The sequence below is a fragment of the Dicentrarchus labrax genome, unplaced genomic scaffold (assembly GCF_905237075.1).
Source record: "Dicentrarchus labrax unplaced genomic scaffold, dlabrax2021, whole genome shotgun sequence".
Classification (NCBI taxonomy): Eukaryota; Metazoa; Chordata; class Actinopteri; family Moronidae; genus Dicentrarchus; species Dicentrarchus labrax.
In genome coordinates this window covers 9,010,697-9,151,669 of record NW_026136708.1, presented here as the reverse complement: position 1 = coordinate 9,151,669, position 140,973 = coordinate 9,010,697, and the positions used below count along the sequence as shown (strand labels likewise).

The 140,973-nt window shown below is 41.4% G+C and overlaps 11 protein-coding genes across 23 annotated transcripts; 5 read left to right on the top strand and 6 right to left on the bottom strand.

Moving 5' to 3' along the window:
• Positions 1-2,757: 2,757 nt before the first annotated feature.
• stx7l (syntaxin 7-like) lies at positions 2,758-9,716 on the bottom strand. The gene is made up of 10 exons (XM_051409325.1): positions 9,598-9,716; positions 8,074-8,167; positions 7,394-7,463; positions 7,005-7,095; positions 6,742-6,879; positions 5,846-5,892; positions 5,656-5,746; positions 5,447-5,519; positions 4,577-4,659; positions 2,758-4,116 (listed from the first exon to the last, which is right to left on the bottom strand). Exons 2-10 carry the CDS (start codon positions 8,156-8,158, stop codon positions 4,021-4,023), a joined length of 774 nt encoding a protein of 257 aa, XP_051265285.1. The 5' UTR covers positions 8,159-8,167; positions 9,598-9,716; the 3' UTR covers positions 2,758-4,020.
• A 2,689-nt stretch (positions 9,717-12,405) lies between these two features.
• Positions 12,406-15,475, top strand: LOC127368597 (protein LEG1 homolog). The gene is made up of 8 exons (XM_051409568.1): positions 12,406-12,758; positions 13,284-13,370; positions 13,473-13,546; positions 13,895-13,999; positions 14,107-14,225; positions 14,742-14,883; positions 14,981-15,077; positions 15,176-15,475. Exons 1-8 carry the CDS (start codon positions 12,461-12,463, stop codon positions 15,325-15,327), a joined length of 1,074 nt encoding a protein of 357 aa, XP_051265528.1. The 5' UTR covers positions 12,406-12,460; the 3' UTR covers positions 15,328-15,475.
• A 1,358-nt stretch (positions 15,476-16,833) lies between these two features.
• On the bottom strand, positions 16,834-39,497 carry dpf3 (double PHD fingers 3). Of its 5 annotated transcripts, none has more exons than XM_051409565.1 (12): positions 39,380-39,497; positions 30,685-30,845; positions 29,169-29,276; positions 26,963-27,096; positions 26,663-26,758; positions 26,337-26,406; positions 25,779-25,820; positions 23,932-24,069; positions 23,696-23,824; positions 19,804-19,916; positions 18,981-19,062; positions 16,834-18,829 (listed from the first exon to the last, which is right to left on the bottom strand). In XM_051409565.1, the coding sequence occupies exons 1-12, from the start codon at positions 39,409-39,411 to the stop codon at positions 18,762-18,764; spliced, it is 1,173 nt and encodes a 390-aa protein (XP_051265525.1). In that variant the 5' UTR covers positions 39,412-39,497; the 3' UTR covers positions 16,834-18,761. The 5 variants fall into 5 exon arrangements, 3 of the variants coding, with proteins under 3 accessions (XP_051265525.1, XP_051265526.1, XP_051265527.1); XR_007885854.1 differs by lacking the exon at positions 16,834-18,829 and adding an exon at positions 21,361-22,049 and having other exon boundaries at positions 19,039-19,062; XM_051409566.1 differs by lacking the exon at positions 25,779-25,820.
• A 467-nt stretch (positions 39,498-39,964) lies between these two features.
• On the top strand, positions 39,965-45,281 carry wdr21 (WD repeat domain 21). Its single transcript, XM_051409564.1, has 13 exons — positions 39,965-40,464; positions 40,563-40,705; positions 40,918-41,075; positions 41,455-41,537; positions 42,018-42,120; positions 42,254-42,397; positions 42,571-42,620; positions 42,723-42,802; positions 42,964-43,056; positions 43,329-43,426; positions 43,571-43,747; positions 44,182-44,296; positions 44,477-45,281. The coding sequence occupies exons 1-13, from the start codon at positions 40,334-40,336 to the stop codon at positions 44,707-44,709; spliced, it is 1,608 nt and encodes a 535-aa protein (XP_051265524.1). The 5' UTR covers positions 39,965-40,333; the 3' UTR covers positions 44,710-45,281.
• On the bottom strand, positions 45,220-52,273 carry zfyve1 (zinc finger, FYVE domain containing 1). Its single transcript, XM_051409563.1, has 12 exons — positions 51,082-52,273; positions 50,751-50,994; positions 50,382-50,642; positions 50,067-50,281; positions 49,836-49,942; positions 49,279-49,387; positions 49,092-49,189; positions 48,762-48,879; positions 48,137-48,307; positions 47,814-47,994; positions 47,606-47,719; positions 45,220-46,955 (listed from the first exon to the last, which is right to left on the bottom strand). Exons 1-12 carry the CDS (start codon positions 51,568-51,570, stop codon positions 46,723-46,725), a joined length of 2,340 nt encoding a protein of 779 aa, XP_051265523.1. The 5' UTR covers positions 51,571-52,273; the 3' UTR covers positions 45,220-46,722.
• Positions 52,274-52,738: 465 nt separating this feature from the next.
• pigh (phosphatidylinositol glycan anchor biosynthesis, class H) lies at positions 52,739-55,308 on the top strand. The gene is made up of 4 exons (XM_051409572.1): positions 52,739-53,257; positions 54,181-54,390; positions 54,518-54,601; positions 54,707-55,308. The coding sequence occupies exons 1-4, from the start codon at positions 53,078-53,080 to the stop codon at positions 54,776-54,778; spliced, it is 546 nt and encodes a 181-aa protein (XP_051265532.1). The 5' UTR covers positions 52,739-53,077; the 3' UTR covers positions 54,779-55,308.
• Positions 55,309-70,073: 14,765 nt separating this feature from the next.
• On the bottom strand, positions 70,074-73,216 carry rhov (ras homolog family member V). Its single transcript, XM_051409570.1, has 3 exons — positions 72,865-73,216; positions 72,447-72,505; positions 70,074-72,081 (listed from the first exon to the last, which is right to left on the bottom strand). Exons 1-3 carry the CDS (start codon positions 73,067-73,069, stop codon positions 71,635-71,637), a joined length of 711 nt encoding a protein of 236 aa, XP_051265530.1. The 5' UTR covers positions 73,070-73,216; the 3' UTR covers positions 70,074-71,634.
• A 577-nt stretch (positions 73,217-73,793) lies between these two features.
• Positions 73,794-79,241, top strand: vps18 (VPS18 core subunit of CORVET and HOPS complexes). Its single transcript, XM_051409562.1, has 9 exons — positions 73,794-74,202; positions 74,340-74,481; positions 74,721-74,812; positions 75,188-75,438; positions 75,534-75,887; positions 76,020-77,282; positions 77,433-77,642; positions 77,857-78,093; positions 78,287-79,241. The coding sequence occupies exons 1-9, from the start codon at positions 74,100-74,102 to the stop codon at positions 78,581-78,583; spliced, it is 2,949 nt and encodes a 982-aa protein (XP_051265522.1). The 5' UTR covers positions 73,794-74,099; the 3' UTR covers positions 78,584-79,241.
• A 627-nt stretch (positions 79,242-79,868) lies between these two features.
• On the top strand, positions 79,869-117,335 carry ino80 (INO80 complex ATPase subunit). Of its 9 annotated transcripts, XR_007885853.1 has the most exons (38): positions 79,870-80,037; positions 81,456-81,520; positions 81,943-82,134; positions 82,303-82,460; positions 82,613-82,680; positions 82,935-83,081; positions 83,212-83,332; positions 83,476-83,681; positions 83,817-83,870; positions 84,050-84,253; positions 84,445-84,649; positions 85,168-85,235; positions 85,320-85,535; positions 85,954-86,034; positions 86,452-86,547; positions 87,332-87,391; positions 87,526-87,668; positions 88,415-88,499; positions 88,756-88,873; positions 89,046-89,131; positions 90,195-90,362; positions 90,672-90,805; positions 91,169-91,236; positions 91,440-91,533; positions 91,728-91,944; positions 94,347-94,487; positions 95,106-95,331; positions 103,170-103,297; positions 107,799-107,893; positions 108,506-108,578; positions 109,124-109,282; positions 109,453-109,555; positions 109,662-109,750; positions 110,841-110,996; positions 112,536-112,707; positions 114,555-114,770; positions 115,290-115,422; positions 115,656-115,794. XR_007885853.1 is itself a non-coding variant. In XM_051409560.1 (37 exons), exons 3-37 carry the CDS (start codon positions 81,983-81,985, stop codon positions 115,868-115,870), a joined length of 4,677 nt encoding a protein of 1,558 aa, XP_051265520.1. In that variant the 5' UTR covers positions 79,869-80,037; positions 81,456-81,520; positions 81,943-81,982; the 3' UTR covers positions 115,871-117,335. The 9 variants fall into 9 exon arrangements, 8 of the variants coding, with proteins under 8 accessions (XP_051265520.1, XP_051265519.1, XP_051265517.1 ...); XM_051409560.1 differs by lacking the exon at positions 115,290-115,422 and having other exon boundaries at positions 79,869-80,037; positions 109,662-109,708; positions 110,844-110,996; positions 115,656-117,335; XM_051409559.1 differs by lacking the exon at positions 115,290-115,422 and having other exon boundaries at positions 79,869-80,037; positions 109,662-109,708; positions 115,656-117,335.
• A 1,933-nt stretch (positions 117,336-119,268) lies between these two features.
• Positions 119,269-121,100, bottom strand: chac1 (ChaC, cation transport regulator homolog 1 (E. coli)). The gene is made up of 3 exons (XM_051409571.1): positions 120,456-121,100; positions 120,263-120,298; positions 119,269-120,137 (listed from the first exon to the last, which is right to left on the bottom strand). The coding sequence occupies exons 1-3, from the start codon at positions 120,624-120,626 to the stop codon at positions 119,754-119,756; spliced, it is 591 nt and encodes a 196-aa protein (XP_051265531.1). The 5' UTR covers positions 120,627-121,100; the 3' UTR covers positions 119,269-119,753.
• Positions 121,101-125,171: 4,071 nt separating this feature from the next.
• On the bottom strand, positions 125,172-135,065 carry dll4 (delta-like 4 (Drosophila)). Its single transcript, XM_051409367.1, has 11 exons — positions 134,581-135,065; positions 134,152-134,412; positions 133,713-133,770; positions 132,785-133,048; positions 130,565-130,625; positions 129,236-129,366; positions 128,844-129,013; positions 128,514-128,733; positions 127,315-128,053; positions 126,854-126,962; positions 125,172-126,348 (listed from the first exon to the last, which is right to left on the bottom strand). Exons 1-11 carry the CDS (start codon positions 134,632-134,634, stop codon positions 126,343-126,345), a joined length of 2,073 nt encoding a protein of 690 aa, XP_051265327.1. The 5' UTR covers positions 134,635-135,065; the 3' UTR covers positions 125,172-126,342.
• Positions 135,066-140,973: the final 5,908 nt, after the last annotated feature.

Below are 140,973 nucleotides of genomic sequence, written 5' to 3'. Positions count from 1 at the left end.
ATAGTGTGATATATTATTCTAATAACACGTTTACCCCTTGCATTTGTGTACACTTATAAACAGTGGTTGAATTACAGTATACTGTGGGGCTATTGTATAACTGTACCTTCAATAATGCCAATACAGGGTGATAACATTACATAGTGGTATGTTGTGGACATGCAGTATACACTATGGGGGTTGTGGTAAGCTGCCCAGCACTGCCCCCTGCTGGCAGAAATTACTTTCTTTGAAGATATACTTTAAAAATTTAAACATGACCATTCAGCAAATGCACAACTCAGGAAGTATAAGATGTGATTAAAATTAGAAGTTAAGTTATATTACTGTGTACAACTGTCTATATGTAAAAGCAAATATGTATATATAGTGAATGTATATTTAATCAACCTACAAAAACTTTATATGTCAAAAATATTTCTTTAATGGTTTCTTTAACTAAAGCCACTATGTAGTTTTATAGTATGCCTATTATAAACCTCTGATAATGTGGTTGCTAGTCTTCCTCAGGTCTAAAAATAAACACAAATGGCATGTAATGAAACAAAAACACAAATTAGTTCAAAACTGCCTTTTTCAGCTTCTTAATGGAAAGGAAAACTACAAGCAACTTGTTATTTCCTCCAAACCTTTTTCTAATGACGTACCCAAAAGACCTGACAGCGAGCTCACTGTTTGCCCAGATGAGTTATTTCATCAACTCCGACTTCTGTCATTATATTATATTTTCTACATCAGCAGGAAAGAAAAACAGCGTCTGTGCCCCAGAAACAATATGTTATTATATAGGACAGATTTTAACAGGTTTCTTCCACCAACAAGTTCAGCCTTGATACCTGTCTGTTATAATGACGTGGATTGCTGTTTTGCATTTTTCTGAAATCACACAGTAAAAGAAATGTAATAGGAAATGACATGTCAATTGAAAAAAAACAAAACCCTGAATAAGCTCCCATATCCACCTCTAACCAAACCAAACTTCCTTTGCAGTACTTTTTACCCGGTCAAACTCTCCTCTTCCCCCTCAGCTGAGACATTTTGGTTTGGAAGGAAAATCCTGCTCAGCTCTTTGCAGCAACCTGCTACTTTCTGTGTGTGTAACCAGCCCAGAATACTCCCTGTCCTACTGACGCCCAGTTCAACCCATTTTCTGCCCAAGTGATGTATTTACAACACAGTGTCCAAATCCTCCTCATCTCTCTCTCTCTCCGCCAAGGAAACTTTTGCCTTCTGCGTCACAGCAGTCTGTTACTTCCACATCCCAATCCAACTCCAACACCGGCTGTTCTGACATATACAAGCTAACTCCTGTCTGCTCCTTGATCTCATCATCATGGCTGCCTAAGACTTACTTTCTTCAGTCCAAACTGGAAATGAGGAGATGACATAATGTGTTTATAACTCACTATAATCGAACAGTTTTAACAAAAGGTGAAGGCCTACTGCAGGGATCTTTCATTGGTCCTCTTTTATTTATATGCTTTTAAGGTTGTTCTTGTATGCACAAAATGCTGAGTTCATTCTCTTCTCAAGAAACAGGAACAAGATCTTGCATCATGGGCAGATACAATTAATGATTGTTTGAGTTCAGCAAGTTTTCACCACCAATATAAATTTACTGTTCTCTACTGGTGGATACAGAGTTATACTGAAGGAGCTGAGTTAAATGTCTGGGTCAGAAAGGTAGTCATCTATGCAGCTGCTGCGTTTACAATTCCACTAACTCTGGGCATTCAAAGGTCACAAAATAAATAAGATCTTATATAAGAAAGAGGCCATCGAACCCAGATCTGTAACTTTAACCTTCAGTGTCACCACAGATTGTTATTCAAAAATACTACACGGTTTGTTACAACTATGCTAATAAAGTGTCCATCCTGCATTGAACAAGTATGAACCCGCCTGAATCATCTAAAATGCAGTGATTGGCCAACCAGCTATTCATCAACTGTCTCCTATAGACAAGCTAGCACTTTTGGAATAGTACTGTGATGTCGAAAAAATAGGGTAATGACATTGAATGATTTTTTGGAGTCACTTAGCTTGCAGTTAAATAAATAAGGACTGAATGATATGCAAAGCGACCTGTCCACTGACTCTCATCAAGCAACCTGCAGGTGTTTTTCTCATTTATTAAACCTTGAATGTAAAACTAACTATTGAATAACAATCTGTGCAGTTTTTGTAACAATTATGCTATATAGTACTAGAGGAACACTGTATAATAGGTTTAACTCGAAGGAGCAGTATGTGGGATTATTTAAATAAAAGATCTAATATTCTGTATTTGTACTGGATAATAATGTAGCCATGTATAATAATTAAAGGACCAGTGTGCAGTGAGGTTGCAGATTGCAACCAACTGAATACTACTTGCTTTTCACACGTGTAGGGGAAACTAAGGTGGCAACAAAACACAAAAAGGCCAGTGTCCGTTCTGAGCTACTGTAGAAACATGGCAGTTTAACATGCCAAATTTTCTCTATAGATAAAACGTCTCATTCTAAGGTAAAAGAAACACAGTTCTTATGTTCAGGTGATTATACACTAATGAAAAGATACCTATGAATATTATATTTAATTTCTGCGCAGAGAATTCTCCTACACATTATGCAGTGGACTTTTAAGGAAACTCTTTAGATTTGAGTTGCCTTTATGTTAGAAAAGAGTAATACACTTTAATTGGTAAATTATAATTGAATTTAAAAGAAACACATAATTTTTTTCTTCAATACAAATCACTCTTCACATTTGAGGTCCAGTACATTCAGGTAATTTATTCAGCACATGGTAGGCAGCTAAATCTCAGTATTAAAAATATACATGTGATCATCATTTTACATTTGGGTGAAATAGTTGTAGCAAATAATTATTAGTGTTTGCTTTAACTTACTATACTTTGGGTTACTTCAAGTTTGGTTTCTTCATGTTAGGATTATAGCGACATGTACTGTTGTCAGTCACAGAAACATAATGATAATTATCAGAACTTTTCTATGAGTAAAGCCCCCACATACAAACTGTCTAACCAATCACATAATTGAAGACATCAGTGTGGTGTGCAGGGCCTTTGCATGAAGCATCCGTGAGTACTGTAGGTCAAAACAAACCATAAAACACATATACACAACTATAACATGACCTTCACAATCTACACATTGCACTTACATTCTTTGTGTGTGGACTCTCCTTGCAGCAATCTGCACAAAAATCTAAATCTAAAAATCTAACTGTAATGACTGATAGTCAAGTTTAATATAGTTAGGATGTGTATGTACAGTATTTTCTTTATTCATTAATAGAATACGACATGGATTTGAATCGAAATGAACTATTAATTTAAATTATTCATAAACTTCAAATGTAGGAGATAAAAAGAGGGTATAAACTGAATGTAGTTTGGCTGCGTTGTACTATGGACCAGAGCTGGCTTTTGATACTACCAAATTTAAATAGTGCAATTGATTTATGGTTTCATTGTGGATAATCTTCTAGCATGTGGGTTTTTCATATCTAACCTGATAAAGAAAAGCATCTGCAGCAAATTGACATCTTGAAGAGACTGACCTGAAGGTTAATCGCCTCTTACCCGCCTAGCAGCAACTTGCCGCTTCATTGCACCAAGAAGCATTGTCTGTACTGTAATTGAATTCAACAATAAGAGCCAGTGGAGCCGACATGGCCGCTACTGAACACAGCAATCCTCCACCTTTGTTTACACCTCCCTCTTCAAAGTAAATCATACCTAAATCAGACACTAATAATTCAATTGAAGCTGATTATAACAATAAAGCTACCAGCAAGTTTTGTTTTCACAGTGAAGGAGTGTGCGGTCCTGTCAACAAGGACTTCAATATTTTAAAATCATAATCAACTCAAAGAAAGACAGAAAGTCTTGATGACTCCCCTCATAAGAGGGAGGGGGGGGTGAGATAAGGAGGAGAGAGGAGGGACGGTGTTTCATCCTTTTTCCGGGTAAATGACTAAACAGGAGAGGTAGAGGACAGGAAGAAGAAGCCCTCATGATTTGACAGCGCCCCAGATGATGAGTCCAATAACGGTAGCAGCTACAGCCAACACTATCATCAGGATGCATATCTTCTTCCGGGAGCTCCGCTGGGGAGAGAAAAAAAGAAACAAAATGTTTTTTACGTGTAATAAACAAGTGTAAGATATAATCTGAATTTAGAGAGAGACAGGTTGATGGTCTGAAGTGACTCACAGCCACTGCATGAATCACCTTGTGACTCAGCTTTTTCTTTTATTTTCAGCTTTACGCCTCTTTCTCTAAGTTGCAGTCACCAAAACAAACTGACTAAGAACTCGGTTACACAAGGGAGTCCTTGTGCAGGAGGTGGAGGAGTCATACACTGCTACCCCAGAGACACCTAGAGCAGCCAGTCTTGCTTACTGTAGATTTCTTAATTGGTCCACCAGTTACAAGAAAACTTCTCTAACGTTTACGCAATACATTTGAATGCCTTTCCTCTCCTTGTGCCTTTCCTCAATCCCTCTTTATGTGTGCCTGCCCTCCCTCTCTTCTGTTCATCACCCTCCATGTCCTATTGAATTTTACCTGGTATTCTGCAGCACGTGCCAGCTGCTGCGTGCCGCTCTGGACACTCACATCTGCATTCTCGACATTGGCTTCTATACTGTCTGCAGGACACACAGAAAACACACACGCATTGTTCATGCAGGAAGGTGGGACGAACGGGGGGGGGAGCACATGTCTCAAATCAAATCTACAAACATATTTTCAGTCAATAGAGAAGTAGATTGGTTAGCACAGAAAATCACTTGGAGTTCAGACTTTTTCCTTATCCTTGAATACGAAGCACAGCACTGGTAGCTTAGCTTAGCTTAGCATAAAGAGTGGAAACAAGAGAAAACAGGGAAAAAAACCTCCTAATCTAAAGGTTGCAAAGTCTACCAGCATCTACTAATGTCACATGTCAGACCTTGTTTGTTTTCAGACGCAGCCAAGCTAGCTGTTTCCCTGTGTTTCCAGCCTGAGTGCTAACCTAAGCTAACCAGATGCTAACTGTAGCTTCACGTTTACCGTGCAGACATGAGAGTGGTATTGATCTTCTCGTCGAACTCTCAGCAACAGAGAGTAATACGCAAATTTCTCAAAACACATTTGAGTAAAGCTGCCATTTCCTGCTCAAATATTTGATTAAAAACAACTATGATGATATGATGTGGGTCATCTCTATAAAGAAAAACCTGTGGTGTAAGCTTGAACGTTATATTTGACTTTTTAATGTGTTCAGGATAAGATAAGAAAATGTTTTTTTTCCATGAATAAAGGTGGCGTATGTTAGAAGACTGTTGACCCAGCACATGCTCCTGTTGTCATTAAGTAGATGTTTCAGTTGTAAGTTTGTTTGACTATTATTGGAGGAACAGACAAGTGATCTAGGGACAGGTGACAGACGCTCACCTATCATGTCTCCCTGCTCATGGACCATCATCCCCAGGTCCTTGAAGATGTCATTGATATCTGTGATGTCAGACTGAATCAAGCAACATAAAGAGAGATGGTTCATGTGAAAGGTGTCACAAGTGTGAGTGGGGAATACAGAAAACACAGAGCTGATGAGATGCTGTACATATCAGTGGCCATGCTGGTATGGACATTCTTAACTGTACCTCCAACTGCCTGATGGACGACTCTCTCTCCTGGATCAGCCTCAAGTCTTCTTCAGTGATAGCCTCAGCCTGAGCCTGAGCCTGGGAATCACTGCAAGAACAAATGTAGATTAATAATGATAATAATAACAATAATAATAATAATAATAATAACAGAAATGATCATACCGATCGTAAATAATGGACCTACCTATGGAATGGAGACACATTTCCAAAGCTGTCATCAGGCTGTCCTCCCTGTAAAAGGAAATTAGGAAGTTTGCATTAACATACTTGTGTGCTTGTTACTGCAAATATAATGCAGAGGACATTCTTTATTATGGGTGATTATGGGTAAAGCAATGTTAGTATGTACTGGGTGCTGGCCACTGGGTGCTATAAAGCCTACAGTGCCCATGGCCTCATTAATTATTTATTAAACATAATTTGATAAGTAAGCAGCACAGCTCATTGTCAGAAACGTAAGTGTGCTGACATAGAGCAAATACGTTCCTTACCAACCATTTAAAGCAGTAAGGAACTGTTCCTGCTTATCAGCATAAGCACAGCAGATACAGATACTTTTCTGTGCAGTGAGATAAGCGTTGAGGGAACAGAGTTGCCAAGCAAGCACGCTCTCCCGAGGGAACCGGTGTCTGAAACAGTCACAATTAAAGGCACTGTCTGTGGCACAGTTCTCATGTAAACGCTCAGTTGAAATAAATATGAATACACAGCTTCAGTAGAGCAACCAACAACAGAAATAGGACAGGATGCCTCATTTCACAGCTGTTGAGATGTATGTATGATCTGACAAAAGACACTGAGGGCTCTGTGTTAAGATAAAGTATCAATCTTAGCCGGATGCCTCTGTATCTTTTGCCTTGTTGAATGCTGCTTTCAACTGTTCTTACCTAAATATGCTTTCCTTATGTAAACCCTCAATATTGTTATTGGGCTATGTGGCAGAGGGGCCAGAAAAAAGACACTTTTGACAAACAAAGCTGCTATATGGATAATTGGTCACTCACTAATGTATTATTTAATCCCTGTCTATATCAAAGGTGTACATCATGAACTTGTGACCTTGCACAGCGGGTCACTCACCGACACCCTGGAGCTGGCTCTGACTCTGGCCACAAACTCTCTCTCTTTGTCGGCTGCCTGCCGCTGGATCTTTTGGAAGCTGTTCAGGGCGGCGGAGAAGTCATTCAACAGACGCTCTTTCTGTATCTTTCTCTGCCGCTGAAACACACACAGAATAACAATGTTAACAGAGAGGCCGCAAAAAAGTTTGGGAAACAAGTGTGGTACCAAACTGGTATTAACAAGCTGGGAAATTGTGACTTTGAACAGTTGAATTAAGTTACCTGGTCGGCGCCAACAGGAAGCGCACTGAATGTCTTTATCAGTCTGTCAGTCTCTTTCGCTAGCTGGTTGCCTTGCTGCTGTTTTTGTTGTCTGGTGACCAAAGACAAATATTTTTTTTACATATTCCATGAAAGCAGAGAAAAACTGGCCAGACAATATGAAAACAAACAGCTGAGAGGAGAAGTGATAGAGATTCAGATGTTGAGTTTCCAATATCTGCATTAGGTTGCATTAGCTTTAAAATGCAATATCAGTATCAATGATCTCTGGACAACTTTCAGACAGGCATGATTAAAAGGTTTAGGCTTTTCTCCAACCTCTTCTGTACTACGATGTTTACCATAATAGATCAATTATGCAAATGTGACCCCGAGCCCCCATAACTCACAGCGTCTGTCGTAGCTGGCTGCTGTCCTGCTCCGTTCCCAGCAGAGAAACTGCCCTCTGCAGCTCAGAGGCTGGTGAGGAAGAAAGACATTGTTTATCTATACTGAAGTATCTTCATGTGGCTGGACTTACGGCTGCAAAAAAACTAGTTGCCACACGTTGGAAACCTCCACATTCACTCTCTTTTCGAGCTTGGGTTTTAACATATTTGGATATTGTCTATTTGGAGTTGTCGACAGCTAGAGTCCACGGAGCAAAAGAGTCAGCAATAGAGGCTTGGCATTCACTCTTAACTATCCTCCGTGGGTTTCAGATGTAATATGTGACTGAGATATGGAGTTCTGGATCCAGGGGGTGGGTGGGTTATATTTGGGGTTTTATTTATTTATTTTTATTTTTATTATTTTATTTTATTTTAGTTGTTTAATCATATGTGTCTGTATATATGCATATGTATAGGTATGTATGTGAGTACATATTTTATGCTCTATTTTTGTAACGTGCATATACCTACATGTATTTTTCCTTTAAAATAAAATAAAAATTTGATCCCAAAAAAAAAGTCTTCATGTGTCTGATGATGTCTTCTTCTCTGAGTGAGTGAGTGGTGGTGTGTGTGTGTGTGTGTGTGTGTGTGTGTGTGTGTGTGTGTGTGTGTGTGTGTGTGTGTGTGTCTATTACTCAGCAGTGTCAGCTTCTGGATGTTGGAGCTGATGTTGTGGACCAAAGCACTGGGATCCTCTGGAGTCCCAGCATGGTAGGCCATGGTGGAGAGCTTGGAGGAAACAACAACACAGTCTGTCACTTCATTCAGACAGAGAATGTTTTACTGCAGTTATTTCAGTGTGTTCTGTTTGTTCCTTCGGGCATCTCGGCTGAAAACCATTTGGTTGGGTTTTGGTTTTTTTCCAATGACTGAGTTTCCTTGTGTGGAAGCTTTAATAGAAGCAAGTTTAGGCTATTTTACTGGCCTTGTTGTAAGACTTTTTGCCCTATGAAGACTCATAAACTCATCGCAGTCACAAGTTTAGAGTTTAGTTTCAACACTAAAAGTCCAAAAGTGACATCCAAACATATCACCCAGACACGAGTGCTGAATATCTTATCCACCTTATGACACTCAAGGGATATTTTTACGAATGTAAACTTGACCAAACTGGCCTAAACATTGACAAATCAATTGTACAAACAATGACTGTAGCAGTATGCTATCCACTTGTATGTTCTAGTGTTACGTAAAATGACATTTGGATCATGATAGTAGTCAATGAAGCAGGAGACAGGGACTTAGAGGAGGCCTAGTGTATGCCAGACAAAAAAGGACTGGGAAACACTGGACTAAAATATAGTTGTATAGCTGTAAAATAATTAGATTGTAGCATTAAAAATTCTAAAATGTCCCTTAACTGGAACTAGCACCCAGCTAACTCAAACCATTCAAACAGCCCCATGTAGACCTACATTTAACCGGTGCTTTAGGTAATTGTTGTCAGTTAAAAGCTTAAAATCCTATATATTTATTCCCCCAATGCTCTTATTTACTGTATATATAAAGCCCAGCAGGGTTGGGTGGAGGAATGTTTACTACAGCCAGTCATGCAGACTTCCTGTACTGTTGACTCAACAGGATTGAAACCATGGCCTGTATGCAAATAACCATCTGCTAAGAAACTGTCAAATGGAGTCAGCCCTGTTACTGCTAGGGGCGAGAATAATGTTAATGCTTCTTACACTGAATGACGCCTTGTCCTTTAATAATAATAAACACAACCCTCACAGTCTGTCCGTGTGTGTGTGTGTGTGTGTGTGTGTGTGTGTGTGTGTGTGTGTGTGTGTGTGTGTGTGTGTGTGTGTCCCTCTTCTTCAGCAACTGCCAGCGAGAAAAATGCGGAAATCACATGAGCTTTCCAATGAGTCGAGTTCAGAGCATATGTGATCACTGTTGAATTTAAACTCATTTGTTTAATAAGTGAACTTAATCCCAGTGTTGACTCCGACACGCAGAAGTCGTGAAGTTACAATCAAAGTCGCAGCTCAATTTCAAGACTTTTTCTCTCTCCTTTTCCCGGAGAATACATTTATTTAATTTCTTCGTTCCTAGAGATGAAACCCGGCATCATAAGATAGTGTTTATCGTGGGGATGGATCAGTATTGTCAGACCTTTCTGAATGTTCAGCTCAGTTGTGTAAAAGTTTGGACTTTACCTTTGTTGAGAGTTGCAGCAGCAGCGGTGTACTTCCGGACTCTCTGCCACTCCCCCGTCACATGATGTGTGGAGCAGTGGCGTTAAAAGCATTGGTAGGAGTTACTGTATGGGGCTGTGCTGTATGGAGCAACATAGGAAACTGAACATACATTTTCTGATTACCTTTGTTCTACATGTATTCCTGCTTACAGTACTGAATCTACTCAGCTCAGTTAGTTTCAGTTTTTCATCCAAAGATTCATAAATGCAAAAGTAAGACAGGTCTCTGTAATGGTTTGTTTTTAAATTATTTGTCAGATGTTTTACTAAAATAAAAGTAGAAATACCACACTGTGAAAATACGCCATTACAAGTAAAAGTATGTAAGTATTACTTGATTTAAAATTTACTTAAACTATCAAAAGTAAAAGTACTCATTCTGCAGTAAAGTGGTCCCTGCCAGTATTTTACTATTATATATGATATATCTGTCTGTCTCTATCTATATGGGTATGTATATATATATTATTATTATATATGTAGATTTGTTCTGTTAACATTACTGCTGCATTAATGTGTATGTTTTTCGTTTTACTGGTGTAGATGTTAAAGGTTGAGCAATACAATTCATGTATGTACAATAATGCATTTATAATAAATAAATAAAAAACATTTTTTGTTTTACTTGTGGGACCAAGAAAAATCTTAAGAATTGATTGAATTTAAATAACAAAACATGGATCTAAAAGAGACGGACAGCAATCAAGTACTGTACAATTCTTAAACATTATTAAAAGAAGTGTTGTGCTTTTTAGTCCCTTTAATCTATTTGTCACATTATTAAAATTATTAAATATGATGCATTCATTAAAATACAGTATACTAGTACAGCTTAAAAATGCTGCTTACATTTAAATGCATCACTGCAATGTATATAATACATAAAAATCTAACACTGACGGGATCATCCTGCACTTTTACTTTATACTTTTATAGATAAACTTGTACTTGAACTTATATATAATATTTTATATTGTAGTATTGCTGCTTTAACTTAAGTCAAGGATCTAAATACCCCTTCCACCACAGCTTGGATTTGTACCCTGTTTGTTTTTTCAAGACATTGCTGGGACTCAACGACCTACACTGAACAATTAAAAAATGGTCCTAGAGGGTATTTTATAAACTCATTCCTGTATTACTTTAAGAGTCAGTATATTAAAGATTTGTTCTTATTGATTACTTGATTACGAAAGATGTGAAAACTGCATTTAGACTTTTAGTATACTACAATTTACAGAACATATAATAACAGAATAAATCAATAAAAATATGGAAAAAAGATCATTAATAAAATGTTAGAGACCTTCTTTTTGTGCACAAACACAAATGTGTGTAGTCCAGATGTTGCAGAGATGTGTTGAACATGAGTGGTCCAATAAGTGCACTAAGTGCTGTTTAGATAAGAGATCTATGAGTTTATTGGGCCTCTGCTGTCATGTGTGTCCACAGATGTTTGCACATCGAGGTTCATACGGGTTAACCACACAGCTACTGTAACAAACTCCAGCTCCTGGTTATCCAACCTTGGACATGTATCTGTTCAGTGTTAGTTTGGAGACCAAAAAAGGTGCTGCGTGACTGCAGTTGGGGATTGGTGAAATTAAATTAATGTCACACAGCAATGTCAGAATAAGACCAGTGAAGTAAAAGCAGAAATACTATTGACTAAAAACACTCTATTACAAGTAAAACTCTAAAGTCAAAATGTTACTTATATAAAAGAACATAAGGATTATCAGTAATATTTACTTAATGTATCAGAAAAGTACTCTACTGCAGAATAGCCCCTTTCACATCCTTTATAGAATATTATATTATTCTGTTTTTATCATTAATGAATAAATGTAAGGGCATTTTAATGTTCTTCAATGTTGTACACTAGGCTACTGGGTGGATTAGTAGTATAATACCTTATCATATTATATAAGCATATCATCAACATCGTACTTAAGTACAATGCTCGGTGCACTTCAATCAGTTTGCAAAATAACACCATACAAAGCATAGGAGGCATATCAGCTTGAGTTGTCTTGAGTTTTCAGGTCCAAACGAGGGTCAGGTCCAGTGTTATCTTAGTCTATTGAACTGTTGAGGCCTCAATATCTGCACACCTCTCTCAGAGATTGTTGGCAAAAAGTACACGGTGGTCACTCACATGTGCAGATGTGGATTGACCGCTGCTGACCGACAGGACATAGCTCTTATCTTGTTGTCAGTCTACAAAAAGGCTGTTAAGGTTAAATGTGTGCTGTGGAGGTTCAAGTGTTAATCAGGTTAAACAGTTCAACGTGATAATTATGTTTTACTGATAGATTTAGACATGTATAAGCAGCACCTATTTATTTTTAACAGAAAGGTGATCTTGAGCATTATATTACATTGGTCATTGTAAATAACACTAGAGTCTCTTTTGCTCATCACTTTTAAATTCACATCCAATGTGCTATTGATTGGACATTCAAATTTCAGATGTGAAAAACATAAATATCAGTGGTTGAATCATGGTGAAAGTCTGTTTGTTGAGTTGACTGATTGCTCTTTAATGTTGACTTCATTCAACCTCACACTATGATCGAGTGATCTATTTCTGATAGTATTGAGCTCTATTTACACACATTATCTTATCTGTCTGTGATTGAGGGTCCACTGGACCACCCGTCACATGGACTGCTGTGAGTGTGCGTCTCTGTGAACACATGTGTTTGCTTGTGTGGGTCAGAGGAACATTTCAATGTGAACAGAGAGTATATAAGCCTTGTATCAATGTGACAACCCTCAGTCCCGAGTAGGCTCTCTTCACTCCTTCCCTCTCTGCAGTCATGCTGTGTCCGACAGTCCTCGGCCTCTTGCTGGCAAGTGCAGTGTCTCTAAGCAGCTCTGCTGTCATTCTAGAAAATGGCATGCCCGTCCTGTGGGTACATACGACCGGCCTAGTGACTGACCTGCCGATACAGAATGGCGTCCTGACTCCTGACCCGTGGCACTTCCTTCACCGAATGAGTCTTTACCGGCTGATGATAGCTGCTACAGACCCGTTTATGGGCTCCATGGGGACAAATGCCACAGACAGTCCTCTGTGGGGACTGCCACTGCAGCTTGGATGGATGCTGACTTCAGGTAAAAGGCGTCATAGTTCGTTCCCTTCTCCAAAATGATAGTTGGTTACTGTTGGCCTTCAGGCAGGTGGTACCGATCATTTAAAGCAAGGACAAATAGATAGATGTATGCTGCTAATTATGTTATATGTTTTTATTTTATTTTTAGGGTAACACTAGCACTTAAATTAATTATTTATTATTTTTTAAATGTATGCTAAATTAAGCACTGACCGGAGAGCACTTTAAATTTTGTTGTACCTGTGACAATGACAATAAAGTTCTATTCTATTCTATTCTATTTTGGTGCAAGATAGTAAGTCATTTAAGAGCCTTTACACGCTCTAGTTAAAATTAAAACTCTCAAAACAGTTACTTTATAAAGAATGAATAACCAACATTTACTGTGAGTGCCAGAGTCAACATGAGAAACATGCCCATCCCTTGTTGTTCTAAACTGAGTGAACAGGACATTATTGAGGCCACCAGCTACCAAAATATCTACACACAAACTGATGGTGTTATGTATGATGTGTTGATTCTGTAGGACGTCTCGCTGATCCAACCGGTGCTACAACCTGTGGCCTGGAATCAGGAGATACCATGTGTATTTCAACTCAGAGCTGGTGGGGCTGTAAGTATGACAAACAAACACACACACACACACACACACACACACACACACACACACAAATACAAAGAGAACGCTAAACACTTTCAAAACCACGTCTTTCAGGTGTGAACTACTATGCCTCTGCACTGCCCTTCCTGTCTGCTGCACAGCAGGGCTTCTTGGGAGCAGGAGTTCAGGTAATTCTCATCCTGATCTTAAGCAGTTATGATTATTGACCTGATGAGTTATTGCAATCCATCCAGCAGTTGTTATAGCATTTTACTAAAGAGCACACATTTCAAACTCATGATGGTGCTAGAAGAAAAGTCAGGGAATTACCAAAGTCATAAAGATTCCTCTTATAGGCACTATTAATGTCTGTCCATCCAATGGTTGTTGATATATTACAGACTGGATCAAAGTGGTGGACCAACTGAGTGCTATTGATTCTTTTATGTCCTCACAAAAATGTGAAGCATGCTAATTGTTATGGTTCTTATAACGAGGAGGATGGTTGTAATGATGATTGATATCGATATTATTAGGTCCAGATGCAGGTTCCTGAAGGTGTAACGGACTACTGCACCACATATGCTGACTGTGCAGCTCAGTACCCTGACGCCATGTCTACGTGGGATGCCTTTTTTCAGGTACATGCAGTACACGGACACAAACAAATCCATATACACATTACTGATTTCAATGAAGTTGTGGGCGCTTTGTGGAGGTGCAATATTTTCTATGTGTGTTTTTAAAGGGTCTGAAGTCTGCGGCTGAGTCTGAACTCCCTGAAAATGAGAAGAAAGATGCTCTCCTCGGCCTCTACTGGGCAGCCCAAATGGCTTCAACTCAAGCCTCTGCTACATGCAATGCCAAGTGATCTATCTATCTATCTATCTATCTATCTATCTATCTATCTATCTATCTATCTATCTATCTATCTATCTATCTATCTATCTATCTATCTATCTATCTATCTATCTATCTACCTATCTTGTTTGTAGTTTTATGGAGAGTTAATTAGTAATTTTACTAGTCACTAAAATGCAAAGCATTGCATTGTGGGATTGGGGATTGTTAGCAGAGTGTAGTATACATGCCATGGACACTACGGTTTTTGATCCATTATGGAATTTATGAGGGCACTATATAGTGATACATTTACACACTGAGAATTCAGATAAAATGGCGGACAGTAAGTGCTTTATAGTAAATAGGGAGGGATTTTAAACCCTGTTTCCAATCTTTATGCCAAGCTAAGATAACCGGCTGCGGACTGTGGCTTCATATTTTAGATTATATTTTACAGACAGTTATTAGAGTGGTATCAATATTCTACTCATTTTACTATTCCTTCGACCTTTCTCATCTCTGTCCTCCCCTCTCCTTCAGGCAGGGCCACTACTCTTCTGCAGAGGTGTCATTTGCAAACAGCTGGCAGAACTCTGCAGAGTACGTTTCAGCAGCACATTTCCATTCCAATTTGGAAAATTCTGCAATGTTCATAACCCCTCTGCCGAGTCGAGTTTTACAGGTACGTACACACAACTCCATCAATCCATTCATTAATTTCTAAATCAACCTATCAGTTTTACAACTTTTTGTTCTGTCTGTCATATCTGTATGTGTAGGCGACTGACAGTGCGCCTAATATTGCTGATCTGAGTCAGGAGGAGAACCACACACTGTCTATCTTCTCCTGGATGAGCAGTGTCAATTCTCTACTGGGTAGGAAACACGCAGACATTCACACACAAATATCAAAATGTCGTTTTTTATTGAATTAGTGAGTGTTTAAGGATGATCACGATCATGTCATCTACCAGGTGGGACGTTGGTGCGTCTTTGGAAAAGTGCCATGTGTTCAGTGAGCACAAGGGAGAGAGGCAGAGAGATGTTGGGGCAGCTTCTACTGAATCCCAGCTTCGCCACAAACACTTTCCTGTCCATCATCACTGGAATGACTACGAGCTGCTGAGTGAATAATACAGGCTTTTATACGGGGAGACACATACAATACAAAAAGACATAGATGATATTTCTTTTCAGTAGTGAAAGTAATTTATGTTTGTTCTTGTCACTCTCATGTGAAATGTGTGTCCCAGTAAACCGTCAGCAAACCGTCATTTTACTGTCATTATTTAACTATTTTTTAATATCCTGTTGCCAACCTTGAATCAGTAATATACAGTACAGAAAGAGGGCAAAGTCAAGTCACAGAGGGTTCTCAGACTCTTTCTTTTGAGTTGCACAGTAAGGTTTGTTTGCAGTGAACATCCTAAATCTTTCTGCCGTCAACTAGGTTCTTTTTGATTTTATCTCAGGATAACTGCTGTATGTCACAGTGTGTGGGGCAGTAGGTAATACATTTACCTTAAAGGACCAGTGTTTAAGATTGAGTGGCATCTAATGGTGAAGTTGCAGATTGCAATCATACAGCTCAGTAAAAGGCCCTATCTAGAGCCAGTGTTTGTTTTGTCCCTTGTGGGCTACTGTATGTTTTTACACCAATATATTGTATTGAGAGCTGCTACCTGTTACCCTGTTGTAATGTCAGGGTCTATGTTGCATGATACATAATACTTTTACTGTGGATTACATTTTACAGAGAATACTTACGCATTTTAACTTGAGTACACTGTAAAGATTTTTACACTGCAGCACTGCTTCTTTTACTTCAGTAAAGGATCTAAATACTTCTTATATCACTCAGAGACGGGTTAAAAGGTTTAAAGGAGTCCAGTTGAGACAAGATACTGCTATAGTTCTCATTGAGAAAAGGTCAAATTGATCAGATTTATGTGTCAAGGCTGTTAAGACAATCAGTCAACTAACATTTCCTCATATAGCATCATACTGAGACATTTTAGAGTGAATAATCCAGAGCTCTACTCAAGTCCAAGAGTGCTCCCTAGTGGCAATTTGATGTAAGTACTAACCTATAATGAGGCGTCAAAGGGCAAAGCACAAACCATGTAACATTTCCTGTAATGCGATGACATGGACATTTGACCTATAATAACATTTAATAAAACGTATTTTTTGGAAAGTGGTGAAAAGAATCAATGAGGGGTTTGAAGCCATTACATTAGCTGAGCAGTGTTACACATACTGGTAAATACTGAATAAGACATTTACATGCTTGTAACATCTTGTAAGGTTTATTGTGTATGCCTGTTAGTCAGCATCAATAGAAAGAGATGTTGGCAGACAAACAGAAAGGCAACCATATCTTTGGAGAAAACCAAGGGTAAATGAGAGCTTATCTAACCATTAGATTATAATGGATTCATATCAGACGCAGCCATCTTGGCCAGAGCCTCATACACTCAGTGCCTATTTTCAGTGTGTATATATGCCATTAGGGTTTCCTGGAAATGGATTATTAAAAGAGAACAAAAGTTCTTGAAAGAGTGTTTTTGTGGATATATTTTACAGGCAAAATGTGAAACAAGTGGATTGAAGATGTTTAGGTGAAACAAGATTTATGGAAAAGTCTTTATTTCAACACAAAACATTACATTTACTTTAACAAAATACAACACACATTTTGAATCACTGTATGTGATGGCATCAAATAAGAATGACATCCAAGACATTTTTAAAAGGAAGACACAAAGGGTCATTATACCCACCATGGACAAGCACAATAAAACCCTCTGCATATTAATAACATCATGTACTATATCTATGCTAGCTCATGATTGTCAGTGGAAAAGCAATATCAAATACAAACTCACAATAAAAAAAACACACAAATGCAGATTGTGATATCCTGTCAAGGCTTGCACACTATGTGTACTTCTAAGTTGTTGTTTTTTTTTGTTGTAGTTTTGAGCTTATTCGTGGTGTTTCTTCCTTTTCATGATCAACCTTGTTTTTAGAGAGCAGTAAGCGAATGCTACCAAATTTAGCTCGGAACAAAGACATAAATTACATTGATGGGCCTTGGAAGATTTAAATATTCGACTTTAGGTGAAACCATTTTAACATATAAACCTTACTTACGTGGTAATACAAATACAGAACGTCCAGATTATTCTGGTAATAACTGCATTTAAAAAACTGTAAAAAAAACTTCCAGACAGTAAATACTGCATCCTCCGGACATGCAGCCTATATGGTTCATCACACTGCCTGTTATATAGTCATGAATCAAGGTTTGATAATATACGCATGCACTGCTCTGGTTAATTTTACAGCAGTGGTTCCCAACTTCCATGTTGACTTTTATTATAAGAGCTGAAGCTTGTGTGTAAAGATACTGGCAGTTTGGACAAAGTTTAATTTATATTTTTCAGTTTAACATCAGAACATAATGACAAAATCCAAGAAAATGCAGTTTGTGTTTGTATTATTTCAATATATTTCATTTACTGTTATTACAATTTCCCCAGTACTGTTACAATATGATAAAAATGGAATCAATTTATGTGTTTGTGTAGGGGGAGGAAGGGGGTCAGTTGTTTTTTTGGCATCCAAAGGGGGCCATAAAAGAAGTTTGGGAACCACTGATTTACAGTAACAATGATCTCCTTGACAGTAACATTGGACCATTATCAGCAATAAATAAATAAGTGTTTCATTCTACGTAAAGAAATGTTATCATTTTGTAAAGTGTCAAATTGAGCACCATGGTATCCTAGTAACTGCGAGCATACAAAAAACAGACGTGGATTACAAATGTCACCGCGCTCCAACAGAAATGATAGTCCAGGCTGTTTTATCAGCCTGTTTGCTCTAAGCACTGGATATAAATTTCACCAAGCTTGACAAAACCTGTGAAAGATGGCATAACTAACACTGAGTCTGTCCAGATATAAAATCGGAATGTCACTGTAAGGTCTAAACACAGGAGAGAAGTAGAGCTGGAAGGAGAAATTTAAACAAACATTAGTCAAACCCACTCAGGTTCCCCCACTGTAGAACTTGAGCAGCAAGGGAGGCAAGTGAAACAGCTTCAGCAAAAACTCTGGGACAAACATCTTCCAAATCGAATACGTTCAAATCAGCGGAAAACATCCAGGAACTTTCAGATGTTTGGTTTAAAAACGTGTATTTCACATACACATGCACTACACATGTATTGGCCATTATCTTGCCTTGGCTTCTTGCCGTCTACTGAGTGGTGAGGTAGAGAAATTACTGAATGGCAGGCCTGCTGTTAGCTGACTTATGGTCGAGATTGCATGTTGATGCCGTTTGCATCTGGAGTGTGAGGATCTCTCCGCCTCACAGGAAACTGCCCTGAGCCTGCTAATGCACTGGAGTGTGTGTGAAAGAGTGTATCTGTGTGTTTGATACTATCTGAGAGACTTTTTGCTGATGTGTGGGCATGTTAGCAACAGTTAATGTATAGGTACAAATATATATATTGTGTGTACGTGTGTGGTGAAAAGAATGTCCAGGGAGTTATGCTTCTCCGTAGGCTGAGGCCTTGTCTTTTAACAGGTCCAAACACAAGTGACAGCTCCAGCTCCCTGTGGAGAGAGAAAGAGAGGTTCAAATCTTTGTCCTCCTTGCTCTTTTCCATATATAGCCTTTGCTTGTAGCCTCTCTGAGATATACAGCACATGACATATATAGTATCAACCCGCTGATGTATAATAAAACCTATGAAAGTGGCTGTACCTTCTGGAGGCTGGGTCATTGGGGGCTTCAGGCAGTACATGTGGTATCCTCTGTCACAGTCGTCGCAGAACAGCAGCTGGTCCTGCATTGGCAGCATACAATCAACATCTTAGATATATAATATCTATACAATATGTACAGGGGGCAGAAGAATAAGTATCCCTCTTGCCTGGGAAGGGATATAAATGCAGTAAGTAAGTAAATCAGAGTTACAAATACTGCTGTAAATGTGGCTCACATTATGTTGAATGCCAGTTAACAGCATTTATCAGCTATAAAAGAGGTCTGACAAGTAGCACTGTGAACTTTCAAAGCAATATGGGACAGCTAATGGAGCTTCAAATAGGCCACATCTTTTATTCTTAAACCTCTGGATACAACTGTCAAAAATGCTGAGACTACCCTGCTTGAATACAATACAATAATTTTGCAATTGTATGTAATTGTGCTATACCAATAAACTTATTTGGAGAACCCATACATTTATAATAATTTCATTCAAAGGAGCAACAGTGGTATTTTCACTCTTAGAAAACATATTACTGAGTCACTCACTGATGTGAAAAAGAAAACCACATCTGGGGTGATTTATCAAGTGTAATATCTGCTTGGCATGTAAAGTAACTTAGATTCAATGTAATGTATTGCCTACGACAGGCTGAATGCCGACTGTGGAAAGGTCACAGTATTAAAAGGAAAACAAGTCAAATTCAGCTCGCATCAAAGCCAATTCAAAGGGAAACATAGTAATAACATCCGAACACTGACATTTCTGGAGCCCCAGAGGACCGTACACGACCTCCCTCTCCTGCATTATACATACATCATTCTCCGAGGTACCACAGATGCTGCAAGACTTGCACTCTATGCACTGCCACTGGTATGTCCTCACTGCCTGCATCATGTTGTCAGTGAACTGCAGACATGTGGGGTGACCTGCGGAGGGATGGCGAGGAGAGACGAGAAAAGTGAGAAAGCAAGGAAGGTGTGACCGGGAGTGTTATATGTTTATGTATATGTAATAATTTAGAGACGTGTGGCAGAAGCTCTGAACTGGAGCTGACAGCAGACAAAGAGAGACAAATCTACACACATTTACATAATTTAGATAAAGCTGATTTACATTATCTGCATGTTGATGACAATGAATAAATGATTTAAATTATGTCCACTGTGCTCAGACTTTGTAATTCTGCTGCATTCAGTTTTTCTTAATGCTACGGTATAAAAATGCCCATCTGGTGTAAAAAAGGTTTTAAAATTTTAAATATAAATATTTTTGCTTAAAGGTTGGGCCAGCCATTCTGGAGAGAGAGAGAGAGAGAGAGAGAGAGAGAGAGAGAGAGAGAGAGAGAGAGAGAGAGAGAGAATAGGTTTAGGTTTAAATGGGAAACAAACAATGTGGCTATGGAGCGAGCCACACAACACAACAGGGGACATCCGTAAATGAGACTGAACAATCAATTATCTTCAAGCCACCAACACAATGCGTCCGTATTTGGCGACCTGGGGATCTAACTAAACTAATCTGTCTCCAGAATGACTGACCCCACCTTTAAGTGACTGAATAAAATGTTTTCCCTGGTCGATAAACAAGACATCCATTTAGAAAACATTATTTCTCCCTTTCGAAATAAGATCACTACGTCTGTATGAGAGCCAGCGGTAAGTGTTAACCGTGTCTGTGATTCAGACAGATGTAATTGCACCCCATAGTTTTGACAGCCCATACAGCTGGATGAAATAAAGCACCAAAAGCAATCTAGCCACAAAAGACACGATGATTATATGTCTTGAAAACAAAACACAAGCAGCGATGTGTGTACAGGAAAACCCAGCCAAGCCGTGTTTTATCATCTCCCATAAATCTACAGCTGCGACAAGACAAAAAGAACAATGATATATGTAAAACTGTCGTCTTGTTCCCCCTCTTAATAGCTAACATTTTACAGCTACTGCCAATGTCTTTTATAGCCTACCCACACCTTCAAAGTGCTGTCAGCATCTCATGCGCACAGTTATCTGCATCACCCTGTTATCAATGGTGTATCAATGAGCCATGAATGAGCCATAATCAAGGATGAAGTGATTTATATCTGGACTGGGAAAGCAGCCAGAAACATTGAAAAGATTCCCTATCAGCCTGCGAAATCTAAAGCAGAAAATGTTTAAGCTGCTGCCTGCCTCCCGAATTAAACTGAGGAATTACGGTCAGGGATGGAATTAGCTGTGGCAGTTTAAAAGATGGCCTATCAGCTTAAATGGATGCCACTTAGCAGCAGGCAGGAGAAAAAGCATTTCTACTCAGCGTCTACTGATAAAAGAGAGGATCTAGTCCTTAAAGACAGAGAGGAGCAATGGAGTGCCAATTGGCTCTTACCTCTCGGCTACCTGTCCTCTTTAGCCAATGGAGTGACTCAAGAGTCCATGTTCCTCCCTCCCCCTGCCACATAAGCGGCCACTCATGTAATTAATTCCTTTTTCTCTGGTCCACCGTGTCTGCTATTAACCTTTTTAGTCCAGAATTAAATAGGATGTAGCCCGGGAAGTTTAGTCTAGGATCTTGATTATCTCACGCAAACCAAGTCGAGTGTAAGGAGATTATTGTTTGTTTATAAAAAATGGAAAATGTCTTAACGTGCTGAACAGTAATATCCATATGAACATGGTAGAAAAAATGCCATTGTATCCATCAGAGACAAAAGTTTCATCAGACAAACTTTCCAAGGAAAAGATGGCATCTTCAAAAAGTTCAAAATATATCTGGAGGTGGAAGTACCCTCAGGGCGAGCCACTGTAGTCCACTCTGTGCCTTCAAAGTCTTTCAGGGTTCCCTCATTGAAAATATGTTATCAGAAAATGATTTTTATTGCCTCGAGGTCCAGCTAGTCAAGATGTCCCGTTATCAGCTGTCAGTCACAGCATCATCATCGTCTGAAAACAAAATGCCTTCCAGCTCTGCATCTTCAAAGCCATGAAACGTGGAGGCCTCGCTGTCTGAAGCGTTGCTGAACAATTCTTCTAGAGCACTCAGCTTCCTCCCATCCTTCTTCACTCCTCCTCTTCCAGCTACCATGAAAACATCAGCGTCAGAGCAACACAGACAAGGCCACACACTCTCGCAGCTGTTCTAATAAAGTCTACCGTAGCAAGAAAACATCTCACTTGCTGAAATGAATACTCTTCTATTGCATAAGACGGTTGTGCTGATTCGAGAGAAAGGTTTTGCCCGTGATATCCAGCAGAGGCGGCTTTGGGGCAGTGTGGAAAAAAAGGGGGGGGAAAGAAACAAAAATGCAGCCAAGTGTGCCATAAGGTAATGCATGAAAACTGAGCAACAAAAGAGTGAATGCATGTTGTCTAAAGGCAGAGGTCCTTAAATGTGGACGAGGCTGATATGAAGAAGCATGCAGGATGGAAGTAAGCAGCTGAGCCAATGAATCAATATTATTCTAGAAGGGAAATTGCAAGAATTTCCTGCGGATGGCTCTCACTTCTATGGTCTACAAGGCTCATTGACAACCCATTGAAAAGACACTGCAGAAACATGAAATTCAATTCAACGCACGCAATAAATGTATAATCTACATGATCAGGTAAAGACACAGGTTGGTTTGAACAAAGGTGACTTGGAATAATAATGACATGAGACTGTCACCAACTGTGTTTACTGGTAATTTTGTAGTAATTTCATAGTCTATTCATGTGGCCTTCAAAAGATATTACCCAAATAAATTATATAATAATGAATCTAAATAGATATTTGATGCATAGTAACTGCATGACATTTGTGGTCTTTAGGGAAGTGGCATTTTAGTCCAAGTAACAAATACACACATCGCAAGGAAGCGAGGAACAGACATGAACAAGATTGTGGATAAAAAGGAAGTAAAGAGAAACAAAAATGAGATGTGCAGTAGACACAAATTAAAGTGGGAGACTAGCAAACAACTAATCTCTGGAATCTCAGTTGTTTCCTGAAGGGATAGTTGGATGTTTAAGGAAATAGGGTTAGATGAGAAGATCGATACCGCTCTCATGTCTGTGCGTCAGATATGAAGCTACAGCCAGCTACAGCTACAGTTAGCCTGGCTCTGTCCAAAGGTAACAAACTCTGCCTAGCAGCACCAAAAGATTAGTAATTAATACATTATATCTTGTTTGCTTAATCTGTACAAAAACTCACAGTGACAACAAGAGTCCAGGAAGTCACTGCACCCCGCCAAGACATAGTCCAGCACATGACCTCCTGTAAAACCACAAACTGTCAAGGTTTTGTGCAGACTAAACAAACAAGATATGATGTGTTATTTAGTGAGTTGTTTTTAGGCAGATTTTGTTATCTTTGGACTAAGCCAGGCTAGCTGTTTCCCCCTGTTTCCAGTCTTTGTGCTAAGCTAAGCTAAGCGTCTACTGTCTGCAGCTTCATATTTACGGCACAGACATGAGAATGGTATCGATCTTCTCATCTCTATCTCGGCAGGAAAGCAAATAAGCTCCCAAAATGTCAAACTATTAGCCTTGACAAGAGCTGTTATTAAGAGTGGTTTTCTTTGTGTGCTATTTGAGTCACTCATATTCATATTCTTCCAAACCCACTGATTTGATTGGCGAGAAAACAAAGCCATTACTTGTAGTCTACATTAATCCTGACGTCAATAAAGAACCTGAAGTTTTAATGGAAACCCTCCATGTTGTGGAGACTGGGGACTCACCAGAGCGTCCACAGTCAGAGCAGGACACCAGCTCCTCGGCCTGGCCTGTCTTCCTGTTGGAGTCCTGGTCTCCCAGACAGAAGTCACAGTAGTCGTTGGGGATGATGACGCCATCTGGGCCCTTCTGAGCTGTCGGCAGGAACGGATACATGTAAGGAGAAGGATACGTGAGCTGCCATTCATTTTCTGACTGCTTTCTGTTGTTCTATGTAACTGAATGTTAGCCAGCATCTTACGTTTGTGGTTGTCTGAGCTGCGTGGAGGAGACGGGGTCATCTCTGCTTCCTTCTCCTCCTCACCCTCCTCCTCTGCCAGGTGAGTGTGGGTGTAGTGGTAGCTCAGGCCAGGCCGGTTCTTGTAGCGCTTTCCACAGACTACAGATAAAACATCACATGCTCCATTAGAAACATATCAAACCGTAAAGCCGCTAGTACAGTGGACTAAGAGTCTGCTTAAAATCAACTGTCATCCCTGTCTTATTTGGAATTTATCAGATTTTATGGAAGAAGACAATTTGCAGGAACTTCAACTCGCTGTCAGTATTCATGTTTGCTTGTTTGCACTCTGCTTTACAGTCGTTTTATGTGAACTCATATGTACTGCAGAAAACTGACTGTTCCAGTACATCCACCCCACGCTGCCATACACACAACTGATTTCTCACATTTTTTTACCCTTTTCTTCTTTAATTTGCTTAAACCTATGGAAAGAAATAAGAGACATTGCCACTACTTGTGCTGTTAACAATATATATAGTATAAAGTATAAACAGTCACAGTTAGGTAACACTTTTTATTAAGGTGCTTGTAATAAGTATTAGTTAATAGGTAATAAGGCCCTTATAAGATGGATCAACAATGACAAGTAAGATAAATTCAGTAATTATAATAAGTTTGTAATTCTATTATATAAAGAAACAGGCTTTTATGTTCTTAAGTAGTCTACAAGCTGTTAAAAACAATGTCTTATAAGTAATTATAAATGTATAATCTAACAGTAAACATGTTTATGACATTATTATTAACACTTGTAACCTCTTGTATAGTTTTATTAACATATTAATGAATCTTAAAAGGGCCTTACTACCTATTAACCAACACTTACACAACATTACAAGCACCTTAATATTAAATGTTACAATAGGTTAACTTTTTAACCACAACAACCTTAACACCTAAGTCAAGTACATTATAGGATGTAACCATTAGTTTAGAGGCTATATTATTGCTGCTGAGACAGTGTGACAGAGGCTTTATCTGCTACATATTTAATTCTAAGAAATTCACAATCATGTACAATCAGGTGGATATTTAGTGGATATTAAAATCCACAGACTTATCTATATTATAGTAGCATTACGAGCAAACCAACCTAGGCTGGGGGCTTGACAGGTTCATTGTTATCCTGCCTTTGCTGTACTGTGAAGCCATGGAAGTCACACACGCGTGTATTAATAATATGAAAACTAGAATTTATAGTCTAATATCGTAGTAGCGCTTAGGATCATTAATGAGCACATTAGAGCTGTAGCCATCATAGAAGTTTTTTTTATTATACTGCATCATTCTGCTGCTTTCCTTGCTGCAGCCTTTCCTGTCTAAACTTCACTGTAACCAAATTTGCATATTTTACCACAAAGCTGCAACGCTTCGCCATCATTTCCCTGTGAACTCACTGCCAATCCAATCCCATGGTTAAAAACCGATCCATATAGAGTATTTTAAGAAATTCCACCACGTGTAAAGACTTCTACAATGGCTACATCTGTGGATCACATCACAGCTAATGTGGCCTTATAAGAAACATGCATCCCTCAGTGTGACATTAGCTGCTTCTGAAGCATCATATGGGGCATGCCTTGCAAAGAGCAAGCATTAAGGCACACGGCGTAGCGTTAGTGTCATGCAATGCTGGAATGGGCGCCTGGACTAGCATAAAGCATTTGAAGCGTTGTACTGTATATCTCCAAGGGATTAGCATTCAGTCAGCCATTCCCACACCAGATGCCCATGAGCAAAAAGGCCAATCATAAAGACAGTTCATGGAGCCCCTACAAAGACAAGATGGCGACAGGTTCAGATACCTTCTTCAGCCTTTTTTGAGTTATGCTTTTGTTTGTATCTATCTGGAACAGAGAAGACACAAAAGCAAATAATAAAGGAAAGACAGAACAAGACACAAAATGAGGATGAGATTCATTTGTTCAAGCGTGGCTATCTCTATCCACATCCCCATGGCAATCCATTCCTTGGGGATTCTGCCCAAGTACGTAAGTGGCATGCTAGTCAGGTCTGGATTAACAGCAAACTCTTTCTTCATGCTGCAGAGGACTGCTCTTAGAACAGAAAGAGAGGGGGGCTATCATTGAAAGATGGGAGAAAATGAATGCTGTATTCTTCTCTTTTTTTCTAAATATAAAATATCAGAGTTTGGAGCAGGCATGTAGAGAAAGGTTTCCTGACATCATAAAGACATAAAGGAGGTCTTGTAACAGACAGATGTATGAAGAACAGAGTTTCTCCACTTCTTTGAGCTTTAGGAAACACTGTGGTTCTGAATTTAGGTGAAATAACAAGTAAAGGAAAAACTGATCACATGATGGCACATGATGTAAAAAGAATGAAGTTTTCTGTTCCCTTACTGTCACAGACATAAGGTTTGTCCTGGTCGTCCATGTTAACGGGTTCTGTCCTTCTGCGACTGGATCTGTTCTGAAAGGAAACAACAAACGTCAGACATTTAAACCTCCAATGGATGAATATTTCAACACAAATTTGAGATATTTAAACAGCATACTCTATATAATATCTAATTAATTAATCTAAAACAAGAGTTATTGTGACAATTTGGTGTGAAGCAAAGAGAAAAAAATAAGTGTCACTTCATACTCTTAACAGATTTGAACAGATTTGTATTGTGCTCTCTTTTACACCAGACACACAAATGCGTGCCTGTGTACGTACTCACTTTGCCTCTGTTTCTGTTCTTTCTTTTTGGAGTATCCGTTTCAAAGTCTTCATCATCATGGAAACCATCCCCATTTTCATCCGCCTCCAGAACTCTCTACAGAGCACACAAGCAGAGAGAGAGAGAGGGTTAGACACAATTACAAATATGTGTGAAGAGGTTAGAAAGGAGGGTTAATATTTTCATAATTTCACACCTCTCACTTACAAGACCAACTTTTGCTAGTGTCTGCCAAAACAGAACCATAGACATACCTTAATAATGTAAGATACTGCACATAATGCACACATTATTAAATACCTGTATTTCCAGCAACGTCTCCTCTTCCTTACAGAGGTTGTTTTTTTTCTCCAGCAGGCTGTCCCCCCTCAGGAGGGCCTCCAAGGCTGTGGCCTCCCCTGGGGGAACCTCACGCTTGGGGGCCAGCTCAGCTTCTGAGGTAGAAGAGAATAAGAGAAAGAAGGTGGGTCTATATGTGTGTTACAGTTTATCATCCTCACTGACTTTTTTTGATGACCATATTTAACACAAATGTTAAATTAGACAGCTCAGTTTTGGATGAACAACATGTTAATGTAGCGTAGATGGAAGACCAAAGCCGAGACAAAGCATCCGAATCAATGTGGACATTGTGTAAGTGCTCCCTCTTTATAGGGTGTAAAGGGAGCTTTAGCAACAGTGGCCTGGCAGGCTGCCAGATTCAACATCAATAAAACACTAAGGTGCACCAGGTGCACAGTTAGAGAGGAGGAAATAATGAACCAAATATAAAAAATAAAAAAAAATGGCTCATGGACCTAAATGACATCCCCAGTACCCCACTCTCTTTATCTTTCTTCCTCTCTCTCTTTTCATTTCCGTGGAGATGAACTTTCTCCAGTGTTAACTCTCTGTCCTCGTCTTTGAACTCTAACACCAGGATGAAAGCAGAATGAAAGCAGGGATGTGATAAGAAAGGCAGGGTGTGAGCAAGCCTGCTAAGGCTGTAAGATGTTCTTATTGGATACAGAGCTGCTGTACCTCTGTGTCTCCTCTTTTCCCTCCTGTGTAGATTGTTTTTGACACAGACATTTCTTCCCTCCCCACTCTGTACCTCTCACCACAGCAAAAAGATGCTATTGATTTGCATTATGGAAAATCTAGAATGTTTAGAACATGGACAAAAAGGGGTAAAAACTCAGGATATAACTTTAGGGAAGTGCAATAATACATTATTGGAGTGACCCTTTATTTTAAACTGGCTGGTAACGTCAAAAGTATGTTAAGAGATAGAAACTAAGCTGAACACCAGCTAACATTCATCAGATGAAACAGGGAGTTTACACTGAGGGAAGAAAAATGGCTGCTGAGGCATGGCCACTCACATGTTGAGCTGTGACACGAAGAAAAAGCGGAATATCTACAAAACAAAGAATTCAGTTCTGGTTTCAGACTGTTTCAAAGTAACCTTATGACGGAGCCTCTGTTTATCTTCACACACACAGACAAACCTCTCCGCTCAGGAAGCATTAAATAAACATAAAGCATTTCCAAAAGCCTGAAAGGGGAGCACTCACATTCCTCTGTCGTGTTATGATAGATATCTGGGCCAAACTGCAGAATTGGATCTCTGCTAAACAAAAGTGGAGACTTCTCTCTCTTACCCTCTGCTACAAAAGCTTTCCTGCTCTTGTTAACTACAGCGTATTGCTTGTTTTCTGTCCCTTTATGGGCTTTGGTTGGTTGCTACTCTGGGGTCTGGAGTTTCTTCTCCTTTTGTCCCCCCCAGAAATGTCCTCTGCTTAAAGCTGAACCACTCTTGGTGGAAAACTCTGGAGTATTATATTGCGTCTGGAAGACAATAGTGTGGCAAAGCCGAAACAAAGACTTGCTTTTATTTCTCCCCCTTATCGGGTTCCTGGGGCATTCCTTTGCTAAAAATCCCCTATAACACACGCATATATGCATGCATGGATGCCCCACACACACACACACACACACATAAGAAAAGTGTACACTTCCACCTCATAAGACTCACTTACATTCTAATGCCTCATGGACAAATGATTATAGAGGCCCAGTTAGGGTGCTTCTGTGCTGCAACGGAGAGCAAGAGTCATTTGCGGGGGTGTTTGTGCGCTTATATATTCGTGTGTGTGTGTGTGTGTGTGTGTGTGTGTGTGTGTGTGTGTGTGTGTGTGTGTGTGTGTGTGTGTGAATGTGTGTGCATGTGTGTCTATTGCCAGAGAACAGTGAGAGGAGGCATTGATTCAGGGGAGAGAATGAACCTGGAGACCTGGCGAGAGAGACGGGCTAACCAGAGCCAGATGGTCAGATAACAAACATTAACGCCACTGAGCACGCCTAAAGCTCTGTACAGCTAAACAAGAGCACAGAGGGCACAAACACAACATATATGTGCATTTAAATGGAGCCAGTGGATACACAAGTTACAGTGGTGTAACTGTGGTCACACTGATATGCATGTATGTCAATGTGCTGCATGTACGTGTGTTGTTTGTCTTACCTAGTCGAAGCTCACACAGGCGGAGTTGGGGATCCAGGGGTGGGTGGAGTCGCCTCTTCTTTCTCCAGCAACGAGCAGGGTAGGTATACATCTGTCCTGCTGCTTGGCCTGGACACACACACACACACACACATTCATATATATAGAAGTACACACATGCAGAGACACAGGCACACAGGAAGAATTTTAACAACCACTGGCAAGCTTTCCATTTTAACAAAACTTGCATTGAGACCTCTACACACACACACACATAAATACACTCAGTGGACTGGTCCTGTTTTCCTGACACTTAATATGTCCCAATTTCAGTGCTCAGCGTAATGGTCCACGTATTCAGAAAGATCCTGCTTTTACAGTCAGATCCCAGAAACTGTTTGTCACACAAAACCTGAAATTTAGTTTACTTTATCAGGCATATCAGTGTACAAAAAACACTGAGGATGCTTACATTCAGTTTCAGAATTTTGTTTTGTCACTATTAAATAAATTAAATATTTTGGCCTTTTGTCATATTCTGCCATTAGTTTAGTAGAAGACTGAGATGAAGGGAAAGAAGCATTTTTTTTTTCTGTTAGCACGAGCAGAGAAAAAAAAAATCAACAGAATGAGGGGGGAGGGATGAACCCAGAATAAATGCATATAATGTGAGTTAGGTCTGCCACAAAGTATAGGGTGTGGCCTGAAGGGCTTTGCATACAAGATGGAGAGCAGGCTATTTGTGTCCAGCTTTCAGTAAAGAGCAGATTGTTCCCTTTGGCTGTACAGGCGACCCAGATGTGCATAAAGCACTCAAATGGCTCGTCTCAGGATAAATCAGTAAGTGGTAACTCAGAATATACAGAGGGGGTGACTCTTTCACTGAGAGGGAGATCTATAAATTCATCCACTCTATCCATCCATATTTATGCATTTCTGGTTATTCGCTTTCCTTCTGAGAGTTAGAAGATTGATACCACTCTCTGTGTGTTCAATATAAGGCTATAGGCAGCAGCTAGTTTGCTTAACTTAGCAGAAGGACTGGAAGCAGGGGGAAACAGCTAGCCTGGCTCTGTCCAAAGGTAAATAAAATCTGCCTACCAGCACATCTAAAGCACACTAATTAACACATTAGATTTCACAGGGATTTCATGGAGTCTACATTAGTTGTCCAGCAATGGAGGTATCCAAGGACAGCACTAGAAATAGTCTGTGTCATTACGCCCCCGTAAAACCACAACTAGATGTTTAGTTTGCTTTTTTAAGGATTAGACAAACAGATTTTTAAATTTTGGACATAGCCGGCCTATCTGTTTCCCCGTTTCCACTCTTTATGCTAAGCTAAGCTAAGAAGCTGCTGGCTGTGGCTTTATATTCAGCGTACAGATATAAGAGAGGTATCAATCTTCTCGTCTAACTCTCATCAAGAAAGTGGTAAGTATGTTTCCTAAATGTCAACTTACTCTTTAAATAAATGAAAATGGTACTTATAATTTAAGCCATATCAGTAGCATGAACTTTAGACGGTGTTTCCCACCTGGCTGGCGATGGCACTTTTCCATCCAGATGTAGCAGTTGTTCTGTGCCACACCAGTTTGCGAGTCCAGGAAGGGCATGCGTACGCTGCGTTCAGCACAAAGACGGGCATTGTAGCTGCGACAGTGTTCAATAGCCTCCCTGTAGAACTGGTCACCGAGTCTGAAGACAAACAGACAGACAGTCAGACAACGTGGAAGGTAAACAGGCAGGATAGAAACAAACACAGAGATCAGTTGTGATTTATTTAAAGTAATGCATCAGGCTCATTATCATTTACTTCAACAACAACTGCCCCATTCATTCAACATCTGAAGTAAATTGAAAAAATATCTCTTTGCTGAACTCAAGTTACCCACAAGTAACATTATAGTCCTATTTCTTCCATTGATCCAAGCTATTTGCAGCATGCTGCTTCGATTTCTGCTTTGTGGGCACTGAGTCATTCCTGCTGCTGAAGTCCTATCAGCTAAATGTTAACATTTTTTGGATGGTTAATGACAATAACATGTGCTGGGCGGCTGATGATTTGGTACGGTCTGCAAATCAAGTATGAGCAGGCCTGTTTGGTCCTGGTTAACTTTAGCTTAATATAACACGCCCAGACATCTCTCCATATTTTGGCTCAGTTTGTTGTGTAAAGTCTGGATTTGCTGCATACATCAGATGCAGCATGAAGGCAGCTTAGCTGAAAGGGACACAGGCTGAGCACATTAAGGGAACAAGGCATACAGGAAACAATGAGAAACCGTAAGAATAGAAGACATTTTTTATATTGTCAAACTGACAGATAAGGCCTAGTGCCGGATCGAAGTTCACACAACAGATGAGCTACACACAGATGCACACACGCTATCGACCGACAAGAGGGTATAAATCAGGATGTGAGCCATCGATAATGCTCCAGTCTCAGTCTAGAGGCATGATTTCTGCAGCTAAGATCTTTGAAGACAGACAGAACAAACCAAGATGCACTCACTTTTGCCAAAGATAAAATATGCACCTTGAATGAGGTTATTCTTTATTTAATTACATAGCTGAAATCCAGAGAGGAAGACAGAGGGTAGATAGATGGTGTCTGATCCTTAGCCAGCAGGAGCACACGTGGCTCAGCTTTTATTAAATGAGACAGCCATGAAGGAGAATTTACTGTTAGAATCTCCTCTCCTATGTATGATTTCCAGACACTGTCTTTATTTAAGTCAAAATTATCAGTGACAGGGAGGTGAAAAAGTAAAAGAAATAAATAAAAGAAGGGAAGAATGCCACGAAGACCCCTTGCTCTTGGGTATAGTCTCAAATCAGTAGGTTTTCGTACATGTCTATCTGCCTGCCCATCATCCTGTCTCTCTGACTGGCCAAGCATGGGGGCTCTGTGGATCCTCTACACAGATATGTCAAGAATGCCAATCTGGACAAAGACCAGCCCTCTGGTCATACTGAATCTCACAAAGATGTGCAGTGTTTTGAGGTGGAGGGAACAGAGGGAGGATGGAGGAGGAGGAGGATGTTGGGGGGTGGTGCGAGAGGTTTGAGTGAGAAGCAACAGGGAGTGGATGTATGGATGAAGGAGTTTAGAGGATGAAACAGGTATGATGAGGGTAGGTGATTTGTGGTTGAAGAGAGGAAATGAAAATATTAATAAAAAGAGGGAAAATGGGAATATTGGACATGTGGAGTACAGATGAAAGTTTCCATCTCACAGCTGCGTTATGGCATTTTCTTCCCACTTGTAAAATGTGAATTACACCTAAACTTTGGCTGCCACATGTGGACAGAGCTCAGAGATGAACGGAACATTTGCTGGTTTTGACATTTTGATAGTGGGAGGGGGCTCAGAATTAACATTGTGGAGAGAAAAAATAGAGTAGGTAGTATTTCCGCGCTGTACAATAAACATTATTGCTTTTTCTCAGATGACAGCAGTTCATAAAGATGATTCCTGACAAGAGGAAAGGCAGCAAAATAATGATTCTCTGAGGAAGAATGCTACCTTTACACAGACTGAAAAATTGTTGGTTTTATTCTTCGGCTTTTGTACAGATTAAAAACACGAGATACAAAATTTGAATTAGTAAGATTTAGAGGTGCTGCTCCTCAGCGAATAAGCTGAATCTTAAATTTTTGCTTGAAGGTATAAACATATTTCTTTCACTCAAATACAATTTTTGAAAGGGTTAGCAGAGAAATTAGCACTAGTTTATGCACACATTAATCAGTGACTGTTCTCATAACTTCGAATCTGCAGTTGAATCAGTAAACCGTCCTAAAACCTCCATAGTGGCTCTGTGTGCACCTTCAGTGCCACACTGAGTACAGTACAACGTCTAGACTTAAACACATGTGGAGTTTGCTGTCTGAGGTTTTTGTCAGGAGGCCTACAGAGATGAGGAATGCAGCTGGTGTTTTTCGGTGATACATGTTTTTACAGTATGGCAAACCAGCAGTCACAGTTATCCAGACAGATCCAAGAGACTTCCTGTCACATAACTCACATTCCCAGAAGTGAAGCGTTGCCTCTGCTTTCACTATTTGTTGCCTGAACTGAAGTGTGTGTATGTGTGTGTGCGGACCTACAGGCATTTCTCCTCATCTGTCTTCCCCACTTTTCTTCACTCTCTTCCTCGCTGTGTCATCCCATATTGCCTGTATGTTTCAGTCCTATTTCCAGCAACAAAGCATCTGTATGATGTCCCTGGGCGGCTTCATAAATTCTTACATAAGCAAGTGTGCCTCCTGTGCATTTGTTTGAGAGGTCATGTTTTTGGTTAAGTGAGAGTAAAGAGAAAGAGAGAGAGAGAGCGAGAGAGAGAGAGAGAGAGAGAGAGAGAGAGAGAGAGTGGGTGTGTGTGTGTGTGTGTGTGTGTGTGTGTGTGTGTGTGTGTGTGTGTGTGTGTGTGTGTGTCTGTATGCCTCCAAAACCATCTGTCTATGGGTTGCATGTCCCCGCCCCCTTAAAACAGATTCAACCATCAGAGATTGCACTGTTTGTACCCATTAGTCAACTGTATGGTTGATCCTGATGGTGCTTATGTAAGTCGAGTTTTGCATGTCGGGGAACGCATTCCTCTTGGTCAACAGCTTCCTGGATACTGATGGAATCTGTAGTTGCTGTGTGTGTGTGTGCATGAATGTGTTGTTTGTGCCTGTGTGTACCACTGCGATTGTCTCAATTGCTCCCATACTAGCACAGAGCAGCTTTGTGTGTGTCGGTCAGTCTTATCACAGACAAGCCTAGCACAGAGGCAGGGATGATCAGTGTTTTCCAGGTAAAAGCTCATAGAGACAGAGCTTATGGGCATTATAAATATTCAAACTTGCACTTAATCCCTAACCAAGGGGGAGAGTGGAAGCTCTGTAAATCACTCTTTTGTTTGGATGTCTGCTGTCATTTCTCTCCATCAATCTTACTATTATCTGCCACGTATTTCTGTCAGTTGCTCCCAGCACCCTCTCTTCCTCCTTGCTAAATAGAATAATTAATCACTGAAAGAACTCATCAGCGGCATAATAGATCATATATATTCATACTTCTCTCCACATTCCAGTTCTTTATCCTACACTCTCATCTTCCTGTTTCTGAAATGTTTAATGTGACCCATCTTAGTTTCCTGCAGTGAAATTCATTTTGGAGCTGAAATCATGTGATTGGTCAGTCGATAGTCAATTGAGCATTTTTTTCATGCAAAAGGTGCTAAACATTCACCGATTGCATCTTCTCAACAATTTTAACCTTTTCTCTAACATAAACGATAAATAACTATTTATCTTTGGGCTTTGGACTGCTGATCAAGTTTAAACAACCAATTTTAATACGTCACACTGAACTTTGAGAATTATAATGCACGTTTATAATAGTTACATTTTATAAACCAATTATGAAATGTCACTAATAATTGATAATGAAATCAATTATTCATTTTGAATTGTATTTATAATGGGTGTCATAATTAATTAATAGAAAAACAATATCATGTAGCCTTGAGGCAGAGAGAGTCTTGTCCTCCTCGCCTCAGTTGACCAGAATCACACCTTTGTCAATCATTTTAATGAGCTCTCTGCTTTTAAGCAGCATCTAGGCTGATGGCTAAGGTTATGCTGAGACCACCAGAGACACAGGTTACAGACCCGTAATCCAGTTGTAAAATTAAAATGTGTTTTGTTATTTCAGTGTGAAGATTGGATGGGGGAAGACTATAAGAGGGGCATAAAAAAGAAATACTAACATCAGCCTTCGGTGATCTGCAAAAGGTTTTAATTAGATTGCACTCCAACAACCACAGACTAATTTAGTTTAATTTCTTCACCACAAAATGAAACCCAAAAGTGTCTGGCATTCTTGCCAGCGTGTGTGCGCGGTAGAGCTAAGTGCTGAAACATTCCCTGTAATTATTAGCAGTTAATATGACATTTGAAGGAGAGGCTATCATTTACATCTCCAGTTGAAGCTTTGGTATGGATGCATTAGAAAAGAGAACTTGTTAGATGTTGTTATTGTTTATGGAAATTGCTAACAGTAGTGCTTCTGTGTGCTTCAATCTCTTAATCTCTCTTTGTGCCTCCAACAAGCCAGCTGTTTTGACTCTTGTGGTAATTCAGAACACCAAAGTGTTGCTGCATCTCATACCATTCTGTTTGTATATTTTAGTGTTATTGTTTTCATGTCTTCTCTGATTAATAACTTGACAGACTCTGGTTTTACTGAGCAAACTCTATTAAGTTAAGTGCTTAGTTCAATTTGTTTTGTAGAATTCTGAGATACCTTTCGATGCATATTCATTCATAGTAACATTGCAGTAGTTGTAGTACTAATACTAGTAGTTGTACATTGTATTTAGGGGTAACTACATCATCACTATATTGGCACAATCTTAATGGTAGTTTTTGTATTTTCTGATAGTGTTTTTGCACTGTATACTCAGTTGGAAAGCAGTAAAACACACTGTACATAATACACCTTTGACACACAGTCATTTTGAAATATACTAAACTGAAAAGTCCCGCTGATGAGCTGTATAACAGACTGTACAGGGACAGCATTTCTCAGCATAGAACTGTTTAAATGTTGTTTGCATGACCTCATTCAGCTCACTGAGTCAGAGCTGAACTATAAAGGCATCTAACTCTTTCAAAACAAGCCTGATGTATTACTTCACACAGATGCATCTTTCTTTCTTACAGTACACATAGCGTCACAATGGAAACAGTTTAAAGACAACTAACAGTGTCAGGGAAGGATACGGGTTTAAGACAAATTAGACAAAAGATAGGGAAGGAAGGAGGAAGAGAGGAAGTCTTCTTCTAGCTAGGAATATATAAGAGGTCCCCAAAGGAAGTGCAGGGCAGGGTAACAGCATGTGGGTACTGATTGGCGTCTTTGTGACACTTTGTAGGCTGAGCAGCGGGGTGAAGCAGAGAGAAGGGAGACGAAGAGGAGGAGGAGGAGCCAAGGAGGCAGAATGAGAGGAAGGAGGAGGGGTCCGATATGTCCCGGGGCACACGTGTTCCCTTTCAAACCCTGTCACACTCATTTTCTCTCAAACACGAGGATGTGTGTACGCACGAGCGCACCCACACTTGTCCGTGCGCAAACAGACACACAAAGGGAATGAAAGGGAAAGGTGCAGAGTGCGGGGGGGGGAGAGGTAGAGCAAGCAGCAAAGGAGGACAGGGTGTTGCAAAGGGGAAACCCTGATTCAGATGCTGCTGCTGTTGTTTTGCTCTGGACGAGGGAGGGATGGGGGTGGGTAGAGACACTGAAGGCTGGTGAGGTGAAGGAGTGTACGCTGGAGACCTGGGCTGAATGATAACTCACTTCGACTCAGCATGGGATCACTAGAGGAAATCTGAGAAAATGTGTCCCCAAGGGAATAGATATGATTTTATATGTAAAGAATGACATTCATGTCTCATGTCTCCACTCCCCTCTTAGACATGTCACATAAAAACACATTAGGACAGAAACATGTGGCAGTTCCATGTGTAGAACAGGAAAAAAAAAAGAAAAGAAAAAAAAGGATTGATCACTGCATGCAGCTTTCTATAAAAGAAATGTTCCTGGCCATTTAATTCCCCATGCCTGGAAACCATTCCCGGACATTCCCATTCCCCGGGCTTGGATAGACAAAGGCCAGAGTTCGCCCCTGTGCTGAGGGTGTAGTTTAAATGTATGCAGTAAATGCAGCCAGACAGACAACCCCCCCTCCACCCCACAACCTCCATCACTCACTCACGCTCCCTCTCACGCAAATTGGGGGAAGGGCGACCAGCTACACAACCGCCCACGCATGCAACAAACACACACAATAAAAATACAAACCCACACACGTTGACCCCCCCCAACACACACACACACCCCCACACACACACACACACACACACACACACACACACACACACACCATCTCTCCTTTACATGTCCTTAAATCTCAACCCAAGTCCGTTCCATCCTTTTGCAAACACAGCCTTTCCACCTGAGCTCTTTTGTTCATTATCCAAACCTAATGATAAATGAAAGAAGGTAAAAGGACACGTAGTTTGCACATAAACAAATCTCTGCATATGAATTACGTCTCTCATTTGAATACTTCTCATGTCAGCCCTTCATTAAGTCCCGTCGCACACAGCCTCTCGGGTTTCCATCACAAAGAAGCCTTGGTAGGTTGGAGCGTTTAAATAAATCAAGTAAATATGTATGGCTAAACATGACTGAAGGAGTCTAGAGAGCCAAACGTATTTACTGCTGGCTGTGGACGGTTGTAATTCATCTTTCAGAGCTGAGCACTGGCAGGAGAGCGGGCAAGATTATTACCGAGTCCTTATTGAGTGCATATGATTTACCATCCACATCCTGAGGACAGAAGACAAGCTGGCCCTATTGTTTCAAACAGACAGTGGACTCAAACAAAAGTAGACCAACGTTATTTCCCATGGTAGTAACTCATATGTTACTTGATATTTGCTCTTACACTCCTACGTGATCATTTCATGCATTTTTATACAGCTTCCTCTTGCATTAGGTATGGGGGTTTGTTTTGGTAGGTGGAGTCCTCCTCTGCCTACACATAGACGCATTGTTTTCCATTTTTGCAGATACTGGATAGGATGGGGGGGTGGGGATCCCTCCCTCCATCTCTTCCACTGCCCCATCATCAGCTTGTCTGCCTTTACATGTATCTCTCTCTCTCTCAACAGATGGACCCAGGAGAATACTGGGACACTAATCTGCTGCTCTACATGCACAACTGCAGACACACACACACACACACACACACACACACACACACACACACACACACACACACACACACAAAACAAACATATACCTACATTCTCTACAGCCTAATCTGTTTTAGTAGAATACAGAAGCTTAGAGCATTTTTTTAAGTGCTGGGTGTACAGTGAGATATTTCTGGTTGTCAACAAAGCCCTACAAAGCAAGAGCATCACAAGTACTCTCATCCTCCTTTCCTTTTGTATGACTATTAATACAGAAAATGTTTATAATAAGCACAAAAAATGGGGGATGTACAGCTGGTTACAACCGATGAAGACTTCTTTATACACTTCCAACAAGATTATAGGTGGACATACTGTATTATTTCAAGAAAGCAACTAGATGGTTTATGTCTGGTTTATCCACAGCACCCGATCAAACTGTGTAAAGTTTCTTTTATTCCTGCCAAAACATGCTCTGTTTGAAACACTGATATGACCTCTTGCACAACAGATTTTGTGATAGCTGTCCAACTCTCTGCACATTCCACATGACCAGTGGTAAACATCTGCTGTCAGCCAGCAGGAAGACAGACATGCATTCAGCATTATACACTGAGCTGAAAGTTATGGGGGCACTTCATGAAGAGCTGGGAGAGGGGGGGGTGAAGGAGTCTATCTAGATGGTTTAAAAACGAACACATCCGTGCTCATTACATTCATACTGTGTATAACATTAGGCCATTTTTGCATATTCTCTCAAAGGTAACATATTGATGATGTTCCTACAAATCTGCTGTGAATGCCCCGATAAGAAAGATGAGGCACTGGCACCGTTAAGTGATCAGTTTTAAAATCCAAAACTTCAGGGAAACTGCACGCCCCATAATACATTGCAGGTTTCCTATACATGCATGAAAGGAGGTTAATACTGTATTATAACATATAATAATCTCCTATGCATTGTGGACATGCATTTAACAGTCGCAGCAAAAGCACGAGCCGCGCAATGCGGGAGGGTCGCCCCTCTCAATGTGCGCTTTGTGACATTAATTGCATGAAATTATCTATGCAAATTCACCCGTCCAGCACTGACAAAGAGCCCTGCATGCAAACTTCTGTCCACCGTGTTTAATAAAGCATAACGTGGACAATGGCAACTTTCTGTCTAAGTGAAACCAAGAGCACGAGCGTACGCGCGGACGTTTACGCGCGTGTTGGAGATGTTTTCTCTGCACATTGTGCATGAGCGCAGGCTTTTATATATTAGTATTACACGACAGAGCTAGTAAGCAACGATACCTGCAGACAACACACACACGGAGACTGTCCGAGTAGCCTAAATGGCAAATGTGTTAATTTTGTGATTGTTACTTTAACGCGCGTTTAACCCTGTATGAATCCTGTGCGCATCACCACATGCAATCAAACCATGCAATAATCTATTTTTTTTTATTTTTATTTAAAAGAAATTTACTTACGATTTCAGAGGATTATGAATGACAGTCGCCATTTTCCTGCTGGACTGTACCGTAATATTCCAAATCTCGGTGTAGTTTGGGACCCTTATGAAAAAAACACAACAGCCAATGCGGTCCTGGGCACTGTGCGTCCTACCAATACAACACCAGCATCAAGACATTAGGCGTGGCTTCAGAGAAATCTGTCAAAATCAATGTCCCAGTCCTCAGAGTAGTAGTACATTCGTGAAATTAAATCCATTCGTCTTTATTATAGTAAAAATATCACAGTTTGAAATAAGCATATCAAATATCATGAGCTCTGTTGTTTGGGTTATGTTAGGGGTTTTGATTTTGGCTGTTTGGACAATAATCCAACAGCCTGTTATACAAAGACATCTTTAATTATTTATATTTCAAAATGAATAGAGGATACAATGAAATGCGCACTTTCTTTGTTGGTAATATAGTTTTAAAAACAATCAAATTAAAAACGGTAATATAAATTACTACATTATTATTCTAATGTGTGGCTGATACGTGCCCCAAGAAAACAACCAATTAATGCCTGCCACGTCATTCACTATTGTCAGCGCTTAACCAATGAATGGTCTTCGGAGGCGGGACAACACGGCAGGAACTGACTGTACATTAGTTAGCTCATGAGGAGTAAAAAAAACTGTAACGTTGTATCAGTTTATTAACAAAGTAAAAGGCGGTTTGCCTTCAGCGGAAGGTGTGTTAATCGACCTCTCAAAACCTCCTTTTATGTTTGCTCGTCTTTAGTGTCCAGCAACCAGAATGCAGAAGGTGTGTAGCCAATGTTAGCTCAAGTATGCTAACGATTACTACTTGCTAACTTAGCTAACAAGTAAACATGCTACAGCAATTAGCCTCACACTCTCGGACACACGGCCGCGAATGAAAGACAACGTGGTGTGAGGATTCGTATTGTGGTGCTCAAACAAGCGGGGGATGAAGAAGTGGAACTGGCGAGAAGGGCAGCGACCGTACCGGCGACAAGGTGCTGGTCAACGCCACGGCTGGTACAGAGGCAACCGGCAAAGATCAACACAGGACGAGCGACATATGGACACACATTCGAGGTACTTTGTCTTAGTCAGTACTGCCCAGCACAGACAGTGTTTGTGATGTACCTGACAGTTGTATTTGGATTCATATGGAGTGGGGTTCTGTCACACAGGTCTGGACATAATGATGCAGGGCCATCATTAAGAACATCTCAGAGGGGATATGAAAACCAGTCCTCCTCTTCCACGTCCTCCCCTTCCACGTCCTCCTCGACTTCCTCTTCCTCCTCCTCCAAGGCCAGTAGTGCTGCACCAGGTCAGTACCAGACACCAGCTGTCTCCATAATTAAATGATAAAGATATAGGTATAGATTCTTGAATACTGATATCAGTTTCCCACATGGAGATTAAATCAGAAATCACAAAATCTGGTTGTTCCTGCTGGAAACGAGATCACGAGGGATGTAAGGTGAAAAGCAGGAACAAAAACATGTTTGTGCTTAATTTTACCACCTGTTCTGTTCCCAGAGCTGCCTGGTTTCTATTTTGACCCCGAGAAAAATCGTTACTTCCGCCTGTTGCCGGGACACAACAACTGTAACCCACTGACCAGAGAGCAGCTGCAGGAGAAGGAAAGAGAGAAACAGAGAAACAAGATGCTCGCGGAGGATGAAAAGCCCAGAAAAGTGAGTCTGTTGTGAGGGGAAATAATTTAAAACTTTCTTTTGGTGTTTGTTTGTTGTAATGGCCTTTCAACCCTCAGAGGACAGTGTGTGAGAATTATGTGTAGAGCAACACACCAAAGATGAGGCAAGAAGACCTTTACATGTGGTTTATTTCAGCAGATGAAATATAGTTTTATTTATCGTCTATTATACAATGATTACAGAGACTTGTTTTTGTCAACATCACAGACAATCAGTCTACTGAAATCTATCATAATACCTTATTGCTCTGCCACACAAACTTGGCATTACTAAGCTTGGAATGAGGTCTTTGACATGCACACACACTATGTGGGTGTCATGCTTGTTTAACGATGGGACATTTATATCTTCTTCATAGAAAGCACCAAGAACGGGACTGAACACTTCACTGCTGCTGCAGAAAAGACACCTTGGCCTGTTACCAGAGAACTCCTATTGCAGGTACTGTTATACTGCTGTGTGCACAGGCATACATGGACACAGCCCTTTTCTCCCTCTGTCCTATACACATTACAACACCCACAGCTGTAATACATTACAGAAAACAATCCCAGCGAAACAAAGTCTAAGGATAATCAGTTCTGTATGTGTAGAGCGAGTTTTCTTTGGAGCCTTGCCGGCCACTAATAAGGATGCTAATACATTTTGACATGGGTTTCAAAATATTCAGAAAAAGAAACAAAACATGCTAAAATGTAGCAACATTGTGCTGCCTGTCAGTTTGAATTATATTAATTTTATTCACATACAGTTGCAAGAGTAACCCAAATGATTTACATTCATCCTATTGTCAAACATTTCTATCATTAAATACACATTGTCAGATAGCTGAGAGGAGACCAGTAAATTATTCTGGTCAAGTCAATTGTCTGCAGGTGGTTCTAGTCGGTGTTACCATGGTTACTGTGTGTCCCCCCCCAGGCTGGTTCATGAGGTTAAGGTCAGTGGAATGAGACGCCACAAACTAGAGATCCAGAGCACGGACAACAGCAACCCCAACACCGACAACTTCAGACTCATAGTGGTGAGAACACACAAAACACTCTGATGCCTTACATTGCAGACAGTCGTCATAGAGGCACTGTAGAAACACACGTTGCGACATAATTTAGAGCCCCTCCTTAAACTCAAGCCTCCATCTTCCTCGTCTCTCCCAGGGGGACTCGGCTTGTGAGCGAGTGTTTACTGTCAATGATGTGTCGCACGGAGGCTGCAAGTACGGCATCATGAACTTCAGCAGCAGCAGCAGGGGATCTCTGTCCGTGGAAATGTGTGACAACCTCTACTTCACCAACCGCAAGGTGGGAGTGTTTCACAGGAGCCGGAGCCCGTGACTCATGAACATGTAGACATTTTATGTGCCCACGTTCTACCCCACATTTTACGGATTGTATAGCTTGAAGAATTGTCAGTAAAAAATGTAAATGTTGGAAATGTGTTTGTGACTGCTCTGCTCTGGTAAAATGTGTTTCAGGTAAATTCCATATGCTGGGCCTCAGTCAACTACCCAGACTCCCACGTCTTGTATCCTTCCTGAGGTTTAGAAGTGCTTCTCTAGTCAATCTGCATGTCATAAAACTCATGTACTGCTTGCCGGCATTTTTCTTGACGTGTGCGAACTGTCAGGCTGTGTCTGGTAGGAGTGGCGGACACCCCTGGCTGTGTCAGTTTACTTCCTGCTTCCCTCTTCAGCAACTCCAACCCAGGTAGAATCTCCTCCAGGGTTTTCACACAATTTAAGACAATCACATTAGATAACTAGATTTTATTATTAAGTAAATTAAATTGCAGTTTCTTAACAAGATTTGTTTGTTTACCTTCCCCATTTTAACATTTCTCTTCTCCCCCTGTCTTTCTCTCTCCTCAGACCAGCCCGGGATGCTGTGTAGCTTTAAGATATCCTCAGCCTGGTCTTGTGCTTGGTGTCTCAACCCCCAGTTTGACAAGACGTTCAGCACAGGTCTGTCCAGCCGTCATTATTTGTCTTGCTACTGTCTTGCAAAATATGATGTTCATTATCAATAATAGACTGATAATTATTATCTTTGGCCTCTATGGAGTCGTGTGTTGGCTTAGCTTTCGTTTTGGGGTGTTAAACAGTCTCTTAAATTTTACTTAATTGGTTTGGGCGGCTGTTGGACATTTTTTATGTCCATTTAAATTTGCATTAAAACATTTCCTGTTCACAAATGTATATATCTAAAGTAATTGTCTTCTCACATGTGTTTGCAGGCCTGTCTCGTAGGGTGATAGTGAAAGATGCAGAGACGGGCCGAACGCAGACATACAGCACTGGCAGTGATGTCTTGGCTCAGCAGTTTGCCCTTAGGGTAAGTCATCATCATTTTCATGACTAAAGCATGTTTGAGTTCTCTTATACATGCTGTATTTTGGAGTTCTTTTTAAATGTAACTAAGGACAATGTAAGAAAGAAAAGAGAGGCCAAGAAAGTAAAGTACCTCCCTTCGTCCTAGGTCCCGGTGCTGTTCAATGGATGTCGTTCAGGGGAGATCTTCAGCATTGACCTGCGGCAGCGCGGCCGCCGGGATCAAAGCTGGAAGGCCAGCCGCTTCCATCAAGAGTCAGCCATCACCTCCGTACGCGTCCTGCAGGATGAGAACTACCTGCTTGCTGCTGACATGCTGGGCCAGGTCAGGTTATTGGGCTGAAAATGAGATTTAAACAGTGGGTTACATGTTAGTAGTATGTTAGTCCTGAGATGCAGCTACCACATGTTTGGCCCTTCAGGGCAAGTAGGCTTTTGAAAACCCGGAACAACATTTTGGTTAGAATAATACACAGCATTGTATTTTTGAAGCTATTGTCCAGGTGCAAACTTTGATGACCAACAAAGTGATAAAAAGGAGAGAGAGAAAGATACCACTGGGTTAACCTTGAACTCATAACCCCTGAGTAACTCTTTACAAAGCTGTTATACTTAACAGCCATTAACCCACACAACTGAATATGAGTAATAGTCTTATATTACCCAAATTATACTGGGATTCTTCAGAAGATATAAATATGAACCCATATAGATGCTGTTATTGCTTAAACTTTGTGCGTTTCCTTCATTTCTCTGCAGATTAAGTTGTGGGATGTTCGGGTGACAAAGCCAGTACAGGAGTACAAAGGGCACTATAATGAACATGCCTACCTTCCCATCCACGTCAATGAGCCTGAGGGGCTTTTGTTGGCAGGTAGGAGAGAACCAAACATGCTCTATCAATTTGGTTTTCAGTGTTAAACTGATTCAATTAAAGAGATACCTGGGTTATAGTTACTATGCACTGATATACTTGAGTGTAAGTTGACACAAGCTCTCTGCCAAGGTGCTCTCCAACTCTCATTTCCTTTTCCATCTGCTGTGCCGTCCTTAGTTGGTCAGGATTGCTACACAAGATTATGGAGCCTAAAAGATGGCCACCTACTGAGGACTATTCCATCACCGCACCCGACCGCAAACGACCTGATCCCGAGCGTCGTTTTCTCCTCCAAGTTGGGCGGCTGCAGGGGGCTCCCCGGCCTGCTCATGGCCGTCAAACACGACCTTTACTACTTCCCATACAACACCGACTACCAGGAAGGAGGAAAGCAGCAGGCTGGCTTTTAGAGAAAGACTGAAAATGCTTCATCTCACAAATTTCTGAAAACAAGGACACCGCATTTGTTTTGTCAAATGTATGAATGGGGGTTATAATCATATACAAAATCTATTGGTATTTTATAATTGAAAGGGATTGGCCAGTATGTAGTTCATTTCCACAAAGTTGTACCGAACCTTTGATTGGGAAGATGAGCTCAGAAGAGTTGCATTGAAGTCTCAGGGGAATGTTATTTTTGACTGTTTGTGCCAAAAGGAAATAGAAGTGCTAAATACAGTACACAGTGCACACAATTACTACAGAATAAATAGTGCTTTCTGTAACCTTTACAAAAAGTGCACTTATGGCATGATTGATGACTTTAATTTCTAATGTAATTTAGGATGCCTCTGATCTGAATTCGAAAGGGACTTTATACTGTATACTGTAAATCAACACATTTTCTAATTGTCATTGAATGACAAAATGGTGATCTGTTGCAATGTATTTGCTCCTAAATAACACACACACACAAAGACTACGTTTCTGCAGTTTAATACATACTGTATGAGCATACATGAACATAAAGGTATTGATTTGTTCCTTGTGATATTTGTTGAACGTCTCTCTGAGATAGAGACACTGATGAGATGATTCAGGTTATGATTTTAGCTTTTTTTGTTGACATCAGAGCCAACTCTCCCTGTCAGTTACTGAAAGAAACCTCCCAGGTTAACCATCACTGCAGTTAGATCTCACAATGCCAGTGTTCAGTAGAAAGCCTAACTGCATTATATGTTCTATTTATCAGATAATTGTCAGTTACAGTTTTGTTGCAATAAAAGCAACCCCAAACATTGCTCACTTGGTGCTCCTAGCAAACTAGCTACACAGCCTGAGTTGACAAGAGTAATGGATTACTCTTCTAGTTATCTCCTGTTTTTGAGGGGCCAGCCTCAAAAGGTGGTTTGAAGTCTTTTCTGTACCATATTGCTACTGTGAGCCAGCCACTCTATAAAAGCAGTTTCTGTTGTATTTCATCCCACTGCAGTCAGATTTGTCTCATGAATAGATAGTAGTTTTGACATTTTAAAAACAAAAATGAGGCCATTTAAAATATTCCCTATTAAAGTAAACTTTTTTTCCCATATATGTATATTCTAAAACTTTAACAGTCCATGTGGACAGCATTATTAAGGCTGTTCTATAATCATCTGCCCAAAATGCACAAACAACTAAAAAGGATCATGGGATTATGTAGGTAGTTATTACTAAGTAATTATATAAGTTGGAATGCATCTTGGTGTTACAGTACATCATTGGCTTCTGATTGTTTAAACCCTTTCTGAAGCCAAAGACTGGCTGGAAAGCTAAAGCTTGCAGGGTAGAAGCAGAGGGAAACTACTGTACATCATTCCAAAGAGCATCAGAATTCTTAAGGTTTTCCACCATTTCCCCTAAAGCCAGCCCTGAGTTATATCCAGGGCTGCTGCAGAGACAATCTTACAATAAAAGTGCTTACCTGTATTCAGTTTAAGATGCTCAGTCAGAACTTCTGTTAATAAATGGTCTACACACATAACCCCGGACTACAAAAGGTGCTAACAATACTAGTGTGTAACACTGGAGGCGATTGTCAAAGGGGGTCAGGGTTTCATGTACATCATTACAAATTTTAAAGGATACATGGAAATTGACCTGAACTCAATTGTAAGCAAGCACATACAATACTTTCATAAAACCAGTTGTTTCATCTCTCCTAACTTCATGGTATTCAAGTCGCTCCGACTGGTATTGTTCACAGTGTAAAATGTAGGCATATTAAAGTAAAATAGCATCAAGGGACTGAAGTGACCGATAAAAAAACAACAGTCCAAGACAAGAGTCCAACCTGCCACAGACAGTCTAGTGGCAGCCAAGAAATGCCACAAAAAAGACAACAAAGAACTAAAGTCTTTCAGTCAAAATGTTGTCAATTCCAGTTTTCATGGAGAGACTGGTGTCCGTAACCGTTCCCTCTCCGACTCCTGCTCCTCGTCCTGCTAGAGTTCCCCAGGTTTCTGGTTGCAGCCATTGCAGACCCTCACTGGGTGGTCCCAGCCGCGAGAGGGCACTGCGCGTCGCTCCTGAGAGCAGTCGTCACACACACCCTGGCCGCAGGCGCGACAGTGGTGGATGGAGAGACGCGGGGAGAACTCCCGCTGGCACTCGCTGCAGGAGTGGATGTCCTGATCTGGGACCCAGTATGCCGGGCGAGCTGCGTCCTTCACCAGGCCTGGACGCAGAGGAGAGGAAGCAGCAGTTGGTAACGTGACTACTGTGATTACTGATCACTGACAATTTGTGACATTGTGAAGAATCAGCACTAGCTTTGCATTAGGACTGAAAGATCAGCATCAACATTAAAACATTAAAATCAAGAATTGTGGTGGAGTGGACCATTTATGGCTGAAATGATTAGTTAATTAATTAATCGATTAGTCGACAAAACATTCTGACAAGTGATTATTCATAAGAAACTTCTTAAGCAAAATGGCAAAATTTTCAGGTCCATGACTGTTAACTGAATACATTTGAATTTTTAACTGTTCGGATAGAACAAGACATATATGGATGTCGATTAATTTAGAAAATAATCATTGTATAGTCATTTACTTGACTTAATCGTGATAACTGGTCTGAATGTCCTACATGCAGCCAATCATCATTCTGATGAAGTATAATCATCAAGTGACCTCATAAATGCTCTCCAAATGGACCTATTGAGGGTAATAGTGACACATAGGGACCATACTCTTCTGCCATATTTAACAGTATCATCAACTGTTTTCACTGATAAACAATACTTGAAAAAAGAGGTACTTTAAAGTGAGAAGTGCTGTTTATCTGCATTGTTTTGATAGTGTAGACAGATCTAATGCAGACCGAGAGGTATGTCGATGGCACCAACGACAGCTCCTAACGTGTTCTGAACCGCCTCCCCAACCTTCCTGGCTATCAGGGTGCCACCCTCCTCCTCCAAGGCGGCATCCAGCAACTCTGCAACAGGGAAACACACACACATGAAATCAGGCACTCACACCCCAGAAAAACATTAAAGCTTACGTCACATTAAACGTTAAGAAGGATTTACCAGTTGGGATTCCCCTGTTGTGGAAACAGGCGTCGCAGACTCTGACAGGCGCGAGGCCCCAGCCCCTCTCCGGGACCGGCCGGGTTTTTGAGGAACAGGAATCACAGAAGCCCTCGCCACAGGCACGACAGTGGTGCTTGGTGTCGTTGGGCTGGAACTCTTCCCCACATTTATGGCATTTCTGCAACACACACAATGAGGATGACGTGCAATTCTACTATCAGTTGTCGCAATGTATATACAATTCCTTTCAAAAGGTTTTGGAGGTATGTTTTCTCTTAACAATGTGGACATTTTTATCAATCCAGTTTTTAGTTAAGTACCAGGATAAGGGAGTTGGGTTTCCAGTAGGTAGGAGCAATCTGGTCGGTAAGCCAGGAGGTGACAGCTTTGGCAGGCTTGACGCTGAGTTCGGACACTGATTGAGAAATGTATTTGACTCCATCCAGCAACCTCTGGGCGGCGTTGTTGTTGTCCTTCAAAAAACCATCAGACTGTAAAGAAACCAAGAAGAGAACAACAGAGTAAAGATACAAATAAACTAGCTGACAGACCTTCTCTTGTACATACTGTATATATTGTTATATTATATATAGATATTTTGTTGAATATCTAAATGTACATGTTTATACAAGTGTGAGTCATTATTATCACAATGAATTGCAAATAGGCAGTAGCACAGCTGACATACAGCACGATTTATGTTTGGCATTTACACCTCTATACTCATATACTTAGATCTACATGTTAACATGAAAAAAGTCACAAAAAAAAATACATTTTGTATTAGTTTCCCAGGCACCTTGGCAACCAACTTGCAAGCCTATACTGTAAATGAAGCTCACAGTGGACATGACAACATTAATTCAACTTAAATCCTTTAACATCTTGGCTTGCTACTTTGTTTAATTGGTTTGGGCAGAATCTCATTTAGGCTGTTGGCCTTACCCCAGGCCAGATGTGTTGGATCTCTGTTCTGACAACGGTTTCCACTGGGTCCTGGTTTCCGTACCAGTACTGCCTGCTTCTGTAGATCACTGCACAGTTGGGGCACTCAATCACATACCTGGACAAAGATTTTAAAAAAGAGCTCAGTCCCAGTATCACAGGGATTATATTGCCTCTTGGTCTGTGTTGCTGAGCTGCAATACATTTGTCTTTGTTATATTTCTGCTATTGTGAACGGGCAAATGGTTCCAATTTAACAAGCCAGTTGATCACACTGTGCTTTCCCATTTCCCATCCTCTTTCAAATAGTTTGGTGGCATCTGGACTCACCCAGACCAGGCGTAGATGGCCAAGCCAAACCACGGTGAGTCAGACGAGGCCGTTGTTTTGGGAACCACTATCACCTCCTTTCCTCCTTCATAGCAGGCCTGAGAAGTTCAGCACAGACACTCAGAACCTCGCAGAGCAAGCAAAAGTTCAACACATGCACGAGTGTCATTTTGGACTTTGTACTTACCTTGCAAGTGTAGATGCGGTTGTCATACTGTGCAGAGTAGCGGCAGCGATGCTTGGCTTCGTGGTCAAGTCCTTCCTTTAGGTGATTCATGCTTTTCTTACAGCCTGAGCTGAAAGTGGGAGCACACCAAGTCAGAGACAAAGGCCAGATTCTATTTGTTTGAAGTATTTAAGGGATTGTTTATCGTTGATTCTTTAAGGGTGACTTTTAACAAACATTATCAATCATAATTTTAAAAAATACTGTTGCATTACCTAGTCATTAAACAATTATATTATTTACCATTATAGATCCATGAGAGGAAAATTACAAATGCAATACTTGTCCTTCTATCAAATGCTCAGTCAATTTCATTGTAACTTACTGAGAACAACTAAGCAGCTATGTGTGTGTGACTGTGAGAAGCTCCTTCATTGTGCCTCAGAGCGCTGCTATGACGTCTGAGAATGTAGAGTTATGACACCTTTTCCGTCATGTTTGTTTTGTAGTCTCACCGACTCTAGTTTCTACTTTTTGTTATGAACTGCAAGTGTTGCAGCGAGGAGAGATGCACGTACCCACAGCTGAGGCAGAGACTCGAGCAGGTAAAGTACTCATCTGGAAAAAATGAGTTACTGGCCATGTGCTCATCTGGAATATCCCCACTGAAGCTCTCGCTCAGGGCCTGAAGGAAGGAGCCAGGAGGAGAAGGAGGGACAGGAAGAGTCAATAACGATTCACTGTGAGTAATTCTGGCTAATTCTGTTATCCAAAAATATTTCTTTCTTCATTCAATCAAGCTTCCCTACCTGCAGAGCCTTGTAGATGACGCTGGCAGAGCGTGGCGAGCGGGTGGTGTTGTTATCCAGCTGTTGCTCCAGGCTGCGCAGCAGACCACTGAAGTCTGTGGGAGGGTTGTAGGTCCGAGTTCCACGGTACTGGATGGAGCTGAATGCTTCTGGGAACAGACCCAGCTTCCTGAAACGCTCCTGGAGAAGACGCTCGGCAGATTCAGACGGTTTGTCTAGAGATGGAGAACAAAATGGAGTCAGAGGCAGTCTTGCTCACTAAATTCCTACAAAGCACAGCCCAAAGAATAAAAGAGGTAGACTTATTTCATGTACCTGATCCTAGTAACTTGGTGTGGACGGTCTCATGGAAGATGATCACTGCGGGACCCAGAGTGGACAATGGGACGTCCAGACCACAGCGGGTGGTAGTCGCTTTCAGCTCCCTGGTGAAATGCTTCAGGTAGGCATCTGATGCATCACCAAGAAACTTGAAGAGATCGTCATGGAGACGGTCAGCATGGGTTCGGTAGATGACCACATCAGAGATAGCCAGGACTTTGAGGAGCAGCCGGGTGCGCTGACCCTGATTGGCTCCTGATGAGCGACAACAGATGTTAATTGGGTGTTAATTCAGAAAACAACCCCTCACCCACCACCTCTGTTTATTTCACGATAATAAGCAAATCCATAGTTTTTCCATACCAGCCCCAAGCAGTCCTTCCGTGTCGATGACTACCACCCGGTGCACAGGGTCCATAGCTGCCCACACACCCACGGTGCAGGACTCTTGGGTAGGCGAGGTCTTGAACACTTGTCGTCCGAGGAAAAATGTATGGTTCAGGGTGTGGGACTTGCCCTCCCCGGTGTTTCCGAAGATGGAGACCACCTTGAGGAGCTCATCTGGCCTGCAGCCCAGTCTGCTCACAAAGTCCTCCTCATCCTTCACCTGAGAATCCACACAAGATCAGCCCCATTCTCACGACATCACATCAATGAAGCTTTAAAAGATTAAAACACGCTCTCAAGCGTTTACCTGCATCTCCTCCTTCTCGTCCACCAAAAGGAAGCTGCACACCTTCTCCAGCTCGGCTTTCAGGATCTCCATCTGGGACTCCCCAGCAGTCAAGCTGTTATCCTGGGGAGCTTTGGCAGGGGGGTAAGGTGTCAGAGGGTGCTTCCTCTTGTTGACTCCACTGTGGGTGCGTTTCTGGCAGTCCAAACACAGGTTGATCTTACAACCCTGGCAGCGCACCACTGCTCTGAGCCGTCCACCGTTGACAGAGCAGCTGCTGTCCCCTTTACACGAGTCACAGAAAGGAACGTGGCCTGGTGCAATCCGAACCCTGTCGTGATTCCTCATCCGCTCCTGGCGATGGAGCTCCAGTTCACATCGGGCACACTGCAAGCTGCCGCATTCATCACATTCAAACGCAGCCTCATCTGAACCCCCGCAGGCGTAGCTCTCCTGACAGCCCAGGACTGTGTTCATTCCTTTATCTACAGCTGGACCTTGACCACTCATGTCAAACCTGACAGGTACTGAGAGTGACTTAGTATTTAACTTGGACAAAAGCAATGACACAAAGTTTAAGAAGACCTCTATGACCAGTTGTGATGTAACCTTTTGTGTTCAAATTCTCCAAATAACCAATCACTCATGTGCAATGCTGTCAGAAAGTATTGTGAAATGTTCAACTGAAGAACTTTATTTAAATACTCCTTACTTTTAATGAGGACATTCAGTCTGGAGCAAAGCACGTCCAGGCAGCAATTTAAAAAAAAAACCTTGTCCAGACCAGCAATTACTGAGCAAACTACTTGTTTTGGCACAACAGTTTGTGCTAGCTAACATTAGCTGCCAGTATAATGCTCAGCTAAGTTGCTGTTCAGTAGGCCGTCATAATGTCGAAGAAATGCGACCTGAAACTCTAATAATAAGTGTATCTAGCGTTAACGACACAAAGAGACACACTTCTGAAGAAACAAACAACCTTCGTATCAGTCGACTGACCTAGCAGTGGCTACCAGTCCGACGGACGACGACTCGTTAACTAAAGTGCTGCCTCATCACAGTCTAAAAGTGGACACGTACACTGTCGACCGCCGACCGCCGCATGCAGCTAGCGTTGGTGAAAAAGTTAGCAAGCGGAGCTATTTTGTGTCAGACTCCTGTAGATGTTGTTGCTTTTACACCAGCTGATCGGCTTGTTTTTATCCAGAGGTCAAAAGTCATATACACACAATGCATTGTGGGAAATGGAGGATTTGGGACCCGCCTCAAAAAGACGTCAGTTAAATCCGCGTTCTTATTTTATTTATGAACTATTGTCTTCGGTTTTATATTAACATATACTAACTCATACTTCCGACGTTGTTTGACAGCAGCTACCTGCTTCCTTACACAATGGACAGGTGGTAACGACAAGTCACTAACCGTTTCCCATAATGCTTTGCTCCTTCCAGCTGCTGTAGGGTCAACTTCGATTGCTAACCGGCGTACACCGAAACTTACAGTCAGACGGAGACAGCAGCTGATATTACAACACACCAACTGCGGCTGCTAATATGTTTATTGATTAAGTGTATTTAATATTTAAATGCCGGTCTGATTGTTGTGAAGCACGCGGATCGACAGAGCCCACGCGTTGTCTTTATTTTAGCTACACTCACCCACCAACCGCGACAACCCGGTGTCAGAAACGAGTGCAGCCAATGTGAGAATTTATTTAGCCATCAGTCTACTTGTCCTGGGAATAATCTGTGTTTTCCCCCGTTACGGACGTTTTTATCTAACTTTATATTTAACTGGACAGACTTAGCATCATCTGTATGGATTCATAGTTTCCCCTTTTCCGTCTTTAGAAGCACCGCTGTACGCTGGACGTCTTCTAAGCGGCTGACCTTGCCCGTTCACACATAGCTCAATGCTAACCTGTCTCCAGCGTTAGCTAGCTAAGCTAACTGTTTGTGTTTACGAGAGTTCACTTTATGTTCATTTCCCGTCGACTCTCCTCGACTTTGTTGCGTCCATGATGGAAGACGAAGCATTCACTGACATTAATGGCAAATCCATATCTCTGGACTGTCAGAACCACTCGGGCTTTTGCAGGGAGTTCACTGTCAGCTCCTCCAAAGTGTCCATCGGCAAGGTGATGGTGTACACCTCCGGGGTTTGGCTACTGGCATACACTGTGTTCTTCTTTACAGAGGTAAGAGACAGCTGTGGCAGCTCTGGACCTTACAGCACTCATCCCTGGCTGGATCAGTGTGCTAAATAATGAGTAGATCTAAAACGTGTCTCTACTGTTCAGTCTTTTTACTCTCGGCAGCAGTACAGGGTTAGTCCTGTACCTCTAACTATATACAGTAAAAGTAATGTATCCATTATTCAAAGTGTGCTTTCATATCACATTATCTTAACTTGTCCATATTATACACCCCATTCCAGAGTACTTACTGTATGAGAGCATGAACAGTCGTATTGTTACATTACTGATGTTGAGACATTCAGTCAGATTTTTGGGATTGTTTGCTTTTTGTCAGTATTGTCCAGCTCCAGTAGCTATAAGAGCTAAACAAAATACATTTACTCAAGTACTGTAGTTAAGTACGCATTTTCTGTCCTTTTCTATACTTGAGTGTTTCCATTTCATGCCACTTTATACTTCCACTCCACACCATTGTAATACTGTTACCCCACTATATTTATTTCCCAGTTATAATTTCAAGTTACTTTGAAGATTCAGATCGTTAATGCAAAATATAAATCAACTAATAAATGAACCTTAATCCTTAATGTCATTCTGAAATGGGCCATTGTGCACAATGAGTACTTTTAGTTTTGGTACTTTAAGTATATTTTGATGCTAATAGTATTTTTACTCTTACTTAGGAATATTTTAATACCGTAGTGATGCTACTTTAACTTAAGTAAACGATCTGAATACTTCTTCCACCAGACCAAGATACTTCTAGTGGACAAAATCTTGATCCTATGATCTGTACATTTAAATTGATATTTTCAGATATAGATATATTTCAGAATATTATTTTGTGTTATCGAGTGGGATATGATGTTTCATATGAATGTATTACACTGAACCTGCATATGAACGTCTTACTTCTCTTGCAGAACACAGCCGTTCTGACCTGTGCTATCCTCGTCACCCTGGTTGGCATGATGCTTCACATCCACTTTGTGAAGGTAGACCATGAGTCTCTGCTCGTCATCGGCTCCTTAGGCATTCAGGTGTCCTCCAGCTATGCGTCCGGCCGTGAGACCACCACATTCATTGAGCAGAGCAAGATCAAGGATATTGTCATCAATGAAGCTATTTACATGGTGAATTCATGCCTCTGTCACTTTTTTGTGCAAATTTACACGTTGCATAACATTATTCATACTACACTTACGTCAGTTAATGCTTTTGTTAGAATGAGTTGATTGATGTCTAATGCTTTTATTTCAGCATCAAATCATCTACTACCTTTGTGTGCTGTTGAAGGACCCCTCAGAGCCAGATGTAGTGTCAAGTGTTGTGCCATTGTTTCAGGTGAGGTTGAATGCAAGGTGTCTGCATATCTCATAAAGCAACTGTTATTCAGTGTTATTCACAGTAACCTTATTTCTAATTAACCTCCTTTCCTCTTTTTTTCAGAGTTCAAAGCCAAGGCTGAATTGCTTGGTGAAAGTTTACAAAAGCTGTCAAGAAATTCTTTCAAAGTGCTGACAACACACGAGTTGCACATTAACAATGTTTCTGGTCATGTAGTATGCTGTTAATTTGTCTTTATTTAAGTAATCTTTTCAGTGGATGAAAGCAGGTAGTTTTTGTTTTATTTCGGTACGTCTTGATTTTATTCGATGTACTTTTTCATGATTTTTCTCCTTTTCTCACCCTTATGATACTCACACACGATGTGAATGTAATCTGTTGAATATAAAAGAAGTGCTGCTCCATTTTAAAGACCAGTATTTGTGTCATAATGACTTTATGTTGTACTTTGTTGTTTAGTTACTTGAATAACTTTAAAAATAGCACTGGTCTTAGACTACTTGTTTAAACCCAGAGAGCCAAACATTTTAACTGACACTGTATTAAAAGATAAAAACTACCTTTAACAATTTAGCTTTTTACAGAAAACGTATTTATGTATTTAGATTTGAATTATCTCGTTATGCCAGTTTCTGTATTTTATAAGCATTCACACACTGTATTTTTGATAATGAACATTTTAATAAAACATCATTACAACAAAATCTATATTCTTTCTAAATGATTGGCCAACACTGGCTGACGGTGTATGTTTGGGGGGGGTTAATGTTTTTAAGGAGCTTTTCTTTCCTTCCACAGTAGGGGGCAGCACCACACTTACTCAAGCTTTATATACTGATCTAATCATATACTAATGTTTGGGAATTAGATAAATTAATCAGTTCAGACAGGAGCACTTTAGATGTACAGACAATATATCCTATTCTTTGTCCACAGTGTCAATTACATAAGCAAACTTTACAAAAGACTTGTGTAGTGCTATATGTGCTGTATTTACAGTACATGTTTATAACTAAACATCCACACCTTCTTCCTCAAATATATTTTCACTTCCTCTTAACTACATATACCATCATCTCCTAGAGGCAACTGGTCACATGTACGCCAGTTGTCAACTTACTTGTGACTTGATACACCAGACCTGTTTTCAGAAATGTTATTCAAGGTTACCTCACTCACAACAATGACAGTGTAGGCTCGCCTTCAGAACGAGCTTGTTGCAGTGGAATTACACTACTAGCAGTTTACTAATAAGCCATTAACTTGTGGTTAGAAGGTTTAATAAAGTGTTAAAGAATATAACTACTGACCTACTTTGTTAAATTGTTATTGTAATAATAATTATCCCAATTGTTACCATTTAACTAAGCAACAAAACACATAATTTCTAATACGTTTATTTTTTAACAGTAGAAGCGCTTGAATCGCTTGAAGAAACCCAAAATATCCTGTTACACACATGAGTACAGTGTTGGGGTGTGGTGAACTACGTGTAATTAAACCAGTAGTTTAACTACTGTTCAGTGCTCACACAGTGACAGCGCCATGACGGATAAAACTCCTGAATCTCTGAGGAACAATCACTATAGCCATTCTTATGCAAATACATGAAACTGACTCCACTGACAAACCGTCCAGTGTTGTGTTGTGTTGTGTTACACTAGAACACTTTCCCCATGAATAATGTGATTTAAAAAAAAAAAAAATCTTTTGGTTTATGCACTTGTTTGCAAAAAACTCAATTGAGTGGCATTTTTTAGTGACATGTAATTTTGTGTTATATTTTGAAATTTTGAAATTTGTTATAGTAGTTTGAACTAGTTTTTCTAGTTCAAAGTAGCTTTAGTTAACCAAATTAGATTTCTCCTCCGGGTACCCTTGCTATAGTCCAACTTCCTCCAGCGTGGAGTAATTGATAGCTTCCCAAATACTGCATGAGGAAACATTTGTTTGTTTATACTGCCAAGACATGGAAGGGCACTGTATCTGCCTACCTTACCTGTATTTCAAAGGTGAAATACTTCTTCAGGTTCTTGATGATCATAATGAGAAAAGGGAGCTTGATGCCTAAATGTCTCCTCTGGGTCTGCGGGAAATATATGTGGTACTGCAGGGAGTAGAAGAAATTAAAAAGACAAAGGAGGCGGATGAGGGTGACTTGTGTGTTGGCTATAGAACCAAAAAAACAATAATAAAATACTTTTATGTTTTTTTACTAGTTTTGTTATTAGTATCACTTTCAATTAACCTAGTCATATTACTTTATGTTAATTTTGTGCTCTATAACTGTAAAATGTTAACAGTATTTAGTTGGAGGGTCCAAAATAAGCCCACTGGGTTTTCTGCTTCGTCCTGCACAGTATATTATTTGTTATCTTTGTCATTTTGGGGTATTTTTTTAATTATGCAAAAAATAAAAGAAAGTGGGAAATCGCTATTTATAGGTACATAAGTAATTATACTTTGTGTCCAAATTTTAGAGCTCTAACACAAAACATTCAGTGGGTTATGGGGACCACAAATGTAACAACCATCCCTAGTCTCCCCTACTTCATCTTCCTCACATAGACAGGCTTAGCATACATTCAGCATTCATAGGCCATCGTTATGACGTTTTTTCTTATTTATTTGTATTGTAACGTAGGTAAACACCACTTGCAAAGTTTATTAGACAGAGAGACTGTTATAGTTGCTAAGCAACCAAGATGCATTGCAAACAAGTAACAATATATGCAGAAATTCTGTGAGGTCAATGTGATCGCATTTGGCAATAATAGGTATAAAGGGTCACATTTGTTTACCTTTTGTGTAATAAATAAAACATCTAAAATAAAAAACTAAGTCAGGTATCAGTAGCATCAGATTTTTTAAATTCAATAAAGTTATTGCACATATAAATTCAAAATGAACACAGTTGCTGTTCTAGTGTTAACTCACTAATAATGTCAAAGTACTTTTGAATAACACCCTATCCAAGAAGCAATGTGGTGTAAGTAAGGATCATATGTGCCCTGTGCTTCCTGTAAAGCACTGTGTTATATTAAAGTTGAAATAAATTGCTATATAAATATAGTCAAGTGAGGAGGATATAAACTTAATGGATGTGTTCATTAGTTTTTGCCAGGAGCAAAAGGTTCTCCTGCTTAAAAAGCTTCCTGCTTGCAGCTAATCTATAACAACACTGTTGAAAGTTTAATGGGTCTCTGTTGCCCAGAGTTTAAAGTTCAGAGCCCTTGATTTCACCACCACTCAGCCTGTGTTTCCCCTCCAGGCCTTGTTTTTTCCATCCATTCTAATTCTCGATGACCATCTGCATCTCCCGGTCAGACCTGTGTGTGAACTCCATCCTCCGCAGGCCAACAAAACAAGCAGAAGGGTGTGATTTTCACGGGGCGAAGCATTATGCTGCTGTGAAGAGTGGCCCTCTGACAGGATAATAGTCCCTCCTGGAGGTGCGAAACAGCCAGGAACCAGGCAGAGGAGAAAACCTGGGAGTGACCGGGAGTGACACCTCAGGGCTTCTGAATAGGCCTCATAAACCAGCAGCCCCTCTGAGTGTAAATCATAGGTAGTGTGGAGGTTTGGCAGGTCAAAAACACAGTGAGGCTCTCTTAAGCCAGAGGTGTGGACTGTTAATTACCCCTGTTTACAATAGGGCTGTAATTGCACATTTACTTTTGTGATTTAAACTCTAGTATTTGTGGATGTGGTGGATGTTTTAAAAATTAAAAAATCACCCAGAAATAAATGGAATAAATGCTGAACTCCTGTTTCCTTTCCTTTTACTGCTGATTTTATTTTTATTTTTTGTGTGTTTTGTGTATTTCTTGTGGTTCTCAGTTACCTAAATGGTGGATGCGTGAAATAAGCTTAAGGTATTTTGGGTGTTGGACCCTCATGTTTTCTTGCAAGAGGAGGGATCGGATCCCTACTGAGATTGGGAGTTGCCTTTTTACCACTTGCAGTGCACATGCACCCATACACACACACATTCACACATTCAAATCTACTCACACGTGAAAACATAATCATGACACACTCAGAGGTTTTGTGAGGTCAATTAAAGGAAAAGTTCCTTCTGGGAAATACAATTCTACTCTTTCTTGTTGAGTTAGATGTGAAGATTGCCACTGTTTCATATTAATCTGTCAAACATAGTGTGTTTTCTTACTTCCCTTGTTTCCAATATTTATGCAAAGCTAGCCTAACCAGCTGCTGGCTCCAGGTGCATATTTAATGTACACACGAGAGTGGTATCAGTCTTCTCATCTAACTCTCAGCAAGAAAGCGAATACGATTTTTCCCCAAATATTAAACTATGTGACACATTTACTGTAAATAACTTTCACTCCGAGGTACATGAAAGATTCAACTAAATGAATATAACATAAAATATAAACACACACCAGTTAAGTTTACAGAAATGAATAGCATGCACAGGCTTGTCATCTGGTGCAACAGAAACGTTTCCTATAAAGCCCTGATTCTATGTAGTGTTGTGTCTTTGTATTGTTATTCTTGTATATAAAGAAAGAAGTGTTGTGGTGGTATTGTTTGAAATGTGTCCGTTTATCCACTCTATCTACCGGCCCATACAGGCAGGTGTAACTTGATGTCTGTTTGGATTTGAATCTTAAAAAAATCCCTCCCTGCCTCACTGATAACGTCAGAGGGAGTTTTACCGGTCGCTTCATTTTCTCTTTACTAAGCGCACATGTTGTGGTCTCACAAGGAAGCGTATCTTCCTGTGAGAGATTTACATATTACTCAGCAAACCAGTTTCTCTGTCATGGAAAGTTAAAAAGGATTTTTTTTTCTAAAGTTAGTGGAGAAAATCTATATTTTCTATTATTTCTTTGCATTTTGAGCAGGTAATATTGTGAGGTTCCATATCAGCTTACCCTGACTGTTTGTCATTGGAGCTTGCCTTGGGGACTCTAACTGCAGAGGCTTATTGTTCTTCTTCCAAACGTTCAAAATGTACCTGATCACCTCTCTGTCCAAACAAATGCGTCTCTTTGTATATTATGTGAATGTAGCAAGGACAAGCTAAAGCAGTCCATCACTGAAAGAGAAAGCAAACTATAGGAAAAATGTCTAGAATATTTTAATTTTAAGACAAAACTTAAATGAGAAAAGATCTACAACTATAAAAAAAAAAAGAGCAAAAACTGTCAATAGATTGACAATACAAACTGGTATTTCCAAATAAGCAAATTTACACAAAACTTCTATTCATGTTCAGCGGTGCTCAGCCTCCTCCACGCTAAACTAGATTGTGTTCACATTAACAACAACAGTAGTGCAGATAAGACCGAGCTGCAGGCTCTTGGATATAAGTCTGGGTGGCATTGCAGAACCGGTCTTGGCACTTATCAAACAAACTTTTTTGGTAACATGATCCAACAACTACAAGTAGACTATAGCTGCTATAGATCATCCTGGAAAAAGTCCATGACAGGAGACCAAACATGTGTATATAGTAAGACTCTCTTCCAACTCCTATTCAAATGATACAATTGCTGCTTCGTGTTGTCAAAAAAAGTTGAATCCTGAATGTGACTTTGAATAAATTAGAATATTCATTATAGATGACTATTAGAGACCGAATGAACCATTGTCAGGCTGTTTGCCAAGAATGTTAAGGGAAAAAAATCACATTTATTATATATCAATTGTTCAAGGGCTTGGATATTTATGTAACTAAAGGAAGTGACATTGAATTACTTTGGACGTCTGCAACCTGCCTGATTAATAGTTCTTTTTCCTCAGGTGAAGACTTGCTCTTATTTGCTCTGAGTCCTGTTTACTCTCTGGACAGGAAAGTCCAGTGCTGCCCTCCCTATGTCCTTTTACGTGTGACAATGTTAAACCTCACTGTTGAGAAGCTGCCAAGATGTATTTACTTAAGCCTTTATCACCCAAACCTGCCCACTGCTGCTGCTGCTACTTAGTTAAACCTTTTAATAATAGTTAATAAGACTCCCTGATCCAGTTGAACCGTTTTGGCAAACTGACAGCCAAGAGTTTTGTTTAACCTGCCAGTCGGTTTAAATTCAAATTATTTTTAAAAGTTCAATGAAACAAATGAAACCGACTCTCCTCAGGCCACGCCCTTGCGGAGTGACACCTGGTAAATGTGAGGTAAGTGAGACGAACTTCTTGTCAGACCAGCTGGCAGCAGATAAGAGAGCGGTGAAAGCCTGCTCTACAGGTTGGTCTGGGGAGCTGACAGCAGAGAGCTACCTGCAAACACACATCCGTTTTCTTTGTTTGTCTCCAGAGAAAAGGGCCGAATACAGAGTGCGTTTGTATGATGGGCATGTGGTTAGTGTGTGTGTGTGTGCTTGAAGCCAGGCCTGAACTGCCATATTCAAATCCTCTGGCCATATTGGTGTTTTTAATTGGTCTGGAAATAAGTGATTTGATTGTCTCCATATTGTTTGTGTTTGTGTGTTTCCTCATTACAGTGCTCTATTCCCTGTCCCATATAAGTCATATACCACTGCTGCGTGATGACAGCTCCTCAGTTTCTTCACTTTCTGTGGTGCCGCAGTGTCTGTGACCAGTCACTGAGTCAGACTTAATGAGGTTTTCATAAAACTTAAAGGCAATAAATGTTTTAAAAAGGGCCATTAATAAACAAATGTGACTTTAAAGGGGGGGTCTTCTAATTCATGAAGTGTTTGTATCGTTTATTTTAATTATAAATCATGCTGAAGAAGCAGACCACAAACAAAACCACCAACTTGTATTATTTTGGTGATGTCATCTTATGCTATAATGCTTTTTCTAAAGCCTGGTGGTGATTATCATTCTAAACTTTTGTGTCAATTCTAAATGTGAATCATCCCAAACACTGAAACCCCCCTAGACCTCAACGAATGTAATAACAGGGCTGTTTCCTTCATAAGAGATTGCACAGATATGTGTGTCAGCGATAAATACAGTACGCCTGCTCAGTAATCAGCTGTTGCAGAGATGTGAATTTTTAAGATGGCACGTCACTTGTTCAGAAGTACCCCCATGGTTACCACATGCCGATGGCATGCGATCCACACGCGAAATTACATCACATGTGACAGACAATGGCCCCGGATGAGAGAGCGAGGATTAAAATACAATCACAATGAAGATGAAAGATAGGAGTATTGTACTGTAACTTATGTTCTTTTGAAAATCTGAATTGCTCATGTATTTATACATTATTAGAGTTACAATGAAAAACTGTGCTCCTTCACTGGTGAATGCAGCATGAAAATGACCCACCAGAAGTAGAGCAAACATGTTTATTTAAAGGACAGATCTTTCTAAATGAACACATCTTTATCCTCAATTCCTATAACTCATGAATAAAACAGATTTTTTTTTGGAGATACAGGGATTAACATGAAAATGACTTCATATAATGGGCTTAAAATTGTTATCTTAGATTTACTTGGAACAGTGAAGGCCAGATTTACTGGAAAATTACTTAAGAGATTCATTCTGCAGGCTGTCTCATTATCCAGACTCTTGGGAAGCCATGCAGCAAGTTTCTGCATTACGTCATGAATACATGACACATCCACACAGCCCCAAAAGACTAATGCATCTCTAAGGATATCTGAACAGTTTTAATGGTAAAAAAAAATTAGCATGGTAAAAATGAGGCCAGTTGTAAGACTAACAGGCCAGGACTGTCGGTCTGGTTCAGAAGACTTGACGTGTTGAGGTCTGATTTTTTGACAGGGTTTATCTACAGTTTAAACCTCTTTTTGTTTTCCTGATGTCAACAGCTGTGGTCAACAGGCCTGCTTTACATCACTGCAGTTGTGTTGACATGAAATAAAGTAACACTGTTTACCTAATGTCACAGCAAGTACACCATGTTCTACAGAGCTGTGAATGTATACTGTATCTGAAGCTTGCACTAGTCACATCTTTTCACTTCCCAAAACTGATCTTTTAGCTTTCTTTATTAATGCTAGCACACTAATTTATTTACGATTATTATATCATCTTTATTGGAGACACTTTCTGGTATTTGAGCATATTTGGGGAAAACAGACCTTTGCTACATAAATTCAAATCAAACCATCAAACCATGTATCCTTTGGTTATGCACGTCATACAAAATGTGAAATGTGTGTAATTTTCAACATGTTTTCACAGTAAACTAAAATCCAGACATTACTTTCTTAAAATGTTTCACATAAAGTTGATTTAAAGCCAAAACTGAATCTTAGTTTTAAAAAAGTATAAAATACTGCACTGTTGCTACGTCACCAAGGCACCTTTCTGCATAATGAGTACTTTTACTTTTGTTACTTTAAGTACATTTTGCTGACAATACTTCAGTATCCTTACTTCAGTAAGAATTTGAATGCAGGACTTTTAATTGTAATGTAGCGGCATATCTGCTTTTACTTCAGTAGACATTTTGGGAAACATCCTTATTTGCCTTCTTGCCGACTGTTCGATGAGAACATTGATGAAACTGGTTGGCTTAGCTTAGCACAAAGACTAGAAACAGGCAGAAACAGTCCCCTGGTTTTCTCTAAAAGTAAACAAAATCCATCTCAACAGCTCACTACGCACACCTTGTTTCACCTTCTAATATCACTGTAATGTAAAATGTATAGGGTCGGTCTCAATCATCATCTCTTATGCACAAAGAAATAAAATCAGTTTAATAAACTACAAAAATACGGTGAAAGACTAAGATGCTGTTGTCATAATAATATTAATTCACTGTTCATTGAGAGCTCTGGTGAAGTTCATCACTTTTTCTTTTCCTGATAAAGTTGCATATAGCTGCATTTCTACTACAGGAACTTTTACCACAAGGAAACTAGGAATCTTTGGAAAGAAAACACTGCAGAGACCAGGGTCTAAATTAAGCTCCGGGGACATTATTATTACTCCCAAAAAAGTCCTTGTCTGGTACAAAAATGACGTGTAAAAACAGCCTTTGCTGTTTCATACATCAACTGACTAATTTGCCTAAGCTTTGCTGGTCTTTATACTGCAGTTGAAACCCAGACAACAATGAGCTGAAGGAACATTTTAGTTCCTTGAAAAGTAGTTCCTGGGAGGCTGGGACTAAAAGTTGTAGGGTGGAAACACAACTATAGACACAGTCCTTTGATGGTGACAAAAACTGTCTGAGTAAGCCGATTTACTGTGCTCTGAGTAACCGGACAGCAACCAGTCACTCTCTGCTGAACAAGTCCAGACACACCTTATTACTCTATTGTCATTTACCCATGAGACTACATCATGTGTTGTCAAATAGTCATCAACGTCTGTCTGTCTGTCCAGAGTTTTGGAGGAAATATGTGTATGAGTACTTACATGTGTACTTTTTTCCTACTGTACTGAAGTATCATTTAATTGTGTAGGTGTGTATATTAGTACCTGTATGTGTGCATGTGTACATCCACACACAGGTAGGGGAGGGTACATGGGACGATAAGGGTTGTGTCGACTTGCATCATGCCCTCACTTGCTTCACTGCCACTACGTGTGTTGTGTCGATGTCACAATAACCCCTGCCCCCCCCTCCTTACACCCCTAACGCCACTGTGAGAACACCTCACCCCCTTGATTCCCAGGTGTAGACACACCCAGTGCACAGAATCACAACCAATCAAATCACACTCTTCCCATGCAAATCCAACTCAGTGTTCACTCCTAAACATGGTTAACTGTCACCTTTACAAAACTAGGAATCAAAAACACTGTTATTTGTTTATCATCTCATCTCATCAGAAACTTGGCTAAAGATTAAGATGCAGTTTGATAGACTACATGAAACTAACTCTGTGTTACTGCTTGAGGCGCAACCTTCACTTTTTTTACCTTCTGTACCTTTGACAATACAGATCTACTACACTTATCAACAGAAACATTTGGGACAGTAGAAGCAAGTATTCACCCATATCAGTCAGCACATCTTCAGTGTAACCTGAATGTATTTTAATATAAACCATATACAGTGTTGGGTCAGATTACTTTGAAATGTAATCACTTACTGAATACAAACTACATGGCAATTTTTGTAATTAGTAATGTAATCCATTGGATTACAAAAAATAAATAATCTAATCTGAATACTTTTAGGTAACCTCAAAATCAAACACTAAAAAAATTGCACCTCATACTAAATAAAAAGATACAGACACAAACATTTCCACAAATCTTCTCTTTAAACATCTCAAAACATTTTAATGCAAACAAAATTTATTTAGCATTTTCATAATTTACAGTTGGTCAAATCAAATAACACCCTGCGATTATTTGTGTTCCTTGTTGAAAACCGTTGTTCTTCTTACCATGGTTGTTAGCCACTGGCAATCCCATGATGCCTTGAGTTTGTCGACTATTTCAGGGGCTGTAGAGGGAATGTGCCAGCTTGGATCTCAAATGCATTTCACAATATAACATGAGATTTACCCCATTCCCATATATAAGATTTAGACCTCAGAGAGTTAATAGACCATTGGTTATCATGAAAAAATTCATTATGTTAAAAACGGCCATATTTTAAAGTTGTAATCAAAAAGGTAATCAAGTAATTATTGACAATGTTACGTAACGTATTTCAATTTTTTTATTTTTTTCTCAAAGATATATTTAAAACATTAATATCAGCAATCTGAACAGGCCAAAAATCACTCACAGGATCACTTTACTCTGCAAAAATGTTATGCACGTACCAAGTCAAAACTTACATTTGGACTTCTGTCACAACAGAAAATACAGTTTTTGTCAGTATCTTTTAAATCCACAACCAATGTTTATCTCACACTTGATAATGATACCTAGTTGTGTCACTCCACAACCAAGACATCCAGCACTTCTCACAACAGTTAAAACACTGGCTCTTTTAATTAAAATGAGAAGAAAAGAAAGGTGTTAAAAGCTCACTCCTTCTCTCTATTCTGGAAAGATAATACAGTTGTTTAGCGGTGATCTTCCAGAGAATGGATTGGCAGATGTGTCCTGCAGAGAGGACAGTGCGCCGATTGTTATTGTTGAAGATTGTGACACCTTTAGTGACTAAACTATCACTCAGACCTTCCTCAGGTTACATCTGGAGTTGATGATTTCACAATAAACAACATCAAGTTATACTGTATGTACAAGTAAATTACAGACTCATCCAATCTAATAAAAGTATTTTGAAAAAAGTATTATTTAAATAAAATATGTGTCTATTAGAATATGTACACTAAAGGAACATAATTTAAGTTGACTGTAGTTAATTAGCAACTGTACACAATTATAATGATCGAGTTTGTCATTTTGTAACACAGTTGCATTTCAACTTTAACTTTGCACATAGTTGATCTTTGTATGTTGACTGTTTTTAGTCTGTGTCGTGTACTGCTGTATTCTTTCATTTACCCCTATGCTAATATTTCTACTTGCAGACTGGTGCTGTACAGTGTTTGTTGTTTACTTTTGCCCATACTGGGGCATCTGTCACATGGGGACTTTTTTTTGTTTTTATGTGTATTCTCTCTTTATGCGCCTCCACTGCCAGTCCTTTTGGGAAAATAAAGTCAATCAACAAAGTAGTCTCACAATATGATTGTGAATTCAGTGAAAGCACATGAAAAGAACATTCATTACACACCAACACTTGCTGGGGGTAGCTGGTAGTGTCCTTGATATCTTTGGGTCTTCAGTGCCATGATGAGCCTGGAGACAGCTTGTTTGAAGTGCTAATCACATCGTCGTTCCCAGAGTGTTAAGTGCACTCTTCAGTCGTCTCATCTCAAAAGCTGCATGTACTTTAGATGTGCACGACTTACGACTTTGATCGTGTGTGGTCACTGACGGTCACTCTATCCCTTGATGACTGCAGATTAACATAAAGGGAAAAAACTGACAACATTCAGTGGGAAGAAGTCTATGTGATAATGCCTTAAATGACCCAGGTTTCAGACCCTTAGACATGAGGCTTGAGTGTCCTGTTCATGTAAATTAGCAACCTTTTAATTATATTTTATATTATATATTTGCACATTACCCTCCCCATATGTTACTCAACTGCATGAATGACTGGCCCAGCAGATTCATGGAGGCAAACTAAAGCTGTTGACTGTGGGACAGAAATAATCGTTGTTGCCTCCAGGCATAGTCACAGTAGAACTAGGACAATTTTCACTGGCTTTGCTTGATACCGAAACTGACAGTTTATGTTCTGACAGTTTATGTTTTTTTAAATGAACAGACCTGCACAGTTAATGACTGACAGATTGGCTTTTGTTATGAAAATTAATCCTATTTGTGAATTACATGGGAAATGTGTTGTGCGCAATTTAAATATTTTATAGCCATAACATGTTTGTCAACTAAAATATTTAGTTACTAATCAATAAATGGCAAAATGAACACCACTTTCTTGTTTTGTCATTTTTGTCTTCAACCTTAATTTTGAACACTGCCCCCTAATAATAATGTAACACACAAACCTATCACATGTTCTCACAAACACACCAGCCAGTAAATTAGAAGTGCCAAACAACAACAAAAATCTAGGGTTTTTTTTGTCCGTGTGAAAGAGACACTGTGAGCTGTGCCAAGTCTCCCCAAAAGCATAACTGTTCAAACTGCCAATCTGGGTGACCGAGGAGCAGCAACACTGAACCAATAGGCTTTGTCCTCAGCCAGGCAGACCTGTCTGTGCACCTGCTGATTCCCAGGCCTCCTTGCCAATCTTCGGCTACAGTGAAACCCAGCGAGAGTGAAACTGGCCCTGAGCCAGAGGAAGACCTGGTTGACTACTCCTGACACAATCGCAAAAAGCAGGGCATCCTGGGAGGAGGACCAGCCCAGTGTGGAGATGAGAGAAAATATATGACTAACCATGAGAAGAGAAAGAGAGGAGGAGGAGGAGGAGGAGGAGGAGGAGGAGGAACAGTTCACTGAAGTCCTGGGAACCTAAAACCTGTCCAACATGGCCTTCATGATTGCTCAATGAGTTTTCTACGACTGCACAATATGTAAATGTACGTGTTTGCATCAGGTGTGAGTGTATAACTACATGCATGTAAGACATGACATTTTACATGTTATATATATTTTTTGTATTAAATTGAAGAACCTGGAAAAGCATCTGGGTTTTGTCTTTGAATGAAAGACAGGAAAACAGTTTTGGTGGAAAAGAGTCATAAATCAGACATGACATTTCTCAAAGGGGTCTTGGGCTGCCTTGACCTCGGGCTGCTGCCTTTCAAGATGTTAATAACCATAGTGCTCCTGACCTTCACCTGCCCTCACAGAAAGCTGAACTTCCCTTACCTTTCTGCAAAACAAAGACACGCACGAGATAAACCTAACAGTGATCACGTTTCAAAGTTTCCTCCACTCCTTCTCAGTCGTCTAACCAACCAAGGGCTTAAAGATGCCGGTCTACACTTACAGGATCAATCGGGTTAATTCCAACTTTCGTCTTATTTTCGTAATTTTGTATATAATTTCTCTCGTGAGTCGTGATACACTCACTATAAAGTTCTGATATTTGGGAACATGGCAACATTGCGGCCACAAAGTCTAATGAGGCAAGAAACGCGAGCAGTTGATTAGATAAATCGTAAGCAAGTTTAGCCAGATGATCAAGTCTAATTTTTTAATTTTTTCAAATAGAAAATAATGTTGGTAATAATTCCTCCTTGCACAGGAAAACAGTGTGCATGGACAACCGTGGGAACAAGGAACTTCCCCCTGCCACTGGTTACCGGTTAGGTTATGGTTCGCCATCGTAGAAATAACTGGTTTTGGTTAAGATCACTTGTTGGGGTTAAGGCTAAGGTTAGGTTCAGATTAAGGTGAGGAGAAACCAAATCCAAGGGATAACACACTTCGGCACAACACAGGAAATGATTCCTTAAACCTGCATTTGCTCTTTCTTTGGCCAGTCGTTGGCAGTGCGGCAAGCTGTGAAAACATCATCGACACATGTATTATCACCTTATAAAGTTGATATGGGAAACATGTTAGCAAACAATTGCTTATTTACACATTGAGCAGATAAGAAACAACATCAGCATTCATCAGAAGTTGTGTTTTATGCCAATTATTGATTGCATGTCCAATATTCACTCTTATTTTAGCTCTGTTTTGGTCTTCACCAACTCCTGAGAGAACTATCTGAATAATTTTGTCACTTTTTACTGTTTTTTTAATAAATAGCTGCCTGTTGCCACTGAAAACAATGCTGATAGAAGCATTACGAACCAGAACAGCAAAAAAGAAAGGGAACGTGACTTGAAAAGATTCTAAATAGCTCCCTGGAGCTCAGGGGAACTGTGGAGTGGGTGATAATTCTTTCACTCCACTACAAGCGACCCCTTCCACATTATACATAATAATTTGATCCCAGTGTTAATAAAATATTAATTCAAGCAGCTTTAAATCCCTTTATACTTTTGATACCCCTCTTAAGAACGGCAGTGGATCAAGCTTTCCAAACCATCATGGGTAGCACCAACTGGTCCCTGGGTCAAAGTTCATCATGGGTCCAATTGTGTCAGTGGTGTCAGATGACCAAACACCAGCTCCTCTCCATGACCTCTCCTTATGAGGTCATTTGGCTGAGACGAAGGATGTCCTGCTTTGACCCAACGATAACAGCCGTTCAAACAGAACCCTGACACATGACTGCGTGATGGACGGCACACTGACTAATGGTAAACAGATTGCCGATGTACTGGGGTGACTGTGTGTTTTTTTTATCCTCTCGCTCATCTGTGACTCATCCACCCTGCTCTGAACAAATGCACTGCAGAGCTGTCAGCTCCACAAGTGTTTTATAACCCCTCTCCAGTCTGTCTTTATATGTCTCGCTGTCATGTTGACATCATTTGCTGCACAAAGAATCTTCTGTCCGTATATTTTTCTCAGATTCAGGCTCAAAACAAGCATAATATCCTGTTTTTATGCAGTTTTCATCGTCGCTCCTTTCAGACAAATGTCAGTGATGAAGCGCACACTCCATTGTTGTGATAAACCAGTGCACTGCTGGTGTTAATTCTCAATCAGTGAATTTGACTCAATCACACTCTACTGAATGCCACTCTCCCACGTCTCTCACCCTTTCAGAAAAAGGCACAATCAGACACAGCAATCAGTCACAGCATGGCACTGCCAAACCCCATCGGCAGTCATGTGGATTGCATTAGAATTGGTTGACCCGAGGCACAGCTGGAAGTCAGAGGTTTCTTATCATATCTTTGGACAGAGAGATGGTTCAGGAAAAGTACCTGGAGTGGTGAGTAGGATTATGCAGACTCCCTGCAGAGAACAGTGCTCCTTTGCTTTTTACTGATTTTGGGGACCCTTTAAAAAACACTTCCCAGAATGCAAAGTAGTCACTACTATCAGGCTTGTGTGATATGTGACTGCTTGTGAATTGCATTGTTATTGTCATAACATTGCATTGCAAGCTGTTCTAAAAATACACGTGACACAGAAGATATCATTTGCACTTCATTTATTTGTATCACATCACTCTGACATATATAAAACATACACAGATTAGAGAAGAAGGTGGTAAATTGAGATTTGTGACAGTGATACAAAATGTAACAAAACATATTTTGTGGAGTACATTAATGCATTAAAAATCCATGTTCAAACCTATATTTTAAACATGACAAATTACCTGTTTTAACAAACAGAATAGCATCTACAATTAGCTGACTTCCACAAGAAGCATAGTAAAGCTTAGCCCTGGCTCTGGTCACTTATATACACATGTATATATCTACCAGATGTGGTTTCACTGAAGTGCAAAATATGACTTTTTTTGCACATATATCACAGACAAAAGGCTTTAAAAAAAAGTGTATTACCTTACACTTACATTCAAGCAGAGGCAGTTTAGCGTCCTCTGACACAGTATTCACTGGGCTATTGAGGAGATAAGGAGTGTATTGAGCATATAAACAAAGAGGGGCGAATAAAAAAAGCCAGACTGATGGGGGTGGGAGGATCAGCAGGATAGAAGTTAAGACTCCTGCAGTGCTTGCTTTCACAGATGCAGATTGATGAGAGACGGGGACAAAAAGCCAAAGGTTACCGCTGGTTACAGCTCCCATGCAACCTTTCTCCTCAGACAAGAGGATTTTCAAAAAAGTTCCTGTACCAATCTGACAATTAAGACACCGGAGATACATTTGTCTCTGATTTGTCACAAACAAACTATCCTGCGGTTTTTCTTTCTCACAGATGTTAAATCGGTTAATAAAATCCCAATTAAAAGTGTCAGGGTGATAAGCTTTTCAGTGGAATAACTTGAAGGCCAGAGAATACCAACCCAAACCAGCCAGGGGAGCTTTCACACACAGGTAAGAATGCGGCAGCTCGCACTGCAACCTGAACTTACAGCTGCCGCATATAAATAGACTGGTGTAGGCAGACGGCAAGAAAACAACAGAGAAGCTGCTAACGCCCATCGGCTCAAACGCAGCCCAGATACTTTCTGTTTCTCTCTGACTTACATTAAAGGCTGCAGCTGGTAGCGAAGCACACCATGCAAATTCACAACATTTACATGATGGCCTGGACTTTCTCTCTGCTGCTGTATGTTAAGCAAGTTAACTTGATATGTTCACCTCCCTTAAAGTCCTTTCTATCTCACCAGTGACGTATTCACATGGAAGTCTACACACTTTGGATCGTACTATGTGAGATATCTTTTTTCTATAGACCTTGAACAATCAAACATTTGAATACAATGTAATCAACACTGCAGTTCTGAGTCTGTCTGCTGGGGGTGCCAAACCAGACCCCGGCTGAGAATGACCCAGAATCCTCTCTGCTGTCTCCACAGATGTTAGTTCCCAATGCTCATTGTGCTCATGTCTTGTTTCCCATGCACCATTTGGAATTCCAGAGTAAAATAAGCCAAATACATAACAGGGAAGGATGCTAAACTGCCACAGATCGGAGCTGTGACATCAAGCAAACATTTTAAAGATTTAAATAAATTAAAAGTTTTGTCCACAACCCACAGGGTTAACAGTCTGTTCATGAGGTCAGATGAAGCAGAAGAACTTCTTCCAGCTACACCTGGAGAAAGCTTTCGTACGCCTGTCAGAAAACCTCCTCTTCTTGGTCTTGCGGGCTTTGTTTTTAATGGCGGCAAAGATGGCTGCGTCAAACGCCTCCTTTAAGTTCTTTTGCGTGAGTGACGAACACTCTATGTAGTCTGCAGCCCTGATCTTCTCCGCCATGCTCCGGGCCCGGGAGCTCAGAATTGGCTTGACATTAGATCTATCCAGGTTGATGAGGACATTCACATCCAGTAAGAGGTCCGATTGAGTTCCAACAAGGACGATGGGCGCGGACGGGTTATGAGCCCTGATCTCTGAAACCCACTTCTTGGTGATGTTGTGAAACGAGGTTGGGTTGACCATGCTGAAGCACAGGAGAAAGACATCTATGTGGGCATAGGACAGAGCCCTAAATTCATCAAACTCTTCCTGAACGGAACAAAAATACAGAAAGCACAGGTTAGTGTCAATCATATGAAATACGTACAGACATGATACAGAAAAGAGTGAAAGAGGCTGACTCATTTAAGCGTCAGGATAAGATCATCCATTAACATTAAGGGTGAAAACTTGTTACTGAGTCACATATTGGATGTAGCAATGATGTGGCAGTTTCAGCTTCATAGTTCATCAATCATACATTACAAAATCAGTATATTATATAAAGGATGGGGATTTGATGTATTTTTTTTTTATGCAACAGTTAAATTGAGACAATTAACTCAACATGAGAAAAACAGATCATTTGGGACAACAAATTAAATAATAAAAAACAAACAAACTAATAGTCTTACCTGTCCAGCAGTGTCCAGAAGTTGAACTTTGACCGGAGATCCTTCTACTTGGACCTGGCCTGTTGGAAATCAGTAACATGAATCAGTCAGTATCAATTTAGAAATAGATTTAAAACATTTCACACATGAAATTTACACACACATAGCACACAACATGCATGCATACATTAAAACGGCTACATAGGCTACAAGTTAAACCCTTTCAAATTGTATCAGTGTCAGTAAACACACTAAAATCTCTACAGAGTAGCATATTCAGACATATATAGCAATGAATTGTACGGCATATGAACTTAATTCAATCTATATAACCTCCCTACTAAACCAAACCAAACACAGTCACTCCTTATCATATTAATTAAAAGCCATCTCAGAAAAGTGATGGAAAGAGCAATAATAAAAGTTCATGATCTCTTACCGGAGAAGACGTCAAAGCCAGTCTGTTGGTATTCTGTCGGGTATCCATTGGAGGTGTAGCTGACAATCATGCTGGTTTTCCCGACGGCTCCGTCTCCGACCAGCATACAGCTGATCACACCGGGCTCCAGCTCATCCTCCCGGGTCAGCCCGCAAGCGGAAGGGACTCGGGACTCGTGGTAAAAGTAATCCATGTGAGGTGGCATGTCGAGCAGCGCATTAAACTTTTGAACGCAGACTCTCCTCCTGACGGCTCTGTGGTGGGACTAGATACTGTGTCAGCTGAGCGGTCTGTGTCTCACATAGCGCCACGGCTGCCTGTCCTGTTCTGACTGACGGGAGACATGTGTGGGGAGGGATGTTTGTAGGGCAAGTTGGTCTTCAGACAGGTTGTGATTTGCATAGACACTCCCACCGAGAAGAGAAAGAAACAGAGGATGAATAGATAGATAGATAGATAGATAGAATGCAATTACTGCAAAAGTGCATAAAGTAGAAAAGAGAATAAATATATGAAATAATGTGTACATTCTTTCTGTTTTTAAAATGAAAATTATATAAAGTTTGTGCAGCACTATGTTGAATGCAATGTGCAAAAGTTCACAGTATGATGTAGAAAGTAAATGTAAGACAATGAGATAAAGTCATTGTTTAATAAAGCATAACAACTATTGATTAGGGAAGTAATTGGGGGAATAAAAGGCGTATACATAGCCTTTACAGTAAACAGAATAACATTATAGTGCACTAACACAATACTGAGGGAAAAAAGCATTGTCACACACGTATACAGGAGTTTTTGTTTTGTTTTGTTTTCAAACGTCTCATAATAAACCAATTACTCCTATCTTGGATCATTGGTTTGGATCTACTGCGCCCCCCAGTGCCAAAAACAAGAACTACAACCAATATGATCACATGATTGTATGTGTCACCTGATTCTCCGGGTCCACCCTGTGTTGTGTAGTCGGAAGCTAGGCTAGCTGTTATGATAGCATGAATCATTGAAATACAACATATCCTCATGTTTTCTGCAGCGTGAGTTATTATATTCTACGTATTGCTCCTCAGTTCCGACGCATGCGTAGAGAGGAAGTACGCTTGCGTGCCCTTAACGGGTGGAAGTTGTGATAGCTAGATAGCTGTGTAGCCATGTCGTCTTAGGGCTGTTTCTTCGTCATTCTTTTCTTCTGTAGAGAATTATTTTACAGGTAGTGAAATAAGTTACAGTCAACCATGGCTTCAATTCTCGACGAGTACGAGGACTCGCAAAACACCAGGCAAAGTGCGCAGCAGCACAGCCGCTTGTCAACCGCCAACATCGGGATAACACATTCAGGTAGGTCGCCCTCCTCTCTGGATGCTAATAGCGTTATTATTGCTATTAAGGAATGTTAAAGCACACACTTAAATGCTGAAGTCATTTTGTTAACTCAAGGCTTTCACTGACATTACGTTGTACTTGTATTACGGTAGGCTTTGTTAATGTGAGACTTGAGGAAGAGAGGCCGATATTCAACAAGCAGAGGATCGATTTTACTCCGCCTGAGAAGATAAACCATCTTTCAGTCTGCAACAATCAGCTATGCATGAGTCTGGGAAAGGACACCCTGCTGAGGCAAGTAGTACTATCAGAACCATTTAAAACACCCTGGTAATGGTCACCAGTGTTTGTATGGTTTTGATTGGATTAACTTGAGTTAATGGCTGCTCTTCACGATGATTAGTACTCATCTATTATTAGCTGTGATTGTTTATTGGTGCCTCTAAAAGAGTTGTTAATGCAGCTCTTTTAGAAGCTGATTGCTTTGTATCAGAAGATGCTGATACTAATGTTTCATTTTCTGTTCCATGCAGGATTGACTTGGCCAAGCCAGATCAGCCGAATCAGATTGAATTAGGAAGAAAAGATGAAAGTAAAGTGCACAGACTGTTCCTGGACCCCACTGGTGAGAAAACACACAATGCTTATTCACAGTGTCCTTTAAAACATCGCTCATTGGCAGCTAAAGTACATAGATGGTTTTGATGTGACTTCCTGTCAGTCTGACTGCAAATTTGCTTCAGGCTTTTTAAAATGTATATTGGTTGCATTCATTAATCAGTGGAATGAATATAATGGATTTTCTGTAGTAACTCATGAGGTACAACATAGGACTATTGGCAGCCACAAACTAATGCCTAGCATGGCTGTCTCAACAACTTTTCAAGCCCTCAAATCAATAAATCATCTATAAATCATTTATAAGATTCCTGTAGCAGTGTCATGGTTATGACTTATTAACAGCAGCAGCTATATCCTCCTCCATATTTTCCCACTGCAGGCTCCCATCTGCTGATCAGCCTGAGCACCAGCGAGTGTTTGTACCTCAACAGGAACACGCAGAAGGTGCGCAGTCTGTCCCGCTGGAGAGGCCACCTCATTGAGAGCGTAGGCTGGAACAAGCTGCTTGGCAATGAGACCAACACAGGACCCATCCTGGTTGGCACAAGTCAAGGCATCATCTTTGAGGCTGAGATCTCTGCAACTGAGGGCAGCCTGTTCAACACCAATCCGGATCAATACTTCAGACAGGTCAGACCATGCGTGGTCATCCGTTATGTATTACAAATTTTATTCCTGTTGCATGGTGTGCTAATAAACAATAACGTATTATCTTCCTGACACAGGTCCACTCCCTTGAGGAAGATGGGAGGCCTGCTCCAGTCTGCTGCCTCGAGGTGGAGCGGGGCCTGGAGAACAAGTACTTCATCATCGCCACCACCCGCAAACGCCTGTTCCAGTTTGTGGGTAAGGTGGCCGAGGGGTCAGAGCAGCAAGGCTTCAGCTCCATTTTCAGCCAGAACCAGGACCTGCTGCCCAGTTTCCAGGAGTTCCCAGCGAATATGGGCTACAGCGAGATCACCTTCTACACCTCGAAGCTTCGCACTTCCCCTAAGGCGTTCGCCTGGATGATGGGTAATGGAGTTCTTTACGGTCAGCTGGACTATGTCAGGCCTGATTCCCTGCTGAGTGATGTGCAGGTAAATGTCTGTGTTTGTGTGAATATTTATGTTATGTTATGTTATGTTAACTTCTACCCACATTCACCTTTGCGCTCTTTAACTTTATGTTTTACATATATTTTTCTTATTTCCTTCGTCACAATCAAACAGGTATGGGAGTACACCCCTGACATTGACCTCAGTGACAACAAGCCTATCTCCATTGTGCTGACACAGTTCCACTTTCTTATGCTGCTCCATGACCGAGTTAAGGCCATCTGCACTCTGAATGGACAGGTGGTGTATGAGGATGTGTTCCCAGATAAATTTGGCACCCTTAAGAAGATGATCAAGGACCCATTTGGTGGGTTGGTGTGGATCTACACTGAGCGGGCAGTTTTCCGGTACCACGTCCAGCGTGAGGCAAGGGACGTCTGGCAGATGTACATGAGCATGAATAAATTTGATCTAGCCAAGGAGTACTGCCGCGACCGGCCTGAATGCATGGACATGGTGCTGGCCAAGGAGGCTGAACACTGCTTCCAGAACAAACGATACCTTGAGAGTGCCAAGTGCTATGCCCTGACACAGAATTACTTTGAAGAGATAGCACTCAAGTTTATTGAAGCCAAACAAGAGGAAGCCCTAAAGGAGTTCTTACTGAAGAAACTACATAATCTGAAGCAGAGTGAGAGAACGCAGATCACCTTGCTGGTCACCTGGCTAGCCGAGCTCTACCTGAACCGGCTCGGCCAGCTGGAAAGTGATGGTAACAGCATCATCTTCCAGGAGACCCGCGAGGAGTTTCGCCAGTTCCTCAGCAACTCCAAGCACAAGGAGTGCCTGTTCAACAACCGCAGCACCATCTACGACCTGCTGGCCAGCCACGGCAACGTGGACGACATGGTTTACTTCTCAGTTGTCATGCAGGACTACGAGAGAGTGATATCCCACTACTGCCAGCATGACGACTACAGCGCTGCTCTGGACGTGCTCTCTAAGCACTGTGATCAGAAGCTTTTTTACAAGTTCTCCCCCGTCCTCATGCAGCATATTCCCAAAAAAGTGGTAGACGCGTGGATTCAGATGGGCAAGCGGCTGGACCCAAAAAAGCTCATCCCAGCTCTGATGAACTACAGCCAGATGGGCAGCACCCAGCAGATCAGTGAAACCATCCGCTACATGGAGTTCTGTGTGTACGAGCTGACTGTGACAGAGGAGGCCATCCATAACTACTTGCTGTCGCTCTACGCCAAGTATAAGCCGGACTCTCTGCTGTGGTATCTGGAGCAGGCAGGTATGCACGCCTCAGAGATCCACTATGACTTGAAGTACGCTCTCAGGCTGTGTGCAGAACACGGCTACCTCCAGGCCTGTGTACTGGTTTACAGGATTATGGAACTGTATGAGGAAGCAGTGGATCTTGCTTTACAAGTAAGTGAACGATTGATTTTGGATAGCATTTGATTTATTTGAATAAAATGTTGTCACCAAAAACGATGTATAATTATCCAGATTAATTCTGAATTCCTGCAAATCTTTGACAGAATTTGACAACTAATTTGCAATATTTATAATCCATAGGTAGATGTAGATTTGGCCAAGTCATGTGCAGACTTGCCTGAGGATGATGAAGAGCTGAGAAAAAAGCTTTGGCTGAAGATCGCCCGGCATGTGGTCCAGGAGGAGAAAGACGTGAAGAAAGCCATGAACTGCCTGTCCAGCTGCAATCTGCTCAAGATTGAAGACATTCTGCCATTCTTCCCAGACTTTGTCACCATTGACCATTTTAAGGTCTGTAGTAAAGTATTTATTTTAAACAGTAAATAAATAAATAATACTTAAACGCTACTACTTTGTTTTCCTTCTTATTGACTGTGGAGGTGAACCTGTGGGTAATCTACAATTACTTATTGATAGGATGGATTATATGGAACATAGAAAAACAAAATACAGTATATTGCTTCAAATGAATGTACTTTATCCTCTGTTTATTATGGTTTCTCAGGAGGCCATCTGCAACTCCCTGGAGGAGTACAACCAGCACATCGAGGAGCTGAAGCAAGAAATGGAGGAGGCCACAGAGAGCGCTAAACGCATCAGAGAAGACATCCAGGAAATGAGGAACAAATATGGTGTAGTGGATTCCCAAGAAAAGTGTGCTGCTTGTGACTTCCCATTGCTGAACAGGCCCTTCTATCTGTTCCTGTGTGGACACATGTTCCACTATGACTGCCTGTTCCAGGTAACTGCTTCCATACGGCTTACAATCAACGTGTGCCACCAATGATGTTCTTTTGTGTTTCAATAATTAGTAACTGTCTTATTAAAAATGATCATGTTTGAAACTACCATTAAAAAAGATACATTTCAAAGAAGCCTAAACAACTTGCATCTAGTAATAATTCCCACGTGTCCCCATTTTTTCTACCATCTAGGAAGTGACCCCTCACCTGACGGCATATAAGCAGAGTCGCCTGGAGGAGTTGCAGAAAAAGCTGGCTGCAACCACGCAATCTTCCAAGTCACGCCACCGCCCGGTACCCAAGGACGAAGGAGACACTGCCAGCCTGGGAAAGGGCAATGCAGGCACGAGCCGCGAGCAGATCAAATCTGACATTGATGACATCATTGCGTCTGAATGCGTGTACTGCGGCGAATTGATGATCAAGTCCATCGACAAGCCTTTCATTGATCCACAGAAATTTGAGGAGGAGAAATCCAGCTGGCTATGAACGAGGCCTCCTCTTCTCTCAATGTGAAAAAAACATGACGGCCCGCCATCTGTATGTGAATGAAACAGCACCATCCGTAGGACTGACCCATTCAGTGGATACATACATTCACCTGATTGCCTGTTGGTAGTGCCTACTGCTGAAAACTGTATCAGCTTCCGTTGTTCTCCACACAGTATACTTGTTTTGTTGGCAATATTTGAAATTAATTTAAAGACCTTTGCACTTAATATGGAAGCATTTAGTAAAAGGTGGACAACAATGATACAAGCGGATGTGGTGATGTTAACATATTGCTAGAGCTGTACAGTGCATACAATGTGCCTGAACCTCTGATTATAATGGTAGAAAATGATTCAAAAGCTGGAATCAGATATAACTGCACTATACATCTATTAACTACATTCGGTCATGCACTTGTTTTGTCTATTGGAAAAATTACCTGCACATAAATAATATTTGTGATCTCCTTAACTCAGTTCAACCACTCGACTCTACAGCTCTGTGTTCATGTAACAGTTAATGTGGGGCAGATCATCAAACTGTTATTTCATATATTCACTGTTTTGCAATTCAACTGTTGCACATTAAAGCTTGTCAGTAGTGATGGACTGATTATTCTGGTTGTCTAAAGTGTAATAAATGATTTTAACTATCAGCTGTACTGAGAGAAATTAATACTCTTAATCACATTTTTTTCGGGAGGGTATCTACAGCTCCCTGGAGGAGTACAAAAAAAAAATCTATGAAAAAGACCATACTTATGCAGCATAAAAGAAAAAAGAAAGTATGGTTTGATTGTGAGCTGTGGAGTTTTGGGGAGAGTTGATCCCCACCAGCAGCATGATTGTGTATCACATAAACATGATCACTATAACTGTCAATACATTTACACATAAACACAAGTATATCTACTTATATATACACTTTCCTTGAGTTCACTGTCAACACTTAAACATCAGAGAATCATTTTATAATTGTTGTGGATATCCAACTGCCTCACCATACCGAAAACGGAGTTCCCTCTGATGACGTAAGACGTAGCTCGGTATTCTTCGCGGTGAGCAGACACTATTAATCGACATCGGAAATTCATCGATATTTTTTTATTACTTGTACATTTACGGACCAAAACAGCATACATGGTAGACATGTGTCTTGTCTTCCTAAAAAAAGAAACCGCTTGGATTTCTTGTCACATTAATGTCCACGGAGACATCGATGGGCGAGCTTCCCTTTATCTGCAATTGATTACAACGCCTGCTCCTTGCTGTACCCTCGCCATGGCGTCGTGTCTCTGCTCTCTCAGTAACAGAAAGTGGCCGCCTCTCTGCTGTTGCTGCCGACTCAAAGCTCACAGACTCGGTCGGCGCCTGAAACCGCCATTTTGGAGTCAGAGAACCGAGAGTCGGCAGCAGCGAAGAGAGAGACGAAAAGGGGGACACGGGGCCGAGGTGAGAGACTCCATAGTGGTAGTTATGGCGAAGGAGCAATGGGGGAAGATGGCCGGGAGGGAGAAAGAATTAAAACATGGGGATCATTCGTTCACCAGGCAACCGAGTCCCCGCTCGTGTCCGCAACAAGGGTACGAGAGGCGCGGGCGGAGGGCCTTGCTGTCGCCGCACCGCGACTAGCCTGTTAAAGAATTGCCATTACACCAATATCATATCTTAATACATTGTTTAGGTAGGGAGGTGGTGGCCTTAAAGAGACAGAACCGGTTGGAATACTTCATATTAATGGTGTGTGTGAGAGGACGGCTGTGTCCAAACGCCTTAGTATCTGATATGCTAACGTCTATGTTGACAAGCTACATTAGACAAGACACAGCAAGGAGGCAGTCGCCTTGTACCAAGGGCTAGATTGTTAATACAACAACCAGCTACCAAAGCTAGTTGATATCTTTTAGCGTACTTGAACCAGTAAGCTGTCAGTGTGTGTAAACCAGCACCTTCCTTGACCCTTTACTATCATTGATCGGAGGCAATGCTGCTTGTGCTTACACAGCGAGGGAGCTAACGAGCGTTAGCTGGAAGCTACAACTCAGTGCAAACCCTGGCTAACGCTAGCTTGGGTTTGCTAGCCATCTAATCATAACATAACGGCGCTATGGAAAAGGAAGATAAATAGTATTTAGGATAACGCAGCTGGAAGTTTTTCTTCATTTTAAAACGGAAGCTCTGAGTCCTGCTTAGTTTTAGTACTTGTCATCCTCCCACAAGCGAGGCCGTGAACTTGTCTCAGAAAGTCAAGTGAATATGTAATGAGTAGTAATTACAGAGGAGCACGGATTAAAGTCTACACCATACAATAGTCACTGTCTAAACAATCACAGGCACAATCAACAATGAAATTATCACTTATACAGCATTGTAATACTACATTTATAGTAGAGTTGGTTAAATCTGACTGATTTATATTGATATGATTTAAATGATCCAGTATAACCTTTTAATAAACTGAATTGACTGATAGAAAAATAGTATGTTTTATAATGGTATTGTGTGTTATACAAAGAAGATCCAGCCAGTACATTTCCCTTAATTCAAGTTAAGCCTCAATTTAAGTTGGATTAATTGAGTATTTACATTATAGAATACAATTAAATACACAGTAGTTTTGTAGGAGCTGTCATGTCCTTTGTTTTTATTTATTTATTGATACTTTTGAACAAAATATGGTTTAATGGAAACCTTCCTTATTTCAAAATCACAAGCACTCGTGTAATACTCACTTTGTCAGTGTTGCACAATGAAGAAAACTCCCCATGAACAGAACAACATGTAGGACAGCACTAGGTCCCCATAAAAAATGCAACTTTATTATTGTCACGTTTATATCAGTGTGTGACTGTGTGTCTCTTACTTTGTAGGGGGTTTCACCTTTGTCTGATCATAAATCCTGGAATCAAGAACAATGGCATCCCTTACTGAGAAGGTAGGTCCACTGTTTATATTGTATTTTGCTCAGTGAACCATGTGTTGGAGCCATAATGCGAGAGTAGTCTGATATTTGGACTAAATTACCATTTTATTACAATGACAACATTTTAGATGTAGGCACTAAATTGGGAGGTGTGGACCCAGGCTAGAAGGAGAGTATCTCCCACATGCCAGACTAGCTGGGAAAAAATTGTATTGGAATAGTGAAACTCAGCAACTGCTTATGATCTTATCGTGAGTCATTTACAAATCCCTTAAGTGGTATGAACCGTCATACCTCCAGTTCTTGCTATGATTTAGGTAAATTACAGCAAAACAGCAGAGCCTTACTCATCCGATAGTTAGCAGCGCCTTGTGTTGCTCACTCTGACCTCGAGCCACCTGTTTATCCCTTCCTCTCCTCTCCTCTCTCCTCAGTAAAAGTTGCTGCCCTGCTGGGCAGAGGTGTCTGTGCTGAATGGCGTCAGGGCAGGGAGGCCGGCTAGAGGTTGGGGCATCAGGGAGCTCTTGCCTGGCCAAACCTCTGTACCTGCAGCGGTTGGAAAGAACCTTGAGGTTGGACAATTTCCTGCGGCAGACAGCTACCATCTTCAACAGAGACATAACCAGGTACAGACACAGACTTTGATTTGTTCATGAGCACTTTGTAGGATCTGTTTTTGTAAGTACTGAAATTAAAGATGGCTCATGCTTGGATGTAGAGTTTAGTGCTGTAAATGCAGTTTTTTTGTTATAGGCAAATCTTGGGTTTACAGCTACTTATTTCTCATATTCTAGTGATGACAGCGATGACAGCGATGATGCATTGGGAACAGGGCTGTCCCTGGACCCCTCCACTCAGCATACAGCTTTGACTGTAAAGAGTGAGCCATGTGAGCAAGGGGATGGGTTGGCAGAGGGGAAGCCCCTCAATGGAGTTCTGCTGCAAGGTAAAGGTAAGATACATCCAGAAACAGTAATATTTATGTTATTAACATTGTACGACACATACACACCCACGCTGGTGTCTTTTAATTATTCATGGGAGATATTGTTCATGCACAGTTATATAATATGATGTTTTTTTCTTTCCCTGTAAACTCCACAGATCAAAAGGCAGATAAAACTAGCTTCTACAATTTCTCCAAGCTGAAGAAGAACAGGAAATGGCTTAAGGTATTTTATAGACATTTTGTACTGCAGATCTAAGCATTAGGTTGATTCAAAGATTATAAGAATAACTAATAAATGGATACATATAAAGATCAGTAGTTACAGCCTTATTACCAATGTTGTCCCTCCCTGTACCTCCTGGTTGACAACATTTCCCTGCAATGCTCTGTCTGCCTGTCTGTGCCTTACACACTATATACCTATATGTATATATGCACACTCTACCTTTACCCACGTTTCTCCTCTGTCGCTTGCAGAGTATCCTGTTGAGTGACGACACCACAGACTCTGACACAGACTCAGATGACTCTGACTTCAGTTTGTCTCGGGAGGAGCTACATGACATGCTGAAGCTACATCGCTTCACCAGGCAGCATCAGAGCAAGTTCCACTCTGACCGGGAGGTACAAACGCAGAAAAAACAAATACAGTCCCTAGTTATATGTAGAATACCCCTGACATATGCTTTTGTAATGTTATTGTATTTTTTTGCATGTATTTTATTTTTTCCATCTGTGTATATTTTTCCTGCAGCTTCACCAATATCAGTATTACAGCACTGGACTCCTCTCTACTCATGACCCCTTCTATGAGCAACAGCGCCACCTACTTGGCCCAAAGAAGAAGAAAATCAAAGATGAGAAAAAATTCAAGGGTAAAGATAAAAAAAAGAAGAAATTCTTTTGAATCTGTCAAAGTCGTGATTGTGTCCATGCCAAAAAGGCAAAAATAACTGAATATTTACTGGAAAAGCTGAAGACTTTAAATTGATCGTTCACTTCCTTTTTCCTTTTTTAGCCAAACTGAAAAAGGTGAAGAAAAAGAAGAAACGGGGAGAGGGAGAGTTTCTGGATGAAGGCCGTCCATATGTCACCAAGATCTTTGCAAAGTTCTCCCATGATGCTCCGCTGCCCATGGTGAAGAAGAAACATCTCACCATTGAGCAGCTGAATGCACGGCGACGTAAGGTCTGGCTCACCATTGCTAAAAAGGAGATCCCCAAGGTTTGTACGCATGACACTGATAAACAGATGGTCAAAAGTTAATGCTCATGAGTTTCTTGTGAAATGTTCAGGACCAGTTTTAAGGTAATTAATCCTAATTGTCCCATTTATTCCTTTTTATATCTTTTTTTGCAGTCTTTCAAGCAGAAGACCTCGGCTAAGAACTTAGTATTGACCAATGCTAAAAAGGTAAGTAAAGTTTACACACTACTGTGTTGTTAAAATTTACTTTTAAGTATCATTCGGAAATATTCTGAGTTTGATTCTTGACAGTGGCTCTTTATTTCCTGATTGTGCAAGGGTAAATTGTAGATCAAATACAACAATTTCTACAAAATTTCCTTGCTTTAATGTTTTATTCTTCCCAGTTGGCTCATCAGTGCATGAGAGAGGTTCGCCGTGCAGCTATCCAGGCCCAGAAGAACTGCAAGGAGACGTTACCTCGGGCTCGCCGCCTCACCAAGGAGATGATGCTTTACTGGAAGAAATACGATAAAGTGGAGAAGGAGCACAGGAAGAGGGCAGAGAAGGAGGCCCTGGAGCAACGTAAACTGGACGAAGAGATGAGAGAAGTAGGTGGAATAGAAATAGCTTTTTAGAGGTTCCCTTATTCGACTTTTGTTTTCTACAGCTAATGTTTTAATGGAAATATTTGCATCAATATAACTTTTGAAAACATGAAAAAAACCCACAAAGATTATTGCACAGAACATCTTGAGTGACGTGCATGTTGTTTTTCTCTGCTTTTCTCTGTCTCTCGCAGGCAAAGCGTCAGCAGCGTAAACTGAATTTCCTCATCACCCAGACAGAGCTGTATGCTCATTTCATGAGCGGTAAAGCCAGCATGGGGGGTCCAGAGGGAGATACAGCCCAGGAGGAAATTCTGAGAATGCTGGAAGACACTGCGGCACAGAGACAGATTGACATTGGAGGGGGCGTAATGGTCAACATGGGACAGGAGGACTATGGTATGAACAGCTCAGTCTAGTTTATTCTGTTAAAGGAGCACAGTCAGTTACCGGAACTCGGTGTTGATTGTTGAGAAACTGTTGACCAAGTCCCCTGAAATATGTCAGTATCAAAATAAATGCCAGATGGACCAGTTATCATCACATTTATTGCCTCTTTAGCCTCTTTTCTATCTGAAGATCATATTTCATGTTTTCACCTCCACAGTTTTAATATACTGTTAAGCAGTAGGGATATTTGAGCAGAGAGCCACTAAAAATATAAAGCAGGTCATTTAGGGGCCATTGTTTGTTTACCAGCAAATCATTTATCGCTACCAATTACAATCAACTTTTTATTAATGACATTATTCTGCAATTAATGTTCTGATTATTAGAAAATGTGTGGTAATATTTAGTTTTTTTTTAATTATTGTTTTAGACTTGCAGATATGCTCTTGTATATGGGAAGGAAATGGGGCTCTGCAGCTGAAGTGGATTGTTCTGTTTTATGCAAGCGTGTTTGTATGCAATTTCAGATAGTGAACACTACAAATCCCAGGCCTTGAGGAATGCCAAGGAAGCCTACCAGATTCATCAAGAGCGAGTAAGTTGATGCATTCACACCCGGAGAGGTGCGCTCAGCCCACACACACCCTGTCCATACTAATCCTCAGATCTCTCCCTGTAGACGCGGATGTTTGATGAAGAGGCTAAGGACAGTCGTAGCGCGTCACTACACGCAGCTTGTGGCTCGTCCTCCGGCTCTGGGTTTGGAGAGAGCTATAGCCTTTCCAACCCATCCATCCATGCAGGTGAAGAAATTCCTCAGCCCACCATCTTCAACGGCAAACTCAAGGGTTACCAACTCAAGGGCATGAACTGGCTGGCCAACCTCTATGAACAGGTACTCACGTCTGCGTCACCCAGAGTCCTGTCTGGATTTGCAGGGAGGACTTTTGGGTCTCTGATTTATTACAATATTCTCTGTAACACTTATTCTTTCTCTCTTTGCTTTCAGTTATGTTTAAAATATAACATTTGTATCAGCTTATTTTGTGGCTAGAGGCATGAGTGGCTAAAAGAGTTCAATGCTAATGTCTTTGTAAGGGTATACTAATATTATTATTATTATTATTAATAAGAATTATCTTTACTTCCACTTACATAATACTGTACATTATTTGCAGTGCAATGCCTGATTCAATTAAAACACCCAGGTTTGAGGGCATTTTATGTATTACAGTTCTTTGGCATTCCATGTTATTATGTGCTTATTAAATCACATTGAATGATTTATTTTCTCCTTTGTTTATCTTCTGAAGGGAATCAATGGAATCCTGGCAGATGAGATGGGACTGGGGAAGACAGTCCAGAGTATCGCCCTATTGGCACACCTAGCAGAGGTGAGAGAGCGCACCAGGCCAAAGGGTTTCTTTCACCGTACATTTCCAAAAAAGCTTTGTGGAATATTCGATTGTCTATGCTGTTGTTACAGACTTATGAAAACATCTAACATCCAGCTTTCTTTGTGCACCTGCATCCTTTAAAGTGTCCCTTGTTTCTGGCTGCACATTTCATTAAATGACTCATATGACTTATTTCATTGTTGTGAGTAGCTGATTTGTCGATCATCTGGTCTCATAACACCAAAAGGAGAACAAGTGGAATTGAGGGGAAATGTGCGGTTTTCAGCGTTGAACTTATCACAGACAGGAAGATGCATGCCGTGTTCCTCCAGGGCTTCCTGTTATTGGGTGCACATCCAAAGGCCACCTGTTGTGGCGGCTGACGCTGTATTCTCTTTTTCTGTTCCTGCACAGAGAGACAACATCTGGGGTCCATTCCTGATCATCTCTCCTGCATCCACCCTCAACAACTGGCACCAGGAGTTCACCCGCTTTGTTCCCAAATTCAAGGTGAGAATCCACGCCGCCACTGAGCGAGCACGCCGGCGGAAACACCTGCAAAAACACGTCCGCTGGAATTCCGACATCCTTATTTCTACTGTTCTCTTAAGTCGTTTTTACTCCCCTAATGCACCCAGTGCTGCTTGGCTCTTGTGAGAAATTCTGTCAGACATCTGAGAACTAAAAAGGATATGGCATACCTAAAACTATTCATTAGGGGGCAGTATTGTACTAGGAACATTGGTAGCATTGCCTGTGTTAACACATGACTCAAAAGCTGTTAATACTTTGATTGTTGAGTGGCTGCATCTCTTTGTGCATGTGTTAACCAGCCCCTAACAGCCTGTATGCATTCTTGAATGTTAAAAAATTTATCAAACACATCAAAATGTCAGCTATGCTTGTGTGGACACACACACTATAATATGCATAACTTTTTTTTGTGCTCAACTATGTCCTTTTTTTCCCCTGCAAGTTTGAAAATAAATCAATTCCTGTCTGTTTTGCTAATGAGGTGTGAAAAGACCTTATTACACAGTTTGAAGATAAGCTTCCTGAACACTTAAAGCAAGACTGACCGAAAACAATGGAATGCCAGCGTGCGTTGAGTGATGTAATGATGTGTAAATCTTTTCACATTGCATTTAACATCAACAACTCAGCAAGTGAAGCAGTGATTCATACATGATGCTATGCCTAAGTGTTTCCCCTGGGATCGCACTGAAGCTCTTTTTTTATTTCACAATACTGTGCGTAAATGTAAGCATTTTAACTTCACTTATTTGTCTGTCAGGTGTTGCCATACTGGGGGAATCCTCATGATCGCAAGGTGATTCGGAAATTTTGGAGCCAGGTAAGGAAGAGATGATGATGATGATGATGATGATGAACAGAGAGTTATAAAGTTACAATACCATGGAATGCTTTATTATATTGTTTGGTCAGTAAATTCTGTCCTCTTTTGGTTTTGTTTCTACGTTTGAATAGAAAACCCTTTACACACAAAACGCACCATTCCACGTGGTCATCACAAGCTACCAGCTGGTGGTCCAGGACGTCAAGTACTTTCAGAGAGTCAAGTGGCAGTACATGGTCCTGGATGAGGCCCAGGCGCTGAAAAGCAGCACCAGGTAAAACATTAACAGGGCTGCTGTGTCATCATGTAATACCGTATTCCCAAACACATCGCAGGGCTCCTGTGAGTCAGAATGTGTTGATATCCAGTACTTATATTTATTATACTTGATAATAATGTTTTTCAGAGTTTAGAGAACAATACTGATGTTTTTGCATGTTTCAGCCCACTCACTATGAATGGAGTCTAATATACATTTATACAATTAATATCCGTTTTCCAAAGTTTGTCATAGTTGTATAGATTGATAGTTGCATTCTCCCTATGCTAGATTCAGCCACTAGTTTTGACATAGTTTCATACTGCTTTCAACTACACAACAAAAATATATCAAAATATAGTATAATGGTGACTTTCAAGTCTCTATACGGTGCTAACATGAACTGAACCCAGTAGTTCTTCTATTTCAGTATGTCTGATATACAATTTTTAATAAATTGGCTCTTTAAAACATTTTGAAAATCAACAAAAAGTCTGAAATATGGTTGAAAATATAGCTCTTAATCTCTATATTTACATAAGTATGTGTCATTTCACAGCTACTATTGGACACTGGCCAAAATGTACAAAAAAGCCACAAAATGTCTTGAAATGAGAAACATACACTCACATACAAACAGTGCTCAACTGTTTGAGTAATTGGTGTAATTACAGTACAGTTAAGTGTTAAGTAAACGAAATACTAGTAGTGATTGCACTACTTAAGTCCAGCCGTTAACCATTTCCTAACTCGGTTTTCAGCGTTCGGTGGAAAATCCTTCTGCAGTTCCAGTGTCGAAACAGACTGCTGCTCACCGGGACGCCAATCCAGAACACCATGGCAGAGGTGTGTGTGTGTGTGTGTGTGTGTGTGTGTGTGTGTGTGTGTGTGTGTGTGTGTGTGTGTGTGTGTGTGTGTCTGTGTGTGTGTCTGTCTGTCTGTCTGTCTGTCTGTCTGTCTGTCTGTCTTTGTGTGTCTTTGTTGTCTTTGTGTGTCTGTGTCTGTGTTGGCGAGCATGTGTATTTGTGTGTGTGTTCGTGTGTGTTTGTTCATGTGAGTAAGATAGAACTGTTGACGACCGTATGTTATTACTGTCTCTCAGCTCTGGGCCCTGCTGCACTTCATCATGCCTACATTGTTTGATTCCCATGAAGAGTTTAATGAGTGGTTCTCCAAGGACATTGAGAGCCACGCTGAAAACAAGTCAGCCATTGATGAGAGTGAGTATACAACTCTTGTGTCTGAGAAAATAAGTTTTTTTTTCTCCCCTGTTTCATAGCTGACAGCATTTTCCTGCTCATTTGTGAGCCACATTGAACTTTTATTTCTGCTCACTGTTGCATGTGATACGTTCTGTAGCTAAACATCGATTGTTGGATGTTTGTGTTTCAGACCAGCTTTCCAGACTGCACATGATCCTTAAGCCTTTCATGCTGCGCAGAATCAAGAAGGATGTGGAAAACGAGCTCTCAGACAAGGTAGAGAAGCGAACTTTCCTCCCTGTGTTTGCTGAATTTAATTGGACAAAAAATGCTGTTGAAGTCATATCAATCCTCAGTTTTCAAACGACAAAAACAATTTGTACCATAATAAGATTCTCTGGTTTAATTGCGGAAATTTGCATAGTATGAATTATAATGTATGCAATATTCAGTTTCTAGCCCGGGTTCTTTCCTCTCCTGTTTTAACCTGCACCCTTCCTCCATCTGTTTCCCTGCACACCTCATTGATACACAAAGTGTTGTAACAAGTTTGTGAGCAATGCTTGTGCTGGCAGATCCTCGTGACAGCTGTTGGACTCATGGTCTCTTGCTGTCACACGCCGAACACACATACTCACTCATGCACTGTGGGAGTCTCGATACACAGAGTCAGAGGAATGGCAGAGTTCACGGCTCCCCCACATCTGTCTTTTTCACTTTCCCCTCACACCCACATATAGTGCTGCCAGCCCACTTCCTGCACTCTTGTTGGTTTCTCTTGTTTTGTCTGTACGGTTCACTCGTGGTTTATGGTTGGGTTTTTTACGGTCTGTTATTGTTCAGTTCCACTGCTATCAAAGCGTGACACTAGATAAAACCAGAGATTTTGATGTGTGTTTAAAGAATGTGGGTCAAGCTGGGCATGAAGTATGCACCCATAAATTTATTTTTTTCGTTCAGCCCATGTGAAAATACTGTGTGTTCTATTGGAAGCTCAACATAGCAGTAATGCTGAATCATTTGTCTTTACTGTGGCCAGTCATTATTTATGCAGCCAACTTTTACACTGTAAATCAATCTTCTTACTAACCAGGTCCAATTTGAGAACATTCCCATTTACTGTTGTCATATTACACATCCTTCCTTGCGCAATTTAGTCGTCACTCTTAAATCCCTTAACCTCACAAAACAAATTTAAGAAAACCATAGAGCTTACAGTGTCAGTGGCCCAGTACAAATACTTTTTTATGTTCTAATCATTCAGTGGTGTTGAAGAATTGAAAATATAAAATAAGAAGGTATCTGAAATCAAACAATTTCCTGCTTTCTCTCTCTACAGATTGAGATCCTAACCTACTGCCAGCTGACATCCCGGCAGAGGTTGCTCTACCAGGCTCTGAGGAACAAGATCTCTATTGAGGATCTGCTGCAGTCCTCTATGGGCACAGCCCAGCAGTCCCACAGCACCACTTCCTCCCTCATGAACTTGGTGATGCAGTTCAGGAAGGTAGGAGCTGTGGCTTTCGTTTTGGTTTCCAGTGCAAAAATAGAATAAAATACAGCTAGATAATTACACATATAAACTTTAGTCCTAATGATTTGAGGATCATTTAAAGTATCATATTATAAAAAATATTTTTCCTGCACTGAATTTTCAAATGGATTTTAGTGTTCCAACCAATAGTCATAATGGCACTGCGTTTTATTTCTGGGAACAAGATGTACAATTAAACAATGAATTTCCAGTCTTGGAAGCAAGAGTAGTGCTGGTTCTTTTGTCTATTTTTCTAAATACACTGTGTCTGCTTGTGTGTAGGTGTGTAACCACCCTGACTTGTTTGAGCGCCAGGAGACACGCTCTCCTTTCCACATGTCCCTCAAGCCCTACGTCATGTCTAAGTTTCTCTACCGCCATGGCCTCATCCACGCACAGAACCAGGCCAAAAACAAGTAAGTGCTTCCACACAAACACAGTATCTACACGTGTACACACACACACACACACTCACAGAGACACATCTTGACAAGTACGCCCGAAATCCAATGAAAACAGGTCTATCACAATTTTTGCAATCGTCTTTTTGAATAGGGTTTGGTTTACATTTGAAATTACTGTGTAAAACACTGTTAAATATATTATTTTTCTTAGAAAATCTTTGTTCTTGTGCAAATTTAAGAGGCTATTATTCCAATTATAGCTATTAAAACTCAGAAATGTTGTGGTTCAGACTGGGACTGGACCCATTGAATTTATTTTGCTTATTATCACATTCAGTGGTGAAACTCTGTCTGTCTCTATATCCTCCTCCTCAGATTACTTCAAGTGCTGTTGTCTCCATTCTCTCCAAATAACATCCAGCAGTCTCTTTTCCACAGAAAAGGTGAGCTTGTATTAAGCTTTGAATTCAGATGTGATCTCTTTCATTTGACATTGAAATCTCACTTTCAACCCAATTCCCCTGTTCCTCCTTTGATGTTTCCATCACTCCTGCCTATTCTTACTGTTTATTTTCACAGTTTCTCTTATTTTATTCTTTGTTTAGTCTCATGTTTATCATCTTATATTCTCTTTTTACTGTTCCAGGTGATGACAAAGGAAGCTGTTTCTCCTTCCTGCGCTTCATCGACGTGTCGCCAGCTGAGATGTCCAATCTCATGCTGCAAGGCACCTTAGTGAGGTGGGCTTTAAGTTTCCATCTTCAGTACTGTAACTGTCTTTGTTTGAAGAAGTGAGATATGGTGGGAGACTAGCTCTGGATGCTGCAGTTGACTCTGCACTTTGGAAGTAGCAGAATTCTTTATGAAGTATTTCTATGAACATTCTTTTTGTAATTACATTTTTCTTTCTGCCTTGTGCTACTTTCTTTCACAGATGGTTAGCCCTTTTTCTGTCCCTCAAAGCTGCATATCGGCTCCACTATCAGCGCCTGTTTGGACTTGAGGAAGAAGGTCAGGAGGAAACCAGAGACTTGGAGGGGGACGAAGGCAGGTCACAGCCCCGGAGTAAGTGTCTTTCTCGCAAGGAGCTACTTCTGTGGCTGAACAGACCTGCCAATTTCCCCAACACGCACACCAGCACTGTCCTACAGGTAAGAAACACACAAACGCAGTCACATGGAAAATGTATGTACAAGAACCCCTTGAGTAGCCATCTGCAGTACACATGGGTGTGTGACAAACAGGCCAAACTCAAGTAGTGAGGCACGTGCTGCTGACGATCCTGAAATTGCCCCCAGAGCATCAGTCAGTGTTTGGCCACACAGCTTGCTCTCTGCCCCAGGTTTCCTCTCCCTCCTCTGGGATCCAGTGTGGAATCCAATCCCTCTGTAGCCCTGTGACCCAGTAACACTGTCCTCCCTCCCTCTATATGTATCCAGTGTCCATGCAGATCAGCGTCTATCTGTACTTCTGCTGTCAGACGTGTGGAGGAAAATCACATTTTCAAGATAAAAAAAATGAGACCAAACTACTTTTTAGTCGAATTGTTTCTATATTTCCTATTTGTTAATGTTATAGTGTGATATGAATCAAGTTGGGCTGAGCGCTGCACTTTCACTACCTCAGAGGGTATAATGCTTATAATAAAGCTGGTTTTGAGGACACCTGACAATCGTAACAGAAGGTGGAGTGTTGCTGCTGGTTATACTGTTTGGAAATGAATGGTATATTGTTTTTGTTCCATCAAACTCTTCTGGTTTCTTAGCAGTCTGGGCAAATGTAGCACACCACAGCTCTTTTCAACTGCATTCAAATGATTTCATATGTATTGTATTCAGCAGCTGAGAACCACAGGATTAAATTGACACAGCACATATTTCCTCAACATATTGTATTTGGCAATGTAGAAACCTAATTAATAGTTACAAAGAGACAGTACAAAGCATAAGTGCCAGTTCAAACATACAGACCACTTCAAAAAGATGTGAACAGCTGCAGCCTGCAGATACACTACTAGGTCACTGCTGCAGGAGTGTTTTAGTCATTCCGCTGAGCTAAAAGAGCATTAAAAACACATTCCCTCAATCTTTCACCCAGAAAATGGTTATCTGTTAGCAGATATGTATCACGTTTCCATCCTCAATGCTAACTTAACTTGTTGGTGGAAAATACTGCTGTCAGGGTAATTCCATCCTCCTCTTCCTTTCTTGGCCTCCTCAGACTGAATCAGGCAGCAGCGGAGCGTCTTAGGTTCCCCCCTGGAGCGGCTTAAGGAACAAAAGAGCAGAAAAAGCTTGAGAAGCAAGTTCAGATATGAGAGAAAAAGAAACTTACAGACACCTGGAGAGCTAATACTGTATATATACTTTATGACCGTACTGACCCCAGACTCCCACTTGAGCTTATAGAAATTACTCACTCCCACATAGTTGATGCCAACTTCTCTCAACTGTTCATTTTTCTTTTGAAGCTGTGTGTAGTTGGCACACATTGCCTATTCTCTCTGCTTGCTTCATCGCTTTCTGGCTGCGTACTTGACAGTGTGGTCAGTGTTGCCTTCAGCTTTCTTGCTCCTGTCGAAGAAGTGAAAGAACCAGGCCAACTCTGGACACCTCCAACTCTTCAGATGGGCCCTCTGTCTGTCAGTCTCCCCTTTGTTCATCCCAATATGAATCACATCTATTTACATATGTTGGAAAATATTTTGGGGGAATTTCTTTACATTTGTGAGATATATATATATATATATATATATATATATATATACACTTAATGTAATTGTGTATAATTTGGTATGTATGTCATTCTATATGTATTGTATGTCTTACTGTCACTGCCTATCAAATCCAATGATGTACAGAAATGAGGATGGTCATGGTTATGATGACCTTGCCTGGCTAGAAAGGATGTCATTTTGTAAACTCTGCCATTAGATGGCACTGTGTATCCACCTTTTCCACACATAACTTTGATATAGTCCTTTAACACCTACCACCACATAATACTTGAATTATTCATCATTTTCAACCTCAGTATCAACCTTTGGTCAAATATATGCATAATGTTTGTCTTGCTCAAAAGAAAAGATTACATGATCAAACACACAGTTTATCCTGTGATATACGCAACTAAAATATAAGCTGTATAATCATATATTTTATGTAACATTTTAAGCATTTAGCTGAAATGTTATATAACATTTTAGGCAATGCCAGTCAGTGAAACATGAATATAATGTCAGAGCAATTTATAAAAAAAACATGACCGCTGCACTCAGTAACCTCCGTTGGTTGTTTACCTCTGTTTTGCAGTGCCTCTTAATTTTGCCACATATATTTTTTATGTTTACTGTAATTTGAAAATAATATTTGCTTCAAGCTCCCCACTTTGCTACCAATCAAAGCAGGAATCAGTTCAGGTGGAGGCGTAACATCCACTCTGATGTTTCTGAAATTGCTAGTAATTTAATACATTTCACCACTCAAATATAATCACTATATTTGTGAAGCGTTGGCCGTAGTAATGTAGATTTGTGTGTGCGTGTGTGTTTCAGGACCTGGTGTTCACAGCCTTAAGGCCCGGCATGATGGGACACGCTGACGTGATGATCCACAGTCGGAACTCTGCCACCTCCTCGTTGCGGCCCTGCCAGCCCACACTGCCACCCAAGTTTCTGCTAGCTGCCACTCCAAGGGTATGTGTGTGTGTGTGTGTGTGTGTGTGTGTGTGTGTGTGTGTGTGTGTGTGTGTGTGTGCGTGTGCGTGTGCGTCTGTTTCTGCTGGCCTGTTCAAGACAGACAAGCATTTGGGTGGTCGTGGAAAGGGAAGAGAGGGAAGCACTGTGCAAGTTGCCTTTGTAGGCTTTCAACAATGAGGAGCTCTTATCTCTGAATATGTGTGTGTGTGTGTGTGACTGTGTGTGGTTGGGGTGCGGGGGTCACCACTGTGGCTTCCAGCTGCATTTAAAACAAACAGAGCCTCTAAAAAAAGGGCTTCTTGCCTAGGTTATTCACCAGTTGTTAAGCTTGCTCTCGCGCTCCTCCTACACACACACACACACACACACACACACACACACAGAATCTGCTGATTTTGTGAAACCTGCCTTCATGCAATGATTTTCCTTCTACGTCCAGTAGAGATGACCTCTAGGTTGTGTTATTTTAATAAATAGTTTAAGTTAAAAGATTAAAGAAGTCAATGTTAATATACTTGTAATACATTACCCTGAAATCTTCCTTCTCTCTCTACCACGCAACATTATCTTTTGTTTCAAATATAGAAAACCCTATCTTTCTTTTTGGTTTCCTAGGTGACAGCAGTTCCCATGGAGCGTTATTGCAACGACCGCAGTGCAGAGTACGAATGGCGGGTGACACGCGCTGGAGGGGGCACAATCTTCAAACAGTGTTTCCTCTACGGCTCCCCTGAACTTGCCTCAGACTGGTGTAAGAGGGCCAATGCCTTCCACCCACAAAGCCCTGGGGGTGTGATGGCCCTCTACCCACGGCATGGATGGTCCTTCATTCGGATACCTGGTAAGGACTTCATTTTTGTGTGTCATGTTTCTTTTTTGCTATGCTTTGAACTGAGTTCCTGCCGTGGTGTCAGCTGTAGCTCACACTGGCTAACCGGATGCTATGTAGCTAAATGGTAACTAGACCAGGCCAGGTGATAAATTACTGTCTAAGACCTCTAGTAAATACCACAATTTGTGACTGTTAGTTCACAGCAGCAGTCTGCATTGCCGTGGGAAAAGACAGTGATGCTAAAACTTGTGGCCATGTTTCAGAAATACAGATGGTGCTGTGGAGTGTTTTGTAAGCTCATATCTTCAGTAATAGTAGTTTGCTCTATCTTTGTTTACTTGAGTCATATTTTAACTGTTTTGACTGACAGTTTTATCAAACGGTTGATATCCAGTTTTTGACAGAAGGGTAAAATAGGAGCCCGTGGGAGAGTCTACAGAGGCCAGACTAGGGTCAACAGGGCAGAGTCGGGCACATCACCCTCCTCTGTCACTTTCTGTCTGTCTGTCAAGCAGCCAATCCCTCACAATCTAATGGAACTGCTGAGATAAAGGGCTTCTGCGGGAGTTCACTCGCATAAACACCTACCATAAATTTTTTCCATTAAAGTCTGAATACAGGATCGTGGGTGTACATGTGCTTACAAGCGCTTTATCAGAAGAGCTTGGGCTCATTGAGTTAAGGGTCAGCGTAGAGCAGAGTGGGAGCTGGTTCACTGCCAGGATTCAGATGACTGATGGATGTCCAGGGTGAGAGAGGCCATTACAGTTTTACAGACAACACTTCCCTTCTCACTGACCTGCTCAGCCCCTCTACTTCTGATAAACTGTCTCTGTCATGGATTGTGATGACTGCTCTCTTTTTGTTTTGTGTGCTAACAGAGGTTCCTGGCTCAGAAGATTGATGCACATGTCCTTTGATACTTGTTTAATAGGCCTATAGTTTACTCATTTTGTGGCTTTTATTACTTAAAGACGCACTGTGACTTGATATTTAATCTCTGAATATAATCTTTAAATTCTATAGACACTCTCTCACAGATTACAGTATTGTAATGCTTGATTTTTTTGTCTCCTACCCATCTGTGTATACATGTGCTTGTGAGAGTGTTTGTGTGTAAAAGTGAGAAACAAAACAAGTATTTGTGTGTCTGTGTGAGAACCGTCTGAAAGCTCTTGTGAAGTTATACGGAGGCAGACAAAGCGAGGAAGTTTAGCTACTGGTCATTGTTCCAAGTGCTTAGTTAGGTAACACTAATAGATGGTCTGCCTGTGTGTTTGTGTGCAAGTGTGTATGTGTGTGTCTGTGTACCATCGGGTCCATTCAGGGAACTGTGCAGCGCTCACACGGGGCCTAAGGTGTCTCTCGCCTCTCCCCACACACTCTCCCACGCTCAGCGGTGTTGCGTATTCTTCACACAAACACACACAGTCCCGAGGACAAGCTTCACCCCCGTCTCTCCCCTTCTAAATGGACGGGACCGCGAACTGATCTGAAATCAGTATCTGGCCACAGCCTCTCAGTCCGTCTGGTCTCACACTTCTTTCTCAGCCTCAGTAGGAAGGAAGTGACCCAACACTGCGGCACCCGTCCTCCGCTGAACACATTGTTGCCACATCAAGGCCCAGATATGTACAGTAGCCCAGCTGAAGTTTCCCACCCTCCCTCTCCTCTGCACTCCCAGCCCCACACCTTTTAGAACAAATGGCAGAGCTGAATAACTGTTTGTTTTGAGCGCCATGGCGTGAGTACGGCTGCCCACTGATATCGACGGAGGAATCTAATCAGAGGACTTATTAGGAATCAGGCCACAGAGGAGGAAAAAACAATTGAGGCTGTAATGTCTTGGGCCTCCGCTTTTTGTTTTGTTTTTGATGTTACTGTGATGGCAAGGACGGAAGTCTTGTATCCAAAAAAGAATGCATTTTCTACTCTATGCTAATAATGTTAATACTGACAGTGATGTGATACTGCTGCACCTTTCCGACACCCGATCAGTGGTGATCACAGAGAAAGCAAGATGCATGCAGGGTTTCATGAGCCGTGATTTGAACCCATGCAGTCATCTAGTCTGAACCACCAGGAGACGACAGGAGAAGAGGTTTTGACTATAATTAGACGCATTCCAGTTTTGTTTGCTTGCTAAATTGATGTAGTTCTGTGGTCACCTCTCTTTCACTTTCCAGAAATCTCGAATATAGTAACAGTTGGTTCACTTTAAATTCAGACGGAGACCACCATTTCACGCTGAGAGATGTTATGCATCAGGTTATAGGAAATAGTTTTGAAATTGCGTGCCGTAGGATTATTTGCAGAACATTCCAGTGTGACACAGAAATAACCTTCCTTCGCTGTCTGTGTGGCCCCAACGTCGCTTTCAGTAATTAGAAGGAACCGTTCCACAAAATCACGGCCTTCTCACTATAGCGCCGACTCTTGACTCTTTTCCTAGCTTTATCGTGAGCTGGGAATTGACTGTCACTGCTGTGGAGGAGTGTATGTGTGTGTGAAGGGGATAGTAAAGGACTTGTATGTGTGTGACTATTTATCAATCAGACTATGAGAGTCAGATCTAGCCCAGCAGCCCACATCAGGCTGTGGGAAATGCAGTTCTGCCTTCCTGTCCCTTCAAAGAAACTCTGCGCTCCAGCAAAATGGCAGGAAGCTTCCCCGGCCCTCTGATAGACAGGCAGAAAACAACACACAGACGGCCAGCCTCACCACATCACCGTCTGACTCTGCCCCTCTCAAGCTGCATTAAACTGGCACCGGTAACCGTCTGCGGAATTTAACAGAGAAATAACAAAACAAAACATCCAGCCAAGTTTGTAAAGGGACACAGGGAGATGTTTTGATTTCCTAGTCCATTTTATGGCTGTTAATGTGTCCACAAGAAGGAAAAAAGTGTGTTCACAGATACTTAAGAAACTTAAATCCCGAAGTAGACTGAAGGGGGAGACATTAGCCACATTATATCCCTATGATGAGATCTTTGAACATGAAGCCAAGTAGTGTCTAGTTCACTCTGTCCCTTAGCCAGCTAGCGTTCATCTGTGGTGTGTGTCAAGTCAGTGTGGGCCAGGGGTAACTAGCAGTAATCTATCTTAATGACAGAGTTCACAGTGGGCTGCTGTGGTGTGGTGAGATTCCCCCAAGAAACTCTGAGTCCTCAACAGACTGTCTGTCTCTTCCCCTGCTTAACAACCCCTAGAGAACCAAGAGAAATGCTCTTGCATGTTTGAGGGGAGACAGTGATGTATTTGTTTCATATATATATATGTATATATATATATATACGTATATATACACACACACACCCATAAACACAGTCCATCACTAACTTTCTGTCAAAAGTAGTCACGCAGACACATTTTTTGGGCTTTCTGTAATGCATGTTTGTCATTTGGCTGTGCTCCAGTGTGTAGATACTGTGTTCTAGATGCAGACAGATTTTGGAGGAGCGTCTGTAAAACTTCCCCAACCTCCTGTTTTCTGTCAGTCACTTCCCTCCCAGCTTCCCAAAACCTCCCGCTGGCATCTGGCTCTTAGCTATACTGATGCTGCGGTAGCGAGAAAATTAAGTTTAAGTCAGACTTTTGTCAATACGTGCAGAGGCAGCAAAGTAGTGTCAGGCTAATATTTCCATCATCAGCGGTGCTGAACAAGTGTTGCCCATTGACTTATTGATTGCACAGTGTAATGTATCATTATACAGTGAGGGGCTGACGCTCAGTTCGATCGTTGATTCGACCTGCTCTGTGGCCCCCCATCTGTCTCTCTTTCTCACATAACCATCCATCCATCTTCTTTTATCAGCTCCTGATTTCTTTTTTTTTCTTCTTTTTTTTCATCCTGCTATCTCGCTGCTGTTCATCTCCTCCTTTTCGATCGCATCAGGGCCGCTACCCTCCCTGGTTAAGGGCGGCTCCTCTCTTGGCTTTGGCAGCAGCAGCCGCACAGGGGAAGGGTACAGGACAGGACAGAAGACTGTAGTGGCGTATTAATGAAATTAGCGCCGTAGTTGGTTTGGGAGTATCAGGCGCCAGGCACCAGGGCTGGGCCAGGGTTAATTAGCTGGCAGCAGGCCTCTAATTGGGTCAGGACCGTGTCAGGCCCCTGGCTCTGGCCCTACAGGGATTGGATTACACCGTCGGGGGACAGACAGTAGAGGGAGGGAGAGAGGGTGTGTAGGGGGGAAAACGGGAGGGAGAGTATGTAGTAGCGGAGGAGGGAAAGACCGAGAGGGAGCTGGAGGGTGGATGTGGTAGAAAGGGGGGAGAGAGGAGGGACAGGGGAGTGTAGCCTAATCTGCCAGCAGGAGGTAAAATGGGGAGGGCTGGCTGGGTGAATACCACTGTTAGACTGGATTGGATTTAAGCTGGTGGGCGGGAGGGGGGGGGTGCTATGAAAGAGGGGCAGGGCAGGTGGTGAAGCTTGATATGTGTATCCATAGCAACAGCAGAGTGGTGTGACACCACATGGGATTTTGTTTTGTTTTGGGGTGTGGTCTCAACGCAGTCCTTGTCCTCATCAGGCCACAATTAGAAAGTTGTTTTCTGTCCATTTCATTGCATTTGAATCCACATAATTTATAAAGAAATTTCTCGTCCTGTCCCGACTTGCTGTTCTGCTGTTTGGTTTTTGTGCGAGGTAATGTGAGGTTCCTTTTGTTTTGCTACCAGCTGTACGTGATATTTATGATGCCGTTACTATATAAACTAATTTGGACTGAATTTGAACTGAACTAATCTTGGAGGCCAATTCATTTTAAGCGCCACACAAGTTACATGTATAGACATATCCATTTGAATCCCTCTAAGCCCTTCACAATTCATATTACAAGCATGGTTGCTACATCCAGTTTGCTCACATTTATGACCTATGGTCATGCATTTCACCGCAGCCACATGTAGCTTATAATGTAAGCCATAAGTGTTATGTTGGAATGAGACAGACCACCAAAGCCCTCCCAAATCGCAATTATTCATTTTCTTGGCTGTGCTTTATAGGGTATGGCAGCGATATTTAGAAATAGGGATTTTCTGTATGCAGCACTAAATGTTTTGAACTCGGCCACCTCTCTATGTAAGCCACATCGCTGGGCTTTTGGGAGTTTGAATAGTTGCAGGGGTGGGATTTTTTTCCCCGTCATTTCTGTCGGACATCTGTTTCCCTGCTTTCCTTTGATTATTTAGCATCTTTTTTTTGGATCAATCATTTCTCTGAAGGTTGAATGTCACAGAGATTCAAATATGTGAATGATCAGACGGTGCCTCTGAGCGGGTATAAAAAAATCTAAATGTAGGCTATATCATCAGTGTAGTCAAATGTCAGAAGGTGGCTTTCTTAAGGAGCAGAGCGGCTCTCCTCTTAATGGTCTCCATCATAATCCAGGCATAAACAAGAGGATTACCCTGACTGACATGTCTCTTCATACAGAAATAATAGTATCCAACTGCTTAATATGGGATTTTCAGATTTGCAGTTTATGCCCTTCAAGAATTAGTTTAAATACATACCACATTTAGTCCTGTTTGGCCACAGAAATCCTCAGATAGGGGCTTTAACCCATCTTCAAACATGACATTGGAGTCTGGAGGCTTAAATATAATCTGCTAAACAGAAACAGATTGGTGGCAGGGGTTGAGCAGTAGTGCCTTATATGAGCATCTGCATCTTTGCCAAGTCGCGGTTTGCATCTGGGTGGTTGGCAGTGTGGCCCGCAGCGCTTGTTGGTGCCCTTGACTGAGCAGCGGCCCTGGTTAGGCTGGCACCTGCGGTGAGGACGCCCCGTCTCATCTTGACCACAACATCGCCGCCGCCACCATGCTAATACCGCCTCACTGTAGCTGGAGCCACCACAGACCCCCTTCACTCTCCGTCTGGACCTTTTGCTTTTCTGCACCCGTCTAATCCTCTGCATGTCTCACTCTCTCCTCCTTTTACTTTTCGATTCATCCACTTTCTTGACGCCAAGGCCAATTATAGGGCTTTTGATGACAGGATGGAGTGTTTGTGTATCTCATGGGTTTGCGGTGTGCTGGTCTCTTGGTACGCACTGTGTCGAGCCACAGCAATGCATAACAACTGCCTACCTTGTAATAAATCTAGACTGAAGGTGGATCTGCTTCAGATTTAGTTTATTGTCTCTTGCTAATAGTGTACTTTAAGGGATCTTTTATTGACCTCCTGTGTCCATTTTCCCTTCTTTTCCTCCATTTCTTTACTTTCCTTAGTGAAGTTTTAGAATTTTATTCCAGTTCATCGTAGTTAAGTTTTATTAACTTAGAAAATGTAACAAGGAATGACAACCGAAGTGGAAACCATATATACTTAGTCGACAGTACACCAGCTGTCTGGAGGAAGCCCAAACAAGTGACATATAAAAAATAAATATAGCTTTGATTTAGAACTCATCCTGTCAACACTGTCAGCTCTAGTGCTGTGTGACCAGGGCTGTATGTATATTTGACAGGCTGACACCACTCCACAGTGACCTGTAGGTGAGCTCTCCAATACCTCCCCAGAGTGTTTCCCCCTGTTCTTCTGTTCTATTAGTTCCTCTTTAACACCTCTACAGGGCCTGACCTTGTTTGGGGGGCTATGCTAAAGGGTCACAGGTCAGGGTTCAGCCTAAGTACACATTAGCATAGAATGCTACTGGTTAGAAAATGGAGAGAGAACCAGTTGGTTTTGTGTCGTTGGCTCATCAAGCGCACTGATTGTTTTTAAGCAATGACTTCATGTCAGGGTTTTTTACGGATATTGTGGCAGGACGTTGTCGTATGCATGTATTATCACAGCCTCAGTTGAAATTTTCTGACATTGTGTTTTGGATTAATGGCACGTGATTTTAACGCGGTTGGTTACATTACATTGACAAAGCAAGGAAATAAGACTGGGAAATATTTATAAGCCCAGGTTTTCACTGTACAAAAGGGCTTGGGAACAAGTGTCCCAACTCGAGTGCGAGGCGGCCAAGCCTGACTCTCCCATAGGGACTCTCTTGTAACCCTGGCCCGACCCTGTCACCTGACCCTGGACCTGGCCTTAGGTTCTCCCCACTCAGGGTCACGACCTCTTGGTCAAACACCATAGTGTGCCTGTCACTGGGTCGATGGCAGCCCCGTCCCTTTTCTCATTCTGCCATTGTGCCAGATGACGTTAATCCCTCATCAGTTGGACATGGAGGGAACCACTTCAACAGCGGACCCCGGGTCAGATTGCTCCCCATTTGCTCTCTGCGGCTCAATCGTTTGACCGGCCAAAGAGCACCTGATGTGGTGTTGGCAATAACATGACCAAGACCAACTGCCAGGCCTGTTTGCTCTTCTTTTGTGCCATTGTGTGAAATGGAGTGTAAATCACTTTTTCTAACAATTTCTCTTTCTTTCTTGTTCTCTCTCTCTGGTTCATTCACTGTCTCACTCTCAGCTGTTCTCATCAGCAGTCCAGTCAATAAGGGCACATGCTTTATTTAAACAATCACCAGATCAGGGGCAGATTTAGGAGGATTGATCCCCGGGCTGATCCGCTCGGGTGAAAGTGTCTTTATCCTAGAGAACTCAGTCTTAACGCAGACTTGTATTGATTACGGAAGAGTTAATAACCTCTGAATTGATTGGGCTGCTTTTCCGTATTCTGTCAGGAAGCAGATGTATTACATTATGACATTGTGTCAACGCACTAAATCTTAGCAATAAGGGAAAAGAATGACATGGAACCTTTGGTGTATATATACACACACACACACACACACACACACACACACACACACACACACACACACACACACACACACACACACATAGTTTGGGTTTTCATTTATTTGTCTTTCCCTCTTTTAGATAAGGAGAGCCTGATTACGGAAAGTGGCAAGCTCCACACCTTGGATATCTTGTTGAGTCGGCTAAAGGCCCAAGGACACAGAGTCCTCATCTACTCCCAAATGACCCGCATGATTGACCTGCTGGAGGTATAAACACACACACTCTCTCACACACACACACACACACACACACACACACACACACACAAACACACTGGACGGTGATTGCAATTCTCTAAAATCTTGTTACACTAAAATGAATTATTAATTTTAGAATTATTTAGTTTTAATTGTGACATAATTGTAGATTTTTTTACCCTTAAATAAGACACAAGTATGAACACATTCACATAAACATGTTTTTTAAAAAAGGGATAGTGTTCTCTGACAACACACCTTTAATGTGTCATTAACATGTATATCAAAGACCGTTGTTTAACTGGTCTTCTTCCACTGGAAAAGGTATTGAGCTCCAGTACCTCTAATCAGCCTGCCTGTCCCTCGTTAGTGCACTCATTAGACGGCTGATTAACAGGTCAGGGCTAATTAGCGGGGTCTCATCTGCAGGGGAGGCAGCCAGATGGGAGGGATGACTGGAAGGAGTAAGGAAAGAGGAGAGGGGAAGATGGGAGTGGCAAGGGCCTTTGGGTTAGAAGAGAAAGAAATTCTGCAGAAAATTGATGAGACAAAGGTAGTTTGGTAGGGAGGCAGAGGGAGAAAAAAGATGGGAACACATCAGATAACAGAAAGCCTGTAATTATAAACGCCATGGTGATTTTTTGTCTCTCTTATTTCTTTTATCTATATAGGATACATGCTGTAAGCTGCTTGTATGGGCAGAGAGCCAGTGCAAATACCTCATCATATTGTTTAGGTAATTTATGATCAAGGACAGTTAGTGAAGTCTCCCTGAGAAAAAAAAACTATATCCAGAGACACTTTCTGTCTTTTTAAGCTGCTTGGATAGCTCAAATCTGTTTGGAGGTCAGGTGCAATCAAGGTTGAAATTCACATAATTTGTCAATGTCCATAGGAAAACAGCAGAATAGAGCAATTCTGCCAGTGTTCATTTGTAGACGGCCTTGATGCAATACTCTACTGTTGCCTCCATATTTGTTGCAAACATCGCTATGGAGCCAAAAGAATCACGCATGATGTCATTGGGAATTCCTTCCCCATTCACACGGTGCAGTGTTGTTTATGCAGCCAAATCTTTTGATGGCAGATGGACCCAGCCCAGGTGGTTAAGGGCTGTCTTCCTGCGTGTCTGGAAAACAGCGGGAATGCCTTGTGTTAAAGGCCGCAGGAAAAACAGCAGTGGTGAGAATGCTCAAGATGGCCCAGATAACGCAGGCCAGGTCATTCTGTGTTAATGTTCTTCTCACCGACTGTCCCACCTGTAGCTGTTCCTCCAAGCTATGATTTTTAATGAGGCAGTACAGTGTGTTTTTTATAGTTTAAGTCACCTCATACAGTAATGGGAGGCTGTGACAGCATCTCCTCTACTAATGGGTTAAAGAGATCCACGAATGAAATCATATATCCACCCAATCTGGCTCCGGTTTTCCTTGACCATATTATCTTTCTCATTGGTTGGGGATAAAAGTTCTGCAGATGGAGTTGATTTCCTGAACATGAGACTGTGACTAAGAGAAAGAGGCTGATGCTAATCTCTGTCATTAGCGTCATTGTTTTCGTCGCCGGTCGGCTGCCGGCTCTTCTGGTGACATCACGTTGTTGGGTGATGGATCGTTAAGATCCGGGTGGCCTGAAGAAAAAATAATATTGTTGGCTTTCTCTGGCTACAGCCAATTGTGGAGCGGGACCGCCAAGTCACTGCCCTCCTGCTCTAAGCTGAGATGTGTGTCTGTGGTTGCTTAGACTGCACTTTACTGTGCTGCAAGTCTGCAGCTTAGATTTCAGTGCTGGCGGGAATGCCCACACTGACTCTTTGGTATTGCAGCCAGAAAATCAGCAGTGGATTTTTATTAAAGCAAAAAAATTACAGATATACAACTCTGACTATATGTGCCAATCAGTTCCTCTTTTTCATTATTAACCAACATAAACTGGGATACATTGACCCATTACACAGAACAAAGCATGTATTACATTTAGCTTATTACATGATACAATTATGATACATTCTGACCATTTATTACAATACTTACTTTATCACTATATTTCTGCTACACTTGCCCAACACTGCTGTTAACTGATATGATATTACTTAATACAGTACTCCACCACATTGCACTCATGGTGTCATGGTGGACACTTTAAAACTAAAACAACCAAAACTGATCCAACACAACTAGAGACATTGTATTTTTGTATAGCACACACTTATTCCATGTCAAAATTTGGAATCTACATTACCCACAATGCCACTCGACCACAGACAATTCAATCAGAGACTTGAGTGTGTTATGCTAGTAGCGGCTAATGTAGCCACGAGCCTCTGGCCTCAAGTGGAGGTGAGGAGTGGGCTACAAAGCTCTGGTAAGGTCACTTTTTTCTGACTCCACATTTTCAAATTTGTGGTCTTCAGCCCAACCAATGCTGACTCAAATGACATGACACTTAAGGTAGTATCAGACTTTGCAGGAGCCAACCAAAGACCTTATGTAACTTTTTTTCACATATGCAGTAGTACTCCCCAAGACCTGTAAACAGACTAATGTGAATTTCAGTGGTGTTCTCCTTTAAGTTAATTATAGCACTCAACAAGTTTTGATGACTTTTCCAGTCTCAGGCTCGTAGAAAATGTATTTGGTATTTGTTTGTATTATGGCACTGAAAGCAGTTATGACATACTTGTGTGGATTGCAACACAGCCCTAATGAAGACGTCTGTAACAATGTTGGCAATCTATGCTGTTTGCTGGCTAAACTTTATTTTTAGTGCCACTACATCATGTTCTTTTCAGTATTATTTTTGCAGTTGTTGTGTCTGTAGGGAACAAACTGTGACCATGCACACTGTGTTCCCAATTTAGGAACTGCAATACATGCTCCTGCAACCATGTTCTTCTGAGAATTTGTTTCTTGACTTTGGGGATTCATTGTTTGGGAAGTTAAAAACAACCTGGCTGCCACTCCTTGCTCTTTCTAAAAGGTGGCTTTCATGCACATGTGAGATATATTAGACAGGAAAGAGGAAATTTCATCATGCTTTTAAACAAATGTCTCTTCTCCACTGCCTATTTCCTCCCATACATCATTTTAAGTTTGTACGTCAGATATCACAAGCATGAAGATTTGTTTTTACTAAATACGATCCATAATGAGCTGCTAACAGTTTGTTGAACAAGATTAACATTTTGTCCTGCCAGGTTGACCTAAACCTACACTTTAATTTATAACATTTGCAGTGGAACACATTACATAATATGTGGAAAACTTTAGAAATGTAGAGGTGTCGCTTATGATTAACACCAACTCCAACAATACAAGAGAAAATTGCCAGCTGTTGAGGTATTGATTCCTCAACAGCCAGACTCAAAAAGCTTGAAAACATGGCAGCTGAAGGTTGCAGAGATTGTAACAGATGATGTCTAAGTCTGAGGGATCTCAGATAATCCTCGTCTGCCTCTTTTTTTTCTGATGATTTAGACATAAATGAATCTTTAACATTAGTAAGGCTGAGTAAGGCTTTCTGTAAGAGCAACAATATCTGCAACATCCTGCTGGCAAGCCATCAAAACCCAATTCAACAAGGTCAGCAGCAGTTTGGCGAGCACCGGGCTAATGGTCCCTAATGTAGTGTTCACTCAGAGCAGATGGGGCTGTTGGGAACAGAGCCAGACACACAGAGAGGGCAGGGCAGGAGGCCCCTTAGTGTCATGATAGGGGTTTGGGGAGTCACAGAAAACATAGTGTCAAATCATTGATATCATTGGTAATGATTGTGAGAGGTGAGTTGTGATGTGTGCCAGTAATTGTGACCGGTTCGTTGGTTCGAGGGCACTGACATGTTTGAGTGAGGGGGTCAGGGGTTCAGGGCAGTGCTTAAAGAGAGATCAACATGTCACCTCATCACTGCTGTTGCACTCAAGATCCCCTCCCATCAGACCTAACACCCACACAGGAACACACACACTTATACAGAGCAGCTTAGGGGGGTATAGAATATCAAATTCTGCATTTCTCAATGTCTCTCTGGGCTGGGATTGAGGTTTCAGCTCCAGCAAATGCGTGTAAGAAATGTGGGATTTTGATATTTTGGACACAAGGTTGCTGTCAGGCAGGAATTCTAACATTAAAGATTGGTATTTCTTGACCCTTGGAACTTAACAAGTAGAGCTGCAGGGCGTATTTGCTTCCTCAGAGAAAGACTTGAATAGTACTGCATATTTGAGAACTTATTAAATTCAGGATTAAAGTTTGAGTTCCAGTTTCTTAAAGTTTGAATGACAAGAGTCTGGAGGTTGGTTGGTTTCAAAATCAGTAGCGAAGGTGGTCCAGGAAGGATAAGTTGCACAAATCCATGAATTCCATACAAACCTGGATCCAGTTCTTTAACTGCAATTCCTTTGATAATCAGCAAATATTCACACTTATGTCTTCACTCATGAGCAAACATTTTGTAATATTTGATGATATACATAATTATGTCATCGATTTTCTTCATTTTGTCCCATCTCCAGGAGTACATGGTTTACCGTAAGCACACCTACATGCGGCTCGATGGATCCTCCAAGATTTCTGAGCGTAGAGACATGGTGGCTGACTTCCAGAGCCGGTGGGTGAAGTTCAATGTGATCGTAGAGTGTGTGTGTGTGTGTGTGTGTGTGTGTGTGTGTGTGTGTGTGTGTGTGTGTGTGTGTGTGTGTGTGTGTGTGTGAGAATGTGCAGGAAACCAAACACCCCTTTTTTGCCAATAACTAACCGTAAATGGGCCTTTTTGTATATTGCATCAGTGAGTAGTTTAATCTTGCGTCCAAATACAGTATGTACAGTATGTGTGTGTGCGTATATTTCCTCCGCATGCTCTGGTTTACATTAGTGTGCAGCTCTGAGGTGCCGGTGTTACTCTGGTTCTCGTTGTAGGTGAGAGAGTTCATGGTTTACTGAAAGAGCTTGATTTTACGGCACTCTACCGTTGGTATCGAGTACATATTTAATTTCACATGCCTTTCCCTCTCTTAGTTTTAATAGGTTATAGCGAACAGTGTCATTGTGAATTATACCCGGTTTCGCTGCCAGGCTTTAAGTTTGTGTTGACATTTTTGAGAATGATTCTTAACTTACACTGTAACTTAATTGTGTGCCAGTTGTAAATGATATCTTTCGATTTTGTGTGTGTCTCTCCCTCTGTCCCCCTCCTCCTCTCCACTCCCACTGCCCCCTGCAGGACGGATATCTTTGTCTTTCTGCTGAGTACGAGGGCTGGAGGTCTCGGCATTAACCTGACTGCTGCTGACACTGTGAGTCACCGACACAATGAGGGGGAAAAGACGGCACTGATACAATATCAAAGCTTCAACAGCACTAGTATTTCCTAAGTACAATACTGACAACATAGTATGGATGTGTGTGTATATATTGAAGGGGGGAGAACATGCATATATAAATGATGATCTCTCTCTCTCTCTCTCTCTCTCTCTCTCTCTCTCTCTCTCTCTCTCTCTCTCTCCCCGTTTATCAACATCTCTCAGCATAATCTGCCTTTGTGTCCCTACATCCCTGTTCAAGCAGGATTAGCTTTTCATGACAATGAGTTTGAAGTGACTGTTAACACAGGACATCTGTCATGTTAAATGGCAGTTCACTTGGGATAACACATCCCGGTAATTAGTCTCAGAATTGACAGAGAAGGGAGTGTTTACATCATGTTTGTGCTTTCATCAGGCAAATTGAAACATGCAGTAAACAATAACAATACAACAGGATTAAAAACTTGACTATAGGTGACCTTGTTGTTGCTTACCTTTGTTGTAGAAAGTTAAGACCTTTTTTTGGTTCCTTCCAGGTCATCTTCTATGACAGTGACTGGAACCCCACAGTAGACCAGCAGGCCATGGACAGAGCTCACAGGTTGGGTCAGACCAAGCAGGTCACTGTCTATCGCCTCATTTGTCAGGGTACCATCGAGGAGAGGATCCTGCAGCGGGCCAAGGAGAAAAGCGAGGTATTAAACACTAGCACTTCTTCATACAATACACAAAATATGAGATTTGAGAGCTTTAAAAAGCCTCAGTTCCAGTAAACCTGTTTCAACATTGTTAGTCATGCTGCAACTAATGCAATAATTAATTAATTACAGAGTCAATTAATGCTTTATGGTTCTTGTGTAATAAGATCCAAAGGGTGGTGATCTCTGGAGGCAACTTCAAACCGGACACACTCAAACCCAAAGAGGTGGTCAGCCTGCTTTTGGATGACGATGAGCTGGAGAAGAAACGTGAGTGTTTTGAGGCAACACGTCTTCATCTTGATTCTATTCCGTTTTTTACCGTAAATATAAGGAGGAAATTAAAAACAAAAATGCATTTTGTCTTCTCCTGTAGTGCGTCAGAGACAGGAGGAGAAGAGGCAACTGGAGGAGAGCAGCAAGGTGAAAGAGCGCAAGAGAAAAAGGGAGAAGTATGCCGAGAAGGTACAGTACATCTCAGTCTTCTAAAAGAAGACAGGAAGGGACAAATGTGAGATGTTAAACACCTTGCCAGTGTTAAGTTTGTCCCATGGAGAAGAAAGGGTCATTAAAACCAAAAAGGTTCACCCTCATCAAATTTCATGATGATCTCCATGTTAGATTATCAATTATCTTGTGTGAAAAGTTGATATTTTGGCCTGAGGGTGGCAAGTGGAAGTGGAAAGCTAAGTGACTGTCCAAAATTGAGAGGGTTCATCCTCTGTGGAGTGTGATTTTTCTCAGAAAACTTAACTACAATCTGACTATTAACCTTTGAATGTTTGTGTTTAAGTGTAGAGTTTGACCTCAAGCCAGAGAAAAGGCCAGATAGTCATCAAAAACATTAGGATTTGTCCTCTGGGGATTATCCAGACTAAATTTCATGGAAATCCAACCATTCGTTTGAGATATCTTATCATGGATTTAGGTAGTGCTAAATACGAGGTCAGGGGGGTCATCAAAATCATTAAATGGCATGGTCTGGGGAGCGTATCCATACCAGATTTCACTGCAATCTGGCCTGTACTTGGTGAGTTTTCTTGCTCTCGACTCAAGTGTTGGACAGACAGGCCAACCAACTGAACACTCCACATAGACGTCCTTAGGCCTTGAAGAGGAATGTTAAGGGAGATTCATCTACAACTGGGAATGGATTGTTGTGGAAATTCTTGCTGCTGGTGAAGAATGAAATAGAGAACTTCTGCCGCCGACAAGTTTATTTTCTTGCAAAGAAAGGTCAATCAACACACGGCGGTCAAGATGAAGAAGGACCCCGAACATGGGGAAGCTAAACATTTATACCTGAGGACCACCTCTTCACACCCCTTTGTCTGCTGTAGGGTCTGGCCTTCCAGGAAGTGCTTCCCACCCTCTGCCCAGGACCCCTGCTTTTTTTAATATGGGTGTCACGGGTTCCAATCTACAACACAGGACCTGGCATCTTTGTTAGAGGTTGCACTGCGCTGAAACAAAGAAACTGAACTACCATACAGGATTGTAGCTAAATTTCCTCCTCCCCTTCTCCCCTTCCCCCTTTTCTGTTTTTAATCTGAAGAAGAAGAACGAGGAGTCGGAGAACAAGAGGAAAAAGGAGGTGAACCTGGTCATCTCTCATGCGCCTTCAGCCGACAACTCCAACCTCTCTGCAGATGGAGACGACTCCTTCATCAGTGTAGAGATGGACTCGGCCATGCCCAGTCCCTTTAGTGAGGTGAGGGATTTCTGGGTAAAAACAGAGTGGAGTGACTGTCCTTATATCAAAGAGAAGGAAGTGGAGGAGGGGAATACTATATATAGATGATTGATTAGTTACTTACTTACGTACTTAAGTGTCCTGTTCCATATGGTGCTCAGCCCATATGGGTTTACAAGACAATAACCAGGATAGCCACATGGCAAATCAGAATATACAGTTCCATAATTTCAAAAAGACCACATTTCAAAACATTCACATTCCATGACAGAAATGTTTTCTTTTTTCGGATACAATGTTCTCTGTCTTAGGTGCCATCCATTTTCTAGAAATCTTGCTAAGACAAAAGTTTCCTCAGCAAAGAGCCAACTCAACATATCACCTTCAGACAACCAAAACAAATCAGGGTTCTTCAACTAGATTTTTTAAAACAGATGATTACTCAAGTCATTGCACTGTGTATGGGGCAATGCAACACAAAATGAAATTCATTCTCAAAAAGGTTACAGAAAACACATAAACACTGCTCTCTAGGAGTACCATTAAAATCATGACCAGTTCTTAACTGAGCACATGCTGCCCTCTCTGTAAATGAAATGTTATTTAAGGTTCTATGTAGAGATCAGCTTTGATTTTAACATAATTTCTGAGCTTTGGCATATTCCAAATCTCTGAATTCCATCTTATGTCCCCTTCAAGAACCTACTTAGTAGTATGCTTATACACCCCAAGACACCACCTATTGGTTTGACTGTCGATAGCATTTCTGTCAGCGAGAACCTTAAAACCCCATACTCCTACATCACAAAATATAATTGAACCAACCATGAACCAAAGTTTTGAATGTTTTAAAAACTAAGGTTGGGACACAATTTAATTTAATTTATTGCCTAACACTCTTCCTCTGACTCTAAAAGCTCACATTTGTATGAAAGGTATGGTTGCGCTTCTGTTCACAGTGCTTTATAAAGTATAATCTTTGCTTTTTCACTGTTAATAGCAAGTCTCCATTTACTACACCATAAACTCAATATTCAGCCTTTTTTTTCCTTCAAATTAATCTCTTTTTTTCGGCAACCAACACAATGTCATCAGCATATAATTGAATACTAAATTTCATATCGTCAATAGCTATGCCTGATTTCTTGAGCTAAGTCATTTACATGACTGTGATATATGTTGCAGTGGATGGTAGTGGCTTTTCCATTAGGTCACTTTGGTATATATCCACAAACTGTATCCTCTTAATATTTACTCCTGTTTTGGTTATTGATTCCTCTCTTTCCACATTACTTTCTTCTTTCATTCAATCTTGTTCTATCCTATCACAATTCCTCAATCCCTTCTTTACTTCCCTTATTTTGTACTTCTACTTATCTATCCTATTCCATACATCCTGTGCCTCCTGTCTTTCTTTGCTCCCTTCCCTCTCCTCTTCGTTCCTCGGAATTGTTTTTCTATTGTTTCCCTTTGCTGTACCGGCCCGGTTCCCTTGATCCCTGTGGTGCTGACCCCCAGCCTGTGTGTGTGTCTGTGTCTGCTCCTGTGCATGGTCAGATCTCCCTGAGCAGCGAGCTCCAGCCTGGCTCTTTACCACCGGATGCCGACGCGGACGAGAGCAGCAGCGACATGCTGGTCATCGTGGATGATCCTGTGTCCTCTGCGCCGCAGTCCCGTGCCACCAACTCCCCCTCCTCTGTGACTGGATCAGTCTCCGACAATATGAATGGTGAGACAATGGAGCAAGAATAATTAATACTTACAATTTTTAATTCAAAATTAAACAGTGGTAGAAAGTAACTCAGTTACTCAAGTGCAATAATTAAGCACAAGTACTACAGCATTTTATTTCAGTGGCAAATATTGTACTTTTTACTCCATTACATTTATCTGAAAGCTATAGTTACTAGTTACTTTGCTGATTAAGAATATTTTTTAATACAAATGAGCCTTTAATATGAATTATTTATTTTAAAGTGCCAAATAGTATATAAAGTAGTTCAAATTAGCTCCACCACAACTACTTCAACAATAAAATGCTGCTCACATGCACATTTTACTGATGATATCTCTGTAACGTTTTGAATACAAGACTTTTACTTTGCACTCTGGTATTGATGCTTTTACTTAAGGTAATCTGAGTGCTTCTCTGCCATTGAATTTAAATACATTAGTCAAATACGAGTAATTTTAAAAGCTACAATTCAAACTATCCAAATCAGTATGGAGCTTCAAAAACCTTTCAACCTTCAACCCTAAGCTGTTGGATATTGTAAATGTAATTACCACATAACAATATTTTACACCAACAGGGACATTCTTCTTATATCACAAGTAGAATGACGCACACTGTCAGAATGTTCATATTTAATGGCTTCCTAATTTCAGATAATCCCGGTACATGCACTGGCCTTCGTTCTGAAAGCTCCAAATGTGCCAAATAAAACACAACCTGTGTTATCTCTGACACAGTATTACCATGATAAAACAATGTTGGAAAAGCAAATCAATGTGGCTTACATAAAGGTCATTGCTGCAACACAGAAGTCCAGTTTGTTATGTTCTCTTTACTATCAGGTTTTAATAGGCTTGCAGCCATTGAGACAAGTAGTCTGTTACCTCATATGTATTATGCATCTGATTATTTAGATTTATGAGGGTTTTATTTTGCCCTGGCTGCAGTGTTTCAGTATGTTCCGTATTATGGGATCCAGATGGATAGGGAGCCTATAGTTTATATTGCTTGTACAGAATATTTGCACTTTGGATGCGTTGCAATAAGGTAATCCCTCCTAAATACATGCTGCTGCATTGAAACCCATTTGGGATTTTTGCTGCCATGCTAAGAGGCTCCTGCCAGAGAGATTATTAATGGCTCATGCTAAAAAGGCCAAGCAATTTGGGAGAGAAGTAGGTGTTTTCAGGGATGATGAATGAATGATGTTATAATGAAAGGTTTGAAAGACAGAATGAAGGTTAGAATGAGGGAGCAATCGGTAAACTTGGGCAAGTGAGTGAAAAGGGAGGAAGAGTGAGATTAAGGCCTGATGGGAGGGTAAGAGCGAGGGATTTGTGGAAGGGTTTTCATCTGTGTCTGGGTGTTAGTGATAGGATAGGCTCATCTCCCCCCCAGAGAAGGGTTGCACAGCACAGTGTCTGGATGGAAACATGCAAAGAAAATGCAGACCGGTGGAGAGAGTCAAAAAGAGGGGGAGAAGGTTCAGGAAGGATTAGGTACATTACCAGTGAGGCAGATGCTGGCTCTCATTCTGCAGTAACAGTATGGAAAAATGAGAGTAGTGTTTCAGCTTCTGCTTGAACCTGTACTTTAGGTAATGATGAGTAATTATTAATGTGTAATAATTCCTATATATTACAGTCAAACATAAATTTTGGTATCTTTGAAGGACTGGGTTAAGGCCAAGCCAGGGCTGTGTATTCCTGCCTAACTTGATATCTGTACTGTCTGCCAGTGTATATTTCCAGTATATGGTTATCTATCCATCCTTGTACTGAAACAGTTATAAAAATTTTTTTTAAAAAAGAATAGGACAAAAACATGTGTCTGATTTTCAGGTGTTTCAACCTCAGACACCATCAGTCCCGGCAGAGGCAGGTCTGGGCGGAGTCGGGGGCGGCCTAAAGGATCAGGAGGCGGGGCAAAGTCTGGAGGGAAAGGACGCGGGCGCAAGTCGACAGCGGGCAGCGCAGCAGCCATGGCGGGAGCTATGGCCGGCGCAGCAGCTGCGTCTGCAGCAGCTTACGCTGCTTACGGTTACAGTGTTTCTAAAGGTTAGTGAATGTTGAATACACTTTCTCACAAATGGATGGACACTGGCGGGCCACGTCTCTCCTGCACAAAAATCTAAAAGAAAGAACTTTTATGTTGCTATATGGCCTTTATTTACTGTAGAGAAAGGGCTTTATTAGCCGAATTTTAGAAACAGGGTTTGTGTGAACTACGTAGTGCTGTGTGTTTGTGGTCTTTTCTGCTGACCTGGCCTAACATCATTCTCAAAGCTTCTTTTTCAGTGTTTTTGTTGTTCTGGGCGTTACAATGCCAGAGAGACACTTCTAAACTGATCGTCAATTTGCATACAAAGTGGGAACTGTTGAATTAACTGTAGTCTACTACATGAGCTCACATGGTAAATCTAGTATGATGTAAAACTCTGGATGTAAAAGTCTATCAGCAGAACAACAGTCATGTTATACTCCCCACTGCCGCTCTGAGTTTCTCTTTTTTAACAGAAATGATGTCTTCATACTCAATTAATTAAACTCTTTTCTTCTCTGCTGTACTCCTGATAGATGTTAAGCTACCATCAACAAAACTCGACGCCTCCTGATGTTTTTTTTTTCTTTTTTAATCCTACGTTTTAAAGTGAAGGCTATTGTGCTTTCAATGTGAAGATTCTGGAGGAAGTGTCGAGTTTCATTCATGGTAACCAAACATCAACCGGGGAAAGTGTAACACTCTTGTACTGATGGAATTAGTGCTGTGGAAATGAACATAATACTGAATTTATTAACACATTAACATGGAATTTTCTCTCCACTGAGGTATTTGAAAATGTAGACTTTCATATATTGTACACAGCTAGAATGTAGTATTCAGTTGGGGCACTGCTTGTTCCATTAGAGACTAACCATGCCCATGTCTGTCCCTCCTTCCAGCAGGGCTCTCTGCATCCAGTCCCCTGCAGCCTTCCCTGGGCCGGTCTGGTACCAGCCCAGCCTTCAACCCCAGCAGAAGCTCGTCTCCCCAGGCCAAAGGAGGCACCTCCACCCCGAGCCCCCAGAAACAGCTGGCCCACAGCCACCACCACCACCACAGCAGCCACGGGGCAGTCAGGAAAGGCAAGGGCCCTGGTGGTCCTGGGGCTCGATAATGCACTCATACACACATGAATGTGCCCTCACACACACACGCACAACTGTCTCAATATAGAACACACACACACACACACACGCACACACAGAGATAACTGACCTACTCTCACTGTGATCCCCACAGACGCCCTTCACCTAGACTGAATAGGGAATATACAGTAACTGAGGCTCACTACCTAGAGGACCATGCTGTGTCTGCTGGCTCAGCAACTAAAATGACCCTCCTCACACCTACACACACACAGACACACACAAACACACACACACACACACACACACACACACACACACACACAATATCATTTGAAGGTACAGTCCCTACCAGCCTCCCCATTTCCTCGGTTCAGTTTTATTTTAATGTGTCCGGGTCGGTGGACAAAATCTGCCTTGAGTATTTTTGTTCGCATTGTGACGAGTATTTCCAAGTGCTTTCTGAGAAGACAAAACTGTACTTTTCTATCCATGACAGGAAGCTCTTTTGATGTGCTACTTAGGTGTGATTTTACAACAGGCGTGAACCAACGCATGTAGCGTAAAGGGCTTTGAAATCCTTGCGATTGCCAGGTTAGGGAGGCAAAGGAGTTTCCGTCAAATGCACTGAGCCGCGTCTTCCGTTTTTGGATGTTATCGATTCTCATACATGTACATTAGGTTATTTAATTGTTCTGTAGATATGCTCAATGCAAACTGGTGGAAGATTCTGCATTTCACAGAGCTTAATGTGAACCCATACCTTACCAACCCACACTTTACCAAACAATATGTCTACAGCTTTTCTACTAAAGCTCTTATTTTTGTAATAAAGATGCCAGTACCCATACAAACATGGCAGGTCTCAGCATCTTGAAAAATTTCTTGTCCATAAAATGTATTCCCGCACAGAAGGAAATGAAAATTGATTATATATTTTTTGTCCAATGGGTAAATGAATGAATGGATGATGATGAAAAAAAACATATATTCCAAAATGAGGGGGCACCAGTTGATGCTGCTAACAGTAAATCTATGAATTCACTCAGATTATTTGGTTGTCTAATATTTAAGTTATTTGAGTTATATTAAAAATGGGCAATTCACCATAGTTGCGAATGGGATGTTCAGCTGTTAAACAGTGTAAATTGTATTGAAGCCATTTTTTACTTTTCAGAAATTGTTTTTGTGATGAGAAGTCTGTGGTTCTCTTTGATGTCATTGATGTTTTAGGAAAAAAAAAAAAAAAAAGATTTGCATCAGTGTCCTGAGTTGAGCACTACATCTGTTATAGGTTTGTTTGTTTTGTGTTAATAGTGTGATTAAAATATGCTGTTCTATATTGATGTACATAATGATGAGAGCGACATTTCCTCTGGCTTTTCCCTCATTTGCCTGTCTATTTTTATAGGTCATGTGTACATATGAAGAAATGCATCAGCCATTTTACTAACAGGAGGAGCCAAATGAAAATAAAGGAGTGCTAAATCAGTCTTTCTGCTTAATTCCAGTTATTTTTTGTGTTCATTATAGTAATCTGCATGGCTGTTTGGGACAATAGATTAGCACAAGGTATGTAAAAGATGGATAAAATAATGGAAACCTGACCAATAGGGCTGAAGGGAATCCTTTGACCCTTCTGCATAAAACACATCAGACTATATTACTTTCTCCTATTGCATGCTGGTCCAGGTTTTGTGTTTCATTCTCCAGATTACGCAGCTTTGCACAATTGTTGTTGAGACTATCGCAGAGGTATTGAATCAACTGTGGCTTTTTTGAAACCATAATTCTGTGGTCTTTGGCAGCTGTCCTGTAAAGATCCAGGGCCCCTGTTCTGTTCCCTTTGCCATGTTAAATAATATTGCACTGACTCCTGACACCCAATAACATCTGCAATCATAGATCTTAAATGTTTACGCACTTATTTTGGAACCTGAGATATAAAAAGTCACTGAAATTTGAAGGTCAATCTCTTCACCGACCACATTTTCGCTTTGGTTTACAATTCAAAATCACACTTTTTTTTTGAACAAAATACTCCAAATGCTTCTCTATATTAGACATTCAACATTCAAAAATAAGATCTCATTTGGAAGGCCTCCCTATGCACCCGCAGGTCACATCCAGTCCTAATTTTGTTTGCTCTCACCATTCAAAAATTCAACTGTAGTCTTTCCAGAAACAATTTCCCTGTCAAAATAATCTACAGACCTCGCTGCTGACGGTTTTCATTGGAACCGCTTTCTGCTGAAGTCCCCATGAAAACTGTGCAGTGAGAGCTCAATAACTGGGACATTGTTTTTGGAAAGACATGTTGTTATTGAGTTTTCTAAATTAGTTTTTTCATTGTTACGACCAGCAGAAACCAAATTCCATTCACCTCCATTGTATTGGGGATGGTGGAAATGCAAGGCTTGTAGCAGCAATGCATTTGTGAGAAAGTTTTTTTTTTTTTTTTTTGTAATTTAGGTGAACTGACCATTTACCAAATACACTGTACATAATGACCCGAATGAAATGTACAGAAACAACCCAGTCAAGCTATGTATTTGATATTTTAAGCATTGCAAAAGATATAAGAAGTCAAGACTCTGACGCGCACCTGCATTAACGTCCATATATTTTCACATGGTTCGGTGTAGGGCCAGCTCAGATTTGATCTCGATGAGCCCCCTCAGCAGCATGTTCTTCCTGGTGCACTCTGACATGACCACGGAGCAGACTGTAAACACAGGACTTCCAGGTCTGGGCTTGTTCCCGGCCAGCCGTTATATAAGCCTCTGCACCTAGACTCCTGACTTGAATCACATCCAAGGTACAATCTGCTCTGGCCAATGTTTGGGAGCGTCCTATGTATGTTTGTGTATGTGTATACTGCAGGGGCTTGTGCCAAAAAGGACTATCTGCAACACAGTCAAACCTGGAACACGGACTGACGTAGAAAGACCAGTGCCAGGTTTTGCTCTGGAAAGTTATCTAGCCAGTTGTATCCCTGTAAACCTGCTTCTTGGAATGAGGCTCAGGCCCATTTCAGTTGTCAAATGTGGCATGATCGTATGCAGGTGATATATCTCAATATGGGATATCTATAACCATATTTCCTGTTGGTGGTTCCTAACTTTTTAGTGTGACTCTTAAAACTAATCAAAGTCTCCTTCCTCACAAGTTATATGACCTCAGTGTGGAGATACTTTTGTTGTTAAAGTTCCAAGGAGTTAAGTAGAGAAAAGTCAGACATTTTTATCTTGTGCCTTTCCATATTTGGCACATTAGATGCATTGCACCATTTCATTTTGCCAACATTTTCCTCACCGCAATCAGCGAATGTGATGGTAGCTGGCACTAAAGTGATAAATTTCTTGGTCCCAAGAACTCTCAACCCACTGGCTCACAGAGTTACTGGAAGGCACGAAACACAAAGGAATTCTTTTCACTTTTTATTGGCGTTTTCTTTTAAAGTGGATTAAAAAAAAAAGTTTCCATTTTTAACTTTTTAAAAACCAGGTCTATAACTTCACATCAGCTGTTTCAGGTTCAACTACCACAGTGAGTTACTTTACCGTCTGGATGGAATCTGAACTGTGCAAAACAAAAGTGTGCATTAAAAAAAAATTGCAGATGTTTAGTCAACAATTCAGTTACACATTTTGTAAAACTTACAAACATGTAGCATGTAATATTGCAACGTTAACATGAGGTCATGTTCTAGCTTTGTTTTTTTTAACACTTATTATCATGCTTCCCTTTCATTATCACTTCAGTAACATTCAATGGATTCAAGTACACTGGATGGTAGTGTGACGCATCATCTCACAACATAAAACATAAGTAAACTGGCATGACAGGTGAAAAGCCTCAGTGTAGTGTGTATTCATCCACTTTATAAGCTAGTGAGACAAAGGGTACGAGCTACTGGGCTGCTAACAGATAGGACACCACGGTCAGCGCTGCGGCCTCGATGGAGAACAGGTGATGGTCTTCCACGTGCGGGCAGCTGCTCCTCATGAACTCGGCCAGCCGGAGCAGATACTCCAGGTTGTGGCCCGACTTCCCTCTGCACAGGGCGATCTGGATGCCGATCTCCTCCGGGCTGGCCGGCCCCAGGTAGAGGGGGTTGTCTGTGGTGGCTATGTACAGCAGCGCCTGGACCGGGGGCTGGCTCTCCCCCTCAGCGAAGAAATCCACCATCTTGGTGACGTAGCCACCGCAGACCGCCTCGCGCACGTTCAGGTACTTCAGGGACTCCTCGACTTGAGATCCCGTCACCTCGAACGCCACACCCCAAGTGCTCGCCTGTGAGAAGAGGAAAAAAAACATGTTTTGTTATTCCCCCAGGTAGTTTCCTTAAGCCTGGAAACCCCACTGCAGTTTCCATAGCCTCGCATAGCAACCAATAGGAAGTAGGGCTTTCCACTTACGTCATCATCTTCGATCAGCGTCACCACTCTTCCGGGCTGCAGAGGGGAGGAAGAGAAATGGGTCACGTCATGAACAACGCCTAATGCAGTGTGAGCCAAACAGTCGACAAACAGCAGCCAGCTGCGCCAGTGGAAGCAAAACACCATGGTGATAAACAGAAAAACAAACAAACAGAAACATTAAGCATCTTACCAACTGGTCGTTCCCGCGGTGGAAGTTGTCTCCGTGCCAGAAACGTCTCTTGTAGCCTTGAACGTAGCCGACCTTGCTCCTCTTGTACTTGAAGTCGGGCTTCCACACCAGCGACCCGTACCCGAAGATCCACAGGCTTGTCTTCCCGGCGACGATGTCTTGAGGCTTCATTTTGATCGGTAGTGTTGGCGAGGTTTCAGATGAATCGATGGGGACCACTCTCTTTCACTTCGACGTTTTCAGCTAAGATGACTAGCTGGCTAGCGTTAGCTTCCTCCGGTCCAGGAGTAGCGGTACCGGTTGGCTCGCAGGTATACCGCGGACGGTATTTGAGCCCAACTGCTTGGCAGTTGCGAAGATGGAGTTTCGCAGTTGATTTTGCCTTGCACTATGCATTGCCGTTGCATTAAAGGTGCCGCATTATGCCTTAAAAATCCATGGCAGCCGCTTTGGCCTTCTAATCAATGGGGCGGAATCAAAACCCGTTCAGGCCCGCTGGTTCGCCGGCCTGCTTAAAATACGAGTTCAAAGTTAACGAATTAAAAAGATCGAGGTTTTGATTTGATGTTGTCGGCGTTTCAAGCCCCCTTCGGTTAATCTTCTCCCGGGACAAGAAGCGTTTCCTCGATAACATGGCGAAGCGGCGCTCACGTATTTATACCGTCCGGGGCGGGTGGGCGAGTCCATTCTAGGGGTTTCCACCAATAATATTTAAGAAAGAATTGTCCTTCATCATATTTTACCCAATCAGGTTTCGGTGCGCCGAATGAGGCGGGACTTCAAACAAAACCGGTTATACGATTGGCTTATATTTGACTTTAGACGCACACCAACCTTTGAATGTGATTGGTCGATGAGCTGTCACTTCAACTGACTCAATGTATGATTGGCTGTCTGTGTTGTCATTCTCTGAATATATTTCCATATGGTTCAGACTTGATTTGGCTGATGCAACTTCCCACAGCATTTCAGGGCCATAGCCGCAACCAGGCAACATACCAAGACATTGCATCAGTTGTGATTTAAAAGAGAGAGGCCTACATAGGGCGATGCATTTCACAAGATATGCCACCAAAAAAAAAAGAAAAACAATGAATAATAAATAATTATCCCTCTCGGAATAACATGACCTGAACACAGTATGGATGGAAATCTCTGTGAGCAAGTAAATAAGCATCCTACATGGATGTTTAAATGATTCAGGGCAAGTGAGGGCTGTAATCTAGTCCCAGACCAAAGAGCCAATGGCACAACAAAGGCCACTGACAGCTAAAGATCCTGCACCACCACATATATCTCAATACTTGTTGAAGGGAGGTGAACACGTAGTTTTCTTTTTGAATTTGCTGTTTTGTGTTTAATCACAGTTTCGTTTTTTTGTTGTCACTTCTAGCAGGTAGGGTCATTTTGACATGCCACATGTGATTGGTTGGCTCAGGGTCAGCCTGTTATCAGGCTCATCAGAAATCCTACTCTTGCAGATTTATTCCAACTTTGTAAACACACACATAAGTCCCTTTTTATACACTTTACTCAACAAACATGCTGGTCTGGCAGCCATATGCATGCTGTTTGATAACCATCCCAGGTTTAGACTGTTTGTCGACACAACCCTAATGTTCACTCCTAATAAACCAGATGCTTGCACTCAGCAGAGACACAAGACAGAACAGTGATCAGAAAGATGAAAGACCTGATCAAATGTACCAAAATGCCGACCACTCCTGCTGGATCTGATATAGTGTAATAGCAGCGGCTCATCTGTGCTCAATAGATAGATTATCTATAAATAGCGGGCATTATCTGCCTTGATAAGAGGCCAGACAACTGTATCAGCTCTTCATAAATCTAAAGCACCACACAATCCAGGCCTTTGAGCGACCCTGTGTCATGCACAAGCCTCCATCCCATTACGCCTTTCACGGCCTTTCACGTCCATCCACTCCTCAAGCCTGCTGCTACAGTATCTCTGGGCCGCTTGCTCTAAGGCCACTAAAGGCTTCAACTAAGCCACACTGACACCAATGCCTGTAATCTAATCTAGTGCACTGATTCAATGTTTTGACTTGTCGATTTCTCAAATATTCACTATTTGTCTTTGCTCTCAAACAATTTGAAATAGAAGGCCCATAATAAAATATCCACTTATACTGTGACTTGTATGGACTTTGCCCTAATATCATCGTGTCCATGCTTGTTTTTATGGCCCACAGGATACAGTATATAGTATATGCAGATAAACAAGATAGACTGCATGTATAGGTCCTGCGGCAGTGAAGGCGGAGGTTGCATGTGGAAACATTCTTCTGTATCCTAAAGAATGTGACTGTACTTGTATAACACTACATGCATAACACTGAAAGGATTTGTCACAGATTCTTTTAGTAGGTTTGTCTGAATTATTGGATGCACTGTCAGGGATGTAGCACGAAGTCCTGGACCGTGTACATATGCATTCTCTATAGGCTCCTCCCAGCATCCACAGCTATTCATTCTAGTATCTCTGTGGGCCCTTATAACACCAGGGCCCCGTATAATCAGTCCCTTTCCCCCAGTCCTACCCCTCTATAGATCATGTATTTATAATTGAATGCTCTATTATTAAGTATTTAGGTTACATACTGCTCTTTTAATCATGTTGCTTTAAACTTGAACTTGTGTGAGGTTTTGTTTGGGCAGGGACTGACCACTTATTTCCTGTGTGTGGGTTTCTTACTGACACCTAGTGTTAATTAATGAGACGACTGCAAGTGCAGCGTAGGGAAACGTTACAGTACACTGTGAGAGTGACAGCATCATAATGTATCAGTATAATCTGCCTGCACATGCATGTGCAGAAACATGCTTTAATGACGCTTTCAATGAAAAGAGATGCAGCAAAGGAGAGAAAGCCAGAGCTAAGTAGCAGTTTTGCACTCTTGATTGTGATTGAGTGACACAAGTTTGATGTAGAGGGACTTTTCACATTCCTCATAGAGAGATTGGAAGATTTGAATTTCAAATCTGCTTCCTGATTCCCCATTCATGACATCAATATCACAGATTTCCCCCACTTCCTTCTTCAGAATAAATAGTGCTGATTAGTGTGTTTGTCTGCGCTCTCGGTTGTTTTGAGGTTTGTTTCCTGAAAACCCAAAGTCATCTGCGCGAGTGATTGCGGTTTGAAGAAAGCGATGCGTGAGAAAAAGCGTTGGCCCGCGCCGGCATGTTCTGCATTTTTTAATCAGGGAGGAAACAGGAACTGATGTCACAGGGTCACAAACAGGATGCTGTGATTATAACACAATGAAAATGCCTGGCCATGCTATGGAGACCCAGAGGCCAAAGAGCAAAGCCCTAGCATGTGTTTGCCACTGGGATCAAGAGCGAATGAGGGTGTGTGTCTGGATATAGGTGTGAGTATGATGATGGTGGGAAGAAACTCTTCAGGCTGGGTCAGGTAACAGACCAAACCATGTGGGGGGGGCTGGCTTTAACTAGATGATTAATTGTTGTGATAACATGTGTGTTTTTCTTGAGCTAGGCCGGAAGCACCATTTTCCAAACTTTTTTTTTTTTTTTTTTTTTTTTTTTAACACACACAACACTAGCCCTTAGATGAGGATGCCTAGGTCAACAGGCTAACAGGATGTATGTGAAGGGAAAAGCCATCCAGATTCTCTGCCGAGTGTTGATTGCTGCTGATTAGGGGGTGTTGACTGTCGCAGGATTTCTGTTAACTGGAGGCAGGAGAGGTTTTGCATTTGATAATGCAGATGACACATTTCCTCAAAATGGATTTTTTAGACACATTGGAACACATTTTAAGGCTGATATCTCAAGGGGCAGTAAGACTGACTAGATTGCTCTGGCAAGTAAACTTTTCTTCTTTTTTTATTTATGTGGATTCGTAGCAGATCCACTGGCTCCCATCTGGTTTCCCCTCCCCTCCGGTGACAGCCCCAGTGCCAGGCCCTCTTCCCTAGCTTTGTTCGCAGGAGTGGGTAGCACAGAACCGGGCAGTGAAATATTGCTCTTAACCCTGAAGGGGAGGCAGGCAGTTGGGGAGCCTGTAAGTGCTCATGTGTGTTTTTTATGGGGAGGGGGTCTGTGCACTCTGTGTGTCATGCACACGGGGCGAGAGGCCTGGCATATGCTGCTGTTTTTATGGCACCACAGACTCACTCCATGCTCCCCCCACGGCATCTGTTTGGTTGGCTGTGTGTGTGTTCGTGGACGCGTGTGTGTGAGCATTATGAGACATGGGGTGGGGTGGGGGGGGGTGTTCCCCTTTGCCCTGCGCCTGGCTTTGTTTCGCCATTTCCAGCTTGAGGGGGTGGTATCCGTGGAAACGGATTTGAATTTCAAGCCAATTTAGGGCCAGAGAGAGAACGAGGAGTGGGTGAGTGGGCTGGGAGCCAAAGGCGTTTCCAGGAATTACTTGAAGTACTGATGCCAGTCAGGGGGCTTTATGTCTCTACCTAATGTCCAAAACATTAAATATGATGTGTGAATGTAGGAGAGCAGCTGGATTTCATATTCATAAAGCTGCTCGCAATTTAAAAGATCTAGCTGAGCAATATAAATTGAGTACAGGATGAAACAGTCTCCCCTTAAATGAATCTCAGATCAAAAACAAATGCAGCACACATTTGGTCATCATTTGTACTCAGTTTCATTATTTTAAAAACACCCTCAAAAATAATTTCCTTTTCCATTCACTGACATCAAATTGAACAGTTTTCAAGGAAGTTTTATTCTTCAGAAGTTTGGTCCTTATAAATATGCATTATATACAAAATAATATTATAAAACATATAAAGAGCAGTGTGTCATATTTAAATTAAACTCTGGAAATAATCATTTTTAAAAAATTACATTATTGGTTCTGTATTTTTGAAATTTATTATAGGCAGGCAGTGGTGTGACAGTCTTTTCTCCTTGTTTTGAGTCTCTTTGTTTTTCTCGGTTGGGTTTGCATTAAAAAAAAAACAAACACTTTTCTATGCAAACGATTCCTTTCTCTTGGATCTTGCTGGCACAGCACTGACTATTGCGCTCCTGTGGTTTTCTCTTCAAATCCCTGTTGATTAAAAAGTATTTTCCCCAATTTATTTTTGTAGTGCAAATGATCCAAGAACAGACAAGGGCACAAATTTAGCATTCAAACCCCCTCTTTTAAGGCTTCTAGTGAATTTGGGCTGCATACAATCTTCACCGTTGCATGGAAAAGTCCAACCAGTCATTTTCACGTGATTGACAGTTGAAGATTAGTTTCAGACATTCATAACTCTCAGTGTTTGTGAGGTTGGATTGTGACGGTGGGTGAGTTCACTCGTCTCGACCCTGAGTCTTGCATAGCAGGCGAAGATGGCAGGAGTGAGTTTGTGAGCTGGGGGGAGGGGGGGTTGGGGGATTTGAAGGGGTCAAATCTTAGGCACCTTTTTTACTGATTGGTTGGCTATCAAAGTCTTCATGATTATCACACAAGGCCGGGTCAGATACGAGGGGCAATGATCCACCTTCACCTCCTTCTACTGTCCAGGATGGCCGAGATAATTATAAATTAATATTTCACCGATGCTCTGTCAGTCTTCACACCTTGTGTAGTCAGTCTATTCGCCAGTCCGTTCAACCACTGTCACAACTGAGAGAGGTCCTTCACTGTACATGTTTTGCATACAAACACTCGGTCAACATAAGGTTTCTCAGTTCTGTTCTTTTTTTTTTTTTTTTAGCAGAGCAGAGGTTTCTGCCCTCTCCAGTTCTCAAGTGTTCCAGAGCAGCAGTGGACATCTTAGACAATCTCCAGTCTCTTCTCAGCATTTGTAAACAATCCAGAATATTATATTCTGCCTCGATTGTGTCTTTTTTTCCCTCCTTCCCTCGCTTTCAGACCCCTCACAGTTTATACCTGTGGGAAGAAGAGGAGAGGAAGAAATTGTAACAAAATGAAACAACACAATAATCCCAAAGCTAAAAACTCTCTTAAGTGTTTTCACAGTGCTGTTTGAACTCTAATAGGTCACATGCTCCAGCATCAACATTATATTTTCCTTGGAAATGAACACCTTAAAAATTCCACTAAATGCAACAGCAGTAAAACATAGCACCTTTGAGACCAAGCGGAGCCAAACATGTGTGAGGAATCAGTGTAAGTTCGGACTTAAGGTAATCACATGGCCAAGATAAAGAATAGCCAGTGTAATTTACAGAAACCAATAATGCAGTTGATTGGGCTTTCCCCAGTTTAGTTCCAAATACCATAACAGTCTTTCTACCTATAGCACCATCCCCTTGTCATAAATACTGGCGCACCAGTGAGGGATTGTGCACTTGGGATGACATGATGCAGTCTAATGTAATGTAGTGTAAGATCTGCGGAAATGCTGATGAAGATGTGATTTTTTTTGGCTTACCTCAGTTGCTATGACGCATTCCCTCCTCTCCTCTGCTATAACAAATACCGACTGGTACATGGAGTCTCTTGAGGAACATATCGTTGATATCCTACACTCTGGCTTTTCACTGCAAACACAAATCACACGTTGTGTTAAACACAAACTAGAAGCACATGGCAGAGCTATGCATTAGGTGCACACGTACACAGTGAGGCAGCAGAGAGGATGTGTAGCAAAGCAATAATTGTCAAATATGTATAAACTCTGTAAATGAGGAATGGTTTGAGAAAAAATAAACAACTAGGGCTCGTTGTTGGGTTCAAACAACAGAAAGGATGCAGTGCATGAGTGAGAGCACCAATTAAGAGTCATTTCCACACTGTGTAAACACAATCAATAGAAGAAATCTATGGAAATGTCCTAGCACTTTGACACACATTATGGTTTAGTACAATCAGCTTCAATATGGATGCTCTTACCTGTACATTCGACTCAAGGGCATTTTGTCTTCTAAACATTTGTCATAAATAAGACTTTTATCCTCTTGTGACTTTTCATCCTTGAACTCCTTTGATTTAGAGTTGTAAGAGTCCAAGTGATAGTTTTTGTGGATAAAGTTCGATTTCTCCGAATCACAGTCCACCTCCAGGCCGATTTTCTGGTTGGTATTTTTCAGCTGGGAGGCTGGGATCAGGTTATCTCTCTGAACATTGGACAAGTTATTCATAGTCTCTGCGTCTCCCCTCTCTCTTCGGGCCTGCCTGTGGATGTGCCTCAAAGCCAAGCCCACCATGCACAACAGCACCAGCAGCGCCACTAGCCCCACAGCCAGAGAAACTGCCGCCCACTGGAAGCCGTCCTGAATCTCTCCTTTGGTCACGGGAGAGGTGACGGATGCGAAGAACTCGCAGCGGGGCCCAGTGAAGCCTGATGTGCAGATGCAGGTTGCTGGAGGCTTGCCCGGCCCACCGCCCCCGGTGCAAAGACCCCCGTTGAGGCAGGGGCGAAGGGAGCACTCGTCTAAGATTCTGTCACAGTTACGTCCACCGTAGCCCGCAGGACAGACACAAGTGTAGTCGTTGATTCGGTCTTGGCAGGTGCCAGCGTTGAGGCAAGGGTTACCGGCACACTCATTGATGTTGATCTCGCAGCGCTGGCCTGTAAATCCCGCACGGCAGCTACACACACGCATGCCGCCGTGGATCAGACACTGACCACCTACAGAAGAGGAGGAGGAAGAGGATGGTTAGCATCAATAAACACAGCCAACATTAACATCCAAAATGATTTCCACATCAGAGAGAGAACAATCTCCACAGACCCTCCCACGAGGCCCCTTTCGGTTCACACATCTCCATCAAATTCACAGTGTGACCACAGCGCTGAGTATTGTTCTCCTAACACAGACCAATCCCAGAAGCCCTCCGTGTTTACAAGAAGACAGAAATTGAGCTGAGCTGGATATTTGTCCCCTTTCATCAACAACCGCAGCGAGCTGTGGCGACATTTACAAGCTGCAGCTCTGAGCTGCCTGAGTGTTTATATGTAGGACAATAGACACCAAGTTCCCACCAATTCCTGTTGTTCCTCGCTGCTTCCAGTTGCAGGAATTTGAAGGGGGGAGAAAGAGCAAGGGGAAGTTCAGAAAGGGGGGGCAAAGAGGGGAGGAAGACCATACCATTAGCGCAGGGAAGCGACGTGCACTTGTCCACTCTCTTCTCGCAGTTGAGTCCGGTGTAGCCGCGGGGACACTCGCACATGTAGCTGCGGCCATTGTCCTTCTCCCAGCACTTGCCACTGTGGAAACAGGGGGAGTCGGCGCACGTCAGCAGGCTGTGCTCACAGTGAGAGCCCTCAAAACCTTGGAGACACGAGCATTTGTAGCCACTTTCCAAATTCTTGGGAAACGGAAAAAGAGAGGAAAAGTTAGTTGGAGAGCACAAACCTAGAGCATCAGCCAAAAAGAAAATTGCATCGAAATATAAGGATGTATCTGTTTCCAACGTACTGCGCATTTCCCTCCATTCCTGCAGGGGTTGCTGTCACACTCCTGCATCTCCAGCTCGCAGTTGACCCCTGTGAAACCCGGCAGGCAAGTACACGTATAGCTGCCCTGTCCTGTGTTCATACAGGTGGCGCCATTCACACAGGGATGGTGATGAGTGCAGAAGTTTAGATCTGGGGGAGAGAAGAGTGTTTGTTTACAGGCTGCCTGCAGGGGTAAAAAAAAAAAAAAAAAACGGTCTACCCTGGATGTGCACAAAGCTATGAATGGAACACTTCAGAGGAAACCTAATTTACAAATGCTTTCAAGTTAATTCAAATGAAAACAGTGTGCAAGTAATACGAGAACATCTTTTAAAAAGGAACAGCAGCAGTGGTCCAAGTTGTGTGGTGTACCTTGGTCACATAATAGGCCTCCCCAGCCCTCCTGACAGTTACACTGCCATGGCAGCTGGCAGGTACCGTGCTTACAGGCCGGGTACTTCCTACACTCGTCGCAGAATGTGCCCTGCCATCCGTCTCTGCATCTGCAAAATGTCAAAACAGCGTCTTTGATTAACCGCTCGTTCCTCTTTTTGTGTATCGTATAATTGCCATGAATAACATATTTGAATCTGGTTCTTTGAGCTGATTTGATTTCGGCTCTATTAAACATGCAATCAGTCGACTTCGATTAAATGAGAGCAGACATCTACGCTTTATAGGCCTGCCATAGATTAGCTGGTGGTTGCAATAAGAAATCGGTCATCAATCATGTAACAAGACATTAATAGCTGCGCCACAGTTGGATACGATCATTAAATGCTTGTATAAATCAATCACGAAAAATATGATTTATTTCAGAAGGCATACGATGAGTGCAGAGTCACATCCCACATGAGCACTGGTGATTGTGTTTTTTCCCCCAACTTTATTACATTATTACACATCTATAACATATAACTACGGTGAGGTGAGGCCAATGCTGGGTGTCAAACAATCATGGAGGTATGTGCCTTATATTAAGGCTAAATAATGATAATATAATAAAGCAAAGGTGAAATATTGCTTCAAAGATTTCTGGCAGCCAGCCAACAATCAAATTCTTTTTTTTTTCTGGTTTCCCATGAATATCTGTTTCTCAGCGCAGTGTGCAGCAAACTTCTCAGACTATGATTGTGGGACTTAAGATGTACTTTAAAGGTTCCAACATTCTTTGCTGACTGAGCAGAGGAATGGGCTCAGCTTTACGGTGTTTGGTATCTACTGGATTTAACCGCAATTTGGGTCAGTTTTAGTGCTGGGAATGATGGATTTGTGTCTTTAAAAAAAAAAAAAAAGACGGCAAAATAGGATTCAGGAGGAATTTCTCACAGCGAGTGGGTGAGTGTGTGAATTATCCTTTCTGGTGAGTGAGCGAGTGAGACAGGGTAGTGACAAGAAAGGAACATGGGAAGCAGAGAAGTCGGTGAATGGCGCAGGGAGACGACAAGGGGGGATATACTGAAATGATGTTGATATATTGAACTTTAACCTCTTTTAATAAATTCTATGGAAGCAAGAACAGCCTGTGTGAACCGTAATAGGATGAAATATCCCACTCCGATGAATTGTATATAAACACAATTTGCAGCAAACCGAGTTGCTGATGTTAATATGACAATGAACTCGCACTGCTCCCATATGTGTTCCTTCCTACACACCGGCCAACACCTATTTCAACACTTCATAATTATTAATACTTACACACACTCGCCAGGTTTGGAGCAGTTTCCGTTATTCTCGCTGCAGCCCTCCAGACAGATAGCTAAAGCAGAGAAGGAAAAGCACAAACAAAACAGTCAGTCTGCTGCTCTTTTTTTTCTACTATAATGCTCCAATCTGGTTGTTTTAGCATAACTGGGCCTGCTGACAAATTGAATATTAAGTTGCACAACTTTCACAACAGCTGATAATATAAATAACAAGAAGCAAAAGCACTGGCTCTAATAAAAAAAAGAAAATACTATTGAATTGAAATCCATAAGGTGACGAAAGTCTTTAAAATAACAACCAAGGTCTATAAAAGCCCTCATTTTCTTGAAATAGCCGACCGTACAGTATGCTGAAGTACATCTGTCTCAACTTTCCTCAGAAGCCTCCGTTTGATCTAAACCTGTCCGCCACACCCCCAGCTGCCACGGGGGGGTAGAATCGGTTGAGGGTTTGTTTGTCCTGTTTTAAGTGTACCGGTCTTGCATGACACTGATTCGCAGGGCGGCATATCATGCGACTGACGGTAAGCGGCCGGTTTAGTCCAGAACAGATGCTTGCTCTCAATAGCAGACAGCTGTCACTATTGTTGTTTGTGGTCTGCCAGAACCATATTTGCAGCTGCTACTACCGCGCGCTCAACAATGGAAGGGACTAAACATCGATGGCGCGTGGCGGATAATAATGCCGCGATTAACCTTGGCGCGTGCAGTCGGCTGGGCTCCTCCTATCAATGCCCGCGCGCACTCCCCCCCCCCACACCTCCACACCTCCACACACACACACACACACACACACGCGCGCGCGCTTTAGGATTAAGTTACCGGGCACGCGCGGTACAGTAGCTACTTTATGAAGGTTTTTCCACTAATTCTCAGTTCCAGTGTGGATGTGACTTCCTTTACACTGAAACTGTAACTGAACGCCAAGCAAGCACACACCTGTGTATGCTAATTAGACAAGCTAACTGACTCACTGAGCCCTTACAGGTGTGTTCATTAGCCACTAGTTTCCAGTTGAATTGGAATTCTCTCAAATGTACCCTGTGTTTGTGCTTTATTGTGCTTAAAAACAACTCTTCTTCAAATGTGTAGAGGTCCAAATGACCAGCCCCTTGTTCAACTTGATGTATGGGAGTGAGTGAGAGAGAGGGGAAATTATAGTGTCTGAAAGAAGCCTAATCTATCTTTCTCATGTATATTTTCTGTAGTCACCAGACGATTGATGTGTCTGTAATTGCAACACGTGAGCCCATCTGGTTAGAATTTGGCGCCACGGTCGAAATAGCACATGCCAATTTCTCTTTCACCACCGACCAAGTGACATGGATGACAGATCCGCTGTCACCCCTGTGGTCGCATATCCAGCACATGGTAACTATTACTCTCACGGTGCCTCCTTCCAATCTACTCTTTGATTAATTTGTTTTGGTGAAAAGGGCCCTCGGTATTGTGGAGCCAAATGGCATCGGGCCTCCTCGTGGGCCCATTCAGAGCTGTCCAAAACATGGGAGTGTCGGTCTATGATCTGGCCAAGTGGGTTTGCACGAGTATAATGTGCCTGTTGTCATGCTAAGCCGTCTGTCCCTCAACCCATATTCAATGAGTGTTCGCAAAAACCCACAAGCAATTACACATCAGAATTATATGATTACAGAGTATATGGCAAATATGTCTGAAAAATGCATTCTGCACCGAAATTGCTTCTCAGATTTGCTAGATGTCATAACGTCATGTCTTGTTATAGTCCTCAACATCTTGTGGCCTTAAAATGAGTAATCTCACAACTTAATGACTACTGATATCCTGTGTGCATTTTTTTTCTCAAGGACCTAAACCATAATGATGAAGGGCAAAGGTCATACAGCATGAGGAAACCTGCAGAAATAATACATCTTTTAAGGTCAGGACTGTCAATTTTTATCATACCAAGCTCTACAGCTAGACCCGAAACAGATTCCCCTGTCTATAAGTCATGTTCAAACATCTGGAAGAGCCTCTCATGTTAGAACAATACACACACACACACACACACACACACACACACACACACACACACACACACACACACACACACACACACACACAAGCAACCCTGAACAACAAACCTCCGCTGTGAACTGACAAGAAAAAGAGCAAAGGCCAGACTGCTGATACACAGTAAGTCAACCAGGCGTGAACAGGCCCGATAGTCTATATTTTGTTGATTGCTTACGTTCTTCGCAGTATTTCCCCTTCCAGCCAGGCAGACAGGATAACTGTCCATCGCGGTTGCAGGTGTAGTGGCCGAATCGGTCGTCCCTGGGCGTGCATTTTTTGGAACAGCTTTCTCCGTAGTAACTTTCATTGCAGATGAACCGGTAAGAATATCTTAGCTCTGTCTGTTTTCCAGTTTGCACATCCTGAGACCAGTCAGTCCCCACACCCATCTGTCTTTGGATGGCAAAAAAGCTAATCAGAAAGTCTGGGTTGTTGGTATCTGTAAAGAGGAAACAAAAAAAAAAGAGATGGAGGAGGAAGTCAGAATTAATCTAGCTTGTTTATGTCCTGAGATGATTATGGTTTTATGTCAAGAGCTGCATCATAAATGGCTTGTGGGTTCAAAAGTCATTCACTTTCGCTTTAATAATCTGCCCAGCACCAAGCTGCATCCCTTATCAAATCCCATACAGCTTAGATGAAAGATAAACTCAGGTTGAAATTTCCTCTTTCTTTCCGTCAGCAAAAACATTCCCAGGCCCAGTCCCCTCTTCCAAAGGGCGGAACAGAGTAAGGTGTAAAATACAGGAAGATGTAGTCAGGGGTTTTTGGCAGGCACTGTGTATTCTCACCAAAGCCCACGGCTCTTTCCCACGCCAAAAATAAACCAGAGGAAGTTCAATTGTATTGGGTATAAGAATGAAAAAGGTGTTCTGAAGTTCATAACAAAGGAGTGAATAGGCGTGAAAATGTGTGAAATTGTGAACAATTAACAAGAGGTGGAGAGGAACATGTTGAGTGACGTTGCAGTATTTAATTGCCTAAAATATTTTTGCTTTTTTTGTGCATGTATTTGTGCAAAAAACGGGAAACTAGTTGGACCAGCCTCATGTGTTAAATGTACAGACAGAGCTCCCTCCTGTGGTAAAAAATGTTGCACTTACCTACAGGTAGATTTCCATAAGGTGAATGCCAGGCTTCAATTATTAATGAAAATGACCCCTAAGGAGAAAACACACAGTTAATCAATATGCATTGTACTATTTTCTTCTTTTTTTTCTACAGAGCTAATTTAGAGAGGAAACCCTACATTGTTTCTTTTTCTGCTGTATTTGATAGACTGATTCCTGACAAGAGCTCTCTCAATGACACTTCATGAAGAAATATATGTTACATTTAAATGCATGGCCATCTAAATTTTTAAATGAGCGACGTCGTGGCAGTCCAGTCTGTTTGTCGACCGAGTATTACCTAATGATATGGATTAGATGAGCTGACCAATAACCTGTGCGCTCCCAAAATGCATAGCAGCTCCCTAGCACAACAGAATAGCGCTCGCTGTTATAAAACAAATAAAGTGGAGGCACTGCTCCGCGCTCTTACCGGCCATCCAAAGTTGAACGGTATTTGAATCGGTCTAGGTAAAGTGCCACTGTCCTTGGCGCTGAAAGAGTTTGTCCCCAGCACTGCTGTCATTGTACTTCCAAAGATGCAGTCACCTGGCGAGACCACAGCCTGATAGTTCTTCAAGCAAATTCTGAAATAAGTCCTGCAGTTGGGTTTGCATGCGTTCCCGTTCGCCAGCAAACCTTTGTGATTTTTAAATTCGTGGAGATCGAGCTCAAAAACACCGGATCCAAATACCTAAAAGAGAAGGAGATATGATTTAGGAAAACGTCGGGTGTGGTTACATATAGCTTATTCTTTTTTTTTTTTTAAAAACCCTCAAACAAGTGGCTCTCCATCTGTTTGCGCCGAGGTCTCGGGACCACCGGGGGGGTTTGGAGGGGGGTGTATTATCCTTCTTCATACCTGTGATATCAACGTGGTGCTGAATGCGATGGTAAAGGTGAACCAGGCTGCCATCCTTCTCGCTTCTCCAGGGCAGCCGCGTCACCAGCCAGTAAAGCAGCAAAACCTTTCCTATTCCAAAGTATTTACACCAAGGTAAACAAATGGAAAAAAAAAAAAGAAAAAAAAATCTAAAAACACGTATATAAATCCTTCTTCACTCCCAGGGAGTTCTCCCGTAGCTCCTTGTTGGCGTGCGTCAAAAGCGTCCAAGAGAAAGCGTTCCCAATCTCCCAAGTTATCCAAAGGTGAGGGAAGACCAATATCCACACAGCCGTGCGTCTTTTCTGTCAGCAGGCGTCCCCTCCTTGCATGGTGCTGTACTCCACAATAGTCACTCCGCGGTGTGTGCGCGCGGCTCAGAGAGCTTGTTTTGGTGCTGAACTTGGTGCGTCAGTGCGCCGCGGACGTTCATCACTCGTCTTATTACTCGTGAATGAACCGTAGTGTGTCTCCTCCCAGATATATAGACTTGCACTGGGCTGCTCATTACATAAACTGTCTGTCACTCCACTGACACCGCCCACTCTACATATTCAACCCCCTTCCCTTCCAACCCAACAACAATTATCCAGATTTAATACCCACTGGCACTGTGCTGACTGACCACCATGGATAGTGGGCGATTATTAACAAGCCCTAACATCTGTTGACTTATTTTTAGCGCACAATGCGCCGGACGCACATTTACACATTATGGACAGTGAGTGAGGACAATGAAGGAGAGCCGAAACTTCGAGAATAGAAAGCAGGAATTCAATTACTGTCTTTACTCCTTGCACCCGTTTGCCCTCGGTTCCACTCAATTGCACGCCTAATTAGCCCTCACTGCGGCGGTAGAGCCGTGCGCGTTTTTTCTTTCAGGGCCTCCACTCTCTGTGGGGTCACATGTGCCTCTCCCTCGGGCTGTATCACAAACAATGAAACTAGAAATGCGATTAATAGAAGAAGAAGAAGAAGAAGAAGAAGAAGAAAAAAAAAATCTCATTTATTTTAATTGCCGATGACGTTGAGATTCTTTTTTTTTTTTTTTTTTTTTAGGCTTTTAAAGGCAAAACACATCCATAGCCTGTGTCAGATACAATATGCAGAGCAAATGTCCAGCTCTACTTAAATGAACCGACAAAATGTGTGTTTTGACTTTTAATGTGGAATTCTCCCTAACACTAATAGAAAAACATCCCTTTACGCACGGATACGCAGGGCCACAGTGTATCCAAACTCACTCCCCCCCAACTTGTTATTCTGGGTGTGTTTTCATCTTGTTGGTGGCGTGTGCCCCTTCATGCCCACCCATGCGTTTTACGTTTTAGTGGCAGCGTGCCTCCTATTGTTGCGGCGCGTGTCCCTCTCTCGCCCTCATGCGGGTGTAATGTGCGGGACGGGAGACATAACTATTCAGCTGTATGCAAATGAGCTCTCTCTCCCTCCCTCTCTCTCTTTCTCTCTCTCTCTCTCTCTCTCTCTCTCACACACACACACACACACACACACACACAAAATCACCTGCATCCGTAAAATTGGTTTATTCTTCCCTGTGGCCTTTAACAGCTAATAGGAATGACACAGTGCCCGGGCGCAGCGAGGTTCCCAGGATTGAGATAAAAGATTTAATTTGATGGCCTGAAATTGACGACGGCGAAGTGACTAATAAACGGACAATTTCTCCCTCCCTGAATCAGTTTGTCACGACGACAAATAACTTTACACACTCTTAAATATTGAAGGATCTAGTAGCTGCTAAAACACACAAAATGATTAATTGAACTATTCCCTCACCCTCTTAAATGAATTAATTTCATTTCACTCTCAAATGAATATGATGAAACCAAATACTCCCCTGAAGAAATTAAAGTAGAAATCAAATAAATGATTTAAATATAAACACATTAAATGAAATACATGCTGTGGTTAGGGCTTTGAACTGTATTCAGTCGCTTTTCCTGAGAGCTTTTCCCTATATGCATGGCTTGTTTTTGATCATCTGATTGGTTGTATTTGTTACTCGATCGCCCTTGTCTCTCTCATTTACCATCTGGTGGGAGACTGGCAGCCCGACGCACCGTTTTGTATCGTCTGTTCACGGAGGGGACAAGCCAATTTTCTCCAACCTGTTCATCTAAATTCTTTCTGGCATCACGTTGTGTGTTTGTGGAGAAGAAACTACAGTAATCCCGTAATAACATTCAGAGGGACGTGTTATTCCCCATGTTGTAAGAAACTGGAAATATCATGCAGCAACACCATTTGTCCACAACTATGCCACATGAAGAGGATACAGTAGGCTCCTGTGAAATATGATAATAAGGTCACTGAAGAGATTAAGTACCAAAACACTGAATAGTGCTGCAGTTTAAAAAAAAAAATTGTGTTATAAACTGTTCAATTAACTTTTAATTATGTTAAAATGATTCATGTTAATTATGTTATAAATCCTACCTTCATGTCTTTCTGTGAAAACTTGTCGTTTTCATAAGTGAACACCAATCTGTCTGGGTGAGAGAATAGTACAACCATTCATTTTGCACAATTGTTATTGTGCTGTTGACTGATTGTTGTGACAGTTCTCTAAAAGTTTTTATCCGCCATGCTTTCCCTCCTCACATTACTGTCTGTGAATTAAGTGAAGGCAGAACGCTTAGAAAGCTGATGCACAAATGCTTCTGTCGGTGAATTTCCCTTGAACTCTACACAATCTCTGAATGTTTGCGTTTCATCTGTTGTTTTTTCAAATGGTAGCTGCGCACTGCTGAGAGTGAAAATGGAAAGCATCTATATTTATTCAGTGTTTATGCGAGGCAGACACGGTGGATCGGTTGAATGCTTGTCATATTGACACACCTGTTGTGTCTCCAATGGTTCCACAGAGACACAATGGCGTTGGCTTGTGTGCCGTGTGGCTCCTCTCTGTGTCTATTTGCCCTCAGCTACTAATTCTGTTACTTGTTGACTTTACAGTTTTTATGATTCTTTGTAGTTTAATCAAATGAAATCTCAGACTGAAAACAGAATCTTTTGGGTGTTGGTTAAGTGCACTCCTGTCCTGGATGCTTGAATGCAGATTTCAGGGTTTGCCCTCATTATCGCACCGCCTGTCCTGCCAGTAATGGTTTCTAATGGTGAATATTACCCAGCTTATCTCTTTTTATAGCCATATGTCTCCAGTCCAGCTACCATGAAACTGCCATAAAAAAGGGTGACAATTGCAGTTTATGGTAGGTTTAACAGGTGAGCACAGCTGATAACACAAAACTCTCTCCACTATGAAAAAAAGTGAATGACATGTGAGCCGTATGTTCTTTTCCACACAGCTGAAACAAAGCATACACCACCGGCTATACTTTATCATAATGCTGTCAGATGGCCTCTGCTTTTATTATACTGCTTGCACACATCTCACATATTGATTCACCCTAACGGCCTCTTCATTCTTAGAGAACTATGTGTTTTGTCAGAATGAAATATAAATGGATGAGGGTAAAGTGGTCTAGAATCCTTCATTTGAATAAAAGTGTGGAAAAACCAAAAGCAAGCAAATGTTAGAGCACCGTTTATAAACTTTAAAAACACGGTGTATGCAGTCACCAACATTTCCAGTGGAGGAGCTGAGGGTGAGCTGAGCCGCTGTCAACAGATGCTTTCTGTGGTTTTATTTATAACATGCCTCACTGAAAAAGCATTGTATTATTACACTCTTGTGCAATGCCAGGCAGCAACTGGAGCCTACAACAAACCAACTGCTCTGGTGCGGCTCATACCGATGCTTATTTGGACCCATTCACTAAACCACAAGCTGGGACCCTGCATATATTAAGATGTCGCATCAAAGCTCTTTGCTTTCCACCAACACAGCAGGGTCAGAGCGACCAGACTTTAGTTCATACTCCAGTCTTCATCCAAAGGCTTTGATGTGCTTGTATGTGGGTGTCACGGAAAATGAAGAAGGCATCTCGTCTCATGTCTCCTCTACTTCCCCTTTGCCTCGTACTCCTCAAGGAGAAAAACCACGGGCTTGCAGGTCCACTTCTGATTGTTCCGTCTGCTTGACGGATGCCTTCTCAATTGTTTGGGGATTTTGTGGGACGCTGTTTGAGAAAGCCACAGTTCCTGTTCTCACCATTCTGGCCTGGTTCATTCTCACGGATGAACCGTGATCTTCTGACAAGGAAGTGTAAACAGGTTGATTGGTCAGAGAGCGGACACGAGAATATCTATTGTTGTCGATGGAATGCGGAGAATGCTGCCATATTAAATATGAATCAAGAATGCTGCCATGACGTCAGCCTCTCATTTTATCACCATCATCATCATCATCATTTTTTAGCTTTTTATGACTCATCTGAAAAAGAACGGTGTAATCTCTTGTATATGTGAACACATCTGTAATGCAGCTTGAAATGAAAAACATAAAGCCATTCATTGTCAAGCCAAGTCAATAACTCATAAACACATTGCAGTGCCTAACTGTACAGCATGCAGCACCCTCTATCGCCAGATCCTCAATTATGATAAGGAAAAACAAAAACTTAGGAGATGTTCAACCACGGCAGTAAACTGGTGGGAACAGTACCAGTCAGGAGTAATAAACATTCAGCTATGTAGGTCCCAGAAACAGCCAGCGATCTTTAAAAAGTCGAGGAGGCAGGTAGTGGTTTTAAAGTCAACACCAGCCTGGACAATGTTTCAAGAGAAATGAGACAAAATAAGGAACTAAATGATCTTACTCAACGAGAAGAACAATGCCAGTCCAAACACTAGTTTTCCATCTTTAGAGTTGTTGTTTTTGCATGCATGTGACACAAAATACTTCACAAAGAGATCAAAATACAACACATTTTCTAATAGTAAAATGAAAGAATTCTGTACAGACCTAATCATTTAGTTTTTTTTTGTATTACTCTTCTTTCATAACACATAATCTAATTCTTTAAACTCAATTCAACTCTTTTTCATAGACATGAAGCCATAAGATGTTCAGTGCTGGCTGTAGACAGTACAAAGGGGAAAGTAACAGATTCTGCTGTTATCAGGTAACACATGGATTCATTTAAAGCCGTGACAGTTTTTACATGTCTTAACTGCAGACATAACTTGGACGCAGTATTTGGAAAAGTAACAGAAGCACAGCAGGTGAAATGGATTTAGTCTTCACATTATGGGAATATGACAGCAGATTGAGTTGGCGCTATACACTACATGTCTGTCATATTTATCTGATCCTGTTAAGCTGGCTGGCGGGACACCTGTTATATTGATCAGGAGGCCCCGGCCATATTTGCTCTCCTTAATGCAGCTTATGTTTGAAGTCCAGCTGGGCTTTATCGTAAAAGTATTATAAATCTCAATTTAAGTGAAGGGAGGCCAATATGTTGTAGCAGATTGACAGTGACGTCGGCAGTAAGACCAGAAGAGGAAGGTTGATTTATGATCTGCTCTTCAGAGGCACAGGTTCAGTTTTCGGGCTGTACGCGGGTCCCTCTGAGCCACACCTGAAAGAGCTCCCTTAAGGAAGTCACTGGTGACCTACATAAAAGAAGGTCAGAGAGAATCCGTCATCAGGTTGGAGTCTCTCTGGATTTCTCATTTGCTCCAGTTGCAGGTGAAGGAAATGACCTGCAGAGGTGGAGTAGTTAAGATTTGCTGCACTCTTTGATGAAAGCCAAGTTAAATATTGTAAAGCGTTCTGAAACCTAAAGTCCTTTATGTTGTGTTTGATCTGATGAAAATATGTTTCTAGTTTTCTGTTACTGGGATACAACACAATAAAAGTCCTGCCATTTTAATTTGAGAAACTGAAACATACTATAGATAAATCCATGAATTAGTATTTAAACTCAAAGGTTAGTATGACCGTGCACATACAACCAGAAACAATTCTCATGTTCATTACTTTGCTGTTGACATTTAGGCTTCACAGGGACATCATGCCCCTTAAATCTCATCTGTCTGCCTTGATAATGTTCTCCCCCATGCTCTGTTTTGGAACGTTCCTCTCCTTTCTCTGACTTTTCGGTGTTTACTACAAACAGCAGTGCACCAGCACTGACCTGGCCTTTTGACGAGTACACTGGCAACATGAACCAACAGGGTTGTTTAGCTGTGCTGCAAACTTACAGGGAAGGTGTCGTCATCGTCATCAAAACTCACCTTTTCTGAGGACATCATGATCTGGAGGAAGGGGTTGAGGTCAACTTGACTAAGTTCACATGGGGTACACAAGGCTTTTTCTTTTTAAAGGTTTAAGGTGATCTTTTAGCCTGATAATGCCGTGCACAATAAGGGTTAGATAAGAATTTAAGTTGTCTTGGTTGTCAGGCTATGAATAATGGATTGGGTTTGAGTGTAACTGAAGAG

Bases quoted from the DNA above. Each gene is read 5' to 3' on its own strand.
- stx7l (XM_051409325.1), bottom strand. From the start codon at position 8,158: ATGGCCTACCATGCTGGGACTCCAGAGGATCCCAGTGCTTTGGTCCAC. The intron at 5,747-5,845 runs GTAGGTCCATTA...TTGTTCTTGCAG, and splicing joins AATGTGTCTCCATTCCATAG to TGATTCCCAGGCTCAGGCTC. The intron at 5,520-5,655 runs GTACAGTTAAGA...TGCTTGATTCAG, and splicing joins CGTCCATCAGGCAGTTGGAG to TCTGACATCACAGATATCAA.
- LOC127368597 (XM_051409568.1), top strand. From the start codon at position 12,461: ATGCTGTGTCCGACAGTCCTCGGCCTCTTGCTGGCAAGTGCAGTGTCT. The intron at 12,759-13,283 runs GTAAAAGGCGTC...TTGATTCTGTAG, and splicing joins TGGATGGATGCTGACTTCAG to GACGTCTCGCTGATCCAACC. The intron at 14,000-14,106 runs GTACATGCAGTA...GTGTTTTTAAAG, and splicing joins CGTGGGATGCCTTTTTTCAG to GGTCTGAAGTCTGCGGCTGA.
- dpf3 (XM_051409565.1), bottom strand. From the start codon at position 39,411: ATGGCGACTGTCATTCATAATCCTCTGAAATC. The intron at 26,759-26,962 runs GTATTTAATAAT...TGTGCTCTGTAG, and splicing joins AGACGTTGCTGGAAATACAG to AGAGTTCTGGAGGCGGATGA. The intron at 18,830-18,980 runs GTACAGCCACTT...CTCTCTCCACAG, and splicing joins AATGACCCAGCCTCCAGAAG to GGAGCTGGAGCTGTCACTTG.
- wdr21 (XM_051409564.1), top strand. From the start codon at position 40,334: ATGAAGAAGTGGAACTGGCGAGAAGGGCAGCGACCGTACCGGCGACAA. The intron at 42,121-42,253 runs GTGAGAACACAC...CGTCTCTCCCAG, and splicing joins ACAACTTCAGACTCATAGTG to GGGGACTCGGCTTGTGAGCG. The intron at 44,297-44,476 runs GTAGGAGAGAAC...TGCCGTCCTTAG, and splicing joins TGAGGGGCTTTTGTTGGCAG to TTGGTCAGGATTGCTACACA.
- zfyve1 (XM_051409563.1), bottom strand. From the start codon at position 51,570: ATGAGTGGTCAAGGTCCAGCTGTAGATAAAGGAATGAACACAGTCCTG. The intron at 50,995-51,081 runs GTAAACGCTTGA...GTGGATTCTCAG, and splicing joins ACGAGAAGGAGGAGATGCAG to GTGAAGGATGAGGAGGACTT. The intron at 48,308-48,761 runs GTAAGGCCAACA...GTTTCTTTACAG, and splicing joins TCCAACACATCTGGCCTGGG to TCTGATGGTTTTTTGAAGGA.
- pigh (XM_051409572.1), top strand. From the start codon at position 53,078: ATGATGGAAGACGAAGCATTCACTGACATTAATGGCAAATCCATATCT. The intron at 53,258-54,180 runs GTAAGAGACAGC...CTTCTCTTGCAG, and splicing joins CTGTGTTCTTCTTTACAGAG to AACACAGCCGTTCTGACCTG. The intron at 54,602-54,706 runs GTGAGGTTGAAT...TCTTTTTTTCAG, and splicing joins GTGTTGTGCCATTGTTTCAG to AGTTCAAAGCCAAGGCTGAA.
- rhov (XM_051409570.1), bottom strand. From the start codon at position 73,069: ATGCCACCTCACATGGATTACTTTTACCACGAGTCCCGAGTCCCTTCC. The intron at 72,506-72,864 runs GTAAGAGATCAT...GATTTCCAACAG, and splicing joins TGGCTTTGACGTCTTCTCCG to GCCAGGTCCAAGTAGAAGGA. The intron at 72,082-72,446 runs GTAAGACTATTA...TGTTCCGTTCAG, and splicing joins TTCTGGACACTGCTGGACAG to GAAGAGTTTGATGAATTTAG.
- vps18 (XM_051409562.1), top strand. From the start codon at position 74,100: ATGGCTTCAATTCTCGACGAGTACGAGGACTCGCAAAACACCAGGCAA. The intron at 74,203-74,339 runs GTAGGTCGCCCT...GTATTACGGTAG, and splicing joins CATCGGGATAACACATTCAG to GCTTTGTTAATGTGAGACTT. The intron at 75,888-76,019 runs GTAAATGTCTGT...ACAATCAAACAG, and splicing joins CCCTGCTGAGTGATGTGCAG to GTATGGGAGTACACCCCTGA.
- ino80 (XM_051409553.1), top strand. From the start codon at position 81,983: ATGGCGTCAGGGCAGGGAGGCCGGCTAGAGGTTGGGGCATCAGGGAGC. The intron at 83,333-83,475 runs GTAAAGATAAAA...TTCCTTTTTTAG, and splicing joins AGATGAGAAAAAATTCAAGG to CCAAACTGAAAAAGGTGAAG. The intron at 90,363-90,671 runs GTAGGAGCTGTG...GCTTGTGTGTAG, and splicing joins TGGTGATGCAGTTCAGGAAG to GTGTGTAACCACCCTGACTT.
- chac1 (XM_051409571.1), bottom strand. From the start codon at position 120,626: ATGAAGCCTCAAGACATCGTCGCCGGGAAGACAAGCCTGTGGATCTTC. The intron at 120,299-120,455 runs GTAAGATGCTTA...TCCCCTCTGCAG, and splicing joins ACCGCGGGAACGACCAGTTG to CCCGGAAGAGTGGTGACGCT. The intron at 120,138-120,262 runs GTAAGTGGAAAG...CTCTTCTCACAG, and splicing joins CGCTGATCGAAGATGATGAC to GCGAGCACTTGGGGTGTGGC.
- dll4 (XM_051409367.1), bottom strand. From the start codon at position 134,634: ATGGCAGCCTGGTTCACCTTTACCATCGCATTCAGCACCACGTTGATA. The intron at 134,413-134,580 runs GTATGAAGAAGG...CTTCTCTTTTAG, and splicing joins GCACCACGTTGATATCACAG to GTATTTGGATCCGGTGTTTT. The intron at 130,626-132,784 runs GTAAGCAATCAA...TCTCTGCTTTAG, and splicing joins GGGGAAATACTGCGAAGAAC to CTATCTGTCTGGAGGGCTGC.